The 122,212-nt window shown below is 42.3% G+C and overlaps 2 protein-coding genes across 3 annotated transcripts in view; both read right to left on the bottom strand.

The window, feature by feature from the left end:
* Window positions 1-1,208: 1,208 nt before the first annotated feature.
* LOC134603415 (immunoglobulin superfamily containing leucine-rich repeat protein 2-like) lies at window positions 1,209-70,740 on the bottom strand. Of its 2 annotated transcripts, none has more exons than XM_063449353.1 (2): window positions 70,720-70,740; window positions 1,209-3,454 (listed from the first exon to the last, which is right to left on the bottom strand). In XM_063449353.1, exon 2 carries the CDS (start codon window positions 3,444-3,446, stop codon window positions 1,416-1,418), a length of 2,031 nt encoding a protein of 676 aa, XP_063305423.1. In that variant the 5' UTR covers window positions 3,447-3,454; window positions 70,720-70,740; the 3' UTR covers window positions 1,209-1,415. The 2 variants fall into 2 exon arrangements, with proteins under 2 accessions (XP_063305423.1, XP_063305422.1); XM_063449352.1 differs by lacking the exon at window positions 70,720-70,740 and adding an exon at window positions 14,391-14,694.
* Window positions 70,741-114,114: 43,374 nt separating this feature from the next.
* STOML1 (stomatin like 1) overlaps window positions 114,115-122,212 on the bottom strand; it is a 17,494-nt gene continuing 9,396 nt past the window's right edge. Inside the window, exons 3-7 of the mRNA XM_063445897.1 lie at window positions 118,881-119,030; window positions 117,565-117,768; window positions 116,676-116,886; window positions 115,168-115,308; window positions 114,115-114,796 (exon numbers count right to left, since the gene is read on the bottom strand). Of these exons, the coding sequence (XP_063301967.1) occupies window positions 114,600-114,796; window positions 115,168-115,308; window positions 116,676-116,886; window positions 117,565-117,768; window positions 118,881-119,030 (903 nt within the window). The 3' untranslated portion in view covers window positions 114,115-114,599. The remainder of the gene's footprint in view (window positions 114,797-115,167; window positions 115,309-116,675; window positions 116,887-117,564; window positions 117,769-118,880; window positions 119,031-122,212) is intronic.

Genomic DNA, 122,212 nt, shown 5'->3' with positions numbered 1-122,212 from the left:
GGGGAGATTTATCAAAGCAAACAGGTGCTTGTCTGGTTTCCAGGTGCTTGTCTGGATTTTGCCTTGATAAGCCTCCTTTAAATTGCCAGCTCTCCAACAGAGTCCGCGCATGCTCAAATAGCTGTTGAAGCACCCTTTCACAGGCAGAAATGCCCAGTTATGATCTTGCATGTGTGCATGCGCATTTAATGACATGCTCATTCTGTGTAGCCAGATGAATAACCCCAGAGAAACATCTGACACTACATAAACAGGGTTCCAAATCAGGACTGTGCCATTAGATTGGGGACTGATGGGAGGAGGCATGGGACTACGACCAGTCAAATTGCTTGTTATTGTCACAGTCCTTCCATGTGATTGGTCGCGAAGGCCGTAAATGTATCTCAGATCATATCATCTTTTTAAGTTTTTTAATACACCTTTACTAATAAATTACTAGGTTAAGGCCCATGGGTCTGATTTTCTTCACCAGTGTTAATAGCTTGTATTACAAAAAATATACTAACAAATCAACAGTTGCTATCACTTTAGAAATGAATGGACATAACAGTTCAATGGCAGTATATTGATACATTAGACAGTTCAGAGCCTTCAGTAACAAATTATTACAAAATACTAAATACTTGTTCACCCAATGTAAAATAAGAAATATCGGCACATTTATATAAGACTACGCAGCTACAAACAATGATTGCAATAATTGTCTTTGCTGATTGGTCCACTACAATATTAATATTCAGTTTACGTATACCCTTCACGTGTATGTATATACAGGTACACAACGTTTAGCACACTGCTAAAAACTGCACTTGGTTACAGAGATATGTACAGTACACACGTACACACATACAAAGAGATCGAGAACACCACTGTTCTGCGAAAGAACGTGTTCAGCCAGTAGAAATGCCAAGAGATTTCCTTGTGCACAGTTATACATATATGTATGTATATATATATGGATATATCAAAAAGTTAAATGATCAACACGGCAACTTTAAAGATGGCGGAATAGGGGTTGAGTAAATACTCCCATATACCCATTGCTCTATTAGATAGAGTCAGAAACAGAGGGATCTTATAAAAACAGGCTGCAATTGCCTATAAATAATACTTATGGTGGAAGGTATGTTTGGTGCTAAAAACCATAAAACATAATTATATCATATATATATATATATATATATATATATATATATATATATAAAAAGAAAAAGTCTTATGATCATTTTAACCAGTTACTGTGAACACTGGTGTTGCTTGGATATGAAGACTTTCTAGCTGAGATTATATAATATAGTTAAGGTTCTATTTTCATTCCCCTTCTGATCTAAAATTGGGACTAACTTTGGCATGTGTTCACAGACAAATTGTTATATGTGCGCGGAAGGGTAGTTGATGCCTCTGAGTGCCAGTGATCAGCATGCAGGTTCCTTGTAATTACCATTTATCTCCTCAGAGATGGTCACAGCCTCAGCTCCAAGTGGGAGCCGATCACTGTACTCTGAACCCACTTCAAATTCTTCTTGGTTGGTCTTGGATTCTGAGCATGGAAGGGTCTCATCCAACACATTTTCCTCCGGTTCCCCTTCTACTTCACCTTCTGCTGGTGCAGCTTCAGCCTCCCCCTCCTCTGCTTCACTAGGGTTATAATTTTTCTCTGACTCCACGTAGGAAGCTCTTGGGTCAAAGTCAGCCGCCATGTGCTTCTCCATAGGATCAGGTTTGTGGGCCTTCATGATCAGTTTATAATTCTTGCCATGGTATTTATTAAGTAGATGGCAACAGGTAGCACCCATCAGTGGGATAGTGGCTAAGCCCAAAAGGAAAATGCTCACTACAATAATAATGATTAAAGAGGGCACTTCTTTCTTAGTAGTGAAGACCACTTGTACCTGGCAGTCTTCACCTTTGTACGTTAGACATACTGAGTAGTTGGTGCCAGGGGTTAATCCTCTGAACCAGTAGGAATTCATCCTATCTTCAATTTCTGACCACTGGACCAAAGAGTAACCATTGCTGCTCTCCTGACATAGATACAGCATCTTGAGGTGATCCTTTCCTGCACGTGTGGGATATGGAGTAATTTGAACCTTAGCATCCTTCTCTGAAACATCCAAAGCTATAACACCGAGGTCAAATATGTGAGGTTTTAGGTTATCACTTTCATTAAATGCATGATTTGATACGTGCTGACTATTCACACTTGACCCACACTTCTTTTCAAATGTTATTGGATGATCTTGGGTTTCCAATGTCTCTCCTTTATTGCCAGTTGTTCCCATAGTTTCCGAAGTGGGCATGACACCCTTATTTTTTTCTTCTCCTTTATCTGGCTTAAGCACACTGTTTACAGAGGTTTCTACAACAGGTTTCTTACCATCTGGTGATGTCTTTCCCAATATTGGTTCATCCACATTCTTCGTGGCAAATTTCTGGCTTCCTGCCACAGAAACATTGACTGAAGTCTGACTGCTTCCCATTTCATTTGTGGCCTGGCATGTGTAAGTCCCTTCCAACTTCTTACTCAGGTGTGGAATTAGTAGGGTTCCATTTTGAAACACCTGGAAGGGACCAGACACCTGAGTCTTATCATTTGGTGCCTTAATTTCAGTCTCCTGGGTGGCATTGCGGACTTTCCACTGGATAGTGGGCATAGGACTCCCACTGGCTATACACTGAAGAGTAAGTGTAAATCCATCATGAAGTTCTGTATTATCCAAGTTAGGATAATAGCTCAGGTGCACAGTGGGCAAACCACAAGGCAACTCTGGGATTTTTGACAGAGCGGTACCACGTAAATCTTCTGGTGAAGCACACGTAATGGAGTCCTTCTCAGCCACAGTTATCTGGGCTTCATCTGTCCACTTTTTAAGCCACAGGAGTGAGCAAGAACAATGGAAGGGATTGTTATAAATCTGCATATGTAAGAGGGAGACAAGGGGCTTAAAGGTTCCCTCCCGAATGACAGTGAATTGGTTATTGTTGATCCTTAGAGATCTGAGATCCTTTAAGTTATGAAAGGCATCCACTGGTAGGTTTACCATCCGGTTGTTGTTCATTTTCAGAAGTTGCAAGGCAGGTAGGCTAGCCAAATCCTTCCATGGGAATTCAACAAGCTGGTTGTGACTGATGTCCAGATTTTTTAGTTGTGTCATTACAGTCAACGTCCCTTCTTCAACTACACTGATTTCATTGTGGGCTAACCACAATGACGTTACCTGGGGCACCCCCACAAAGTATGATCTTTTAAGTAAGCTAATTTTATTGGCCGAGAGGCTCAGAGTGGTTATATTGGAAGGGAATCCGCTTGGAACCTTTTGAAGCTTTTTATACGTGCAGTCAGCAAACTGTTGGTTGTATTTATCCACACAGAGGCAGGTATCGGGGCAGCAAAGAGTTGTCGCCAATAAAGATGAAGCCACACACAGGAGTAGGAATCCACCCATCGTGTCACCTGAAAAACAAGTCAAAGGTAGAAAAGGAACAGATATTTTTGTTATAAACATAGTTCATGGCAATAAATATTTAAAAATACAATTTTTGGTATATATGTATGAATACAAGAAACTAAATGATTTACTTGGCATTAGACTTTCAATCCATTCGTCTGCCATAATATTAGGTAATTGACCCATTCTTGTAATATAATAAAAATTTGAATTCATTTTGCAAAGCACCTTAGTTAAACTCTCTCCACTCTACAGGGATCCCAAGTGCACTGGAGAAGGCAACTGCATGAGACTTAAACTTAAATGTCTGTCTGATCCATCCAATAGGAACTCACTAAAAAGAGTATTTGTCCCAACCAAAGAATTAAAAAAAAACTCTATAAGATATTAAGCTTCGTAACAAGTGGGGCAGGGTTTTCAGCCAAGAAAACTCAACTGCTGTACCACATTTGGTGGAAAAAATGTGCGATTGTGCACTCACTACAGAGAATGCAGATTATTAGGTTAAATAGTGCAGTAAGGAGCAAGTCAAGTCTTTTAAAAAAAAACGTAATCCCTTAAGGACACAGCTTCAGCAATAAAAGGTTAACGTGATGGAAAATTACGTCATGTGTCCTTCTTAATAATAGACTGAACATTAGCTGTCTCTACTTAGTCTTACCACATGTATATCAGGTTTACTAAAATGACCAGATCAAAGATAACACTGAAATTTAAACTCAAAAATAAAATTTAGAGCCATTTACACCTGTTGAACTCATTGCTATCATTTTGGTTTAGTGAGGCATAACGTATTAGTGAAAAATAAAAATAAAGGGGGCGGAGCCTAGCAGCCAAGCCGAACGGTCGCACATCAGGCGAGCTCCTCTCAAAAAATGCCTAAATTTAGCTACAAACCTGCACTGAGCCCTAAAATTGCCGGGGATCGACCTAAGGCCTACAAGCGGCCTACTCAGCCGGCACGGGGGAAGCGGCCGATCCCTCTGCGGACTGCAGCCAACCTAGTTGGAGGACTCACCAACACACTCTTTCCCCCCCCCACCCCGGCGGAGAGGGATATCCCGGCACACAGCTCACAACTCAACCCAGGCGTACCTGCATTGTCGGTCCGGCACTACACAACATGGCGGACGCCACGTGCCAGACAGGACACGGTCCCCCACTGCCGCCACTCTCGGAATGGCTGGACCGCCTGCTAGCCGACTTCTGGGCCAAGCTCTCAGCCCACAGGAGCGCTCCAGTGGAGGCACCAGCGGCAACAACCCCACAGGTTGCCATGCTGCAACACATGGTACCAGGAAGGAGCCAAACTATAATTTGAAAGGCCGGGAGGAGAAGGCGGGAGACCCGACACAAGCCTAAGCGGGTCGGCAACAGACCACTGGCGGTGAGTCAATTGACTAAACAGCGACAAACCCCGAGACTACCTGCCCAAACAACCCCTTTCCACACGGAGACCACTATCTTTCCTGGGAGAAAACACCATGACAGAGGCTCCCTGATTCCCAGGCACAACCCAGCCCGATACCTCTACTCACGGGTGCAGGGACTCGAGGGGGAACCTTCCTATAGCCAACGCAAGCATCACAGTCCCTACCACAGAAAACAAGTACACGACATGCTCGCCACAAGACAGGAGATCTGTACTGCTGTGCACTCGGACTGCATCCCGGCGGGAAGACAGAGGGGCCCCGAGAGAGGGGATCCCCGCCGGCTACAGAGCCAGGCACCGGCGCTGCGGAGGATAGGTTAAACCGCACAGCCTGGACGGCACGTCACTTAAACTGGACGCTACAGAATGAGCCCAACACAATGCATACACGCAACTTATGCCTGCACCTGAGCTAGCCATCCTACTAGCAAGCAAAACATTATAAGCCTGTTTAGCAACACTTTTAACATTAGATGTCTGCATAACATGTTCACTTCTCACTCCTATCTAAGCGTACAAGACACAACTACATACACCTGTATATCTTAAAACATTTGTGCACGTTAATCATATGCCTCAAATGTCAAACGAGATAAATGCCTGAGGACTGCCTTTGGGGCACCTCAAGCCTGCCTGTATTTTCTCTTTCGCACAGCAAAAATAAAGAATTAAAAAAATAAAATTAAAAGTAGATAGATTAGCCAATGTCAACTAAAGGATTTGAAAATGTATATTCTGTCTATAGGAATACACGCAGAAAAGTAAATTCATGCCATTGATATTAAAATAATAATAAAAGTGACAGGCCAAAAAAGAACCCCACCAGTTTATAATAATAATCATATAATTCAGACGCACCCACCAGAAACAAAGGAAAGGATATGTGCATGCCCTTTGGTTCTGATTATTACAGTAAACGCCAGGCTTAGGAGAGAAAGCGGTGTCTGTATGATCTGTGGATGGAACCCTGAATATGGACTGACATATCTATCCATGTGAAACTGAAAGCCAGCAAGACAGTTTCAATCAGACCCCAACATTCTGTCTGAAAAAACGCAGAGTCTGAGCAATACACTCAATTACACAGACCAAGAACATGGGGATTACAGGGGGTAATCTGTAGGGGATTTTTCAGTTCCAGACTCTGTCATTATGCACTGGACTCTCACCAACGATGAAAACTTTATTAGATACTGTTAAACCTTTTTGTAAGCATTATGCTGGTGAAACAGGTAACTCTCCCAGACAATCTTGTGCCAAATGCCATAATCTAGGGGTTCTGAAGGCATCATAATAAACCATAATGTCAAAGGTCTCCAGGACAAAGATAGCATGATTTTATTATATACACAAGTCACTGTTATGAATCTATTAAATGATTTTTCAAGTTAGTTTTAAGGCAAAGGTTTGTTATTCCCAAGGGAGTTCTGGGGCACATATGTCAAGTAGAAGTTAACTGAGATTATGGACTAGACTCGAACTTGACGAAAAAAAATGCTGTTCGGCCGAACAATAATGAGCAATTAAGTGTACTGAAACATATTGAAGTGATAAAACTCAATAAAAACAAAATAAACAAAAAAAAAATAATAAGTGTACTGCGAAATACATATATATATATATATAGTTTCAATATTATGTATATTTTTTGCAGTACTTCAATAGGTGCATTTTCCTGATATTCGGTTCACAGATCAAAAAATAAAAAGTAGACAATAGAGTGAAAAAGAGGAGGAGCATTACAAATATTCTATATATTTATATTGTATCCATATTTATTAGCTGTATAAATTATAAATATGTAAATACATTGCTCCTCTTTTTTTCAGTGTATTTGTCACATCTCACTTGGTCTGTGAATGAAATCAGCATTTAGTGGCTGTTTCATAGAATGTAACGGCAGATAAGAACCATGCGGCCCATCTAGTCTACCCATTTTTCTAAATAATCTTATATCAATCATCTGTCCAATTTTCTATCAATCATCTTTATTTCCCATTGATAATCTCTTTTGTTGGTGCCATGGGTGGAACTTCAAATCCTGAAGCAAGCGAACACGTTTGACGATTGTCTTAGTTGTTTGCTCTGTTATATGTCTGTATGGTGCTTTGGAAAGGCCGATCAGCCTAAATTTGGACAAATTTCCAATCTGCCAAAATTAAATGCACGGGTCTATTAAGGACCCCATACTGAATGGTGGATGCTACACCATGAAATATATATATATATTTATATACAAATTTGTAAGGGCATAAAGACTTAGATATAATGACCGTGTATACTAAACATGAAGATACTGCATCAATAAAGAATAATGGTGATCACAGATCAAATCTCGCCAACAGGCAAGCACAGACCCTCCGCAGGAATCCATGGTAGTACAACCTCGAAAAGAAACATAGAATTGAAGCGGCTCCTAGGTGATACTGTGAGCAGCACAAAGGCAGAACTAATGACAAGGGTACTATTCAGTAACTGCTTGTATCCAAGGCCAACACACAAAGATGTATAAACTGTGCTTGGAACACAAACACAACAGTGGGTTCTCTGCACAATGGATATTATTAATTACGGTCTCATACATCATCGTTCAATCTGTTTTCTGCATCCAATTGGATTTACATTGAAATGCCTTCAACCCACAATATCTCCTGCAAATTATTCAACACAATTGCTTAGTAATGTACGATGCATTTTATGAAATTCTTTATCTGCTGTTGTTCCAAGAGAATGTGGAACACCTAATATGAAGAGATTGCCATTTGCCACAAATTGGGACAAAGAAAATCCTTCTGGATTCCAAATGACAATCAGATTTATACTTGGATCTACAGGCTGTTACTCCACATTGTAGGGGACCAGTTCTGGTATGGGCACCCACCCCTTGGGAGCCAATATTCAGCTGGAGTCATCAGGCCAGTTTATTACTCTACATGTCCCTGTGACTGTCATGGGTTTAAGGTCGCATGCGCCAGCGCCCACAGCATGCGCCACCGCTCACAGCATGCGCCACCGCCCACAGTTCGGGACATGGATGGGCAGTCTGGGAAAGGAATGTCTGGGAATGTAATTGGTAATGAAAATAATTCAGATTCAATACATGGGATGGCTGTTTTGTTTAATTATATAAATTTGACACTAAAATATTTTCTTGTAAATTCCTGGAAAGCAATAAATATAATGCAACAAATCAATATATAGCTAATACTGCTGAAGGTCCATCACATTATAATATTACTATATTATTCTGGGCAGAGAGCCATATTAGCATTCTCCCTGCTAATCCTGAGCAGCTACTATCTGTATAAAACGATTTGTACACAATCTTGGCAATGTGCCAAGTGGCAGACAGAACAATGTGATAAATCAGAGAGGTTATATCGTATGTTGGGTGTCTCTCTGCAGTCTGCAACACCCCTCCACCCACAGGACATATTGCTACCACTATCCCAATAGATACAATATATTGATGACCAGTCATTGGCACTCCAGTTATCATATACTGTACTGCATTCCCCATAATCAGCACACAGGCTCTACAGCTGGGGTGTCAGTTTGCCTGTTTCTGTGATTCTTCTCTTGCACCAGGGGGTAGAATGAGGGGTCACACAGCATGTAGGTACTAGGTAGGTATACAGGCACGATTAACTCTGTGAGTGCCAGCGTTGTGGCCAACGTACTGTAAAGCACCCTCTTGGGACACACCTGGCATGCAAGGGGTTAAATCCCCCTGGTGAGGACAGGTGCTGGTAACATTGAGCACGCTTTGTACATCACCTTGCGGGTAACATTGCTCACGTTTTGTATATGCTATACGTAAAATTGCGCAGGCTTTGTACATTGCGCTGCGTCAAAGAAATGAGCGCAGGCTGTACAGCCGCCCCAGACCCCGTGTACTCAGTGCCAGACTATCCCTCCCTGCCTCAATGTACAGACATCCCCCGGCCAGACACAGGACAGCCCAGGACAACAGGTGCCTGTGGGATGTCAATGCATTTATCAACACAAAGTACCCCCCTCCCCTCCAGACCCCATTAACTGCACTCACTGCTAATCCAGCAATGTTACATGGAGAGAGGGGGGCTCCTGTCACTGGGAGAAAGATCTATATTATCTTATTCCAGGCTGCTGTCTGTACCATGACAGCCATGTAATGACTGGACCCCCCTGCCCTGCCTAATGGGGGGGACATCTCACCTTCAACATAGACACACAATGCAGCGTGCAAAACACACAGACACACAATGCAGCACTTCTACCCACAGTGTAAAACACACAGACACACAATGCAGTATGCAAAACACACACACACTGCAGCACATCTACACAGAGTGTTGAACACACAAACACAATGCAGCACTTCTACCCAGAGTGTAAAACACACAGACACACAATGTAGTGTGCAAAACACAGACACACAATGCAGCGTGCAAAACACACAGAAACACAATGCAGCACCCTACCCAAAGTGCAAAACACACAGACACACAATGCAGCACCTCTACCCAGAGTGTAAAACACACAGACACACAATGCAGCACTTCTACCCACAGTGTAAAACACACAGACACACAATGCAGTATGCAAAACACACACACACTGCAGCACATCTACACAGAGTGTTGAACACACAAACACAATGCAGCACTTCTACCCAGAGTGTAAAACACACAGACACACAATGTAGTGTGCAAAACACAGACACACAATGCAGCGTGCAAAACACACAGAAACACAATGCAGCACCCTACCCAAAGTGCAAAACACACAGACACACAATGCAGCACCTCTACCCAGAGTGTAAAACACACAGACACACATGCAGCGTGCAAAACACACAGACGCACAATGCCCAGAGTGTAAAACACACTGTTTACAACTGTTGTACTCAGTGTGTAATATACACAGATACACAATGCAGTGTGTAAAACACAGACACAAAACACAGTGTGTAAAACACACAGAAATACAATGAAGCACTTCTACCCAGTGTATAAGCACACAGCACACAATGCAGCATTCTACCCAGTGTGTTAAAAAACACAGACACATAATGCAGTACAGTGTACAAAACACACAGAAACACAATTCATTGTGCAAAACACACAGACACACAATTCAATTCAGTGTGCAAAACACACAGACACACCATGCAGCACATCTACCAAATGTGTAAAACACAGAGACACACAATGTGATGTGCAAATTACACAAAAACACAATACAAGTATAAGAATGGCAATATAAACTCAGAACTAATTATAACTAATATTAGATCCTATAGCTAATTATGACGATATAGTCGGTATATAAAGGCTTTACAGTGTAGAATTATAAGACAATAAGAGTTACTTTTACTACAATTCAATGTTTTTATATAATATCTTTCTCACATATTTAAATATAAATGATACCATATATATATATAGTTCCAGTTATACATCGATCTGAAAACTGCATTAATCCATGTGATTGAATATTTTAAATTAGAAAAAATGTATAAATACTGTGTATTCGTTCAGTATGTATAGCCCATGTAATATTAAACGCTTTTTATTTAATCAATATATTAATTCTACTTTAAGATAATTCTGAAAAAACAAAACAAAACAAAACAAAAAAAAAAAAACGCATTCACACAGCTAAATTCTTTCTACCAAACAACAACAGTTCACGGAATGTTACAATACACGGCGTGGGGACTTCCAATGAATTAATATTTAGCGAAAAATACATAAAGATTGTCTTGAAATTGTGTGCTGTGAAATATTAATTTCACTTTATTGATAAAGATAATACATTGAATATATTGTATATTAACTAGTAGAACATTAATATGACATATAGAATATATACATTATATATATTAATAATATATATGTAAATAAAATTTATAATGTATTCCTAAAATATACAAGAATGAAAAAATATATCGTACAAGTCTAACCTAGATATATATATGTGTGTGTATATACTGGTAGATCTTTTAAATTAGATTATCAGATTTTAAATGCGTCTGTCTGTTGGATAGATATAATAATTTTCATGTGAATTTATAACATATTAATAAATACATTTTAAAATAATAATAAATATATCAGACCTTTGTATGTATGGTTTCTTAACGAATACCTTAAAATGGTATATGCTAATAAATAGCCGTGTTACACCATATGTATGTGTGTGTATATGTAATATATACACACACATACATATATATATACACTCACACACACACACTCACACACACACACACACACACACACACATATATATATATATATATATACACACTCAAACACACATATATACACACACATACATATATATATACACTTACACACACACACACACACACACACATATATATATATATACACTCACACACACACACATATATATATATACACACACTCACACATATATATATATACTTCATATATATATATATATATATATATATATATATATAGAATATATATATATATATATATATATATATTTATTTATTTGAAGATTTAATTAGATTATTAACAAGTACATATATGAATATAATTGTATATATTGTTGCAAAATGTAATTACATTGAGCCATCCATTTTTTCCCAGTGTCCTCTATGACCTTGAAACAATTTCTTTAGAAACAATTACATTTCAGTGATTTCAATATCTCTGAAAATCTCCTTAACCCTTTGACCCCCTAACAATTCCCACCAGCCCCCAAACATACCCCTCACTGGTGCAATACTTAATTCCATTCCATTATACCTGCCCCTTAATTCTCTAGAACCCCATGCCATCCTATGGACCTCTCCTTTTTCTGCCCATATTAAAATGCTACTGCTCCCCATTACCTATAGGCACATATCTCTGAGCCCCTATTAATTTTCTTCGACAGTATTGGGGTGAATCAGTTTCCCCTCACTTTACTCATATTGTCCTTGATTCCCAATCTCTCCTACACCATCACTGGTCCTACCCCCCACCCCCCTCCATTCCCCATATCTCCCCCCTCCCTCCCTTATAATTTTCACATTCCTCTTTTCCTGTAATCGTCAAGCAGGTTTCTGTTCTAGAAAATGTCACCTCAATAATAGCTGTTCTTTTTATCCCTAGAGAGATCACACTGTTGCCCCCATCTCCACTGTAAAAACCTTTTAAAACTTGACATGCTGCCTGAGGCTTGCAAGCAAATGTGCTGTTTTTCTTAATCCTTGTTTTTCTTTCACTACTCCCTCCTTCCCCAGATCTGCCCATCACTCACTCTCCTCGTGCCCTGCCATGCTCATTTGCCAAATTAACCTTAAATTCTGCATGGACAAAGGAAGCAGGTTGGAGGACACAGGCAGGCTGTCCTGCTCTGAATAGCCCAGAGGATCCCATGCTGGGAGGGCAGAGAGGGACTAATGCAGACATGCAAGAGAATTATACATGCAGGGAGAAGTGGAGGGAGGGGGGGTGATGGGAGGGGGATAATTGTGTAGATATTTGTATAAAAGGTCAGATTTGTAGATGGATAGATTCCTGATAGATGGAATGCAGATAACATTTATTTAGAAATATATATGAAAAGGAATTCTAGTTTTTATGAAAAAGTGCTTTCCGTGAACATAAAAAACAGACCATCAAAATACACTCTGTAGACAGACAGACAGACAGACAGATAGACAGACAGTCAGACAGACAGATAGAAAGTTAGATAGAGAGAGAGACAGACAGACAGATCGATAGATAAATAGATAGATAGATAGATAGACAGATAGATATATTAGATAGATAGATAGATAGATAAATAGATGTGTAGGGGGAGGGGGGGGGGGGGGGGGGCAAGATGCGTCTGTATTTTGTCTTTATTCCCTAAATTGTACAGCGCTACAGGGCAGGTTGGCGTTTTATAAATAAGAAATAGCCCTACTAATTAAAAAATGCTATTGTTATAGTGAAACACACATAAAACGTACTGTTTGTGCATGCCTACACACATACACAGTGTGTGTGTGTGTGTGTGTGTGTGTATACAGACATACATTGTATATAAATGGGGAAATGTAGCAAAAATCACAGACACGTGTGTGAGTGCAGTTATATAGATGGATATATTTTTAAATTATAATAAAGGGAAGATAAAAAAAATGTATGAACATTATATGACATAATCTTGGAGTTCTGTGTGACTGGGCAGTATCAGAGAGTATTTGTGTTACAGCAATATTTACACGTGTGTCTGTGTGTGTTCTGCCCAATGACCATGGATTCATATAAATAATAATAAAAGTACCATTACAGTAACTGGCTGTGGATGATAGCTCTATTCTACCCTCATGGTTAAGTGAATTCAGCCAGCCATAAAACACACCATGACTCTCTCCTATGGGAGGAATAAACTGGTAGAGGCTCATTGAATTCATCAGGAGCTGTCCACAGTACTGCAATAAATTCTCCCTGATTAATTCCTAGCCACTTGAAGGAGCACATTGTCACAACCTCAACATGTTGCTTTTGTTGGAAGTAAAATCTCCTCTGAGGATATTCTGCTGATAAAAATCAGCTCCTGCAGCTGCTAACCTGATCCTAGCACTTTAATCCTTCGAAATATTACTGTTCAGATCCCTATCTGATGCAGCCTGTGTGCAATCGCATCCTTTCTTATCCCTATAAACCATATAAACCATGCTGACTGCAATTTCAAACACTCAGAAATACTCAAAGTACACACTTTCATTGAACATCCATTCAGAAGGACTTGGTTACACTTAGCTATGTACCCATGCACTGCATAACGCTATTTACATTAGTATGTAGGCAGGTGAATCCACAGGTTTAAACCTTTTATTTTTTAATTGTCAAAAGGTGAGCAACACATAGCTTTGTACTGAGCTACCGAAAGAGTTAAAATGTATCCATAGATGAAGCTATGAATCCAGGTTGCTGTAGATTATACATAGATATCCCAGCTTGTCAAACACCATACAGTATACAGTATGTATGTGTGTGTATATATATATATATATATATATATATATATATATATTATCACACAGGAATAATTACAAATCCAACTGTTAAGTAGATTCTCAAAAATGGAAAAGAAATGGATAAATGCATATATTGTCTAAATATGTATAATTCTGTTATCCACACTTATATATTCATTAAGGTATTTATCATTTGAGAGGCTCTAGAATACATTAACATTGTCTTCAAGAATATTGTTTAAAGTTACAAAGGGTTAACTTTTACCTCCTCATCTTGCCCCCACACAGCCCTTTATTGCACCCCTGCTCTTTATTGCCCCCACCTCTCCCATCTTGCTCCCACCTTGCTCTTTATTGCCCCCCTCCTCTCCTATCTTGCTCCCACCCCTACCCTCTATTGCCCCCACCTCTCCCATCTTTCTCACACCCCTGTCCTTTATTGCCCCCCATATCTCCCATCTTGCCCGTTTCAAACTACTTATAATTTCTCTCTTACCCCTATCTTCCAATCGTCAATATCAGAACAAAGCCTTACCTCCTGTATCCACCTTTACGATCTGTAGAAGAGGGTGCAGTCAAACAGGTTATCCAAACTTTAAAACCTGCCAAAATCTGTTTTGGGGGGTGGGGGTTCTAATCAGGCAGAGCAGCCCCTTCAGGTAAAGGGGTGTGGGTTTAACATACCCCTGTCAGCCTCAGGTTATTGGGATTGGAAGGGATAACTAGAATTTTGTAAGGGTCCTCAGTTTCCCATCAATAAACTGTGCAGTATTCTCAGATTGAAAGTCCACTCCCACAGCCCACCCCAAGCAGATCCTGAGTGGGCTAGAGCTGCATGGACCCCCCCACCATCAAATGGAATGAAACATTAATGTGTCCCTGCTCTGCACCCCTCCCTCTACATCCATGTGCCTGGCTGCACCCCTCCCTTCCCTGCCCTCATGCATTCCCTGCCTTACTGCTCTTCAGTTTCTTGTTCCTTCTAATTGAGTGCAAATAGCTCCAAAGCACAGAGAGAAGGATTCAGACATAAAAGAGAGATTTTTAAAACAATATTTATTGTAAGTCTGATATCTCTGCTGATCACCATAGGGTGCAGTAGAATTGATGTCAAGATAGAACTCCATATGAAAATGTCAAGGCTTAGTGAAAACCAGACACATGGACAGACAGACAAGACAGACATCCCTGGCAGACATCTGTAACACCCAGTGATTAATTCCAGCAAACCTAGCTTGGCATGGTAGAGGTTAAACTTCCCTCCTCCTAACCCCTTATACATCATTCCTTCCAGGAATTGATATAAATAATTGATTTTGTTACCAGATTTTAATTTCTCGACAGTTCAGCAGACTCCTGGGAGAAGGAGGTGTGTGTGCTGGGATAAGGAAATGTGTGTCCAAATCCTCACAGACACACTTCTTCATTTACATATAATTATTATTGTCATTTATTTATGTACTAACAACAGAATTCACAGTACTGGACACATTAATTAAAGGGGAAGGAGGCTTAAATATAGCACACAGATAGGTTGATGACAGATAGCTAGATAGATAGACAGATAGATAGATCGATCGATAGATAGACACAGGTAGATAGATAAATGATAGAGAGATAAAGAGTGAGAAATAGAGAGATAGAGATATGGATGGATAAATGGATAATTAGATGATAGACAGACAGACAGATAGATACATAGATAGATAGATAGATATTAGATAGATAGATAGATAGATAGATATTAGATAGATAGATAGATAGATATTAGATAGATAGATAGATAGATAGATAGATATTAGATAGATAGATAGATAGATAGATATTAGATAGATAGATAGATAGATAGATAGATATTAGATAGATAGATAGATAGATAGATATTAGATAGATAGATAGATAGATAGATAGATATTAGATAGATAGATAGATAGATAGATAGATATTAGATAGATAGATAGATAGATATTAGATAGATAGATAGATAGATAGATATTAGATAGATAGATAGATAGATATTAGATAGATAGATAGATAGATGATAGATAGATAGATAGATAGATATTAGATAGATAGATAGATAGATAGATAGATATTAGATAGATAGATAGATAGATATTAGATAGATAGATAGATAGATAGATATTAGATAGATAGATAGATAGATAGATATTAGATAGATAGATAGATAGATAGATAGATAGATATTAGATAGATAGATAGATAGATAGATAGATATTAGATAGATAGATAGATAGATAGATAGATATTAGATAGATAGATAGATAGATGATAGATAGATAGATAGATAGATAGATAGATATTAGATAGATAGATAGATAGATAGATAGATAGATAGATAGATAGATAGATATTAGATAGATAGATATATTTGTATCTATCTATGAATTGCCTGTAACTGTTTCTTATTCCCTTGGCACTAAAAGGGTTATTTTCCTGCAAAACCTCATAGATGCTTTAAACAATGAGAATGCAACCCTCAAACATGTCGAGAATAATATCTCCGAGCTGGTTGTTTTCTGCCTTTATAATGTATGTTTCCAATGCCTTTCATTGCAGATCGCACACTTCTTGCTTTAGGCCTGGAATCACCTTTATGTGCAAATGTTGTAGAATATTCAGATGGTTTATATACCAAACGCATTCTCTGCAACAAGTTTTTCACCATATTTTAAATTACATCTGCAAGTCCTTATGTAAATGTATTTATGGATACATACATGTATATTTGTGTCTGTGTGTGTGAGTGTGTGTGTGAGTGTGTGTGTGAGTGTGTGTGAGCACAAATATATACATATACAGAGAGAGAGAGAGACATCATAATATACCAAGGTCAATAAGACCAAAGATCAAGTTGTTTATTAATGTCTCCCAATCCCTGAAATGGCATCATTTTACCCCCAAAATACACTTCACTGTTATGTATATGTTATTTTACATTTAATTTTAAGGCTAGAGTTAATGTGAGCATTAAGGTAATGTAGAGGCTAATGGTTAGTGTTAGAGTAGTGTTGGGGTTAATGGTGAGTGTTAAGGTAGTGTTGGGGTTAATGTTTAGTGTAGTTGATTATAGGGCTTACTGTTATAGTGATAGCATAGTGTAGGGGTTAACGTTTAATGTTAGTGTAGTGTATGGGTTAATGTTTAGTGTAGTGTAGGTGTTAATTTTTAGTGTAGTGTAGGTGTTAATTTTTAGTGTAGTGTGTGGGTTAATGTTTACTGATTGTGTTGTGTATGGGTTAATGTTAAGTGTAGTGTAGGTGTTTATGTTTAGTGTAGTGTATGGGTTAATGTTTACTGATTGCGTAGTGGAAGGGGTTATGTTTAGTGTAGTGTAGTGTAGGTGTTTGTGTTTAGTGTAGTGTAGGTGTTTATGTTTAGTATAGTGTGTGAGTTAATGTTTACTGATTGTGTAGTGTATGGGTTTACGTTTAGTGTAGTGTAGTGTAGGTGTTTATGTTTAGTATAGTGTGTGGGTTAATGTTTTCTGATTGCGTAGTGTAAGGGTTTATGCTTAGTGTAGTTTAGTGTAGGTGTTTATGTTTAGTGTAGTGTATGTGTTTATGTTTAGTATAGTGTGTGAGTTAATGTTTACTGATTGTGTAGTGCATGGGTTTACGTTTAGTGTAGTGTAGTGTAGGTGTTTATTTTTAGTATAGTATGTGGGTTAATGTTTTCTGATTGCGTAGTGTAAGGGTTTATGCTTAGTGTAGTTTAGTGTAGGTGTTTATGTTTAGTGTAGTGTAGGTGTTTATGTTTAGTATAGTATGTGGGTTAATGTTTACTGACTGCGTAGTGTAAAGGTTTATGTTTAGTGTAGTGTACGCGTTTGTTTTTAGTGTAGTGTGTGGGTTAATGTTTACTGATTGCATAGTGTAAGTGTTTATATTTAGTGTAGTGTAGGTGTTTGTTTTTAGTATAGTGTGTGAGTTAATAGTTACGGATAGTATAGTGTTTATGTTTAGTGTAGTGGTAAAGGGGGAAGACTTTACTGTAAGGTCAGCACTGGGACAAATATAGAATAATGAGCAGATCACATACATACACACATGCGGAAAGCGAGACAGATTAATATGTGCATGGTTTTATGTTTTTGTACCAGATACATATCCTTTCAGGCAGAAAATAATCATATTTGCAAAGTGCCTGCTATTTTCCCAGCTCGGGGGTCTCTGAATAGACAATGTAATCCTGCCTGCTTCACACCTGAATAATCAGAAAAGAACTAGAAAAAGAGTGACAGACTAAGAGAATGCAACAAGGAGAAATACATTGAGATACAGACATGCCATCAGCGACTTTTCACACAAGACACACAGACAAAAGGGTGAGATGTTCATTCTACAGATAGGTGCAATCAGCGGAGTCAGAGTGACAGCTCTTAGAACATTACAGAAGGGAAATGGAAATGATTGGAGACAATTGTTCCCAAAAAACAATATGAATTCTTTTGGGTAAGTCTGTCTGTCTGCAAATAACAAGAAAGCCTCACAAAGCCCATACCTGGCTGAAACGTAAGCAGATCCACTGCAGATGGTGGAATAAAAATCACTAACTGTACTACTTTAAGATTTATTTTAGGGATTTTGAGGGCCTGGTGGGGAGTTCCTATTGCTACCACTTTGCACACCAGGTGAGGTGCATAGTGGACCTATTTTCTTATTTTTGCATTTAAGATGAATATGCCTATTTACACATAGCTGGAATCAGAACGCTTCACTGTAATAGGAAACTTGCTACCGTTATACATTTTCACCTTTTGCTTACATTATTTGTCCTACTCATTTAACGAATACAGAGCTGTATAGAGCTGGCAGTGCAAAATAAGCATACGTTGGCGCAAGGGGTGTGCCAGGGTGCCCCCTAATGCATCGCCAACGTCTCCTCCCAGATCAGGTGACACATATTATGTTTGAAGAACAAAAAAAATCATGACTATTTCTGTATACATCAAGTTATCATTAAATCAAGTTATTATATTCTGTACCTCAATTTTTGTACTATTATTTTTAAGTAAAGTTTAGATTTAGTACATTTTTCTGGTTATGTGCAGTGCAGGCCTATAGCAATAAGCAGTATACTCCATAATAGCCTAGTGTGGTATATGTTTACATGGCACACATCTTTACCCCTCGTGACAGATCATCTAATAGTGCCCCATGCCATGCCCCTCCAATATGAGAGTGAAGTCAGCGGCACCTCTGTATTTAAAAGATACACCCACGGGATTATTCTTATTCATTAAAGTGTGAATTGGCAAAATGTAAAGTGAATTTCAAATTTTAGGCCCCAGAAGATGAATTAGAAAAATTCAACAAAGGGTGTTTGTGTGCGTGTGTGTGTGTGTGCGTACGTGCGCCTGTGTGTGCTTGAGTAAGTGTGCGCGTGTGTGTGCTTGCTTGCGTACGTGCGTGTGTGCGTGTGTGTGTACGTGTGTGTATTAGTATTCCTGTTAATTCACACTTTATATAAATAAATCATGATCAATCTGTAATAATTCTGAATCCTCCCAAATAATCCAGCTCTGTTCAGCCAGCATTTTAAACTGGCATACACAAAGAATCCAATTAGAGAGCACATTATTTAAATGCATCGATTTCATTCATAACCTCTTATTAGAGTTCCATTATTATCTCTCCACAATTTCCAAAGCAATCTGATCATTTTCTTTTGAATCCAGGATACACGATTTGCACCAGTTATGACAGCGGTTGTAACATAACTGTGTTCTAGATAACTGTCTGTCTTCGTCCATCCTTCTGTCTTCGTCCATCTGTCTGTCTCCCGTCCATCTGTCTGTTTACTTGGCCAGCAATGTGTTAGAACCTTTTTCACAAGCACTAGAAAACTGAACACCAATCCACTTATTACGCAATTCCATCTAACGTCGGCCTACCGTGTTGATCTAAAACAATGATGACTGATAACATTTTTCCAATACATTATGGGAGTTGTTCTAGAGAGAATATTGCTCTTCTGTACATCATCTTCACTTAACAGTGACAATAAAAATGCCCATTCATATTCCATAATAGGATTCCCTATGAAAAGCTAATGTTTCTTCAACATGTCCTTTGCCGCTAGGCAGATTTAAAAGTTTGTATCATCTTTTAAAACATAAAATTCTATAGCACCGGAACGTGTGTATATGATGTGTATATTGTGTGTTTTATGAGTTATATTCTGTGCATGCTTTTCTGTACCGTAATAATCAGTCTTCCACAGAGCACGGTCTTTATGTTGAGTTTTATCTATTACAATCTATTTTATAGTCTCGCAGTGTGTTTAACTGCTCCAGAGAGTCATAAATATAAAGAGCTGTATACAGGGAGTTTATAAAGAATGCCAGAGGAAAGGCAAAGGGAAGGGGGGGGGGGGGGGGGAAAGGGGGGAAGAAAAGACAGTGAGAGATTGTAGGACTAGGAGGAAATTAGACAAAGTAATTAAATATAATATGATTGGTGCATAGCACAAGCATAGAATTTACAGCTCGACATGGATTCAGAAAACATTTCTTTAAGAAAAAGTGACCAATATTTATGAGTGGCCAATGCTCATGTAAGCAGAATATTAAAAATATTCACATTTCAGAATTTACCTGTATACTTGAATTCCATACATAAAACATTTATTGGGGCATGCACCTACAACATGCATTTTGTAATACAGTAGTGGTGATGTTAATCCCTAAATCTATACAAAATGCTAATTATTAATGAAGGGAATAACAGAGTTAACTCTATGTAACCCCTGTAGGACCAATTATATTTTGTGCCATAATTATAATGTACCCCATAAGTACCTCCTTGCTCATTAAATGAGAGATACATTTCATTAGTATATACAAAATCCAAGTACCATAACCACTAGTACCCTGTGTAGTAGTTTTGGTGCCAGGTGTGTCTTGGCACCCACCCATAGTAACTTGACAAGCCATCTTAGAACTAATCCGGGTCCCTTGGGCACCTGCGCTGCATCCAATGTTTTCTTGCCGTCGATTCTGGGTGAGATCCCTCAGCTTCTCAACCAATTAGAATGGGCCTGCATGTCCCTGTTTAGTCCAGTGGAGCTAACCAGATTTTCCTGCTAAGAGACTCTGAATGCAGGGCGGCAAAATGTTTTGATAAATTACTCTGAGAGGGTTCCAGGTCAATCCTTGCACCATATCCACTACAGTGGACACTAGTGGTTATGGTGCGTGCACTGTTTATTTAAAAACTGGCTTGTTATACCAGAATAAAAAGTAATTTCACTTGCCTCAAGAAAAAAATATACAAGCCTACAACTGTGTCAAAGCACGCAGATAATAGTTATTCACCTCAATACATTGTACTAGCCAAATCCACGCACAATTTGTATTTTGCCTTTATTATTTTAGGTTATATTCTGCAGGATAAAAATAGAAATTCCAAACATATCGTCATCTGAGTTCGGAATTGTATTAATGCATGGATGTCAGCACAGATTGCAACAAAGCAGATATGTAATATTTACCACCTTTAACAAGCATTAAAAAAAAAAATAGCAGAGGAGAACAGTGGAATGCGTTGTCATGGCAAGTAATGTATATCACTTATTTATAATACAGGATTACAGGATGCCTGGATAGCTACGAAAACAATAGAACTATTTTGAATATCAATTGCAGTTCAGGGACAGAAAAATAAAATCTTGTTTACTCAGGGAAAAGTATTTGTCAGCTTGTCGCAGAAATCTGTTGAGGATGGAAAGTACTAGTGTAAGGTTAGATACTGGGTCTGATGCTCCAGCATCAATTCGGCTGCATTTGCATTATTTTGGACGCACCTTAGTTATTTCAAAACTGGTCACTTCTAGAATGACGCGGTTTGTGACATTAGCGTATTTTATGGACTGTTATTTAGTGCGGTCGCAGCATCAAAATGTCTGAGAGTTGCATGTGTCCAAATGATGCAGGGTGACGACATCAGGGCCTGATACTGTGTAAACCCATTTATCCTTGGAAACAGTGCCTTTCATGATTTCTGACCCCATAACACATTTTCTTGTACGTTTGACTATTTTGCTGCTATTATGATGATATTCCGGTATCCCTGACCTGGCGTTGTCCTTTGACTTCGCTATTGCCTAAGTCCTAATAGTACACAGTTATCTCTGACTCAACCTGGCCCAGACTTTTAATAGTTAACCAGGATAATGTTATTTCTGTTTCTGTTATTTCCTATTTCTACCAGCCTAGCCACTCTAAGGTCCGGTAATCCCTTCGTACTTTTGTTAGAAGCTGACCTGTATGTTGCGAAGGACTCGCTTGGAATTGTGACAAGTAGTGAATATAGAGTATCAAGTGTCAGTGTAAATTCTGTACCGTTGCTCAAATAGCTTGTTGGTATCTATATGCAACAAATTGACATTGTTTTGAAAATGCTGATTACCAAAAATGGACTTTGTAAGCTAACTTGTAGGCTGTATGAAGACAAAAGTGGTGCCCAGCAGACCCAAGGTATGATGTCAAAACATGCCTGGAGGGCACTTCCTGGAGCGTTCCTTTAAGTGCAGAGACACTGGGGGATGCCGAGTAGATTATTTTGTTTACCTGCCAGGTGAGGAGCAGGTGGGACAGGCAGTGAAGGTAAAGAACAGCTTCTTACACTTAATTTTTATTTTTTATTTAGTGCCATCATAACGCATGCTATGAAAATAAGGCAAATATGTTTATTTAATTAGAATGATATAATATATATATGCAAGTATATATATGTAGCAAAATTATTATAAATCCTAAGCTACTACTAGAAGGGCTTCCACGAGCATTACCTCGTCTGGAGTCTATAACTGCACCAGTTTAGTCATTAGAAGAGTGAAATTTGTTACAAAGTGTGCATTTATGAAGCATCCTCTTAAAAACAACATTTTTTTTGGCTGTACCAGGGCTTTATCTCCTTACTCTTTAATAACGAGTGTAATAAGATGCATCCTTAGACATCTTTGGGTGGACATGCCCCCGAGATCCATTGGAATTCATGGAACCAAGGAGTTATCTCAAGGTTGCAGGTTGGGAATTGTCCTCTAGATCCTAGCTGCACCATAGGCTCCCTTGTGTATTTCTATTTCCCCTTTATTTGGATGTTGCCATAGGAATTGCCAGCTGGATAATGAAGAAAAATAAACAACCTCTATCTTCTATAGTTCCTCTAGTTCCAAAAGATCCGACATCAAAAATTCAGCCATGCATATCAGCAGACAATGCAGGAGATTCTATATAAACAACACGTCACTGTAAATGGGGGTCATAATGTTCACGCCTATAAAAAATGCCATCTGGTAGAAAAGATGTTACACAGATAATTATTTATTAAGTGGTTGTTTAGAAAGCGCCAGCACAGGAAGCTGTGAAATACTGATATAGAAAGTGAGACAAGTCAATTTTAAATTTATAGTATAAAGATAATTTTTATGAGCTAAGGCATCAAGGTCTCATGATCTATGTTTTGTCTGACTCTATTTGCGTCTGAATTATCTAGCATTTTAGTGTAAAGGAAATCCAGTTAACATGCCATAGCCAGATGTCTCCACTACATAACCAAATAAAGTTTTATAGTTCTAAATTATCCTAATGGGCCTTTATTATACGAGACTGTAAAATATATGTGACAGACCTCCCGGTCACCTCAAACTAGTACAGGGCTCTCTAACCACCATTGTGAAAGGCCTCCCGGTCAGCTCGAACTATTACAGGTTCCCTAACCACCACCTCCCTCAAAGGACCTATAATTCAATTTCACTACCTCTGCAAAGTGCACCTCCCTCCCCAGCACCCTTCACTGTGGTGTCCTAGACCATCAGGAGACCCCAGGAAGGCTTCAGAAGTATGACCCATCTGACTGGGACCAACGGCCAAATGTCATGGAACTCTAGTTCAGATTGTGTGCTAACCACGATCTGCTGAAACTTTAATGTGAGCGTTCTCGGTCCCAGCACCAGCTAACCGGGCGCCTTTTGCAGGGGAGATAAAGGAGGTGGTGAGGCATCCAACGACACCCTGGACATGAGGAAACCCCATGTACCCAAAAAAGTACTTTAGTTTTCGGTGACCGGGACCTACCATTGAGTGTCATCGAACTCTGCGCCGGATTGGAGGCTAGCTGAGACCTGCTAAAACATTGACTTCCATCTATTTCAGGCTAGCCACATCCGATGCGGGCACTTTTTGGACTAAGTGGGCACTCTTGAGCTAAGCTACCTGTACATACGAATATCCATTTCACTATCTATCCTAGCTGTTCATATAAGGGTTAATTTGAACCAAGATTAAATTTGGAATTGTATCTCCGATTCTCGGAGATACAATTTATCTAAAATCCTAGTTACGGGAAAAGTACTGATTTAAAAATGTTCTTGTTAATTGTCCAAGATTTTGGTATTTGTTTTGAATATTTTTATTGTTTTCACAATATAAACACATATATCAAACTGATTTGAGGTAAAGCAAGTAGTTGCCCACGCGATTTTGGTATTTGTAAATATCTGTTTTTTATCAGATATAACAAGGAACAGCTGCTTATAACTTGTGAAAAACAATCTATGTCATTGTCATCATTGTCACGCCCATATGCTCATTTTCCCCCCTCCCATCCTGCTATGAAAATGGGGCATAAATATAACTTGCGTAATTAAGGAACTTGAATTGGTTATTAAACACGTCTCTGCTATTCATTTCCAATTTCTAGAGCTCTGAATGAGTTGGCAAATATCCATCATCCACAAAGGGCCCGGGCTGATTTTATCCCCAACACTACCTGGGGACACCAGTTGGGTTGAGCACACCACACGGATGACGGCCACTCTAGTGCTTCTTATGGAGGGATGTTAGAGTATGAGAATTGGGAGGTAATATTCCCAGAGAGCTTGGAGGCATGGCTTTAAGCTGCATTTACAAGCCTTCTAATTAGTTTAATATTGGGTTTTGTGAGGTAGGATTGGTGGACTATCAAAAAGATTAAGTTGTTATAGTGCCCACAGTATCCGTTTAAGGCCAAAGTCTGGAAGGATACTTGATGTAGAGAATTTTGCCAGTTTGGCTACATTGGCCTTAAATTAAAAATGTGTTTTGAATTACCTACAATTGTCATGTCAGTAAATAACAGTGTTGTGGGTACGGTCTAACTGGTTATGATGATTTCCTTATGTTAACATTGTTTCTCTTCATTATAGTCATTGTGAGACTATATGGACTTTGGTTAATGCTTGAATCAGCCAGGACACGCCAGATCAACTTAAATGTAAACTAAACTTGGCAGGCAGGCAGGCTTACTCAAGGAAAAACAGAAATTGCTGCTGCCATTTGATATACCTACCTGTCAGCGCTTATAACGCACTCAGTGAAAAAGCCTATAATATATGACATCAGCAACAACTTCACTCCTAAAGACCAGTTTGAACGTTGGAAGAATGGTGTTTTGGAGTGTGTGTGTGTGTCTTGAAGATTGAGAATTGGGGAAAGAAAAACTGGAGGGATGGAACTTAGAGGTGCAAACCCCAAAAAAGGGTTGACATTATGGACCTGTACTGCGTGGACGAATATTGTGGCATTAAGGAGTTAGCATTTATTGTTGCTTGTATTCTGAGTGTGTATTTAAAAACTGGTTCATGGCTACAATTTGTGGGAGACGGAGGTAGACATGTCTTCATATAAAAACCACAGGGCAAGATACTCATGCAATAAATCAACTGTAAACGGAGATGCAATAAGAGTGTGTCATATTATTATAAATTTATATTGCATTTGTCATGCTTCATTTATTGTTTCTTTTCTTTTGTATGTGCAACATTCATTTCCATGGTATTTCATTCAGGTAAAACATGGTATATTTCCTTTCTCTTGTTAATGAGTAATATAAATGTGAGCCCTTTGATTAGGCATTTTGAAACTCTGTAAGTTCGTTGCCATCTAACTGCCCACATCATGCCTCACACTAAGACAAGCAAATAGTGCAATCTATCGGTCTCCCATGAAAGCAAGGAACCTATATGTTGATTTGTGTTGAGTTAAATTATCCAAACAAGCTAGAAGATTGGTGGCCTCATGTTCAAGTTTCGCAAAGTCTAGAGCCTCCTCTGCATAGGTGACTAATATAATGTTTCCATTTCAGCTACCTCTACTTTAAATTTCATATTCTCTTTAATCCACTTGGAATTCTCACTTTGTTGAATAACCCTGTTAGAATTTCAGGTCTGCTCTCCTTGTCTGTTGGTATTGAGGTTGGAGATATATTTCAGTTTATTTTAATCGTTTTGTAAGATAGTAATACATTGAGGGGGATTATTCACTTAACACTGAATTACAGGGAATTGTTAACACCTTTTTTAAAAAAATTGGATCCAGAGCATCATATATGGAAACTAAAAAAAAAACCTTGTAGAATTTTGGCAACTTTTATTGTCACCTAAAATGTTCAACGTGTCTGTAAATTCCTCCTAATTTCCTGTTTATTATATAAACCCCTGGGTGCAATTAGGTTCCAGGCAAAAAAAAAGAAATCTCAATTTCAGACACAGATATTAAATGAAGATGAGTGGGTTTGGTTTCCTGGAAACAGTAACCTGGCACATTATTTGGATCAGTAAATGAGGGCACAAGTCCCTTTATTCAGATCATCATTAAAATTACAGCAATTCAGCCAAGAGACACAGTTGCATTATCCAAAGAGTTTCAGCCACAGTATGAGAACATTAATCATTCCTAGAAATCATATTACATAAGCATCATGATAAGAGGCTAATAAATGATACTCTGTCACTGCTTAGTGCCAGTATTGAGTCTCGACAGCAGTGTATTTTAAGTGAACCTGCCCCACATACTAATACCTGACTACACCTATCTCTGCTTCATACTATCACACCATCCACAATATCCTGCAATCTAACCCATCATAGCTTCAAACCCCACCCAGAGCTGAATTTAAATGGCATGCGCCTGTAAGCATGTCACCAGCTCACCTCTCCCTCCGTCTCCCCCCCAAAAAAGAAAAAGGCAGATAACGTGAGTTTAACAAATTTATTAACTAGACATTGCAGGCGTGAAAAAAAAATCTATATATTCAAATTTGACAACTGGATATGTCTATATGTTTCTACATATTCCTGTTTATGATGTATTTTGTTTGAATCTCTGAGTATAATGCGTGTATGAGTGTATATAGCTGTGTAACTGCATTCAGGGTTAAAGCGACTCTGTCACTGTCTGAAAGCCCCCTGGCCAGGGCCGATCCTGGGTGGGTGCATAAAGGGAAAGGAGCCCTGTCACAGGGGACCCAGGAGGTTGCCGACTGGTCACCCTAGGACACCACTGAAGTGGCGCTTATTTAGTAAGGCAGATAAATGTTGGGGGGGGAGAGGAGACAGACGGCAAGGGAGTGCTGATCTTGCAGTTGCTCACTCTTCCCTCGCAGGCCCTCTGTGATGCCGGGAGCTGGAATATGATGTCATTCCAGCCCCAGCATAATAAACAGCATGTGTGAGAAACGAGGAACTGCAAGATTACAGCCCCACACTACACCCCAGGGAGAGGTAAAGAGCCTGGATGGGCAATGCCCCAATCCCGTTTAGTTCAGCAATGTAAAACAGTGCAGTTTTTAAGAAACTGCAAAGATTACATTGCAGGACTAAGACTGTCTCTGGTGGCTGTCAATCAGATAGCCACTAGAGGCACTTCCTGTTGGTTGAGCGACTTTGGCCATCTAACTGACACTGGACGTCCTTATGCAGTGCGTCAATAAAAGCATTGAAGGAAAGCTTTCCTGTTGGGACGGTCTAATACTGTAGCTGCGCCTGCGCATTAGCCCCTGCAGAAGACGTTAGAGGATGGGGTGGGGCTGCGAGGTAGGGGGGGACAGAAGGCATTATAGTGTAAGGAATACAACTTTGTATTCCTTACTCTATAGAATACCTTAAATATCAGAGTTAGTTTACACAGGGTGTTCGGTATTAGGAGGATTAAAAGCTTAGAGTACTTAGTATTGGGCTACATGGGGCGTTTCATTTTTAATTGGAGTTAAACATAGGATTAAGGTAAAGGGTTTTATTTCAGGTTTAGGCTTTGCGTTATTAAGTTTAAGAGTTTGTTCAGGGTTTGGGAGGGATTCAGTTTGTGGTTAGGGAAAAGGGGTTTTTAGAGTACTCTCCCGTGCAGTTTGAAGTGGTATACTTCAACCTCTTGTGAGGTTCCGATAGGTCCCAAGCCACCCCAAAAACACAGAAAGTCAACTGTATAAATGGCCATTGCAATTATAATGACACGGTCCAGGTGTGATTTGACAATTAAGCAACTGGCAACATTTTGCTAACATTAAACATTTTCATTGTTTAAAATATTGGTGGGGTATTATTATGTTTAAAACATGCACATTAGTGTTAGTCCTTTTTTTAATTTGCACAGTAGAAGTTTAAGAAACACAAAATCGGGGACCTATTCATTAAAATGTACACTGCTCAAAAAATAAATAAAGGGAACACTTAAACAACACAATGTAACTCCAAGTCAATCACACTTCTGTGAAATCAAACTGTCCACTTAGGAAGCAACACTGAGTGACAATTAGTTTCACATGCTGTTGTGCAAATGGGATAAACAACAGGTGGAAATTATAGGCAATTAGCAAGACACCCCCTATAAAGGAGTGGTTCTTCAGGTGGTGACCACAGACCACTTCTCAGTTCCTATGCTTCCTGGCTGATGTTTTGGTCACTTTTGAATGCTGGCGGTGCTTTCACTCTAGTGGTAGCATGAGATGGAGTCCACAACCCATACAAGTGGCTCAGGTAGTGCAGCTCATCCAGGATGGCATATCAATGCGAGCTGTGGCAAGAAGGTTTGCTGTGTCTGTCAGCGAAATGTCCAGAGCATGGAGGCGCTACCAGGAGACAGGCCAGTACATCAGGAGACGTGCAGGAGGCCGTAGGAGGGCAACAACCCAGCAGCAGGACCGCTACCTCCGCCTTTGTGCAAGGAGGAACAGGAAGAGCACTGCCAGAGCCATGCAAAATGACCTCCAGCAGGCCACAAATGTGCATGTGTCTGCTCAAACGGTCAGAAACAGACTCCATTAGGGTGGAATGAGGGCCCGACATCCACAGGTGGGGGTTGTGCTTACAGCCCAACACCGTACAGGACGTTTGGCATTTGCTAGAGAACACCAAGATTGGCAAATTCGCCACTGGCGCCCTGTGCTCTTCACAGATGAAAGCAGGTTCACACTGAGCACATGTGACAGACGTGACAGAGTCTGGAGACGCCATGGAGAACGTTCTGCTGCCTGCAACATCATCCAGCATGACCGGTTTGGCAGTGGGTCAGTAATGGTGTGGGGTGGCATTTCTTTGGGGGGCCGCACAGCCCTCCATGTGCTCGCCAGAGGTAGCCTGACTGCCATTAGGTACCGAGATGAGATCCTCAGACCCCTTGTGAGACCATATGCTGGTGCAGTTGGCCCTGGGTTCCTCCTAATGCAAGACAATGCTAGACCTCATGTGGCTGGAGTGTGTCAGCAGTTCCTGCAAGATGAAGGCATTGATGCTATGGACTGGCCCACCTGTTCCCCAGACCTGAAGCCAATTGAGCACATCTGGGACATCATGTCTTGCTCCATCCACCAACGTCACGTTGCACCACAGACTGTCCAGGAGTTGGCAGATGCTTTAGTCCAGAGAGAGACCATTCGCCACATCATCAGGAGCATGCACAGGCATTGCAGGGAGGTCATACAGGCACGTGGAGGCCACACACACTACTGAGCCTCATTTTGACTTGTTTTAAGGACATTACATCAAAGTTGGATCAGCCTGTAGAGTGTTTTTCCACTTTAATTTTGAGTGTGACTCCAAATCCAGACCTCCATGGGTTGAAAAATTTGATTTCCATTTTTTAATTTTTGTGTGATTTTGTTGTCAGCACATTCAACTATGTAAAGGACATATACAAGAAGTATTTCAGAAGAATATTTAAATTATTCAGATCTAGGATGTGTTATTTTTGTGTTCCCTTTATTTTTTGAGCAGTGTATAATTCCTTGTAGTAAATTAATACTAGAAAATTAATTTCTGCCAAATCAACCAATGATAGAATATTTTTTTGTACCAAAATTCTGCCAAATATCGAACATGTTTGGCGTTGCTCAGTTAAGTTACATAATTGGAGTTTATTTTGACTTGGAAATTTGACCAATCACCCCATCCAAATTTATCTGAATTGTAGTTCAGCCTAGGTCTATTTAAAAAAAGGTAAAATATTAACAAAATAGCCAAACTGTGACTATTGCTCAGTTGGACAGTTTTTTCAAAATCAGCTCAATTATTAATTCTCCATAACTACAATTATTACAGCTACTACATCTTAAAACACCTGGTGAAGATGTGAAATGGCTTGTTTCTATACCCTTAAAATACATTATTCAAGCCAAGAAATATATATATATACAGGGAGTGCAGAATTATTAGGCAAATGAGTATTTTGACCACATCATCCTCTTTATGCATGTTGTCTTACTCCAAGCTGTATAGGCTCGAAAGCCTACTACCAATTAAGCATATTAGGTGATGTGCATCTCTGTAATGAGAAGGGGTGTGGTCTAATGACATCAACACCCTATATCAGGTGTGCATAATTATTAGGCAACTTCCTTTCCTTTGGCAAAATGGGTCAAAAGAAGGACTTGACAGGCTCAGAAAAGTCAAAAATAGTGAGATATCTTGCAGAGGGATGCAGCAGTCTTAAAATTGCAAAGCTTCTGAAGCGTGATCATCGAACAATCAAGCGTTTCATTCAAAATAGTCAACAGGGTCGCAAGAAGCGTGTGGAGAAACCAAGGCGCAAAATAACTGCCCACGAACTGAGAAAAGTCAAGCGTGCAGCTGCCAAGATGCCACTTGCCACCAGTTTGGCCTTATTTCAGAGCTGCAACATCACTGGAGTGCCCAAAAGCACAAGGTGTGCAATACTCAGAGACATGGCCAAGGTAAGAAAGGCCACCACTGAACAAGACACACAAGCTGAAACGTCAAGACTGGGCCAAGAAATATCTCAAGACTGATTTTTCTAAGGTTTTATGGACTGATGAAATGAGAGAGAGTCTTGATGGGCCAGATGGATGGGCCCGTGGCTGGATTGGTAAAGGGCAGAGAGCTCCAGTCCGACTCAGACGCCAGCAAGGTGGAGGTGGAGTACTGGTTTGGGCTGGTATCATCAAAGATGAGCTTGTGGGGCCTTTTCGGGTTGAGGATTCCCAGTCCTACTGCCAGTTTCTGGAAGACACCTTCTTCAAGCAGTGGTACAGGAAGAAGTCTGCATCCTTCAAGAAAAACATGATTTTCATGCAGGACAATGCTCCATCACACGCGTCCAAGTACTCCACAGCGTGGCTGGCAAGAAAGGGTATAAAAGAAGAAAATCTAATGACATGGCCTCCTTGTTCACCTGATCTGAACCCCATTGAGAACCTGTGGTGCATCATCAAATGTGAGATTTACAAGGAGGGAAAACAGTACACCTCTCTGAACAGTGTCTGGGAGGCTCTGGTTGCTGCTGCACGCAATGTTGATGGTGAACAGATCAAAACACTGTCAGAATCCATGGATGGCAGGCTTTTGAGTGTCCTTGCAAAGAAAGGTGGCTATATTGGTCACTGATTTGTTTTTGTTATGTTTTTGAATGTCAGAAATGTATATTTGCGAATGTTGAGATGTTATATTGGTTTCACTGGTAAAAATAAATAATTGAAATGGGTATATATTTGTTTTTTGTTAAGTTGCCTAATAATTATGCACAGTAATAGTCACCTGCACACACAGATATCCCCCTAAAATAGCTATAACTAAAAACAAACTAAAAACGACTTCCAAAAATATTCAGCTTTGATATTAATGAGTTTTTTGGGTTCATTGAGAACATGGTTGTTGTTCAATAATAAAATTAATCCTCAAAAATACAACTTGCCTAATAATTCTGCACTCCCTGTATATATATTAAAAAACAACAGAAAACACATGTAAATGGCAGAACAGACTGTTCCTTTCTCTAAATAATTAAGCTTACTTATCTTTCTGAAGCCATTTGTTCTTAATGTAAGTTGTCATCTATAAATAGTGTGAGTGACAAGTTAGTCGAGCTAGCAAAATAATTAAAAGAAATGCTGAACGACTAGTAAGTGCACAGATTTTTCATGTAAAATGAAATATAAAATGAATTTACAACATCAGGTCCCAGCCTGGTCATGTTGCCACAGGGCTAGCCCCTGTATCCATTCCACATTCTGAACCCTCTCCATCTGTTATAGAACTCTATGTAAACCAGAGAGAATTCTGACTGAGGCACAGGCATTCAGGAGATCCGCCATTTTGGGATTTGGAATATATGGAGTACTCTATGCGCATGTAGGTCCAATTCTGCCAAATAGGGGGCACCATAGTGCTTGCTGGGCAAAGCCTTTGTTAACTCTCATTTATTATGGGAAATAATTGCCGTATGTGCACTACAAGATTATAAAACATAAACTGCTGCTTAAAATAACGGGCAGATTATGTAATACATATAAAGAGGTGCATAATGGAGATTTTGTAAATATATAGTATTCACAAATAATTACACTTTTTTTCCTGGTTTGCTTCCACACATTCCCCCACCACATACACAAGTGCCGCTCAAGCTGGCACGCCCAATTGAACACCCCTCTCTCAGAGGGTCTGAGCCTGATCAATATTTATCAGCAGAGTTTGTAGGCTGAGAGAGGATCAATATCCTCCCTCATGTGTCAAAGATCCGAGTGCTCGGAATGTCAATCAGTTCTTCCCTCCTCTGCTGGTACCATCCCTTCCACACACCCGGCTGATCTGTACTCCCCCCACCCCCCAGCAATGACCCTCCCCAGGCTCTTAGCTTTGAAGCTTTTCTTTAGAAATTAAATATTAAGAGACAAAACCTTGCATTTGCTGAATAAGCCTCTCTTCAAGGACACATCACTGGCCGTCTCCCAACACGTGCAGACTGGCCCTCCTTTATCCAATTCACCTCCACGCATTCTTTCTAAAATTTCACTCCCATTCCCTAATTATTCCTCCTTCGTGTTCTGTTCTCGAATGTCCACTTTACTTCGTATTTCTATATATTGCTTGTATTCCTCTTTCTTGCTGTGAATCACTCTCCTATTTTCTCTCTATATTTTCATTTACTCTCCCTCCTCCCATTTTTTTTCCTTCAGTCCATCATTTGTATTTCATTCTATTTTCCTTTTTCTACTAGAATTCTCTTTTTTTCCCTACTCTTTTTCGCCCCCCCTTCTGTGCCATTCACACCTCTTTCCATTTCCCTCTGCCATTCCGTCTGTTCATCAGCATGTGTTTACCCCCCTCCCTTATTCAACAAAAACCTTTACTTATGAAAGAACAAAAAAAATCGGTCTAACAATCCATTCTCTGTACAATGTAATCTCTCGCTCTCTTTTTATCACCTCGGATTTCTGTTACACATTCACTCTAACGTTCACATAATCCCTTTCGTTGCAGAGGGGTCCGTAACTCATAGCAATAGCATGGTGAACAGTGCAATGCATTTCGGGTGCGTGGGCTGCAAATATGCTTTTTTATCCTACAATACCCACTAACAGATTTCCGCTGTTCTCACATACTCCATAGAGCAGATTTTTCTATTGTTTGTTTTGTTTTCAATAATTAGCTTTTAACTTCTCAGTAAATCTATCTCGCCACAAAATTATCATTCACACGCATATTATTAATGCTTAAATGAGTAATCAGAGAGGGCGAACTCTACAATAAGAACGTGGCAGGGGGTATGAATGGCCAAGTGAAGAATTTTTGTTTTACATTTTCTGTATTTTCCTGATCACCGGGCATGGAACTGCAAAATGTTTGCCACCTGTATTTCCCATAATCCTTTACTATACATCCACAACATTGTTGATCTTCACCCAGCAGAGAAACAGGTTTTTCTAACAGGACTCTGTATAGGACAAGGAGACTGAAAAAGCCAATCCCTCTTTCTCTCTGCGCTGTATGGAAATCGGCAAGGTTTAAAAGAATTGCTATCAGGGAGGGCTCTGGATATATTGCAGGAGTAATGTTCTGGTTAGAGCAGCAATCTGCAATGCTGTTTTTAGTACAGATGTCTGGTTTCAGCCAGGTAGCTGTATTTGCTATTAAAGAGCAAAGCCTTACGTGGGCTAACATTTAGAATTAAAAGCAATGTTTTTTTTAAAAAAAGGATTGGCACTTAAAAATTAGAAGATCACATTTAATATGGTTACTTTGTACCGTCTTGTAATTTATGTATACGCATATGAATAAAATATCTAACTATAAAATATTAGAGATATTTTATGCCACACAAAATTCTGATTGCACAGTGGATGATATTAACTCTAATAAAATATTCATTATCATACCCCTGGCTAATCTCACTTAACATCGTAAAATAATAAGGGTACCAATGCATTGATCCATATGGTTAAACAGACCCAGTATAAGATTATAATTACTAAAGTTTATTTCTTGTGAGAATGTCTTACAATTGTGTAAGAAAGTCCTAACAAAGCAATGTAAACATCTCTTCGGATTTCAATCCAATTGTCACAAGATCATTCCTGGAACGTGCCAAGCTGTGAAAGTAACCCAACAAAACAATATGTGGGATGTGTCCTTTCTTAAAAAGGCAAATGAGGCAGAATAGAACTGAATGGTTAGAGTCAATATTTGAATGATGTGCATTGTGAGCAGGTGGAAAGATGGAGATTCTGGGTTGCATGAACTGACACCACAACAACTAAATTGTCTAAATGCAAGTTAAGTTTACCTAGATAACTTATAATATTGAAATACAGGAAACCTTTCCTCTCTTCGCAAACTTATCACCTCATTTGGATTCCAGTACCACCTGTACGCTGATGACACTCAAATATACCTCTCCTCCCCGGACCTCTCCCCTGCTGTCCTGCAATGTGTCACTGCTTGCCTTTCATCCATCTCTGATTGGATGTCCTCCCGGTTTTCTAAACTCAATCTCTCTAAAACTGAACTTCTTGTCTTTCCTCCTACCAATAATGATCCTCCTCTCTCGCTCTCCCTTCAAGTTAGTGGTACCCACATCAGTCCATCCTTGCAAGCGCGCTGTCTTGGCGTTATATTTGATTCTGGCCTCACATTTGAGCCTCACATCCAGTCTGTTACCAAATCCTGTAGATTCCACCTTAAAAACATAGCCCACATTCTCCCCTTTCTTACGCAGGATGCTACTAAGGAGCTTGTCCATGCTCTAGTAATCTCTTGCATGGATTATTGTAACTCTCCTAATAGGTCTTCCCACAAGTCGTATTGCCCCGCTACCGTCTGTAATAAATGCTGCCGCCAGACTGGTTTTCCTCTCCTGTCGCTCCTCTCACACCTCACCCCTCAGTCAGTCCTTACATTGGCTTCCTGTATCCTATATGATTCAATTCATGGTACTAATCCACACCTATAAAGCACTAACCAATTCTAGTCCCTCCTATATCTCTTCACTGATCCGCAGGTATGCCCCTTCTCGGTCTCTCCGCTCTGCCCATGACCTTCTCCTGTCCACTGCTTGCACACGTACGGCCAACTCCCGCTTGCAGGACTTCTTGCGAGTGGCTCTTTTTCTTTGGAATAGCCTGCCTACGACCATCAAGCTCTCCCCTAGTTTTCAATTGTTTAAAAAGTGCCTCAAAACCCATCTCTTTAGGAAAGCTTACGGCCTCCCAGAGTAACCTCTACCTCACGTACCTGTCCCTTGCTCTCTCCTAAAGGGCAGCACCCTTTTCTCTCCTCCAAATCTGCTTCACTCCACCTTGTTTGATTGCTGCCTCCTGTCCTGTTGAGTTTTACGTCCCACCTTCTATAGACTGTAAGCTAATTTGAGCAGGGCCCTAATGTTCCTGTAAATTTTGTAATTGTCTAATTTAGAGTTAAATCTCCCCCTTTGATAATATTGTAAAGCGCTATGGACAGGCCCAGACTGGCCATCGGGCCAGCACTATCCAAGCGCCGGCCCTGCTGTGTGCCTTTATGGGCAGGTGGGGAGATCAAAGATCTCCCTCTCCGGCCCACTTGAATAGACATGCGGCTGGGGAGGGAGGGAGAGGACCCGGCGGAGCTCTATCTTGCAGCTCCGCTGGGTTTCTCTCACGAGATCGGGAGTGTTGCCATGGCAACGACCGGATCTCGCGAGAGTGAACTCTAGCCCGTAGGATGGTGTCAGAGTGCCGGCCCCCTCCCACTTTCTCTCCCATGCTAAAGGGAAGAAGGGAGGGGCGACATAATGCCTACTTATTTTTTTACCCCCAAACACACAATCCCTTCTAATATTCACACACAGCACTATCACACACAGCACTCTCACACCCATCACACACAGCACTCTCACACCCATCACACTCAGCACTCTCACACCCATCACACTCAGCACTCTCACACACATCACACACAGCACTCTCACACATATCACACACAGCACTCTCACACATAGCACTCTCACACACATCACACATAGCACTCTCACACCCATCACACACAGCACTCTCACACATAGCACTCTCACACACATCACACATAGCACTCTCACACCATCACACACAGCACTCTCACACCCATCACACACAGCACTCTCACACCCATCACTCCTACACACAGCACTCTCACACACATTACACACGGCACTCTCACACACATCACACACAGCACCCTTACACACAGCACCCTCACACACATCATAAACAGCACCCTCACACACAACACCCACACATCACACACAGCACCCCTCAAACATACACACTGCACCAAACACACACACACACAATACTTCAGAACATAGTTATATATATATATATATACATACATACATACATACACACACTACAGCACCCCTCACACACATACTGCACTCCTAAACACATTACGTTCCAGACACACACTAGATCCCTTACCCAACTCTTGATCAGATACACACACTAGATCCCTTTATACACTCTGAATCCGTTATATACACACACTCACTAGATCTCCTACACATTCTGGGTCCTTCAAACACACACTAGACTCCTGTATACACACACACTACATTCCTAAAATACAAACTCCGGATCCCTTATAAACACACTAGATTCATTGTAAACAAACACATACTACACCCCGAAACAAACACTCTCTACAACCTCTACAAACACTACATCACCTATATATATATACACACACACACACACACACTATAACCTTTATGCATACACTTACTACATCCCCTATAACACATTATATACAGCCCCTAGCCACATATGCATTATATTACACCAAAAACACAACATGACAGGTGTATAGTCGCCATTTGGGCAGTCGGAATCCAGGACAAACCACCCCCATATCCTAACCCAATAACACACAGACACTAAGTAATATGGGGAAATTTGTCCACAGCTTTATTAACCAATAATTAATAATAATAATAATAATAATAATAATAATAACCATAATAAATTAACATATAAACATGGGTCATTGCCCCCCATACTCCGCCCCCTCGCATCCTGTTCCTTCGGCTACCATACAAAAGGCAATGACCCCCATATAATAACACATATACATATTTATAACATATTTATAACATACACCAACATTCCAAAGTGCCAACCATCCATTAACCACGGCAGGGGTATACCCGGATACCCCTGCCCCACCAGGTTCTGAGCCACCTCCAGGACTCGAAACCTCTCAACCACCGATGACGACAATCTGTTTATTCCACCTCACGTTCATCCAGGGGAGCCTATTTCCTCTCCTTCAGCTCCCCGTCCCGCCGCTGTGAAAGAAACGGGTTAAAATAAACACATAACAAACAAAGGGAGGGTGGGTGGGACGAACTCGACCAGGTAGAAAGTTGGAATGACTCGCCTAAAATGGCTGCTCATTTAAATAGCCAATCCTACTTACCCATAATTCCAACCCTTGCTTACTTCCTCCTAAGCCCGCCTCCTAACCCCTGTCAAGGCCTTTTTCCGCTTAGCTGCGCTTTGGCTACATGGGGCTACATGACAGGTGTATAGTCGCCATTTGGGCAGTCGGAATCCAGGACAAACCACCCCCATATCCTAACCCAATAACACACAGACACTAAGTAATATGGGGAAATTTGTCCACAGCTTTATTAACCAATAATTAATAATAATAATAATAATAATAATAATAACCATAATAAATTAACATATAAACATGGGTCATTGCCCCCCATACTCCGCCCCCTCGCATCCTGTTCCTTCGGCTACCATACAAAAGGCAATGACCCCCATATAATAACACATATACATATTTATAACATATTTATAACATACACCAACATTCCAAAGTGCCAACCATCCATTAACCACGGCAGGGGTATACCCGGATACCCCTGCCCCACCAGGTTCTGAGCCACCTCCAGGACTCGAAACCTCTCAACCACCGATGACCACAATCTGTTTATTCCACCTCACGTTCATCCAGGGGAGCCTATTTCCTCTCCTTCAGCTCCCCGTCCCGCCACAAGCTCAGACCTTGACCCCTTAAGCTGTCTGAGCTCCGCCACCCCGAAGAAACAGAGCCATCCGTATACCATCCTGCCAACCCAAGTTGAGCAGGTCCAAACCCACCTCCGAGAGGTGAACGCCATCCGAGCGGTAGTATCCTGGCAACCCTTCCTCCAGCTCAAGGTGCCTTACCACCACACCCCCTACCTTCCGCACAAAGCTTGCCATCAAGCTATTTACTTTTTTCCTGCACCTATCCATGGCCACCGGATCCCGAGCGTGCCGCCACCGGCGCCTCGGGACAATCTCCGACCAAACCAACATGACCCCCGGAAGCAGGCCCCTCAACTTATTGATGTCCTGCTTCATCCACTTCACCAGCCGGCGTTGCGGCGTAAGGCCCAGGTCATTACCCCCAATATGTAGGACCAGTAAGTCTGGCGTGCGTCCCGCCGCCAGCATCCCAAACAGCTTACCACAAACATCCCCCCAGCAAAAACCCCGATACCCAAACCAGCGAACTGCCAACTGGCCTCTCGGAAAACCCAGCTGCTGGCCTTGCGCTCGAGCTGCGGCCCTCCTCTCGGCCCAGAAGACAAACGAATGGCCCACGATCCATGCCTCACGCCCTGGGGGGGAAAAAACAAATGATGAGGGAAGTCCGACAGAGACCCCCACCCCAGCCCAAACAACACAGGGAACCACTTCAGTACAGCCAGTTACAAGTCTAATATTCACATTTTTTTTTTTTTTTGCATAAAACGATCCCCAATCCCATTACTCCAACAGCCCCAACCGGACATAGGAACGGAATCTTACCGATTCCCATCTCCCGATCCGTTTCACCACCTCGTCCCCCAATCCCAACCGAGCCACCTCCGTGGCCGCCCCAATACGGAACGAGTGCGTTCCAAATCGTTCAGCACGAAGCCCTAACTTGCCCAAGCCCAACCGAAAAACTTTCGTGAACTGGAACCGAGAGAGTGACGATCCGTCGGCATGCACCAACAAGGAACCCCCCATCGCTGGCCTCCGCGCCAGGTACTCTGCCGTAGCAGCCAACGGGCACAACGCCGAGCCCGGCAAGGCCCCCAGTGCCACGTCCCGGCCTACGCCGCGGACGTCCGTTTTGGATCTGCCAAGGTGCACCACCACCGTCCCATCCAAGACACGAACCCCTGAAAATTGCAGGCCCCCCTGCACCATCTTATTAGTGCTCACCAATTCCCCAATTCGGAATGCCCCAAAAAACGCCAAAATAAACGCCACCTTGAACAGCGAAGCCTCGAACCCATCAAAACAGATTTCCGGCAATAAACCCACCAAATCCCCCAGTAGCCGAACCGACACCGGGCGCCTGGTGTCCGGCGACCTGCGTCCCTTGCGATAACCCTTCAGGGCCTGCCTGATAACGAAGGTCTTGGTAAAGTCCTCCTTCCCATGCCACTTAAACCAAAATGCCATCGCCGCCATGGACCTGTCTACCACGGTGGGCGACGCCCCTTTTGCCAGCAACTGACAGGTGTACCACAGGAAAGCATCCCGCAGGGCATCCCCGTCGTCCATGGCCAACCCTTCCAGCGCCCGCTCCCACAAGCCCCAAACCTTACTGTACGAGGCCCAAGTGGTCGGTGCCAGGGAAGCCTTCACAAGTCCTCCAAGCAGGACGCTCCCAGCTGCCAAATCTCGTCCGGGCAAGCCTGCCCCGCCTTCGATGCCCCCGGCGCTGCCAGCCAGAATCGGGACCACTGAAAACGAGACAGAGCATCAGCCACCTCATTCAAATAACCGGGAACATGCCGCGCGCGAAAAACAACATTCCTAGACATACACAGCAATACCAGTCGCCTAAGCAGCCTAACCACCGGCCTGGAGGCCGCAGACTGACGGTTCACCGCGTGAACCACTGCCATGTTATCCGAGAAAAAGACCACTTTCCGATCGCGCAGCCTGTCGCCCCACAGAGCCATCGCAACTACCAATGGGAACAATTCAAGGAAAGCCAAGTTGCGCATAAGAGGGCTCGAACCCCAAGAGTCCGGCCACCTCTCCGCACACCAGCAGCCACCAAAATATGCCCCAAAGCCCACGCTGCCCGATGCATCCGTGAAAAGCTCAAGCTCGGCCGACGACTGGCCCTCCTGCCGAAACAACACCGTCCCATTAAAGTCCCGCAAGAAGGCATCCCAAATGCCCAAGTCCGCTTTCATGGCCGCCGACACCCGGATGAAATGGTGCGGGGACCGAACCCCCGCAGTAGCGGCCGACAAGCTGCGACTGAAGACCCTTCCCATCGGAATGACCCGACACGCAAAATTGAGCAGCCCAATCAAAGACTGGAGCTGCCGTAGAGTAACCTTGCGCGCCCCGGGCACAGCAGCCACCGCCCCTCTAAGCCTGTCCAGCTTATCCCGGGGCAGCCGACATTCACCCAACCCGGAGTCAATTTTCAGGCCCAGGAAACTCAGACACGTGGTCGGGCCTTCAGTTTTATCTGCCGCCAGCGGAACCCCGAAGTGGCCCGCCACCCACTCAACCGTCCGCAGCAGGCGCAGGCAATCTAAGGAATCAGCCGGCCCCACACACAGAAAATCATCCAGATAATGTACAATAAAACGATTCCCCGCTTCCACCCGCACCACCCATTCGAGAAAAGTGCTACATTTCTCAAAATAGGAGCACGAAATGGAACAACCCATGGGCAGGCACAAGTCCACGAAGTAGGCCCCTTCGAAGAAACACCCCAGTAGGTGATGACAGTCCCGGTGGACCGGCAGCAGCCGAAACGCGGCCTCAATGTCCACCTTCGCCATCAGAGCCCCACGCCCGGCCCGCCGGACCAGATCGACCGCCCGGTCGAAAGATGCATATGACACCGAGCACAAGTCCTTATGGATACCGTCATTCACCGACTCCCCTTTCGGGTACGAGAGATGGTGAATGAGTCTAAATTTACCCGGCTCCTTCTTGGGAACCACCCCGAGTGGGGAAATCCGCAGGCCTTCCAGCGGAGGCACTGCGAACGGGCCCGCCATGCGGCCCAACCCGACTTCCTTGCCCAGCTTCTCCCTAACCACATCCGGGAAGTCGGCCACAGACTTCAGGTTGCGCAGCCTCCCCGATCCCCCTTCCCGCTCCTGAAACGGAATAAAAAACCCCGTCGCAAAACCCGCCAGGAGCACAGCGGCATCCGCCCTGTTAACGTAGCGGCTTAGCCACGGCTCCATCGCGCTTAGCCTCACTGGTGTGAAGCCCAGGGGAAGCGGATGCACCCCCTCCCCCGGCCGCGACAGCCGAACCGGCGCCACCGGACTTACCCTTCTTGAAGCAGCGGTTGAGCCCATGAGCGCCTCCGCAGCCGGAGCACTCGTGCTTGAAACGGCAGGTGGCCCCCCATTTGCATTGGCCCTCATTATAGAGCCAACATAAGCCCTTTGGTAAGGTGGCCGACGCGGCGGACTGCCCCCTAGCGCCGGCCGAGTTCTGAAAGGGCTGCGCCTTTTGCGCCATCATTAGCTTCATCCAGAGCGGCAGGTCCATTTGGTCCCACCGCATACCCGGGTTAGCCGCCAGCCGCTGCCTAAACTGCTCGTCATACCGCCACCACGCCAACCCCCCGTAAGTCCGGTACGCTTCCCAAATGCCATCCAAATAGCAGAACAGAGAGGAGCATAACCCCGGCGATTTCTCGCCGAGCACGCTAGCCAGCACACAAAAAGCCCTCAGCCAGTTCCCAAAGGATTTCGGAATCTTGCGATACCGCTTCCTCTTCTCCTCCTCCTCCTTCTTCTCGTCCTTCTTATCCTCCTCCTTGAGGTCTATAAAGTCCTCCAACGGGAGGAGGGAGAAGATCTCACAGAACTCCCCCTTCCATATCTTATCCTTCACGTCCTGTTTCAAATGAACCCCCAGCGGGCCCGCAAAAGACACATACGCGTGCTGTCTAGCCGCATCGGGGATACCCCCAGTCAACTCAGCCCGCTCGCTCCCAGTTTCCCCTACGTCCTGCGGCACCACCATGTCCCCGCCCGAACTAGGCCCTGTGGAATTCCCCACCCGCGAGCCCGTAGCCACAGCACCCGGAGCCCACACCTGACCAATGCCGCTAGTGTCACCCCCCGCCCCCAATGAGTGGAGTAGTGCCTGAAGTGTGGTAACTAAAGCGCTAGAGTGTAGTGACCCACTGGACTCACCGGCCAAGCCCCCCAGTCACCGGAACGGTGGGGGCTGCAGTGCAGATCGCCCGACGACCAGGAAGAGGAACTTCCGCTGCTGTCTCGCCGACCGGGGAGCCCACCCGGTGACCAGCCTGCGAGGAGGCGGAACGGCTCCGAGATCTAGGACAAGGAGAAGAAGTCCTGGGTAGGGTGTAACGGACATCAATACCCCTCCCGTCACGACCCCGGGAGCGCCTGCTCTGTACCGAAGCCTCCCGCTGACCTCTACCACCACGTGGCACCCGGGAACCCCTGGGGCTACGACTCCTCCCGTCTCTACTAGTAGGCCGCCCCTGCCGACCATACCTAGGGGCCGCCGCACCTTCCCCTGCCAAGCTGTCCGAGGGGGAGCAGTGCCGACCCGACCTCCCCCGCGCCTCCCGGGACCCCAGAGATCTAACGGGTGAGGGACTGTCGCTACTACTCCCAGAACCCGGGCCCCCCCGCCGCCCGACCACTACGGAGGATCCCAGTCCCCGACTTCCCCTATTCCTCTGCCTGACTGCCTCCGGAACCCCCTTTCCCGCGCCTACCACCACAGCCCCTTTACCTTTACCCCCCTGCTTACCAGACCCCGTCGGCCCAGACCTACCCACCACCCCTACGGGGGACCCGCTCTCTGACCTGGCCGCATCCCGGGAACCCCCCCCCGCCCCTGGAACTCACTCCCTTCGATCCACATTTACGCTTAGGGGCCCCAGGACCCTCCCCCCTTAGAACTATGGCCTGGGCGCCCCCCACCGGCCTACTCCCGCCTCTCTCCGTGGCAGAGCTCCCCTTAGCGACCTTCCCGCCAAGAGGGCCCCGGCCGGAGCCCTCTGCACTTGCCTGTTGCCTCCTAGGCCGGCCATGCGGTCTCCCGGATCCAGCCTCGTCATCCTCGTCACTCTCGGATGGGGGGGAAGCCCTCCCAGACCTCCCCTCCGTGGGTCCTGCACCACCAGGGGGCCGCCCGGCCACCTCCGACCCGAAAGCAGCAGCGCCCCCGTCCGCGACATCCTTCTGCCGCCGAGTGCTCATCCGAGGCTCCGTCCGCACGCGGGGAGGCAAGGCCTCGACCACGCGGCTCCCGGGCCTGCTGCCGGTTGCAAACAAAACCCCACTGCTTCCGGGGACAACTTCACCGGGCCCCGCGCCCGGGCTTAGCCTCCTCGGGGGCCTCCAGGCCCTGACCGGCCTCCCGCCATCACCGTCCCGATCCGCCGCCTCCGCCAGGGCAGGGCCAAGCTGTGCCCGTAGCCAGTCCACACCCTGATGCCGTGCTGCCGACCTGATCCCCTCCAGCAAGCGCTCCACGTCGTCCATTGGCCCTGCAGAGGAGACAAAAGAAATCCGACCAAGCAAGTCCGCGCACACCGAGGTGAACACAAACTCGACCAGGTAGAAAGTTAGAATGACTCACCTAAAATGGCTGCTCATTTAAATAGCCAATCCTACTTACCCATAATTCCAACCCTTGCTTACTTCCTCCTAAGCCCGCCTCCCAGTGGCGTACTAAGGGGGGGGCGGGGGGGGCGGCCCGCCCCGGGTGCCACTGACTAGGGGGGTGCCATGACGTCCAGTGTCATGTGTCACCCCCCATCATTACGCTGCGGCGGCTGCGCACAGCCGCAGCACCTTTGCGGACCGGCGGGACTTACTTGAAGGAGAAGGGGGAGGAGTGTTGCGGGCCGCGGCGTCGCGCACCGTGATGACGTCGTGCGCAGCGCCGTCAGCCCGCCTTCACGGATATCCAGCTGAAGGTTCCAATATCCGGGCGGTGAGGCACCCAGTCGGTCAAGGCATCATCAAAATGTGAGTAGATTAATTAAGGGGGCTGTATTAAGGGGGGTGAGGATTAATTAAGGGGGTGTATTAATTAAGGGGGGAGTGAGGATTAATTAAGGGGGTGTATTAAGGGGGGTGAGGATTAATTAAGGGGGTGTATTAATTAAGGGGGGAGTGAGGATTAATTAAGGGGGTGTATTAAGGGGGGTGTGGATTAATTAAGGGGGTGTATTAAGGGGGGTGAGGATTAATTAAGGGGGTGTATTAATTAAGGGGGGAGTGAGGATTAATTAAGGGGGTGTATTAAGGGGGGTGTGGATTAATTAAGGGGGTGTATTAAGGGGTGTGTGGATTAATTAAGGGGGTGTATTAATTAAGGGGGGAGTGAGGATTAATTAAGGGGGTGTATTAAGGGGGGTGAGGATTAATTAAGGGGGTGTATTAAGGGGGGTGAGGATTAATTAAGGGGGTGTATTAATTAAGGGGGGAGTGAGGATTAATTAAGGGGGTGTATTAAGGGGGGTGTGGATTAATTAAGGGGGTGTATTAAGGGGGGTGTGGATTAATTAAGGGGGTGTATTAATTAAGGGGGGAGTGAGGATTAATTAAGGGGGTGTATTAAGGGGTGTGTGGATTAATTAAGGGGGTGTATTAAGGGGGGTGAGGATTAATTAAGGGGGTGTATTAAGGGGGGTGAGGATTAATTAAGGGGGTGTATTAATTAAGGGGGGAGTGAGGATTAATTAAGGGGGTGTATTAAGGGGGGTGTGGATTAATTAAGGGGGTGTATTAATTAAGGGGGGAGTGTGGATTAATTAAGGGGGTGTATTAAGGGGGGTGTGGATTAATTAAGGGGGACGTATTAAGGGGTGTGTGGATTAATTAAGGGGTGTATTAATTAAGGGGGGAGTGAGGATTAATTAAGGGGGTGTATTAAGGGGTGTGTGGATTAATTAAGGGGGTGTATTAAGGGGGTGTATTAAGGGGGGTGAGGATTAATTAAGGGGGTGTATTAATTAAGGGGGTGTATTAATTAAGGGGGGTGTGGATTAATTAAGGGGCTGTATTAATTAAGGGGGAGTGAGGATTAATTTAGGGGGTTTATTAATTAAGGGGTGTGTGGATTAATTAAGGGGGGTGTATTAATTAAGGGGGGGTGGATTAATTAAGGGGGGTGGATTAATTAAGGGGGAGTGAGGATTAATTAAGGGGTGTGTATTGATTAAGGGGGTGTGGATTAATTAAGGGTGTGTGTATTAATTAAGGGGGTGTATTAATTAAGGGGGGTGTGGATTAATGAAGGGGGTGTATTAATTAAGGGGGAGTGAGGATTAATTAAGGGGGGTATATTTATTAAGGGGGGTGTGGATTAATTAAGGGGGGTGTATTATTTAAGGGGAGGTGTGGATTAATTAAGGGGGGTGTATTAATTAAGAGGGAGTGAGGATTAATTAATGGGGTGTATTAATTAAGGGGATGTGGATTAATTAAGGGGGGTGAGTATTAATTAAAGGGGTGTATTAATTAAGGGGGTGTATTAATTAAGGGGGGTGTATTAATTAAGGGGGAGTGAGGATTAATTAAGGGGGTGTATTAATTAAGGGGGGTGTATTAATTAAGGGGTGTGTGGATTAATTGAGGGGGGTGTATTAATTAAGGGGTGTGTGGATTAATTAATGGGGGTGTATTAATTAAGGGGGGTGTATTAATTAAGGGGGGAGTGAGGATTAATTAAAGGGGGCTGTGGATTAAAGAATTAAAGGGGGAGGTTTAAATAATGGGGGTGCAGGGGTTTTTTGATTAAGGGGGTTGCAGTATTCTATTTATTAAGGGAGGATGTGCACTGCAGATTTTTGTTTTTTGTTAAGGGGTTGTGCAGGGTTTTTATGTGTAGGGAGTGAATGAAATTTATGTGATCGGGGTGGTGGTGGGGTGCCACACTCAGGGTCCGCCCCGGGTGCCAAATGCTCTAGGTACGCCCCTGCCGCCTCCTAACCCCTGTCAAGGCCTTTTTCCGCTTAGCTGCGCTTTGGCTACATGGGGCTACATGACTAAAACCGACCTTATTACACAATACCACACCACAATCAGCTCACTCTCCACACACGCAATCCCACAAGCAGGCTCCAAACACATGCACAATACTCTTTCCTGGCCTTTTTGTCTCCTGGTATCCATTTATAGAGACACCAGAGACAAGTTGCAAGGAAACACAGTGCAAGCATGTTATTAAATTTGCTTGCACTGTGCAGAACTAATACAGGGCTTTTTTCTCATGCTAGAGCTCTTCAGCAGAGCTCTGCGCATGGTCTGCCTTTGAGAGGGGGCGTGTTTGTCATTAGTGATGACAAAACACACCCTCTCTGCCCCCTTCTTAGTGGGCCGCTGTGATAACAAAATGCCCGGTTCAAATTTTTCTCCCAGTCCGGCCCTGGCTATGAAATATGCTGACACTTTATAAATAATAATAGTGATACCGGAGAAACTGACGGAAGCCAAGCACAGAGAGATGGACACAGGTTTCTTCAGGAAGGAAGAGATTCTTTATTGGATCACCGATCGGGACTCAGAGGGACTAGCGTCACCAAAATACAGCAAGTTCTGAGCCCCGGACAATAGTGCAGGCTCCTTATATAGGCACATAACTCCTCCCATATTAAGCTCCACCCGCACATTCTCTTGACCAATCAATACAATATAAGAATTAACTTCCTGCTTGACCGCATGGCCTGTCCAGCACAATGGAGGAGGGGAATACTACATCCTGTATTCTTGCACATGCTCCGTACACTACTGATCGTATCTTGCCTCGTGCAACCAACTGATCGATACGTCAGCATATGCACGTACACATGCCACGTGGTAATCTCGGCCTACTAAATTTATTTTTACCGAGATTCCACCACATTCCCCCCTTTGATGCCTCTTGATATTTTACAATTACTTGAGGCATCACATAACCTTAGTTTTGCTTACACCGCAAGTTACCTTGAACCAGACCAGACTTATCTTATGATGTGAATCTTCAACATTCATCTTCCTGCATTGGTTCTCCCTGATCTAGAGCCCTATACTTATATATCGCCATTATCTGTGCAGCAGCCTTCCTCTCTGCTATATTTGCTATCAGGCTTTGCACAGACCTAACTACTAAGGGTATAAGACACGGTAGGAGTAGACACAACAGGAAAATCAGTAGGACTCCACCTACCACTGCCTTAAGCCCTCCAAACCACTCATACCAGCTACCAAACCAACTACTTGGATTATACCCTTTCCATACCTGAGTAGGCACATGCGCTAGTTTAACCATATGGCTAGTAAGCTCAGCTATTGCTTGCCCTTCGTCATCTATTTGAAGACAGCAATTGCTTAGGTTAAACTTCCCACATACACCTCCCTCTACTGCCAAAAGGTAATCCAAGGCTAATCTATTCTGGTATACTGCTGTCCTCATCCTGGTATTATGTTTCACTAGGAGATTGAGCGCTTGTGATGTTTCATTAGTGATAATCTCAACCACCGCCTGTAATCTTATAATGCGGTTGAGCATATAAATAGGGGTTCTATAACCAAAGGTACCATCTTCTGCCCACGTGGCTGGCCCATAATAATCTATAATACGCTGGGGAGGCCATTCATTATCTTCCCAGGTGCCTATCTCTAGGGGTCCCCTTTTCTTCCTATGATTCACATCATACACTTTAACACCTAAAGTCTCACCTGTTTCAATAGGTAACAAGAAGAAGGATGGTTTGAGCATACCCAACACACATGCCCCTTCCCAGTCCTGTGGCAGCTCCGAATAGGCTTTCTTACCACAGATCCAGTACAAATTTGCTGGGGCTCTCCAGGTAGATGTGATAGATAGATCAAACCACACATCCTTTAAATTGGCGTATCTAGCAAACGGGTTAGATGGTTCTGAGACATTTGAAGCCGACCACCAAGTTGTATTTTTAGTATCATCATCATAAGCTTTTTGCCCTAGACAAGTTAATTCTCCTACAGAAGTATTATACATTATTCCTTTCCTTGCTATGCAAACATAACCTATGATGGAGGTCTTTAATCTCCACTCAGATTTACCTCTAACACTCAAATGATAATCGGCTTGTGTAGATATTAGTTGGTCAACTGCCTCAGAACCGGACATTACCTCCTTTGCTTCCCAAGGCCATTGGTCTCCCATGTTAGTACCTCCACACACATAGCAGTTGGTAACATTAAGACTACCGGCAATACTTTCAGCTAGGTCAATGAACAGGTTCTTAGCATTATGGGGGATCTTATTATCTATACTCATCTCTTCATAAAAGGAATGGTATACTTGATGAGTCTGGGAGGATACCGTATCAGTCTCTATCCCTATAAACAATAATGTCCCAGGATCTAAACCCGTCCCGTATATCTGAAACCCAAATAAATTTCCATATTTGTCTAAGAACTTGTCGGGGTTATTTATAAGTATATGGACTGGGTTGCATTCCATAGACTTACAATAAGGGCTAGTCGGCAACTTAGTCACTATCATGTCTTTATCTACTGTCTGTCCCCAAGTCGCCCACCCCACACAAGACCAATATGGGCAAAAGTTATAGTCTTTATTTGGGCATCTAGGACTCACATATTTATTTTTACTACTGGGACAAATATATTTATCGTTAGATCCATACGTCCTCTCCCATCTAAGATCCCCACATACATTCCACGGCTTTCTACCACTTGATATCGCCTTACATGCATCAAATAGCAGAACACCCGAAGAATATACGGATTCTAACACCGTCTTATTAATTAGGGTCCCCTGAGGATCTCCATTCCTGAGAGTCAACCAAATTGTACGAGGTTGATACTCTGGACTGAAGCACTTAGGTTCTCCTACTCCTAAATGGCACACACTATAGTCTATATTTAGGTATCTACATCTTGATACCTCTCCTTTACATTCGTACTGTGAATGCCAAATTAGGGTTTGGGAAATATGATTACCTGTTCTCGTAGTCTTAATGCATACCTCACAGCTAGGAGTGTCGGTACCTCTACCTTCCTGAATATAAAAACACACATAAATATACACAATCAAAAGCACATCTTTCGCCGTCATCCTCAGTCTTCGTCCGTGCGAAGGCGCCTCAGCTTCCAGGATGTGAGGGCTGCAGGGAATGGAGTTCTGCTCGTCTTCACAGGTGTCCCTTCGGGACTTTCCTGGCTTATACACTATGTGTTGGTAAGCGGACAGGCTTTATTATGGCCTTCTCACTCACACCTGTAACAATAAAATTTATAATCCACAATAATTCCTCATTACTCCGACTGAGTAGTGCGTTTCAACCGGATCTTGCAGGGATTCTCTGGGTCTGCTGTAACTTGCCAAGAATCAACTGCTGCTGGTTTAACCCTGGAGTGATGTATCCACGGAGTCACTTCGGCCACTTTAATCGCTGTAGGGGTAGACAAAAGAACAACATAAGGACCTCTCCACTTGGGCCCTAACGGTACATTATTCCACTCTTTAATCCACACTTGATCTCCTGGATGATAACTATGAACAGGGGGATAAATATTCACAGGTAATCTATCTTGTACCCATTTCTGTACCTCCTCCATAGTCTTACCCAACTCTACAACCTGCTGCCGGGTAATTCCTTCTCCCAACTGACTCAAATCCCCCCTTAAGTTACCAAGTACGGGAGGTGGTCGCCCATACATAATTTCAAAAGGAGAGAGGCCCATCCTTCTGGTAGGGGTACTGCGGATTCGCAATAGAGCTATGGGTAAGAGAACGTTCCACTTAAGTTGGGTTTCCTGACACATTTTAGCCAACTGGTTCTTAATAGTTCTATTCATTCTCTCTACCTTACCAGAACTCTGGGGTCTATATGCGGTATGAAGCCTCCACTTTATACCAAGCATATGAGTCAGTTGTTGTAGGCACTGATGAACAAAAGCTGGACCATTGTCCGATCCTATAGAACAGGGTAGTCCATATCGGGGTATTATTTCTCGTAGCAGGAATCTCACAACTTCTCCTGCTTTCTCTGTACGAGTAGGACATGCTTCTACCCAGCCTGAATAGGTGCACACAATTACCAGCAGGTAACGATGTCCACCCGATTTAGGCATCACTGTGAAGTCTATTTGTAGATCGGACATGGGGAGTCCCCCCATAAACTGGACTCCTGGTGGCTTTACTGGTCCTTGTCTTGCATTATTTTTAGCACACGTTACACATCTACGTACAATGGCCTGAGTCAAATTGGACAATCTTGGTATGTAGAAATGTTTCCTGAGAGATTCTTCTGTACTGTCTCTCCCAGAATGTGTCCCGTTATGATAGTTCTGGACAATTTCTACTGCTAGTGATGCTGGTATAACTATTCTTCCATCTTCTAGCTGATACCACTTGTTCTCCAAATACTTTCCCGGTTCAGTCTTTAACCACTCCTCTTCTTGAGTTGTATAAACTGGAGTCCATTGAGACAGTGGGGTTGGTATTAGAGCAGCTATATGCCCCACATACTCCTGTCTTCCTGATTCAGCAGCACGCTTAGCTGCACTATCTGCCATCCGATTTCCTTTGGTTACATCACCATCTCCTCTCAGATGCGCTCGACAATGTATAATACCGACTTCTTTCGGCTCCCACACTGCTTCCAATAGTTGTAGGATTTCAGCTGCGTACTTGATTTCTTTGCCTTCTGAATTCAGTAGTCCTCTTTCTTTATACAAAGCTCCGTGGGCATGAGTGGTTAAAAACGCATACTTAGAGTCCGTATAGATATTTACTCTTAAACCTTCAGCCAATTGTAACGCTCGTGTCAGTGCTATCAATTCTGCCTTTTGTGCTGATGTTCCTTTCGCCAGTGGCCGAGCTTCTATCACCTTGTCTATTGTTGTTACTGCATATCCTGCATAGCGGATCCCTTCTTTCACATAACTACTGCCGTCGGTGTAATATTGAACATCGGGGTTCTGGATGGGAAAGAATACTTCATCCATTACTTCCAAACAATCATGTTGACTTTCAGTAGGTTGCGGCAAAAGGGTAGCTGGATTTAAGGTGTTTACAGTCTCTAAATGCACTCTTGGGTTTTCACACAACATTGCTTGATACTTGGTCATACGGCTATTACTAAACCAATGATTTCCTTTGTAATCCAACAACGTCTGTACTGCATGTGGGACTCGTACATAAAGTTCTTGACCCAGAGTGAGTTTATCGGCTTCAGCTACTAGCAGGGCGGCTGCAGCTACGGCTCTTAGACAAGGTGGAAGTCCGCTGGCCACTGCATCCAGTTGCTTAGACATGTAGGCAACAGGTCTTTGCCATGATCCCAAGTATTGTGTCAATACTCCCACAGCCATTCTTCTTTGCTCATGTACGTACAGGTAGAATGGTCGTGTGTGATCAGGTAGACCTAATGCTGGGGCACTCATCAAAGCCTTCTTCACATCTTCAAATGCCGTTTGCTGTTCTTGAGTCCATAAGAAGGGGTCGTGCTCTGTACCTTTGATAGCTGCGTACAGAGGTTTTGCCAGTATCGCATAGCTGGGAATCCATATCCTACAGAAGCCTGCTGCCCCCAAGAATTCTCGCACTTGTCTTCTATTCTTGGGTATTGGTATTTGGCAGACAGCTTCTTTTCTCTCTGGCCCCATAATTCTTTGACCTTCAGAGATATGGAATCCCAGATACTTGACAGTTGGCAAACACAACTGAGCCTTCTTTCTAGACACCTTGTATCCTGCCTTCCAGAGAATGTGTAGTAGATCGTGCGTTGCTTGCTGACATTTTTCTTTTGTAACTGCTGCTATCAACAAGTCATCTACATACTGTAACAATACACACTCTCCTGGGATAGACTCGAAATCCAGTAGATCTTGACTTAGAGCTGAACCAAATAGGGTAGGTGAATTTTTAAACCCTTGGGGCAGTCTTGTCCAAGTCATCTGGCGTTTTGAGCCCGTTACAGCGTTCTCCCATTGGAAAGCGAAAATACATTGACTTTCTGCGGCAATTCGGAGGCAAAAGAAGGCATCTTTGAGATCTAAGACTGTGAAGTAAGTAGCCCCGCCCGGAATTAAAGCAAGCAGGTTATATGGATTGGGTACGACTGGATGTATACTAACAACCGCATCATTGACTGCTCTTAAGTCCTGCACAGGTCGATACTCATCTGTACCGGGCTTTTGAACAGGCAGCAATGGGGTGTTCCAGGGGGAAGTACAGAATTTTAGGATACCATACCGTATGAACTTATCCAGATAAGATTGAATGTTCTTCTTAGCCTTCTGCGGGATGTGGTATTGTCGTAGGCTTACTGGATAAACCCCAAGTTTTAGTTCAATTTTTATAGGTGGAATATTGCGGGCCAGTCCTGGTGGGTTGTTCTCTGCCCAAACTCCTGGTATGTTGAATAATGTCTCATCACTCCTAGGGTTTTGGCTAGTCAACACTGTATAAAGTCGCCACTCTTCTTCCTTTGGTACGGATAAAGTCATAATACCTGAAGGTCCATTAAACTTTAGAGATGTTGTTCCATTTGGTAGGAACGTAATCTGCGCTTGTAATTTTGATAGCATATCACGTCCCAGCAATTGGACTGGACATTCAGGCATATAAAGGAATTGGTGTTTTACTATGTGGCCTCCCAATGTACAGAGTCGACTTTTAAGAACCGGTTTTTCAGCACTTCTTCCAGTTGCTCCTATCACAGTAATAGTCCTTCCAGATGGAGGAGCAACTAGATTAGTCACCACTGAATGTTCAGCACCAGTGTCGATCATGAACGCACTCCTTTTTCCCCCTATTGATACATCGACCATAGGCTCCGCTCGACCAAGGGGGATGGAGCCCGGTCGGTATCAATAGTCCTCCATGACCGTGTCAGCCAATCCTACAAAGTCCCTACCTTCTCTATCGCGGGACCTTTGCGCTGCTGGAATATACCTATCTTCCCTAACACTTCCTCTGTTCCCATTACTCCCTCTATACCCATTACTCCCTCCGGGGCCTCCTCTACCTCTCGCTCTGCCTCTAAAGTTTCCGTAACCTGACCTAGGTCTGTCTCTCTCAGACTGTTCTCTTCGCGGACACTCATTTCTCCAATGCCCTTCTTCCCTACAGTAAGCGCACTGATTTCTACTTAGAGGTTCCTCATTCCATCTACTATCGCCTCTATCCGGGCCCCGTCTATCTACGCCTGCGATCGCTACCGCTAGCATATCAGCCTTTTTACGCATCTTGCGCTCTTCCTCTTTCTTACTTTCTGTATCCCTGTTCATATAAACCTTATTTGCTACCTCCATTAGTTGGGTGATGGACATACCTGCAAACCCTTCTAACTTTTGTAGCTTGCGCTTAATATCTCCATAAGCTTGGCTGACAAAGGCGGAGTTCACCATTCGGGAATTGTCTGCGTCTTCCGGATTAAAGGGGGTATACAAGCGGTATGCCTCCAATAATCGGTCATAAAAGACACTGGGCGCTTCATCGCTTTTCTGGATCACCTCAACTGTCTTCGACATGTTAATGGCTTTCTTTCCTCCTGCTTTCATGCCAGCAATTATAGCGTCTCTATAGGCTCTGAGTTGAACCATATCAGCACCATTTACGTTCCAATCGGGATCAGTGTTGGGATAATGTGTTGCGGCCCATGCTGCTGGATTAGCTTGGTTCAAAGCACGGGCTCTATCCTCTAGTGCTTTTATGGCTGCTTGATTTATTCTTGTCCTTTCCTCATTGTTAAATAAAGTCATTAATAACTGCTGGCAATCAGCCCATGTCGGATTATGCGTCTGTACTATTGAGGTGAACAGATCAGTCATGGCTTGTGGTTTCTCAGTATACGAGGAATTATGGGTCTTCCAGTTTAAAAGATCGGTTGTGGTAAATGGGACATATACGAAGACTGGGTCAGCGTGTGCCATTTGACCTGCGGCATCGATATAAGCTGACCCGGGATTCAGACGAAGAGGCATCTGATAGTGCTTTAATTGTTGGGCACCAGTCAACTGTCGGGTTTGGATGGGGCTACGTAGAGGGGCGTCAGTCATGGGTTCCGGTCGGGGAGAGATAGGGTATGGGGATGTGGGAGGTTGGTTTTGGGAAAAGGTTGTAAATAAAACACTTCGAGTCGAGCTAGATGAAGCTTGACCGGAAGTCTGAAGTGGCGCCAAATCAGGATATTCGTTTCTAATGGGGGTGGGTTCTGGTTCCGGAAGGGGAGATTTAGTACGAGGGGGGGTGGATCCTGTACTGGAAGAGGAAGCGGAAGTGGATGAGGGTAATGAGGGGAGGGGTGCAGGACTTCCTGCGTTTGCGTCACTTCCTCTTAACGGAAAGTAAGGGGGCGGCAAAGGGATCTCGGACTCAGGGGGCGTGTCCAAAATGGGCCTAACACCAGTCCTAGTGGACGAACAAGTCCTAGCTACCATGAGGCGACACTGCTCCTCGTGGCATGTCTGGAGCCATTTTGGCGAGTCATTTACGGCCTGTCTCCAACAGTCAATATAAGGAAACTGGCCGTAAAGTTCAGGCCTACCTGATACAGCCACGTGTAAGCGCCGTACCAGAGTTGGATCCAAACTGCCACGTGGCGGCCATGCCGCAACCAAAGTAGGCCACTCCCTAGTGCACAAAGTGACCAAACGTACAGGAGACATCTTAACCCCAAAATCACAAGTTTTGAATCCCTTTTTAAAATTCTTCACCATACAACCTAAGGGATCCGGAATCGTTGACTGCGACGCACCCATACTTAACAATGGAACGTCGTCGACAACGAATACTATACACGCGTACTATTCAACAGTCACACCCGTTTCCTCTGGCAACAGCACCACGTGGTACAGTTACCAAGTGAAACGTATACAATAACAATAAACACTCAGGGAATTCCCGTACACACACAGCTGTTACACCAGTCACTATATAATCAATATTATGCCCTTTGGCGTAACTATACAGTCACCCACGCTATAATTCTCTATATACGAATTACCCGTCTATAACACACCCCAGTAACATCGTCTTTTACAAATAGCGGTTACAGTACGGTTAGCATAGGTCAAAGCACAAGTTAAGGTCACAATACAATTATTAGTGGTTATGGTGTTAAAACATGCAATGGACGACAATGATTAGTACTTATATACAGTGTCAGTAAATATACAGGGTTATGGTACCGTGCACTATAATACAGCAACACACTATTAACACTCTCGCTAGACGGCTGAGCTCGCGCTATCTAACAAGATATACACTTTACTAACAATCTTTAACACATTTACAATTCCCAACTAAACTATTTGGCCAGTACCTTGAATGGACTACCTAAAAACAATCTACATACGTTTTGGTTAGCCACACTGCCCAATCACCACATATATAGCGAGCTAGAGGACCGAATTTACACAGACGCCTCTTAGTCGCACTATCAAAAGTCTAGTGGGTTCCAAATTTACACGCCTTCCCACTTAGCCCAGATAGGATGAGAACTAGCGAACCGAATTTACACAGACGCCGCTTAGTCTCCCGGTCCCTCCGACCTAGCGAACAAAATGTACACCCTAGAACGCTAGTCTAGACAAGACACCGGTGTCCGGCTAGGGCTATTTACACCAGAGCCCCGCCTGACTAACAGAATCAAACGGTCTGACTAAAGAGCGTTCGATCGAGCGGTGCGCCTTCGCTCCTTCCCTCCGACAGAGGGGGCAGATACACAGATTCAAAACCCCTTTGGGCCTACCGCACAATCGGTATACCCCTAGTGGGTCCTGCCGTCTAAAACAGCAGTTGTCTTACCTCCTCGTTCCTGAACCTGAGTTCCCACTCATCGACGGGGACACCCCAGCACTTCTCACGTAGAGGCCGATGATCTCCTGGACAACGGCCCAGTGGCGCCGAGACGAAGGGAGGTCCACGCAGAAGTTCAGGGGTGCAGCCGTAGAGAACGTGGGCAAAGATAGACCGTCTCACGCCTCTGCCTCTCAGCTACCGTTGAACGATGAGCTTCCCGGCCAATGCACCAAATGATACCGGAGAAACTGACGGAAGCCAAGCACAGAGAGATGGACACAGGTTTCTTCAGGAAGGAAGAGATTCTTTATTGGATCACCGATCGGGACTCAGAGGGACTAGCGTCACCAAAATACAGCAAGTTCTGAGCCCCGGACAATAGTGCAGGCTCCTTATATAGGCACATAACTCCTCCCATATTAAGCTCCACCCGCACATTCTCTTGACCAATCAATACAATATAAGAATTAACTTCCTGCTTGACCGCATGGCCTGTCCAGCACAATGGAGGAGGGGAATACTACATCCTGTATTCTTGCACATGCTCCGTACACTACTGATCGTATCTTGCCTCGTGCAACCAACTGATCGATACGTCAGCATATGCACGTACACATGCCACGTGGTAATCTCGGCCTACTAAATTTATTTTTACCGAGATTCCACCACAATAGTAATATTAATAATAATAGATTCCATTGCAATGTACGTAAAAACAGAAAGATGCACAGATGTGAATTTATGTGTATATGTACTATTCAACAACAGACAGAAGTGCAGACACAACAGACAGACAGGCAGACAGACAGACACAGATAGATGTGCTGGTATGCTCAAGATAATTCCTCTCCAACACTGAAAATATGTGTATGTATTGAACTAGCATTTTATCTTTATCTAAGTAGTTTTGTGCTAAAAATAATCAAACAAAAACCTGCTAATGAAAAAACAACAACAATTTAACATTCATGAAAAATAATGAATGTCTGTAGCCATTGTCTTTGTTATACCACTGTATTCTATGTTGATTAATTTTATTCTACGTTACTAATTTTATCTTACAATATTTTTTTTGTTACACTCTATAACGCATTGTTTTCACCATGAATGGTATACAATTATGTACTGTTTATCATTTCATGTTTTATAACTAAAAAACCTCTTAATAAAACATGAAAAAAAAAATAGTTTGCTTTAGGGGGAGACTGTGTTTAACCCCTTCGACTCCAACCACGTGTTTACTCACTATTAAATACTGGAAAAGGAAATTTAGGGTTTAACTCTCCACTACATTAATCTTTGATTTAGTGCTGTTTTCAACCTGCAGCGAAACACATTTCTTTTCTAGGACCATATTCTATCCCTCTACATTTCTGCAGAGGGACTATGAATTGCAGCCCCTGCTTCCTCTCCCACACTGAAGGTCAGGGAGCAGTGTAGAATCTGAGTACATTACATTATTGCAGGCTTCAATACTAGCTAGTAGCTAGCTGCAATGCCCCACATTGTACAAATGTTTGATGTAACTGTATATTTTTGAAAAGGATGGACAGATGAATGATAAATTAAACATTTAGAAACGTACATCTTTTAAATTGTTATGGTGTAAAAACAAAAAAGTTACCTGGGCATTATCCCAATTCCCTTTGCATATTTAAATATCCGGAGAATTTTAGTGTCACTCCATTGGCCATTAACCAAGTATTTAGTTTTTCTTCTAAAAAGTATCTACTAAATTCGGCATAGTGTAAAAACCAGAACGTTCCTACTCTGTGATGTGATCGCACCTTGGCATTCATGTTTTTTCATTCTTTTTTTTCTCTAATTCCTCCGTATCTCCTCTCTCTCCTTCATGCTTCCTCTAATTTCATTTTCCTGCTTTCAAACTCTCCCTTTGCTCTAATCTAATAGCTTTTTTCCCTTCCTGTGTCCCCATCGTGCCTGATTGCTAGACCAGACTTTTTCCTATGGGATGCTGCGCACAGGGTGAGAAGTGTTAATTGGAAGATACAGCCGAATAATGGAGAAGGCTGTCTGTCAGCTTTATGATAATCCAAGTCTCAATGACATTATGTAGAGTCCAAAAGCTCTTACAGAGCTGTATTTTTTCCCCGTCATATGATAAAATGTTAATCTATTAACTAAACAAAAGGGCATCGATGTTTCAATTCAACCAACAAGACTTTTATCATCTCTTGCATTTAATTTGTTTTAACATTACATCTTAATAAAATGGGATTTATTCACTAAACAGTGGTTTCTGGAGAAAAATATAAACAGGAAAAAAAAGAGCCAAGTTAGAAACAGAAGTGTATTGAAACATACACCTTACAGCTCTATTTTGTCCTACATTTTTACATTTTGTTTTTTAATACATGATTGACAGTTTCAAAAATAACATTTTCCTAAAACCTTATATGGGGAAGATGTTTGCACTGCTATCCCTAGATAACTGATCTGAAATTGCAACTTCCATTTTTTCATTACGCTTCTAACGGTTAGAACCCGATTAATGAAAATAAGCAATGCGACTCAATATATAAAGCATGCAGACATTGTCACGTAGCTAGTTGACTAAACGTATAAAAAATAACATCCAAATATTTATCAAGAAATATTACATTTAGCTTTCTCTAGTTTGTACCCATTAACCAGAGTATTGATGCTATTAAATAATCTACTTGACTTTGACCATGGTATGATCTTCGGTGCCAGACATGGTGGATCCAGGAACACAAAGACCATTTATCTTCTAGAATTCTAATGCACTAGTGAGATTAGATTTTACAGATTATGGCGCAATAAATAAAATATGGGATGACCCACAGTTGTGTAGGTAAACACACCTTGTTAAGAGAAGGTCAGACTGCTAACTGGCAGAAGGACCACAAAAAAATTGTCTCTGAATAGTCAACACCTCAAACCTTCAGGTGGATGGCTATGGCAGTGAAATGTCATTCAATGACTGGTTCCACTTTTGTTGTGCCAGGAAGATTAGACTATACTGGGCACCAAACTGGCTGAAAAATGTTGCCTGGTCTGACAAATGTTGATTTCTGCTTCCATATGCAGATGGTTGAGTCAAAATTTGGCAGAAAATGAATAGAACCATCCCATCAACAGTATAGGCTGCTTCTATCTGTGTAATGTTGAGGGTTTTGATTTCCTGGCCCCGATAACAATTGAGCATCAATGCAACAGCGTTATTGCTAAACACAAGCACTGTGCAAAATGTTAGTTAATAAAGTATCATGAATCAAAGCCCACATCATCTCCGACCAGTTCCATGAATGTCACAGTGACTTTGCTTTTATAGTTTACAATTACCTGAACAGTCCGAAGATCTAATTCCAATGGAGAACCTTTGGAAGGAGGTGGAATGGAATCCGAACAGCATGATAGCCGGACAATCAGCAGGAACTGTACAAAATTGATGAATAAGGAATGATGAAAATACAAAAAAAAAACCTCTTCTTGAAGGCTTGTTACTATGGGTTCTGGCTATTCAGGAGGAACAAGAGGGCTCCATCTGATAAAAGGTTGTCCAAACACAAACTAATCCAGGTATACCAAAATCAGGGACCAGTGGCAGTAGTCACTGTGTGTATATATGTGTACCAGCAAAAAATAATTCTACCTTATATTGGGTTCCAATAAGCCCTTAACTGTTAAATGCCAAAAGGGCATGGATTCCTGTAGACACTAAACTGCAAGGCTCTGCACAATATAAGGAGTAAGCCAGGGTCACACCCTAAATACCATAACCCTTCTCATGACAGATGACCTAATCCTTTAACAGCTGCCCAGAAGGCACAGACAGGCTGCAAACAGAGGTTGGGGAGATGAGTCCAACATGCGCACTGTGTGCAAATATATATACCGAATAATAGTGACTCACTAATTACAACTCAGGCAATGTAGCAGTTCATAGAATACTGAATATAATAATTATATATCATCGTTATACCATTGTTAGAGTATATATACTAGTTAAACCGACAGCCACTTACAGGTAAAAGCAAAGTAAATAAACTGTGTATAAAAGTATCTATTTAAATATATTATTATTATTATTGGTATTTATATAACGCCAGGTTATTCCGCAGCGCTTTGCAATAAGAGGGGAATTTACCAAATAAGACAATAACAAAATATAACAGGAACAATAGGTAGTTGGGGACCCTGCTCAAACGAGCTAACAATCTAGAGGAGATATATAAACACATGTATATGTCATTATAAATGATGCAGTTTTCTACATCTGGATGTATGATACATATGATTATATATGGTACTGTATCTATGAATGTAAATATGTCCTTGCAAAAAGTCATTAAATTAAGCGTATTATTTTCTATATAACATCGCACTGCAGATTCTTTCCCCAATTAATATTCATACTAATTCTCTAATTAGCTTGTTGCTGTAGAGCCCTAAGGGGAATTGTGGCACTGAGACCCATTGAAGTCCCAGCTCTATATTTTATACTCTGTTTACAAAGGGATGGGGGTAGTGAAGTCAAATTAACACTTTCCTTTCCTCTGGACTTCTGATAGAAAAAAAACCCTTTAAATTAGAGCTCTCCACAAACTATATAGACTATACAGTAATAATCTAGAACGCCTGCCAAGAATGTAAGAATAATAAATGCTAGAGGGCTTCAAAGGACACAAAGCAACCATGCCTGATTAGACGTGGAGCCTAAACCACCTAATGCAGCCTTATTGATGGTCAGCTGCCAGTCATTTGTTTGAGTGATACAGGTTTGCCAAGTGTAAGTTTGTGTGAAGGTAAGATACTGTTTCAACCCAGACCTGCTGTCTCTCCACTGCCCCCTAGAGTTTATTTGATGGTGATGCACTTTCATAGCATCGTTAGTGTCATCTCTCACTTCAATTCCCATAACTAGCTAAGATTAATCTGTTTGTTCAGACACCGCAGAGCTGGGAGCGGCAGTGCAAACCAGCAGACTGGCAGCGTTTGTTGCAAATAACATATGGCAGGTTTTTATACAACTGATATATATGCATAGTCAGGGCTGAATTTCCCAGAAGACACCGCTCAAACTAGGCTAGAGCACGTTTTCTATGAGTGCCACTGCCACAGACGTTTTCTGGGGGGGGGGGGGGGTTTAGTTGAATTAAAACATCTTGAAGCTTCCCCAGAGCCACGGCCTCCCTACCGTGCACTTAGTGACGAGATTAAATTGGAAAGCAGCTGCACACAGATGTGCTGTAGAAGGGAGCTGGGATACATTGCACAGCGCTACGGAATTTGTTGGCGCTTTATAAATAATAATAAAAAATAATACAGAGAACATCTGCCAAATGTACCAAGAAGGCAATTGCCCTCTGTTCCTCTACTCTGCAAAGGTCTGAACACAAAATATGTTTTTGTGCATTAAGACTGCTTTTTTAATCCCAGACTGACAAATTGTCATCTTGGTCGTGAAGGGGGGGAGGGTTTGTTCTTACATTGAGGTGGTTAAAAGGGAAGCTACTGTATGTTCTCCTCAGATGTCCCATAAGCATGCAGCTTGTAGAACATTCCCATTGATTACCTGAACATCGGGGGAAGAGGATCAAGAAAGCACATTGGTTTGTCCGTGTGCCCCAGACTGAGCAGGATTGTAGTTTAATGTGACAATCGGCTTCTAGTTTATTTTTTAAAATTTTTAAAAAATTTTTTATTAAAGACACAGTTGTCTATCACCCAAGAGGAAGCCATAAGCATTTACCCATCTCACAGCATCACATTCTATAATTCTCTGCAACACATCTTTGAATATTTGTATGGATTGGTCGCTGGCTAGTATGTTTTGTTTTTTGTTTTTTTAATATAAAAAGTTGTATTAGTATAACTGTGTGCTCCCATTGTTGTAGCGTCCTGATGCATACTGAAGTGCAGACAGGAGAGACGTATTTAAGTTTGGAGGATGATAGTATTACAAGAGTTCTTCAATAAAATGCAAGTATGTTTACAAGAATCATAAAATAATTAGACCCTGCTCGGCATTGTGTACTAGCCCTCCTCCTTATAAAACTAAAAATAAAGGATAAAATTAACCTGGAATCCAGCATCGGGTGAAGCTCCCAGTGCTGCCTTCCATGCACACCATAACCACTTCATGGCAGCTAGAGTAACCCTTTAAGCAGTGTACATAGCTGTACTGCTCGTAAAATCAGTTGTAAATATATATATATATATTATTTTTTTTTACAGGGTTATACCCCTGGTCCATCTCTTGGCCATTATTTGGGCCATAATTAATTATAGCGTTAACCCCATAAGGTTAACTAGCTCCCATGTATATATAGATCATTGTTCTCCACCCTGCAGGCTGCATGATGAAGAAAGAGAAGAGGCCACATGCAAAGCCTCTGTTGTTACTGGGGAACCAGTTTTTATTATTTATTTATTTTAATAGAGGAATGATCAACTTTCCCTAAGGATGCTGAGCATGTTACTGCATGTTCAGAACGTATTATATGTGAAACAGGGAAAAGAAACACATTATGTGGCCTCAAAGGGTTACTATTGCCACCAGTGTTTGCCTACTGACAGCTTGCCTGGTTTAACGCATTTTCAGCGTTTAAAGGGCTGTTTTGGAGCCTGTGAAATCGCAACGCAACTTTGCAGTGACACCAAAACAAAATCCAAACAAAACACCTTGAGGTGTAGTGGATCCAGCTGTCAGAGCCCTGTGAATTAGAAGCAGCCCTACCAAGAAATTAAATATTAATAGACTGCGTAGACTGCATCTAACAGGTGTTCAGATGGGAATGAGAACACTTTATTGCACTTTATTGCATCTGAAAATGTATTGACAGGCGCACAGTCGGATTTACCGGCATATACGCTACCCTTACCCTGAACCCATTAAGACACGGACACAGGTTATACTGTTGGGAATATTAGTCCACAGCTTATTAAGGAATAACAAATAGGGTCATTGCCAACAAATATTATTAAAGCCAACATCCCCCCATATCCATAACATACCCCTGGCAATGACCCCACAATAATAACAAAAAATAACAATCTAATTAACATATTAACACAGAAACTGGAAACTGGGTGTCCAATATGACCACATTTCCACCGGATTAAATTGTAGTGGTGTATCAAGACACCGCTACACCCCCAGGTTTGGAGCCACAGATGGGCTCGAACCTACCAACCAAGTGTAACACTGCCTAATCCACACTAAACCTCAGGATGCCCACTTCCTCCTTCATCTACCGCCTGATTTAACCTGGCCATTCCCTGCCGCTGTGAAAAAACGGGTAAAAAACACCCCTAGCTGCGCTGATCCATGGGCTACAGAAGTAGGGTTCTGATTAATTCCAGTAAGAGTGAACTGCTATTTGTATTTAGCTGTAAATATCTGATTCGTCATGTTTGTCTGTGAGATCACCAGTAAATCACTGCTCCAGGAAATGCTGTATTCCAAGACCAGCAGAATTCTAGAACCTGAGAAGGCTCATATAATTTGTGGATTTTTCCATGTTTGTAAAGTATGGGAAAGAGTTGGCCCAAAGTAAAATGTGGAGATGTTTTGGTCCCATACCCATAGCTATCATGGAGGTATTTATATGACCCTAGATCAGCTTATAACTTGGCACATGAAGATGCTAAATCTGTCAGGGTTATTCATAAAACTATGCATTTTAGTGTATTAAAGGAACACTCTGGGCACCATAACAACTTCAAAACAGCTTGAAAAATATAAGCAAACGTGTCAGTGGCTCCTAGTCCTAGGATTCCTGATTCAAGACATGGACTGCGATGGAAATAGCTGAGCAGGTTGACAAGGCCTCAGATTCAACACTCTGAGGTTAAATCGATTGTCAACTTTATTCACAACCTCATTCCGATTAAGTTGTTATGGTACCCAAAGTGTCCCTTTAAATCTGAATTGGAAAATTCAGGCTAAAATAGTTGATTTGGAAAGATTCTCATCTCCACTTCAGGCACAGCTAAAATAAAGCTGTTATTTACCTCTAACCTAGTGCCTAAATGGTCTCATTAGCACAGCTCCGCTCCACCCCAGGAGATTCTAACTAGGGGTGATCTCTATGACCATTCCAATTCTTGACATAGAGAGGTCCTACGGCATGTGAGAGGCAGCAATAAAATTCCCACTCATAGAGAAGCATTGAAGCAGATACTTCTCGCTGAGAAGTCCTCACTATCTCTTTGAGCAAGTGCTCTTTAGATTGTAAGTGTTTAAGCAGGACTCTCTTCACCTGCTTTTCCCGTATATCAGACATGTGTTGTTAGAATTAAATGTTTGCCTTATTAATCTGTTGTACATTGCTACGGAATACGTTGGCTCTATGTAAATAATTGGATTTGGATTATTGCTCACAGTGGTCAATCAGACGTGGCGCAAATTAGGACATTAATAAAAGAGCAGATTTTTCTTGAATTTATGTGTTTGTGATGTTCCTTTAAGAAAGAGATAAATACATCATATTAATGGACATTTTAAGAAACACAAGGTTGAATTCTCTACGATGAAAAATGTGGGGGTTTAACAAGGGAATGACAAATTTATAACCAAAAAAACTGCGCAGATAGAATAGATGATACTGGTATCTGGCTATGACATAAGGGTCATGTTAAGTATATTTTTCCTAGTACCTATTCAAGCCTTCCTCCCAAAGTTGTCGATAAATTTTACCGGCGAGCAGGTACTCGCTAACATGCTGATTGCTAAGTACCAGCTACCAGCTCCTAATATTGTCTATTACAGCTGCTAAAAGCTACTTAGCGACTGGTTTCTGACTCGTTTCCAACCCTTCTTTTTACCAAGAAGTTAAAGGGACTCTCCAGTGCCAGGAAAACATATCCGTTTTTCCTGGCACTGCAAAATTCTGCAGCGCTCCTCTCACTCCCACACCCCATCCCATGTTGCTGAAGAGGATAAAACCCCTTCTGTGACTTACCTGAATCCAGCGCTTATGTCCCTCGGCTCTGGGTCAGGCTCCGCCCACGCTCCTCCCCAGCCTACGTCAGCTGGCGGGGGAGACCTAATTTCGGTGACGCTGGAGGTCCTTAGGCATAGCGTGAGGATGTCCAGCGTCGTTTAAAACACTTTTCGTGTTCTAGGAACACGGAAGTCCCTATAGTGGCTGTCTCATAGAAGAGGACTTTATTGCAGGGTTAAGGGTGGTGGTAGTTGGCACCCAGACCACTCCAATGGGCAGAAGTGGTCTGGGTGCCTTGAGTGTCCCTTTAACAACTAGCTCTTATGGCATTACATATACAAATACATATTAAAGCATATTAAACCATTCCAAACAGCAAAAAATTTAAAAGTCAGACACGACAAAAAAACACAATTTTTTATTTTCTAATAAAGTGCATGTGTCATTTAAATGAACAATTCACATTGCAGAAATAAACCTCAAGAGTTACATAGATATGTATCTGGTATAGAATTTAATCAATCACCATAGAACCAATTCCAAAGAATTGATTGACAAAAATAGGTTTTTATCTTCATCTATACATTTGCTAACAAATCTGCTATCACAAGGTATAGGCAGAATGTTATGTCGGCGTGACAGCTTACGGCAATTAATTACTGACACGGAGGGAAATCAGTGTCTTTCCTTATCCCCTGGATGTAAAGGATCTAGGAGGTGTCAGGACCACCTTATGTGTTTTCATGGAACCATTACGTTTCCAGCTCAGAGAATCACAGTGTAAGGAAGGACAAGTGCTTGCTCTCAAACGGCATTAGGGGGCCCTATGATGTCAATACTACATATTTTGAAAGATCTAGGGGGACGGGTGGACACTTACCATAATAACTCAACAAATATCTATAATACCCCATCTTGTGTAGTGTGACTGCAGTATAGATTAAATGTGTAAACTTTTGCCAAACCACAATCCAAACAAAAGTCAAAATGTAACATATAATAGATATACATGTACAGTAGAATGTTATTATAAAACACCTAAAACGGCAATAAAATTATTTATTTTACCAGGAAAGATACATTGAGATTTCTCTCGTTTTCAAGTATGTCCTGGGTCCACAAATCATTGCATTGTTACAGTTAGTGTACAATAAAATACAAAAACAATATTAATATACAATATATACAAAATTTAACATAGAACAGGTAGGAAATATATAATCAACCATGAGAGGTGCATTCTGTTTTGAGGTATGTAGAGAGAGATCTCTTAAAGGACTTTAGGCTTAGGGAAGATTTTAAATTGTGCGGCAGGTCGTTCCACAATTGCGGTGCTCTGTAGGAGAAGGAGGATCGGGCTGTTGGTACTGGATCTGAGGTTATAGGAAGTGGGAACAGCCGGGGAAAGCATTGCGTTCAGGTAGGGTGGGAGTTTCCCAGAAAAGCTCTTAAACTTAAGGCTGGAAAGATGAAGGGTGCGTCTGGATTCCAGCGACAGCCAGTTTAGTTCTTTTAGCATGTCACAATGGTGGGTCCTGTAATTACATTGTAGCACAAATCGGCAGAACGAGTTATACAATGTGTTTAGTTTATTAATGTGGGATTGCGATGCAGATGCATATACTACATCCCCATAATCAATGATTGGCATCAGCATTTGCTGTTCAATCTTTTCCTTTACTGTAGGGCTTAGGCAGGATTTGTTTCTGTACAGGGCACCTAGTTTTAGATAAAGTTTAGATGCAAGCTTTTCTATGTGCAGGCCAAAAGATAGATTGGGGTCTAACATCATACCCAAGTATTTGAAAGAGTGGACTGCGGTCAGTGTGCCATTTGAATTTGTTTTGATGGATAGGTGGGAATTGTGTAATTTGTGTAATTTAGGTACTGTTCCAAAGATCATTGTGACAGTTTTGTCAGTGTTCAGGAAGAGTTTGTTTTTTGCGATCCACTTTTCTACCTCTGTAAACTGGTCTTGGAGCACAGCCTCAAGCTGCGGTAGATCGGAATTGCTCGCATAGATTACCGTGTTATCTGCGTAAATGTGTACATTTGAGGATTTGCAGACATTAGGCAGATCATTTATAAATAATGTAAATAGTAGGGGGCCGAGAATGGAACCTTGGGGAACACCACACGTGACTGGGAGAGGGAGGGAGTCGCTGTCAGAAATGGACACATATTGCGAGCAATCTGATACATACGATCGAAACCAGTTTAGCGAATGATCACCAATACCTGAGTTTTTGAGTTTGTGCAGCAGAATGTCGTGGTCTACTGTGTCAAATGCCTTAGCAAAATCAAGGAAAATAGCTCCAGTTAGGTCTCCTTGTTCCATGCCAGTTTGGATGTCATTGCAGACTTTTAAGAGGGCAGTTGTAGTGGAGTGATTCTGGCGAAAGCCCGATTGATCAGGGGTCAGATAGTTTGATTGTTGGTAATACTCACATAGTTGCGTATGGACACATTTTTCTAAGATTTTTGACAATACCGGGAGCAATGATATAGGGCGATAGTTAGAAACCAAAGTAATGTCACCACTTTTATGGATAGGCACTACTCTCGCAGTCTTCCAAAGTTTGGGTATGTATCCAGACACCAGGGTTTCGTTAATTAGAGTTGCGGCGGGTTTAGCAATTGCCGGCGCACTGAGCTTCAACAGCATTGCTGGGATTTGGTCAGGTCCGGACTGTTTTTTCATTTTTAGATTATTAAGATGTTTTTAAATTACACTAACAGGTACAGGTCTAAAAATGAACTTGTCCATATTGGGACTTTGCAAATTTAGTGAGACCTGATCCACATTTGTAGTTTCAGGATGCGTGCCATTTATTAGCTTGGCAATCAGGGCAGTAGAGCATCTGACAAAATAATTGTTAAAGGCATTTGCTACATCTAAGGGAAGTTGCAGGGTTTGGTTATCCACTTTGACAGTGGAGAGTTGGGAGTGGATTGGGGGCGTTTGTAGTTTATTTATGACTTTCCAAAAGTTTCTAGGGTTTGAGATGTTATTGTTCAGATTTTCACAGAAATATTGGGCCTTGGCAAATTTTGTTTGTTTTGTGCATATATTTCACCATTGTCTATACGCACAATGATCGTTCATAGAGCCAGTACGCTTAAACTTTGACCACAAAGAATCCCGAAACTGGTACATTTGGATGAGGTCAGCTGTGATCCAGTTCATATGTGCTCCTTTTACACTCACCTTACGCAGCGGGGCATGCAAATTCCAAATTTGTAGGAGTTCAGACTGAAAGAATTCAACAGCACAGTCTAGATCTGGGATAATGTTTAATCTGTGCCATGGGAGGTTCTTGATGTCCTTTAGAAAGGATTCAAGATTACATTTTTTGAAGGACCTAGTTATTTTAACCTTGGGAGAGGATTTAATAGCCTTTATTTTGCGCACACAGTACACTAAACAGTGATCACTGAAAGTGTTAGGGAGAACACCGGCCTCCTGGATTCTATCAGGAGAAGTGGAGAGACTCCAATCTAGCAGGGTATGGTTAAGGCTTTTAATGTTTATGCGAGTTGGGGAGGAGATTAATTGCGTTAGCTGCAAAGTCTTAAACAGCGAGCAAGAACTATTATTTTTAGGATTCAGCCAATCAATATTAAAATCTCCAAAGACCAACAGTTCACTTTTAGGGTTTTGAGCTATGGTTTCACTAAGGAGATGGGCTATGTCAGATAGGGAATGCACAGGGGAGCTAGGTGAGCGGTAGATTCCTGCAACAATGATTGATTTACTGCACGGGATCTCAATTGTGCCAGAAAGAAAATCAAAGGTGGCAGGAGGACTAAGGATTTGTAAAGGGGTTAACTTTATGGAATTGTCAACATAAATAACAATGCCACCTCCTCTCTTTCCTCTGTCATTTCTAAAACATGAATACCCCGGTATTGCAATGGCGATGTCTGGTATTTTAGTTGTTAACCAAGATTCTGAGAGCACAATGATTTTTGGTTTGTAATGGGAACACCAGGCTTGCAGTGCATCCAGTTTAGGGAGTAAACTACGGATGTTGCAGTGCACAAAAGAGAGGCCTTTTTTAGTGGGGAGATTAGGACTAGGATTAGCTGGGGGACCAGGGTTAGACTCCACATCATTTGCAAGGGCAAGAAACATAAAGAATAGGAATTTGGACATCATTTTAGTTTGGGCATATAGTGAATGGGATACTTTATAATTTTGTGAGGTGGGGGTAGGCGGGCTATTTTTTAGAACTCTCCACCAGCACTCAGCAGATAAGTTACAGGAACAGAGCATGCCATGGTGTATGATAATTTGTGTCCCAGTTTGAGGTGTGTGCTTATGCTGGTAGTGGTGTGAACAACATTGGATTGAAAAAAGGGTTATTAAGAATATCAGTATGGTTATATTTGGATTCATGTTAGTGGTATGCGGTGTGTAGTTGAAAATGAAACAGAAATTGCGAAAAACAAAAATTAAATAAAAAGTATATAGTATTGGTCTGTGATATATATCTATTTGTAGGGAGAGAGGGTATGTGTTCTATAGGGTTAAGAGATTGGAAGGGTGTGCTGATCAGTGCTTGCACCTGTCATTTCAGGAGATTGAAAGTTGTGTGGGAGACTATGTATAAATGAGGAATTAAGCATGGGGTGGGTGGGCGAGGGGTAGGGTGGGAGGGAACCGAGTCTTCCAGAAGGCTACCTGTTTCAAATGGCCATGGAACAGCTGATGGAGCTCTGAGTTCTATGCTGGACTGGGTATGTTTAAAAATCAGACTGTGGGAGAGAGATGTATATTAGGGTCAGATGGGCTAAGAGATGGGGGGAGGGGGTGCATAGATGGACATTTGAATTAAATTAAATGTTAAAATAAAAGAAAGATTAATTGTTGAGGTGGGGTGGGAGCAAGGGGGCGAAAAATGGAAAACAAAGAGTGGTTTTGGGGTATGGATGGCCTCAACCTAACCATTAGTTACCATCTGTATTAGTTCTTCTACCATCTACCATCTGTATTAAGGTGCAGATATGCCCGTCGATGGGTGTACATTTACCTAAAAGATTTTGATGGCACCCTAGCACGCAGACAAATGCCTTGTTTGCCTCATGTTCTGGGGCTGTCCACCTTACTGTGAGTGAGTGAGTGTAGCTGTCAGTGTGTGTCTGTGAGTGAGTGAAAGTGTGTGTCTTTCAGTGAGAATGGGTGTGCCTGTGAGTGTGTGTCAGTGTGTGTATGTCATTTTATGTGTATCTGAGAGTGTGTGCTTGTCAGTGTGTGTCTGTCAGTGAAAGTGTGTGCTGGTTAAACAGTGTGTGCCAATGACTGTATGTGTGTGCCAATGACTGTGCATCTGTCAGTGAGTGTATATCAGTGCATGTATCAATGAGGGCATGTGTCTGTTAGTCAAAAAAGTGGCCTTGACACGAATTGGAGGGTGGGGGGGGCAAATTTTGATTTTGGGGGTGCCCAAATTCAGTCGTGCCTAGGGCAGCACAAATCCAAAATACACCACTGAATAAACGTTGTTACATCTGTACAGTTAAGGTATTTATTATATTAATGCACATTCAGGCTTAGATTAGTCTACTTACTTACTGGTTAAAAGGTTGAAGGATGCAAGTTTCAGGCCACGGCTGTTCGGCACTTGTACTCACTGGCAGCAGCGAGACTCCTTGTTAATGCTGGCTAAAAGCAAGAACTCACGCAAATGTATTTTAGATAACCTCTTTAAATCTCTCAAAGAGGATATCCTTTAGCTGAAACACAGAGAAGTTACAATGGGATGTTTGATAGTCAGCAATTTATACTTCAGATACTGCAGCTTGGAAAAAAACATCCACATTCTGCGCTGAGGTTAAGATATTATAAGCCGTGAGTTTATGTCTGTGGGACGCAACGACGGACTGATTACACAACAGATAATTAAATAACCCATTCACTACAGAGGGTTTGGTTTTTATCCATTATTATGAAGGACCTGTAATGGAATTTGGTTTTCCTTTAACAGTAAAATATCAATAGCATTGATTTTTCCATCATGCATCTGTTCCTTTCTTTTCTGCAGACAACAAATCTTCAAGCGATACTACTTGGTTGTTAATACGTACATTAAACATGGCAGACAAAATCTACACAGACAAAAACAACTCGCAATTTAAACGTTTTACACAAGATGACTCTACAGTCTTTGTATATATTACGGCACTCTCTAGGCACTATCACCACTTTAGCTCATTGTAAAAATGATGGTGCTGCGAGTCTCCTCATTTCAGCACCAAGGTTAATAACGCGCTTCCCACATTGTGAACGCAAATCTGTCCAACCTTGGAGAGCAGCAATAGTCCAAAAGCACTTTGGGGTGGGTTAGCTCTTGTTTTCTTGCCTATCATTGTGTGCAAAGTTGCAAAATCTCCAAAACTCCAAAACGATTTGACAGATAATCTCATAGTACCATAAGCACTACGGTGCGCCAGTAAGCTTAGAAAACCTCTACAATGTAATGAACTACGATACACTTTTTGTGTATAAATAAAACCGCATACTTTAAAGAGGAACTGTCACTTCTTTAATTTTACCAGAACATAATATCTAACTAAATATTAACTATTAATTGTGCTATTTTGTTTTAATTCCTTATATATCTTTTTATTTTCACCTATATGCTTTGCTGGGCAAAATTTAGGTAAAGTATGTAAATTGGTTCCATTTTGCAGCGTGGTATGTACTGTATAAAATGCTAAGAACGTACGTATGATATTTCGACATTAGATGTCTGACTCCCAAGGGTTCATGGGCCAACAAGGACACACCAAAGCCTTATAATACTTTAAGGTTTTTATTCTGATATTTTATTTTATTTTTATAAAACAAATTTGACTGACAATAAGTTGAATAAAGTTGATTTGTGGCGTAACTCCAGACATACTAACCACAAATAGCTGACAACTGGAAAACATATATTTCAACAAACAAGTGGGTTAACTGTGAAGGTTCAACAGTAAGTTAGATGCAAGTTGACCTAGTTGGAAGCAAGTCACCCTTTAAACAAGTTCGAATCAGACTGCACACATTTACATCAAACTTTCTTAGCAAATATTTGGTTCAATTTATTAAATCTGTCAGTTTGTTTAGTTTGTTGCTCCTTATATACCATAAGCAACATTTGTGAATATACGCCATTTTTTCAGCAACGTAACCAGTGTATAATTCAATCTATCCACCAATTTGTTTTGTTTTACTTGCTTTTTCCTCCAATGTAAATGTGCTGGTCTTGTGAAATAGATATATTTGTGTGTATAGTTACAGAATTTACTCCCCACCACCAACTTCTTCCCAAAAAAGGACTAAATTCCCACCCATTTGCCTAGTGCCTCCAGCACAGTGCCCTTCCCAGCAGCCCAAGAATCACCATAGATGCACTTTTAGAGGCATGGCAAGCCTGACCTGGAGCAACCTCCAAATCCTCTGCAACTCTGGATCGGATCATGGAATTGCCGCAGTCCGGTCAAATTTGTTGAAGGCGCTCTCGGTCCCATAGCCACCTATCAGAGCACCATTTCAAGAGGTGAAAGATGAGAAGGTGAGGCATCAAACGGTACCCAGGCACAGACACCTAGGCACCAGGTATGTTAGCAATATGCCTTATTCTCCTGGGGACCTCCTGTTGAGTTCTGAGCGGGGACCCACCGAAGGGCAGGCTGCTGTCCGTCCTCAGTGCACTCTTGCGACTTATTTTTGCTCTCCACAATTTTAAAGGGTAATCCAGACGTGGACCCCTTTGCTCACGGTGCCTAGAGAGATATCAGCTATGCCTCAGTGATGATGCCTAACAAGGTTGAAACTATCGTCTGGGGTTGCTGTATCTCTCGTGCAGAGGGAACTTGCTGGCATTTCGGATCTGGACTGCCCGTATGGGTGGGACCAGTCAGATATGCTTCAGAGATGTTCTCTCTGTAATGGCACAAGATGAGCTAAAACCAGCTTGAGTTCTGAGCGGGGACCCACCGAAGGGCAGGCTATGTCAGCTGCTGTCCGTCCGCAGTGCACTCTTGCGACTTATTTTTGCTGTCCCAATAAAATCAGTTCTATTTCACCCTACACAAAGTCTCGGCTAGTGCTTGGTGTGAATCTGCTATAACAGCTATAAACACCTTACTATGCTCTCTGAGCTACAATCACTGAGGGAAAGAGAGTCATTGGTGGTGACACTCAGGTGCCCGGTGAGTAGGCCACCCCAAAATTCATCACTTTTTAGGTCACATTTAATAAGTACAGTCAATGATGATGGATGTTAACCGAAATAAGTATTTGGGTGTTTACAGACACGCTTAAAGCATGTGTAGTGACTTGCTTTAATTTACTTTAAAGATAGAATGTGGAATAAAAAGAAAAACTGTTAAAAAGTGTCTGTAAAAGATCTTTACACTTCATAAACTTTAGCGCTGTGGAATAAGTTGGTGCTATATAAATCATTTTAACTGTAAAACAAGCTACACAATGCACTATGAATGGATGAACTCTGGCCACGGACCTACATATCACAGAGCTTAAGGACACAACTTCTGAAATAAAAGGGAATCGTGACAGAATATTTCTGTCATGTGTCCTTAAGGGGTTAAACGATCATCAATTAAGGAAGGTAAACCAATAAATGCATGGGTGAAAAAACATTAATTGTTCCTTTTCCTTTTCTTTGATCTTTTTTCACAGGTTGATATTCCATCGAGGAAGAAAGCCGCCTGAAGAAGAAATCTATTCTAATTTTGGTAATTATTTCACTTGCTCAATATATAGATTTTTTTTTTTCTGTATAAGAAGACACCGTGTCATTTTTATATAACGGGGCACTTAAACTGGGTTTTGCTGATAACGTGAAATGGGCATGAGAATTAGTGAGATCATTGAAAGGTGAAGGGACAACGTAGCAAAGTATTCAGAAAATGCAGAGCAGCATGAGGTTGTAAAGAAAGATGCACCAGCGGTGGGATTAAAAGAATAATTAATGCCACTTTATTGATCACTGGTGAAACCTCATTTAGAAAATGGTGTCCACTTCTGAAGACCTTGTCAAAAGGCCATAAATAATGTAAAGACAATTTAAAGAAGGTACTCTAAGACACACAACAACACATCATACCATTATAGCTTGAAACCGTTTAATACGTACACTTTGGAAGAGAAAAAGGGAGAGACGAAACATAAACAAATCTTCCATTATATTATCAAATTAAATAAAACTGTAAAAAAACGTTAAACCAATATAATGTTTTCTCCTATTGGGTATTGGGTAACTGCTCAATTATGTTCCCTTTAGGAGCTAAATCACATTTGTGTCTGCTTATGCAGCCCCAGCCACACCTCCCCTGGCTGTGACTCACACAGCCTGCATGAAAAAAATGGTTTCACTTTCAATGAGATGTAACTTGCTTTAAAAGTTTTTATCTCCTGCTCTGTAAATTGAACTTCAGTTATATACAGGGGACTCCAGTAGGGTCTAATAAGCTATGAACAGAGCAGGAGATGTGAACTTCTAAATTAAACAGTATTTTCAATACAGGAAGTGTAAACATTAGATGACTCTCAGCAGGAAGTGTTTGGAAGGCTGTGTAAGTCACATGCAGGGATGTGTGCCAGGGCTGTATAAGCAAAGTGATTCAATTCCTAAATGGCATAGATTTGAGCAGTGAGACTGCAGGGACATGCTCTATACACCAAAACCGCTTCATTAAGCTAAAGGCCGGTCTGGCTTTCGGATGCTGTTAGCCAGGGCCGGCCTTAGGGGTGTGCGAGCTGTGCGGCCGCACAGGGCGCCATGCCAACAGGGGCGCCGGGCAACCGACACAGCTCGCACAACCAGGTCCTGCCCTACCTCAAAGCGCCCTTATGGGTGAAATATTGCGCCCTGGCTGGCCCTTACAGAGTGTGCTCTGCTTTGGTATTGGCCGGTGAGGATATTGAGGACCTCCCTCACCGGCCCGTTGTTTGGATGATGGGAGCGAGCAGTGAGCGCTTTGATTCTGCCCTCCTCTCGCGAGCTCGGCATTCGGAGTGTTGCCGCGGCAACGCTCTCATACTATCAACGCGGAGCTCGCGAGAGGAGGGCTCCTGTTCTGCAAGGTGCAGAACTTCAAGAGCTGCCAGAGACCGCTGGACCACCAGGTCATCAGTATTTCCCCCATCCCTGTCCAAAGGTATGCAAGAGGGAGGGGGGCAGAAAGGGGGAATCATCAATTAATTTAAGAAAACAAAACCTAAAATTGCTCTCCCACCTCCTAATGTAAAGCCTTATGTCACCCCCTCCTACCCAAAAATCATCACTATCCCACCCTTACTGTGTTAACTACACACACACACACACTCTATAACACACACACTACATAATCTACTCACACACTACCTAATCTACACACACAAACAACATAATCTACTCACACACACACCACATAATCTACACTCACACACTACATAATCTACTCACACACACACACTACATAATCTACTCACACACACACTACATAATCTACTCACACACTACATAATCTACTCACACACACGCACTACATAATCTACTCACACACAATGCCCCCTGTAAACACTGTATGTTCTCTACACACATACACACTAGATAACTCACAAACACTACAAAATGTACAGACACACTATGCTCCCTACACATACACAATACAGAACTTGCACTCATACACACTACATTCCCTATACACACACACCGTTTCCTACACACATACACACTACATCCCCTTTACACACACACACTACATAACCTACACACATACACACTACATCCCCTATACACACACACACACACACACTACATCCCTATCCCACACCACACTATTTTCCCTACACACACTGCATCCCTATTCCACACACAACATAATGGCATGGCAACTTCAGGGAGATAGGACACTCTTGTTAGAAATTTGATTTTACTCCTAATGCAAATCTATACATGTGGGAGGAATTCTTCTAGCCCATATATATATATATATATATATATATATATATATATATATATATATATATATATAATCCAAATGAAATAGGCTGCTCTCCGGACTTAAAAATTCCAATCTTTATTAAAGTTGATTAAAAATTACGACCAACGTTTCGGTCCCCGTTCGGGACCTTCTTCAGGGTCAAATTCAACAGGACAATCATATATATATATATATATGACCAAACCTCTGGAATAAAAGGGAATTATGACATGTCACACATGTCATGTGTCCTTAAGGGTTAAAAATACCAGAAATTGTGTGTACCATAAAAGTACAATTTAACATGATTTCTGAGAGTAATATTTAAATATACATGTATATTAATATGGGTGTATTATTATTATTATATGTGTTATTACGCCTATAACATTTACAAATGTATTAATATACGTGTATATGCATGATATGCCCAGAAATCACATTAATACGTAACACCTATGTAATGGAGGCTTAGCACTTTTTACAAGATGGACGAGGGCATGTGACCATGGAGGGGCGCTGTGAATATTTTTCGCACAGGGCGCCTAAAGGCCTAAGGCCGGCCCTGCCGTTAGCAAGCCATGGGGCGTGTGCCACTATCGGTGATACAGGCCCAAATAATAAAAAGAATCCTCTTAGATCTGCTTGGCAACCAGCGAGGCCGCACTTGTCCTCAGTTAGTTTATATGCCAGTTGACATAGGTCAGGTCAGTCAGACTGAACAGAGGGCTCCCCCTCTGTGGCTTCAATTTCTCCCTTTCAGATAACTTAAATATTAAAAATATTGTTATATTGCTAAGAGTCACACATAGAAAGACTTTTAAGCCTGTAGTTGTGGGGGGCGTGGTTTGCAGCCGAGCGAGCTGGACGTGTCCAGATAGAGCTCCGCTGAACCACGGTGCCAACAGCCTATATTAGCGGAGATACTCCCGAAATATTTCCAGATATCGGTGGGCTATCTGAGATGGATAAGCGGGCCCCGAGAAAACAGTCTAAAAAGCCTTCGGAGCCAGGTTCGCGGCCTCTCGCGCCATGCGTTTGGCCTCACAAGATGGCGGACGGGAAGGCCGGGGGACGCCTCACTCGCCTTCCAGCCCGGGGAGCGGAGTCTCCTCGATGGCCCTGGAGTCTGATACGGGCCAAATATTGGCGAAATTGGCGGAAGTCAGAACCTACCTTGCCGCAGAGATTACCCGGAATACAGCCGAAGTCAAGATGGAGATCCAGGCCTTGGGCGTCAGGACAGATACTCTGGAACAGCGAGTGGAGTCTACTGTTGTGGCCCACAATGAAGCTGCAGCACAAATCAACTTCCTGACGACCCGATTGCTGCACGCCGAATCTGCTATTGATGACCTCGGCAACAGATCGCGGAGAAACAACATCCGTCTCCGCGGCCTCCCGGAACGAGAGGGGGAAGGATCGCTCGCTGAAGTGGTGGTAAATATCTTTAGGCCGCTTCTTCCCGACATCCCGGATCATCTTTGGCACATCGAGCGTGCGCATAGGGCGCTTCGAGCCCGGCGATCGGAGGATAGGCGGCCGAGAGACGTGATAATCAAGTTCCTCTCGTTTCCCACTAAGGAGGCCATCATGAGGCACGGTAGGAACAATAACATCGTGTACGAGGGGGCTGAGCTGGCTGTATACCAGGATCTAACCCCGGCTACACTGCAGAAGCGGCGCGAGTGGCGCCCTGTGACGGAACTTCTACAGCGGCACAACATCAAGTATGCTTGGGGCCACCCTTTCAGATTGATGGCATTTAAGGCCGGTCGTACCAAAATTCTGCTTGATGGCGGTGACCCGGTCCCCTTCTTGCTGGACTTGGGCATTCCGGCCCCGGAGGATCTGGCGGTGCAGGCTGCCCCGGCGGGAACCTTAAATCTTCTACCTCGCGACTGGTTCACGACCGGAGAGTGATGGCGTTGGCTCGTCGGGCGATCTTCCTTTTTGGATGTCCGTGGATCCAGGTTCTGGGGTTCTTTGGGGCTCCTGTGGTTTGGGCGGGTGGCCCTGGGGGTCCGGTCCCCTCCCCTCCCCCCCCCCTTTTTTTTTCTCTCCCCCCTTTTATTTTTGGTGTCTTCCCGGGCTCCCCCTCACCTCACCGTACGACCATGGTCTGGCCCGTCCCTGTTTTTTCCCAATCGCTCCCCTTGAGTCGGGGTTGGGATGTGTTGCTTTTGGGGTGGGCTAGGGATTGCTTCCACCCTGGCCTCTAGTTTTCGGCCCGGCGAGCTTGCCTATGAGGGCGTTCTTTTGGAGGGGCAGAGGAAACCGTCAACGTTTGGGACAGCGATCCCCTTTTGCCCCTACCCTCCCACCGTCACACCCGATTTCGGGGACTTTGGCAGAACTTTTGATGTACTGGGTTTCTTATGTGCGGCGGGCGGCAGGCGGGGAATTGCTCTTGCTATGTATTCTCAACCCGTCGGGCTACAACCTGGCTGGGCTGACTTATGCAACCTGGTTATGTCGTGCTGCCTTTATGTCGGCTCGGGGTCTAATGTTTATATTGTATTATATTGGACCGCTTTGCCCCCCTCCCACACTCCCCCCGTCCCACCCTTTGTTAGTCTGGCTATCGCGGGAGGCGGGTTTCTTCTCCCATGGTGGCCTCGGAATTTATATGCTAACTATGGTTCTAGTATGCTATGTTGCTTCACCATATGGATGATTAACAGACTGTTGCCCTTTTCCCTCCATGGGCCTATTTCTGTTCGGTTGGGGAAGGGGGGAGGAGGCTGGGGTGGGTGGGTGGGTCTATTACATCACATACTTGATTAGATTTATTGTATATTGTGTGCCATTGTTCGGGAAATGTTCTGGGGTCAGCCTGTCGGGGTTGTGGAGGGGGCGGGTACCCCGGGAGGGGGTTGGGGCCCTCCGATAAGCTAGTCGGCCGCACCTCGCTGGAGGTCTCAGATATCAGAGGGGGAGCCTGTTGGGATTGGATAGCGTTGATAACCCTGGGGTCGTGGCTGCCTTTATGTCGGCTCGGGGTCTAATGTTTATATTGTATTATATTGGACCGCTTTGCCCCCCTCCCACACTCCCCCCGTCCCACCCTTTGTTAGTCTGGCTATCGCGGGAGGCGGGTTTCTTCTCCCATGGTGGCCTCGGAATTTATATGCTAACTATGGTTCTAGTATGCTATGTTGCTTCACCATATGGATGATTAACAGACTGTTGCCCTTTCCCTCCATGGGCCTATTTCTGTTCGGTTGGGGAAGGGGGGAGGAGGCTGGGGTGGGTGGGTCTATTACATCACATACTTGATTAGATTTATTGTATATTGTGTGCCATTGTTCGGGAAATGTTCTGGGGTCAGCCTGTCGGGGTTGTGGAGGGGGCGGGTACCCCGGGAGGGGGTTGGGGCCCTCCGATAAGCTAGTCGGCCGCACCTCGCTGGAGGTCTCAGATATCAGAGGGGGAGCCTGTTGGGATTGGATAGCGTTGATAATCCTGGGGTCGTGGCTGCTGGGAGGGGTCCCGGGGGTCGGTTATCAGTCCTGGTTTTCAGGGAGTTTCATGGGGGGGGGTTGGAGTAGGAGTGGGTACACTACTTGGTGTCCCACCTAACGGTTGTGTACTTAGTATCTCATAATTAGCCCGTTTTGGCACCCTTGTGGTGCATTAAGTAGTTGGACTATGTTCCTTTTCCTGTGGAGCCTCTTAGAGGTTCCGAGGGGGAGGGAATTTACACCCCAGACGTGCCTGGCTATAGGTAAGACCAGGCTTCCTTTGTTCTATATGTTATATCTTTCACTTCTTCCTTTTCTTCTTTCCCCCCCCTTCTTCCCCTTCCTTGTCCCTTACCTTGTTCACACCCCTCAGGTGGGGGTGGCGGGTGAACCTAATTGTGTCGCGCTTTGCAGCTCCAGTCGGTTAGACCTGAGCCGACCGTCGTTCGTACGCAACGCCATAACAGACCATGCCGCCTGGCCCCAGGGCAGGATGGCTCGCGAGATTAGCTGGGTAACTTGTAGGATCCAATGCCTTTAAAGTTGCTATCCTTGAACGTGAAAGGCCTTAATGCTCCGACTAAACGCCATCTTATGTTTCGGGAACTTAAACGCCTTGATCCCGATATAGCTTTCTTGCAGGAGACGCATATCCCGGCTGCGGCCAAGCTAGCTTTAAAGGACCACACTTTTCGGACAGTCTATGAAGCCAGGGCCTTAAACAAGAAAAATGGGGTTGCGGTACTTATTCATCATCGATGCCCGATCAGAGTGGGCACAGTGCAGGCAGATCCGGGTGGGCGCTTTATACTGGTGACGGGGAGTGTCCATTCACACCTGATACACCTGCTTAACATCTATGCACCGAACGTCCCCTTTACCGATTTTTGGGATGATATAACTCAGTTGGTGAACTCTCTCCCGCATGGAATGGTAATTGTTGGAGGCGACTTCAACGCAGCTCCGTGTCCGGCGGTGGATAGGGGCCCATGCAAGGGCCTCCCTCGATCCCATGGGAGAGGGGGACAGGATAAGCTGTTATATAACTTTGTTCAGCGCACAGGCCTCCTGGATATTTGGAGAGCGCATCATCCTGACGAACGGGACTATACTTTTTACTCCGCTCCCCACAATACCTACTCGAGGATCGACCTCTTCCTAGTGAACTCCCAAGTGGTACCTAAGACCTCTGGCTCTACGGTGGGATCGATTACTTGGTCGGACCACGCAGAGGTAACATTGACCTTGGATAAATTGTGCACGGCCTCTCCATGGTCTTGGAAATTAAACACTTCCCTGCTCCAGGACCCGATCCTGGTGGAGAGAGTTAGGGGGGAAATAACCGAGTATTTCGCTAGAAATGCTGAAGTGGGCGTCCGCCCATCCACGGTGTGGGCGGCGCACAAGGCGGTTATCAGGGGTATTTTGATTCGGGAGGCCACGCAAATAAAAAAGAGAAAGTCTCAACGTTTGGCTTCACTCCTAGAGGCCTTGGGTAGGGCAGAAACTGCCCGCAAACAAAGTACTTCACCTGACACCTTGGCTGCCGTTAAAACTTTAAGGGCGTCAATATGCGAAACTCTCCTCGACGAGACAGCTAGGGCTATTGTATGGTCCAAGCGGACCTTTTACGAAAAAGCAAACAAGATGGATATGCTATTGGCAAGGTCTCTCAGGCCGAGGCAGAGAAATACGCATATCACGAACATTAAGGATGCCTCGGGCACGTCCCATACAGATCCCACTAAAATTGCCCGAGTTTTTACGGACTATTATTCCCAACTATATAATCACTCTGGGGGGGGCTGGCGACGACCCCTCTAGGGGCATTGCTAGCACTCGGTCGTTCTTGTCCCGACTGTCCCTCCCGACTTTACGGGATACGGACTCAGAGGCTCTGGGATCACGGATCTCGGCTGAGGAGATAAACGCGGCTATCTCCTCGTTGAAAGGCAATAAGGCCCCGGGCCCTGATGGCTTTGAGGGGGGCTACTATAAGATCTTTTGGGAAGAACTGACTCCCCATTTGGAACGGTGGTTCAACGATCTATTGGAGGGGGGCGCACCGGATAGGGACATGTCATTGGCTGATATCGTTCTTCTGCCGAAACCAGGCAAGAATGGCATGGTCCCGGAAAACTTCCGCCCTATCTCCCTGATCAATCATGATTGCAAGATTTTGGCGAAAGTTTTAGCCCATAGGCTGAACCCCTTATTGTCGCGCCTGATACATCCGGATCAAGTAGGCTTCATCCCGGGCAGGCAACTATATGAAAATACTAGGCGCAATGTGGATCTCATCTGGTGGCAAACCGCTAGGGACATTCCAACATTGATACTATCGCTCGACGCCGAGAAGGCATTTGATAGGGTGAAGTGGCCATATCTGTTCGAAGTGCTTCGACAACTCAGGTTCCCGACCACGTTTATAACCGCGATCAAAGCCATGTACACGGATGTTCGGGCACGGGTCAGAATAGCGGGGGCCAAATTGCTGCCTTTCAGTTTGGGGAACGGAACCAGGCAGGGCTGACCTTTGTCGCCCCTGCTGTTCGCCCTCTCACTGGAACCCCTTCTGTAGGCTATAAGGGAGACCGCGGATATCAAAGGGGTTGTGGTTGGAGGGCAGGAGTACGTCGTGTCGGGTTTCGCAGATGACATCTTGCTAACACTGACTAACCCACTGGAATCCATGGAGGCACTGGCTATTCTGCTGGACGAGTATAGCGGAATTGCCGGCTATAAGGTAAACATGGCCAAATCAAGCGTGCTTCCGGTGAGGGTAGGAGATGCGGAACTGAACATTATAGGACGTACATATAAAATACGTATAGCGAAAGAGTTCATTACATACCTGGGAGTCCGACTTACGGCGGACCCTTCTCAACTGTTCCAACAAAACTACGTTCCCATGCTGCGCACTCTGATAGACGATATAGAGAGATGGGTGGATAAGCCGATCTCTTGGATTGGCAGAATACACTCAGTAAAGATGAACGTTCTCCCTCGAATCTTGTTCCTGTTTCAGGCACTCCCGGTCCGACTGACTAAAGCGGACTTGGGAGCACTTCAGAAGGCTGTGGGTAAATTCATCTGGCAGAATAGGAACCATAGAATCTCGCGCAACGTTCTATATAGGGCGAAAACGAGGGGAGGTTTGGGGCTGCCTAATTTTTATTTTTATTACCTAGCGGCCCAACTGACCCAGGTAGCTATGTGGCACTCCCCTGTGGGGGAGAGGCGATGGGTCGATTTGGAATCCACTCTTCTGGGTGCTGATCTGCCGCAATTCTACATGTGGGTCCCTCGGGACCGTAGACCACCGGCTCGTATCGCATGCCCGGCTATCAATAACTCTATAAAATTGTGGGATGCAGTAGCTTCAAAGTATGACCTGTCCCCCCTAATATCCCCTTTGGCTCCTTATTTGAGGAATACGGCATTCCGCCCCGGAATGGAGGCACGGGATTTTAAAGGGATAGAGAGTACTGGGGTACAGAGGTTTTACCAATTCTTTGAGGGCGGTTCGTTTGTAACATTTGAGGAATTGCAGTCCCGCACCCCCCTACGTCCGTCTGATTTTTTTCGATACCTCCAACTGAGGGATTTCGCTCAGACTCCGGAGGTGAAAACAGCTGCATTGACCCCGCCCACGTTTTTTGAGTGGTTATGCCTAAAAGAACGATTCCCGAAAGGTTTGATCGCAATTTTGTACGCGCATATCAGCACGACTACGACGGAGTGGGGGGATCTCACTTATACTGCCCAATGGGAGGCGGACCTGAACGAGGAGTTGGAGGGGGTCGAGTGGCAGGAGATTTGGGAGGCCGCGGCGACCTCGTCGATGTGTGTCTCCGTGCAGGAGCAGGCTTATAAGACCATGTTTAGATGGTACACCACTCCGGTAAAGCTCTGCAGGATGCATAGGGTGCCTTCCGATCTGTGTTGGAGAGGTTGCGGTCAGAAAGGGACGTACCTTCATATGTGGTGGGAATGTCCAGAGGCGCAAAAATTTTGGAAACTAATCGCGGACCTGCTAAGGGATATATTTGATAGAGAGGTCAGATTGGACCCCTGGGTCTTCCTTCTGGCCAGGTCCATGGATGACTGGACTAGGTCGGAACAGAAATTAATACTTAAGGTGAACCTAGCTGCTCGGAGAGCTTTAGCTCAGGTTTGGCTACAGAGGGAGATCCCTTCGATGGACCTAGTTCTCCAAAAGATTAGGGATAACTTCCTGATGGACAAGCTGACGGCGCAGGTCAGGGGTACGCTCTCCAGATTTGAAAAGGTCTGGGGCCCGTGGATGGAGAGTGGAGTTGGCGGCTAGGGATGGGGGGGAGGGGGGTTTCCCCCGGCTCTCTGTCTCTTCTGCCGGCTGCTTTGCTCAAGCTCTTGATAAGCCCATCCTGCGGTCTGGCGTGGAGACGAGCGGAATAGGCGGACTACCCCTGCGCAACGGTATGTCGTATCACGGGCGTGTTGTCGTTTATCCTTAAGTTGCTGTTGTAGGTCTGTGACGAGTGGCCCTGTTGAGGGTGTGGCGATTGGTTCCCTGTCATTCCCCCTCCTGTCCCTCTCTTCTCCCCTTACTACCTTCCCGGGTTTTTACCCCTCCCTCTCCTTCTTTTCTCTGTTCTTTCTAGGAGTTATGTGTACCTCTATGTTTCCTCACATAACCTTTCACCCGGGTCTGACTGAGGCTGGCGTCTAACTATCGCTGAGTAGGGGGACACACCCTCGCATACGTAGAGTCGCAGGCGGTGCTGACGTGGCGCTCTGAGCTCGATGCGAGAGGTGTAGGCTCCCCCAAACATTATACTCCTGCCTGTATTATATGTAGGACACTACATGTAGACGCTTCATATGAGAATTCTTGATTTGTTGGCTAGTCAGATCTCGGATCTGTCCTTTTTTATCTCATCCCTCTTAGTTAAAAACCTGGCGGGGCACTAATAAAGCAAGGAATGTGGCGGTTTTTTTACATGATAGACATATGCGTTTGGAGAATGACTACGATTACTTTATACTCTTACCTCGCTTGTACAATTTTGAAAGTATTTTATGCTATTTGTGTCTTACTGCATTATAATGTTTGCATTCTTTTTGGTGTACTGCCTTGAAATAAATAAAGAATTAAAAATAAAAAATAAAAAAAAGCCTGTAGTTGTGGGAGTCCCACCTGCTCTGCCACTGATCTGCCACTCGCTTAAGGCAGTGATCATACCAGCTCCCATCTCCGACCCATTTTTTTTTGTGTGTGTCCTCATTTGCCTAGGTGAGCCCGCTTTTTTTTAAAGCACCTCCACTTGGTCACTTGTGGCCAGGGCCGGACTGGCCCACCGGGATACCGGGAAATTTCCCGGTGGGCCACGGTACCTGGTGCTGGGCTGCCAGCCCCATTCAAAGATCAGGCTCCTGTGATCCTGGCCGGCCATGTGTGAGCTGTGCGGCCGCACAGGGTCCCATGGGAGCAGGGGGAGCCAGGCGGCTGGCACAGCTCACACATGGCCGGCCGGGATCATTTAAAAAAAATAAATAAATAAACTGCGGCGGGGGCGGAGCTTAGCGTGCGGCGGGGGTGGAGCTTAGCGTGTGGCGGGGCGGAGCTTGCTGTGCGATGGTTGGCGGAGCTTGCTGTGCGGCCGGGGCCTGGTTAATGCAGCATGGGAAGCAGGAAGGAGTCCCTGCTTCCCCAACACCCAGCCTCCAGGAGCTCCAAGCAGGAGGTAAGAAGCAGGCCAGTGTGTCTGTGTGTAACTGCCTGTGAGTGTGAGTGTGTGTGTGACTGTGTGACTGTGTGTGTGTGTGTGTGACTGTCTGTATGTGTGACTGTCTGCCTGTGTGTGTGATTTTCTGCCTGTGTGTGTGAGTGTGTGTGTGTGACTGTCTGCCTGTGTGTGTGTGACTGTCTGCCTGTGTGTGTGACGGTGTGTGACTGTGTGTGTGTGTGACTGCCTGTGTGTGTGACTGCCTGTGTGTGACTGTCTGCCTGTGTGTGTGGCTGTCTGCCTGTTTCTGTATGTGTGGATGATTGCCTCGGTGTCAGTGACTGTCTGCCTTTGTGTGTGTGCATCTGCTAGTGAGTGAGCGAGAGAGCTTCTGTGTGTATGTGTGCGTGTGTATGTAATGAATGCAGTGTGTGTAATGAATGCAGTGTGTGTGTGTAATCAGTGGTGTATCCTGGTTTTGTGCTGCCCTAGGCAGGACAAAACTCAGGCGCTCTCCCTCCCCCCGCGCCACCCCCACCCAACCTTTCCCCCCGCCCCGCATTCTAAATACACACACACTCGCTAACAGAAACACACACACACTAACAGACACACTCACACTCACTAACAGACAAACACACTCACTCACTAGCAGACACAAACTAACATACACACACACTCACAGGCAAACACACACTAACAGACACACACACTAACAGACACACACACACTAACAGACACAAACACAGACACACACTAACAGACACAAACACTGACACACACTAACAGACACACACACTAACAGACACAGACACTAACAGACACACACTCACTCACATTAACACATTTTTTTAAAATTTATTTTTAACACATTTTTATTTTTTTTAACACGTTTTTTTTATTTATTTATTTTTAACACATTTTTTAAAAAAAATTTTAACACTTTTTTTTGAATTTATTTTTAACACTTTTTTAAAATTTATTTTTAACATTTTTTTTATAAATTTATTTTTAACACTTTTTTTTAATATTTATATTTATATATTTATATCCCCCCCCCCCAGCCTCCTTACCTTTGGGAATGCTGGGGAGGGGGGGTGTCTCTTCCTCCCTGGTGGTCCAGTGGCTGCTGGGCGGGCGAGGGAGCACTTCCCCTGAGCTGTCTGCTCAGCTCCCTCGCGCGCCTCAGAGTGAGGCTGGGAGCCGGAATATGACGTCATATTCCGGCTCCGCCTCCCAGCCTCACTCTGCGGCTGGCGAGGGAGCTGAGCAGACAGCTCAGGGGAAGTGCTCCCTCGCCGGCCGGCCGCCCGCCAGGCAGTGCCGCCCGATCGCCCAGCAGCCCGCCGGCATGTCTGTTAGCCGCAAGGCTAACAAGACATTTGCCTTGGGCATTTGGGGGCGGCTTTTTTTGCCGCCCCCTGGAAAATGCCGCCCAAGGCAAATGCCTTGTTTGCCTCGCGGCTAATACGCCCCTGTGTGTAATGAGTGCAGTGTGTGTAATGAGTGCAGTGTGTGTATGAGTGCAGTGTGTGTGTGGTATGAGTCCAGTGTGTGTGTAATGAGTGCAGTGTGTGTGTGTGTGTGTGTAATGAGTGCAGTGTGTGTGTGTTTGTAATGAGTGCAGTGTGTGTGTTTGTAATGAGTGCAGTGTGTGTGTGTGTGTGATGAGTGCAGTGTGTTTGTGTATGTGATGCAGAGCCTTGGTGGGGGGTGGGCATTTTTATTATTATTCTTTATATTATTATTATAATATTTTTTTATATTATTATTATTACATATATATTTTTTATATATTATTTAAATTTGTATGTTATTTATTTTCGTCCCCCCCCCTCCCTGCTTGATACTCCCTGGTGGTCCAGTGGATGGACTGTGAAGGAGGGGGGCTGGCAGAGAGCGTTTACTTACCTTTCCTGCAGCTCCTGTCAGCTCCCTTCTCTCACCTCCGGTCCGGTCTGCTCCTGCTGCCAGTTTTGCTGTGTGAGTGCCGCACGGAGCTCTGACCCCGCGGCTCTCGTGAGACTTGCAGAGGGAGCTGACCGGACCGGAGGTGAGAGAAGGGAGCTGACAGGAGCTGCTGTGAAGGTAAGTTACAGCTCGCTGCCAGCCCCCAACAGGACCGCCGGGCTTGTAATGAGCCCGGCTGTCCTTGTCTGTATTATGGCAATGTAAGTTGCCAAATACAGACACTCACTCGAGTATAAGACGAGTGGGGGGTTTTCAGCACAAAAAATGTCTTATACTCGAGTATATACGGTATATATATATATATATATATATATATATATATATATATATATATATATATATATTTACACCCTCCATAGCACAATGACTTATGGGGCTGGCATAGATTTTTTTCCAGGGCTGCTTCGTATCCCCAGTCCGGCCCTGCTTGTGGCACACCACTGCTGATCTGGGCCCAAATTAGCTCTCTGCGAAATACCCAGTTTATTGCGTACTGTCATTTTATTGAGGAGCCCATGATTGCCCCCTACAGTGGTACTCCCAGCAGCTACAGATTTAGATGGTTTGTGTTAATCACATTAATTTGTAAAGGTTTAAAATATCTCTGATTTGGTTCTTTTAAGGCGATTCGAAGGTCAGTTATTATTGTTACATAAAGAATCAGCCTGCATTTTCATCTAGCCATGTCTCTATCATGTAAGTATATCTGCTGATTTAATAAGGTCGGCCATAATGGCTTTTTTATTCTATATTGATGCTCCCTTGACAAAGGCTCTGTAGCCGAAACGTTGGGTTTTTTTTTATTGACTCTGTCCCTGCTTCTCACTTATCTTGGTATGGTTTTTTGCATCTTTTTATATGTTTGGGTTTTGTTTATACTTTATACTATAGTGGTCTGTTTGTATGATATTTCTGTCATTTATATACCACGCATTGCGTGTTCATATGTGTCTGTATACATATGTTGTTTTGGTAAATGCTTTATTATAGCATGACTTTGTATTTCTGTGGATACTATTTAAAGAGACAGACCCAGAGTATATACCCATGTAAATAAAGTTTATTCATTTCATATATATATAAAGATTTTTGGTGTGCTCCTTACTCTATTTACATTGTCATGTTTTGGGGGTTTTTCAGGGGATAGAGCCCTATGTGGGTGAGCACTCAGCATTTATTACATTAGCCTTTTCCTGGGGCTAATTCAACGTTTAGTCGAGTGTGCCCACCTTGTCTCATTTTTTATTATTCTATATTGATCACTGGTATAGTTCCAGTCCAGATGGGTCTCTGCACACTCAATAAAGGATTTCTGTGGAAAGGAATAACAAAACGAGTATTTGAGTTTTGTATCTGATTTTCAAGCATCCATAAAAAAAAAATAATAAACACATAAAAAACACAACTTAATTAGCAAATGTACAGCAGAATTGTTTTAAAGGTTTACTCCAACCATGAACACTACAGCTGGCTGTAATGGGGAAAACCATTTTTAAATGGTTTGCTCTTTGACCTGGTCCAGCCAGTCGCCATGGCTTCTCTGATGCAGGGTTTATGGCATCCACTCATTCATTGGCCAATAATGTCAGCTGATCGCATCCGGCCAATGAATTATATTATGTGCATCCAAACTTGCACAGAATCGACATTACTCAGCCCATAACTCTTGTTCTGGGCTGCCAGATGACACAGTAATGAGGCTGGTGGAGTTAAACTCGGTATGTGAAGCGTTTTAAAGTGAAAAACTGCACATACAAACTCCAGTCAACTTGACAACTTAAAATGACTGAAGTGGTCATGGTGCCTGGAGCAACTGTTTAAATAAATAGCCTAATTGCAATTCATAGTAAAATTCGTAATTTAGGAATTTAATGGAGCACTATAGTGCCTCGGAAAACAAACTAATTTTCCTGGCACTATAGGGTTTTTAGGTCCCCCCTCCCACGGGGCTGAAGGGTGTGTGTCAGTGTATGTATATGTGTGTCTGTGCATATGCATGTGTGTGTGTGTGCGTATCTGTATCTGGATGAGTGTCATTGTGTGTCTGTGTGTGTATTAGTGTGTTTGTGGCAGTGTATATGTACATACATCTCAGCATTCAAAAACCAACACTACACACAAATGCACCTCTGCATTCAAACAACTCTACATACACACCACTACATTATTATTATTATTGATTATATATTATTTATATAGCGCCAACAAATTCCGCAGTGCTGTACAATGGATTACAAGTAAACCAATGCTTTCAAATTGCAGCAGTGCCATAAAACACACTAGAAATTGCATATATCTGTGCAGTCAAAAAGGCATGTTGATATTAAGCCCGGAATATTTAGAATTAGCAATAAAATTAATAAGCCTGTCAAATTCAGAAAAAGTACAGATCAGTTCATTCAAGTCCATGATGTTAATTTATTTAACTCACAAGGACATCTGGGAACATTCATGATTTCTTTATTAACTGAATCTCCAAACATGTTATAAATGTATTAATGTTTATTAAATTAGCTGTGAATTTGTTATTAATTATGTAGAAAGGACAAACTGTAAATTAAAAACTTGATTAAGACGACATAAAAAGAACACAGACAGCAATTCTCGCAAAACTCATGTAAAGTTTATTAGGCTGGGTCTGGAATGAATTCCCTACATAAGCTGCATTGGGGATATTAGCATATGTGTAAACTTTATATGAGCATGGATTCTAGCAGACTCAAGTGGATGTGAAATGCTCTAACTCTCGTCAGCATTTAAGTGTTCTCAGTGTCAGCCATTTTGTTTACAGCTTTTAAATCTTTGTTTATTCCTATTGCCAAAATATCCCAAGACCCTTTAATTTCTGAAATTGCACAGGCACTGTAGCGTGGCAGATTGTGAAGATATATTGAACATTCTTAGAGTTCCCCAGGACCATCAGGTGAAGGGGTAGACCAAATGCAAACACTGATGTTTCTCCAGCACCTGGCTGAGAATCTTGGTATTTGTAGTCCGAAGCATTTTGAAGGCACGCAACCCTAAAACTACTCTATTTCTAAAAAGGCTACACCAAACATGACTTGTCCCCCCAACTTTCTAGAGTCGCAGAATTTCTGTTTTATAACTTTGCTCTTAGCTATGGTTTAATGAAACTGTGCACTAACAAAAAAGGCATCATTACAAAACCATTCTATTTCATACCTGCCAATCATTCCTGACAGCCTGTCCCCTCAAGTAGACCGTGTACGGAGCACTGCTGAAGCATTATCTTAGTGACAGTCCTCTCCTGCATTTTAAATCCACCAGCAGATTTTAAAATGCGGGACAGACCCCCGGCACCTATTTTTGCTGAGACAGAACCCCAAAATGAGGGACTCTCCTGGAAATTCAAGACTGTTGGCACCTATGCTATTTAACATCAGACTTTTAAATGTTGATAAATTTGCCACGAAATAAAAAAATGTTGGGAAAAACAATTGAAAACGATATTAAAGTGTTATAAAAATACATCAAACCCAATTTGAACAACCAAGTAAATACAACAAAAGTACATAGAGAAAATATTACAATGGATGTGTGGAGACTAACTGTCAGGGATCCTGTCAGAAATTCGTGACATAAACACATTAAAATCAGCTGTGCAATAGCTGAAGTAAAATCTGCTGTGATGCGAGAGAATTGAGAAAAGACAGACGTAAAGTATGGCGTGCATGCGCGTGATGGCACAGGGATCGAATAACAAACACACACAGCCAATGTGCGTCACTCAGTGACAACCAGAAAACAAAACACAAACAGGAACTGAGAAAGAAGTCTCCCACAGAGCAATACAGAAATGAAAAGGGTGAGAGAGCCACAGGCCACCGAAAGACACGCGAAAAAACTCGAATGGCTTGGAAGATAGTACAACAAAATTACTGCAACAACAACTGAGAACAATCACAGAAAAGGCATTAAAATATAAGAATAAATAAAAGATACCGCGATCAATACTCTTCTTTAACCCCAAAACAATATGTTAATATTTAAAATGAGTAAATCCATTTCTTATAACTAATTCAATATTTGTATTTCCTGTCGCTTAATCGGAGCAGATATTTCCCAGCATGCAACTGGCTCTTGTTCCGTCTGGCTCACTGCTCATTTAAAACAATTTAAATCATTGTCACTTGATTTAAAACCACTGCCGCAAATAGCAGGCTATTTAAATAAAATAAAAGTCGAGGCACGGTATCCAAGGAATGTATTCAAATTCTCATTTAATAATACATTAACAGCATGACAAATAGCAACTTTCGACAATAAAAGATGAAATCCACCCTTGATCGCTAAAAGTCTCTGTTGGTGAAATGCAATAATATTACATAACTATTGCTGGACTTTCTTCTGCAACCTTTGAGAATGAGACCGCAAAGTTAAAAACTAACTGCTGGAATCATTTAAAATCTCGAGATTTTCACAGTTTTAATCTTTGATTTATTGAGCTGAACAGCTGACGGACGTTCTTAGAAACAATGCACATTTATCTAGCAAAGGAGAGCGCGTCTTTTATTATTGCAAGTTGCTATTTGTCAGTTTTAATGTAGTTATGTATAACTAAATTATTCACATTCTAATCACATTGGGCTATTTCGGCTGGAATTAAAGGGACGCTGTCACAAAAAAAGTAGGACTCCTAACAGATATTGTTTTAGATTTCATTTTTATCGATTATTCCTTTTTAGATCTGTTTATGTGTATTTTTCTATACCGATAATACTTATTTGTAAAATTGATTTGCACAATTTCTGTATTTTCTTTTCTTTCCTTTGCTGTTTCAATAAATGTCCATAATAAAATGTGGATGATTTTCACATCAATTTCGATTTCAAATTGTTAAAAGAACACCCAAAAAAAAAAATCTAAAACACTTGTGTTTTTTATTCTCTGATATAGAGACTCCCATCAAAACCTTAAAGGGACTCTCCTGCACCAACCCTAGCTACGGGCAATGTATAGGTTAGATTGCAATTAGTTATGCGGTGTGTTTTTGTTTGTATTTTTTTTTTGTTCTGCTTGAAAAATAATGCTGTATATGACAATGGAACTACAATTCTCTAAAACCCTTGCTGTGTTCATTAAGCACTGTCTATTAAAATACTCAGCAGTGTAATAGAAAGAATGTAAGTGTCAGTGATTTCCTGGTTTGGTAATAGCACATTGCAATTCTGCACAGTATGGAGTTTGGCAGGAAATAAGTGTGACCATCTTTTTTTATTTAATGAGTTTGTATATATTGTTGTAATATTATTATCTATGGAATCTGGGTTGAAAATAACCTCATGTCCATTTAACTTTTCAAACACATATTTTCATTATGATGATCCAAAGGAAGTAAAAAAACTATTATGGCCCCAAAAGTGGAAAAAATCCTTCTGGACCTCATAATGACAATCAGAGTTCTCCTTGAGTCAACAACCTATTTACACACATATTATTTATATTCTTGAATATTTTGTTTTTCCAAAACAAACCAAATCCGGGCATTTTTAAACTCATCTACACAATCTGATAAGACACTTTAGACAGAGAATTCCACATCTTTATTGTCCTTACTGTAAAGAAACCTTTCCTTTGCTGTAAGCGAAAACTCCTTTCTTCCAGTCTTAGTGATGACCTCTTGTCTGTTGTATATTTCTGCTAATGAACAGGTTAGCATATAGTGATTTGTACCGACCCTTTATATATTTGTATAGTGCTATCATATAACTCTCTGAGATACCTTTCTACTAAAGAAAACAAATTCACTTTTTCTAGCCTTTACTCATAACTAATGTTTACCATTACCCTTGTTAATTTTGTAGCTCGTTTCTGCCTTTTTATTTCTAGTTCTGCAATATCTTTCTTTAAACTTGTGCCCAAAATTGTTCTGCATATTCAATATAAAGAGACAAAATTATATATTGATCACGTGAATCAATATCCTTTTTATATATGACAGCACCTTACTAGTTTTTTCAATGGCAATCGGCATTGCATACGGTTACCTTGCTTGTTATCTATAATTGTTATCATGTTATTTTCATTTAATGTTATCCTTCACTCAATCACATTTAATGTATAAATTGTTTGTGAGTTCCTTATTCCAAAACGCATGACTTTTCATTTATCTGCATTAAATCTCACCTGCCACTTGCCTGCTTTTATTAACAGGGGTGTGCAAATCTAAAACTATAGATTCTCCTTTGCTATGTACTGAAGAAAAATATTTCAAATGTATGCCTTATCTTTACCCTCCTACGTTAACATACGCAGCTCAGATTAAAATGAACATACACTTTGAATCTTAAAGAAACATTCCAAACACCTAAAGCTTTTTAGACAGAGCGCCTGCCTTGCAAAGACTTCTCATTGAGCTGCATTGGAAAGCCTGTGATTGGACAGCCATAAGTCTGGGCGGGGTTAGAAGGGGAGGGCTGGCAAAGGCTGCAAAAAAACAAATCTGTAGCACTTGCAAACTGATTTTAGATATACCACAATGAAAAAAAAAAAATCATAAATAAAAGCATGCATGTTTTAATTGGGCTATATCTACTAAGAGATTTTTTTTTAAATTTGGGCAAAAAATTCTGGTCCCCCCTCTCTGGCCGCTCCCCCCTCCTCCCCTCACATAAAGGGTTAAAAAAACTTTATTTACTCACCCAATTGGAGCGCCGATGTCGCGCTCTGCCTCCTCCGTTGTCATCCGATAAGTTGGACCTTCTGCACATGCGCGACAAGCACAGCAAGTGCATTAGGCCTTACCCATAGCAAAGCATTGCCTCAGTGCTTTCCTATGGGGATTTTACTGACGCTAAATGTCCTCATGCAGGTCCAGCGTCATTTAGGGGACTCACAGTTCGGTAAACTTCAGAAAGCACCTCTAGTGGCTGTCTGGTGGCTATCTTTAGCGTTACTTACCTTGTCCGGGGAGCCGGCGCGCTCAGAGCGTCGATGATGGCGGAATGCGGTCACGTGTCCCGCCTAGCTCTGAGAGCGCGCCGCGCGTCACGAGCATGCTCTTAAAGGGGAAGTGGGAGCCGAAAATCAAAACGGTCTCCCATTGGCCCCTGTCACCCCACACTCCCCATGCTCTCACATTTTGGGGGCGTGGATATGACAGGGGCCAATCAAGAATAAGTTGAAGGTATTTAAACTTACCTCTCCCTTTACTCCCTGCCCTATCGTGGTTTCTATTGCAGTTCCCTTTAGTGCTTGTTGTGTTCCTTCGTATTGACCTTGGCTTTGTTTCTGACTACGTTATCTCTTTATCCTTATCTGTTCTGTTTGCCGGCTTGCTGTTTACTGTGTACCAGACCCCGGCTAGTCCTAGTTTACGCTGTCTCTTTGTGCCCTTGACCTCGGATCGTTCCTGGTTCCTGACTCTGTCTCCTCTCATATACTCCGAGTCCGGCCATTCTAAGGTCCGGTAGACGTATCTCTCCTCTGTGTTGTCTTTTGTTCAGTTGAATCCTGCGAGTTGGGGTATATTTTCGTTACACTATCTTAGTACTGCAATGACACCTGGTGACATTGCACCCACACCTCTTCAATGAGATGAAGTGGTCTGGATGCCTAAAGTGTTCCTTTAATTGAAATTCTCTCTCTCTATATATTGAGGCATTTCTATGTACCCATTGTACAGCGCTACGGAATGTGATGGCGCTATATAAATAATAAAATAATAAGAGGAATAAGGAGTGAATTCATTTTGAGTTATTTTTATTTAGGTGCACTAGTTGTATGGAATTATTACAGTTTAGTAGAATTATTATAGATAAAACTGGGGAGAAAAAAATATTTCCCCCACTCTCCCCATGTTTCAATAACTTATCCAAACATAATGCTGTATTATCAGTCACGAAGGGGTTAATAAGGAATGTTAGTTTCCACCCTGTATTTAATATTGTGACTCTTCAGTGTACAGTACGATCTTATTGCAATCAAATTTAGAGTATAAAACAATAAGTGTGCTGATTTGCAAAATATGTGCTAAGTAGTTTTTTTTTTTTTTTCATATTTTCTATTTAGTTTCCATTTTGGATAAATGGGTGAAAAACGCCCTCTAGTGGTCATTTAATAGAATGTTTAGGACAGAAACTTTACCTTTGTCATTGAGAACCTTCTAATATTTACCGATAAAAAGCATATAAAGTGTATAAATCAAATGAATGAGCACTGGCGACTGGAGTCATGCTTAGAAGACCCAGATAACATGACAATACAGAAAAAAAATAGGCCACATGTTTCATTTCTAAATAGGGCATAATTTGCATATATCGCATACATTACTAAGATACAATGTGTGCCACAGATCCCACATGTTCTGCCAATTGGCGGACATATTTACCAAAAAACATTGCAGCAGCATGTCCTAAGGTCCTCACAATCACTAGCCTGCTAGTAGTCTCCTAGGAGCTTGGGAAGAGTCTCGAGTGAAAGGAAATGTCTTGAATGGTACACAAAGCAAAGTGAGGGAATCAACTGATCTGAATGTACCTGAGGATGGATGAGAGGGCACAGTAGGTGTGAGATGGTAGAAGAAGGTTTTATGGGATGAGAAGTTAAGGGGAAAGCTGGCAGGCTTCCTTACAGAAGTGTGTTTTTAGGGATTTTTGACAGCCTACAGAGATGGAGAGAGTCAAGTGCCCTGCAGGAGGACATTCTATGAACAAGGGAAACCCTTGAGAAGTCCCGCAGATGAGTGAAGATGCCCGAGATGGAGAATATCTGCTAATGGGGGTATGCGAGGACATGTACGTTACAAAACAGTCATAGAGAGATTTTTAAATAAGTACAACAGGTTTAAACCAAATCCTTAATGAAAGAAAGAGACACATAGAGGGGCTGATGGGGGAAGAGACAAAAAGAGGGTCTGGGCAAGGGAATAAGGAGACATACATAAGGGGATGGAGGGAAGAAACATACAAAGGGGGGCAGTGAGGGGAGAGAGACACCCAGAGTGGCTAGGGGTGAAAGAGACTCACACAGGGGCTGGAGAAAAGGAGAAAGAGACACACAAAGTGCATGAGGGTGAGTAAAAGACACACAAAGGGGTTGGGGGAGAAAGAGATGCACAAGGAGTGGCTTGTAAGAGACACACAAGTGGGCTGTAAGATAAGCAAAGGGTAAAATAGGGAATACGGTACACTAAAGAGGAGTGTAAGGCACAAAAGGGGTAAGAAATTCAAGGGGGAATTAAGAGGCACACAGGTGAAGGTGCATTTTTTGGGGTGGGGGAGCTGAAAAATGCATGTTCACAAGGTTCGTCTACATTAAAAGGTATTTATTAGAAGGCAACAACACAATACTATAAATTTATCACAAACACACAGCCCAGACCCATGGAGCAACAACCCTTTTAAAATCCATCTATCTATATAGTAATCCCCTTCCCCACACGTTTGATCTCACCCACGGTTAGGCCTTCACATCTAGTAATGGCTCACTGCTGCAAGTTCAAGATCACATCCACCAAGGAAGAAAAGGAAGCAACAGAGTGTAACATGGTTCCCCATGCTAGCACGTGGCATCTGCACATCTGCTCTGCAGCACAGCCAAGAAGGAACAGAGAGGAATGGAGATAGGGGGAAGTGGTTCTCTCTTTCCTGACTTGTAAAGGTATTGAATTACCCAATTACCATATCAAAGGGTAAAGCTTATCCCCCTGTAAGAAAGATCTACATGAACTTGGTCACATGACCCCTGGTCACCATATTAGTTTGATGACAGAATGTCACCACAGCCTATAGTGGTCCTTTAAGGTGGGAAACAAAAAGAGCATGGAAAAACGTTTTAGTTGCATCTTGAGTGAGAAAGGGGCAAAAGCAAGAGATGTTTTTAAACGTAACAGGATTAGGTGACAGATTTTATTTAAGTGGGTGAAGGAAAGGTCAGAGTAAAAAAGCCCACCAAGGCAATGTGCCTGTGCGGTAAAGGTTATGATCGCTCTGTTGACCTTAGGGGAAATAAGCGCAATCGTAGCTTTAGAGGGAAGAAAAATAAATAGTTTGGTGTTGGGCAGGCTGATAGGAATCATCCAGTCAGAAACAGAGTATAGCCGTTCAGTGGCATGATACAGCAGACAGAGGTAAAGAGCAGACGAGGAGCGGTACATTTCGGTGTCATCAGCCTTGTAAGGAGGTCATGATATGTTACAGATTTTTCTTACAGAGTTCAGATACATGTCTCTCAAGGAGCTTGGAGGCAAAGGGAAAAAGAGAGAGGTCAAAGATTTTGGTCAAAGATGTGTCAGTGTCATAGAGCCATAGAGAACATGACAAGGAGAGATGCAAACCATAAGGATGACTGGACAGTGAGTAAGGACAAGCTACTGTATAGTATATTACCCACAAAAAGGTGCACAATTATGTCCTTTCATGTATGATATGGCCAGAAGGCCACCACACTTTCAAAGCAAAAATACAGGGTTTACGTACATCACCCTTAACCCCTTAAGGACACATGACATGTGTGACATGTCATGGTTCCCTTTTATTCCAGAAGTTTGGTCCTTAAGGGGTTAAAGGGAAACTATAGTGCCAGGAAAACAAAGTTTTCCCCCTCCATCGCGCCCCCGTGGTGCAGAAGGGGTTAAAAACCCCTTTGTCACTCACCTCAGACCAGCGCTTTGTCGGCGCTGGCTCGGGTCCGCCTTTGCGGATTTCCTGTGCAATGCTTTCCTATAGGGTTTTGGGTGGCAGCCCGGCAGTTCGTCAAGTGGCTGTCTGGTAGACAGACTATTTTGACTTTAGATGCAACTAAACTGCTTTTGCATGCTCTTTTTGTTTCCAGCCATAATTATTGTAACCCTCTGCTTTTATGACCAAAAAGCGCACAGATTGCCCCACTACAATCCATAATGAAGCCTCTTGCAGACTCATCTACCTTTCATCCAGTGCCGATGCAAGAATTGGCTAGCCTCCTGCCCAAGGACTATGGGCCATGTACCAGACTTCTAAAAGACTTGGTTCTAAATGTTCGGCTGGGTGGTCGCCGTTCGTATGCACGAACACATGGCAACAGAGTTGGTGAACATCTTGTTTGCACGAACGCAGGCAGCGGTGTTCGGTCTTCAAGTGCATGGAACTAAAATTGGACACTCTAACTCGCGAACGCCGCTGAACTTTGACGGACGCCTGCTTTATTGCTATTTACGTCAGGAGAGTGCCATTCGGTAGGATTGTTCACATGAACTAGGCGTACAATCGCTACCTAGGAGCCAGAGGATAGGTTTGGTATTTTGTTCAGTTTTGGACTCCCTAAATTGACCAACCGCTACCACTTTTCTTATGGAACTATTTTGGGCAGAAGCCACATGTGCGGTCGATCAAGAGCTGACTTCCATGGAAAATCCAAACCACCAAACCAATCAGAGTGATTTTTGGATATGATAGTCACTCAGATCAGGGCAATCTGAGGGTGTGACTCTTACTGGGTTTCCATGGATTTTGGGGTGTTGTAAAATTGTGTTTTTCTGTACCTGGAGATAATTGAGTTTGTATAGTTCCTGACTCAATTATCTCCCAGGCACAGGGGAGGAGTTTACTGTATGTATAAATTCTGAAGCTTTGCCTGCATTAACCCCTTAAGGACCAAACTTCTGGAATAAAAGGGAATCATGACATGTCACACATGTCATTTGTCCTTAAGGGGTTAAACAGATCTACTCCCAGCATTAAGTCTCCTCCAAACGTATTCCTGACCCTATAGTGTTAAAACCACCATCTAGACCCTCGCCTGCCTCCCTAAATATAGTCAAATCATACTTGTGTTCCAGTCTGGAGCTGCTGCCTCTGCCTCTGAACTGCACCTGACCTCAAACATCATCAGAAGTGGTGGTCTGAGCCAATCAGAATGCTTCCCCATAGGATTGGCTGAGAATGTCAAGGAGGCAGATCAGGGGCAGAGCCAGCACAAGTCAAACACAGTCCTGGCCAATCAGCATCTCTTCATATGAATTCAATCAATCTCTATGAGGAAAGTTCAGTGACTGCATGCAGAGGGTGAAGACACTGAATGTTGTCATGCATACTAGCCAGGACTGCCCCAGAAAATACGTCTAGCAGCCATCTGAGGAGTGGCTACTGAATTTATCACAAGGCTGTAATGTAAACACTGTCGTTTCTCTGAAAAGACTATGTTTACAGCAAAAAGCCTGAAGGTAATGATTCTACTCACCAGAACAAATACACTAAGCTGTAGTTGTTCTGATGAAGATAGTGTCCCTTTAATATATATATTAAAATACACTTAGAATTATGGATTTTGTATGTGTATGTGCATATAAAAGTACTTAGATCATCTATATATTAATATATAGATGATCTAAGTACTTTTATTAACTTTATTAAACTTTTTAATAACTTTTATTTACTTTTTAAACTTTTGTGCAGGCATGAGGGGGACAGCCTGAGAGCTCAGGCACTCCCCTTGCAGGCACTGCACAAGCCAGCTATTCCGGCCATGTGATCACGATGACCCCGCAATCATATGGCCCGGGAGGGGGGGGGGGGCAGATCAGCTGCAGGGGGACTGCCTTGGATGCAAGGCAAGTCCCCACATCGCAATCGCTAGCGGGGGATTGCTAGCGATCAGGTAAGTCTAGATTTGGGATCGGACGTACCAGGTACATCCGCGGTCCTTAACGACCGTTTTTTGTTGCATATATATGGTATGTCCAAGGTCAGGAAGGGGTTAATGAGCTGAAGTGGTCTGGGTGCCTATGGTGTCTCTTTAATTCATGTATACACTCTATACTTATATATATATACACATTATGGGTCTTTTAGAAGGACCAAAGAGTGATAACTTAGTTCACGGAGTTCTCTATAGAAGAATATTACACCGGAAGAATTCTAGTAACTTGTTTTAGCAGACAGGAAAACCAGAAAACCCACAATCTTATCACACAACACAATCAACAGAAATTTAGCTACATTCATTTGATAAATATTTTAACACTTCTTCAGAAAAAACACCTTGGTCTATTTTTGTGGAAATTTTAAGTGTTAGCTAGTTTAAATGACGACTATAGGCACACAGACCACTTCAGCTCAATGATGTGGTCTGGGTGCCAGGTCCATATAGGATTAACCCTTTCTGCTGTAAATATAGCAGTTTCAGGGAAACTGCTATGTTTACCTATGGGTTAAACCAGCCTCTAGTGGCTGTCTCATTGACAGCCGCTAGAGGCGCTTCTCACTGTGATTTTCACAGTGAGAAGACACCAGCGTCCATAGGAAAGCATTGAGAATGCTTTCCTGTGGACTGCCTGAATGCGCGCGTGGCTCGTGCACACTCCAGAGCCTTCCTCGCCCTAGAGCCCGGCGGGAGGGGGACCCTATGGGTGGGGGGGACCTAGAGACCCTATAGTGCCAGGAAAACGAGTAAGTTTTCCTGGCACTATAGTGGTCCTTTAATACTTCCTCAGTGTGATGAGATAAAATAAAAAGTATCGAACATGGGAATCTTTCAATGAATAACCAACCACACAAATAAAGAGGAAAACCAAGTTCAGGGCATTGACGTCTGTACTAAGTGCATCACTATGCAGTACTTCCAAAGCATACTTTACATTTTAGATGGAAACTAGAGACTCCGTTATCGGGAGTGCCATTCTTCCTCTCATCACCAACAACCTGTTGGCTTATTTCCCTCTCTTTGACTTCCCCCAGGATAGATAGATAGATAGATAGATAGATAGATAGATAGATAGATAGGTTGGTTGGCTGAATAGATAAATAGACACTGGAAATAATTGAGACTTGTATTTACTCTAAAATCACACCCAATACTTTGCTTTAATGTAACAGTTTATGGTTCCAGTCCCTTCCCCGCTCTCAGTGTCTAGACACAATGTCCGCTGATAACCTTCCTTTTTGTGTTATGGGAAGGAAACTAAATAAAGAGGAAACACACTGAGACAAACAAATTTAGTAATAAGGCAGTAGTGATCTTTATGGAAAACAACTTCAGAACACAAACATTGTAAGTACATACATTATTTAAACTACTAACTGTTTCTCTGAAAACATCAATGGCAAACCAAACACCCGGCAGTGACCATCCAGGATGGCCTTTAAATAGCCCATATAAACCAGATAAAATGTAACCCCATTTAATTAGGCGGGCACAATTATTTATGTTTTTTTTTTTAATTTCAAATATAGATTATGACATGGATAGCATTAACCAAAAAAGGAGGGTCTGAGCTGCCAATATACAATTTTATTTGGTGATTTGGCCATTAATGAGATTTATCTTATGGACCTCAGTTTTTATAAACTAAACGCTGATGGAAACATTGCCCTAAGCAAGCATTAACCAATCGCGCTCACAGCATGAGGCTACAGAGCTGAATCGCGTCAATGCAAGAAAGAGCTAGAGGGGGTAATTATTAACCCTCTGTTCCTTCTAAACACGTACAAACTATAAACTGAATTACTTGTATCTGTTTTTCTGTTTGAAATCACAGCAGTGAAATAACTCGGCCCATCACTTTTTATGTGAGCCATTTTAAAAAGGATTTAATTGTTTTGCCCCTAAAACCCTTTTTTTTCTCATGTACCATTCTGCCTAAATCACTGTAGCCTCATAATTATCGCTCTGGAAGCTGCTAACCAGTTCCATTTTAATCAGTCCCCCAAATCTTCAACTTTCCATCCAAATGAGCACTTACATTAACCACCACCTATTTACTGACTTTCCCAATTCCATCCCCTACATTACATACCTGGAATGATCATTAGATGCATTTTCTATAAACAGTTTAAGGCTTGTGGCTCCTCTGACACTGACCTGACGGTTTTGTCCCCTACACATAACCATTGCAGTTCTTTAGCTTCAAACCAAACAGATAGAACAACTATATATGTGTGCTAGTCATACCCCATACTGAGGTGCATAATGATTCAGTAAATTGTCTGGAATAAGAGGAGACAAGTCACATAAGGTCAACAGAGTGACCCATAAAAAATGACTTAAATCTATGTAAAGTGTGCTAGACATCGACCATTAGGAATTCGGCTGTTTGTCATTTAATCATAGACACATGTATCTTGTGTTATGTTGAGAAAGTCAAAAATGCTGATTTAATGAACATTAACACAAATTTTGAATTACATAATAACATGGACCAATTAATGGGGTTCATGACTGCAGGACTAAGCATATCAGTATGTCTTAGCCTAACTGGGCTTAAAGGAACACTATAGGGTCAGGAACACAAACATATATTCCTAACCCTATAGTGTTAAAAGCACCATTAGCCTCCTTCCTCCCCCCGTCTCACCTTTGCACTCCCTAAATATAGCATAATCTCACCTTTACTCCAGTCTGCTGCTGCTGGCTCTGCCCCTGATCTGCCTTCTTGGCTGACATCATTAAAGGTGTTGCCCAATAGGAAAGCATTGGATTGGCTAAGACTGTTAAGGAGGTTTATCAAGGGCAGAGACAACACAAGCCAAACACAGCCCTGGCCAATCAGCACCTTTTTTATACAGATGAATTGAATCAATGAGGAAAGTTCAGGGTCTCCAGTCAGAGGGTAGAGACACTGAATGTCAGCCACACTGTGCCGCACTGCCCCAGGAAGCACGTCTAGCAGCCATCTGAGGAGTGGCGGTGGAGGTATCCCTAAGCTGTAATGTAAGCACTGCCTTTTCTCTGAAAAGACAGTGTTCACTGCAGAAAGCCAAAAAGGAATAATTATACTTACCAAAACAAATACAATAAGCTGTAGTGGTTATACTGGTGACTATAGTGTGCCTTTAAGTTTTGTAATATTTCTAAATAATGCCTGTGGGTTCTAAAACAAAGGAAAAGGGGGCTTACCCTCTTTCCGGACAGGCAGCAGACATGCTCTCCCTTTTATTTAGTGTATTTTTCTGTATGTCACAGCTTCGGGGTTATACATGTGTATCAAACCAAGCTTTTTAGTGCATTACTCACAAAGGCCAGGGAACTAGTTTTCGGGAAAGTGGGGCAGGTCCACCACAGTGCAAGCAGAACATGATTCACTTTATGAAAAATAAACACATTGCCCCATGGGAGCTTTAGTTGTAATTTGAACTTTAAACTTTATTAACTAAAAACCACTAAGCTAAAACCCAGAGTCAGTGGTCAAAATCTTCCCAGGCCCATACCTGTACAAATATTTATTTTTATTAAATTTAGTTTATGACACATACAGTTCTAGCAGAATATAGGTTCGGAAAATGTTTTAACTACCAATATTTTTCTCAGTATTAACAAATTAAAGGAAAACTGAGATTGTTGATAACCGAAAATAAATGTTTATAATATTATGTTGTCTATTTTGTAATACATACATACATGAGTTAATGGCAAAAGACAAGTTAATGGGGCTGCACCACAATAAAAAAAGAAAAGAAAAAAAGACAATAAATATATATAAGTCCTAGCTTAGTTAACTTGCTGTATGAGCATAAGGTAGGAACTGTGATCTTATTCTGATCTCTTGGGCTGCGGGGTTCCGCTTCTTGCAGTGGTCAGGTATATAGGAGAGGGTGATAAGAGATGAGAGAGACTAATAGTGCGGTATGTTCCAAGAGGTGCCAATATGGAAAAGATAGAATTTTACTCACATTTGCTAGAGCTTAATCCAGCTCTGGTGTGTATAGTTTGCAGCGGTATGATCCCCGCTTATGGGATGTGCAGTGGGTGTCCTCTTGGTGCAGTATCGTAGATCCAGGGGGGAGACAGTAAAAATGGAAATCATAATGGTGCAGTACGTTCCACAGTAAATAAAAGGTAATAAAATATAGATATAGCACTCACATTTAGTAGAGCTTATACTAGCTCTAGTTTGGTAGGCATACAGCAGTACAATCACCACCTCTGGGATATATGATGAGTGTTACTTAAAGATGGTGGTAACAGGGGCCCAAATGGAAGAGAATAAAAACAGCAATAGTGCTCTCAAAATCTTTCTGGTATATAAAATATACTCACAATATATAGAGCAGTCTAACTGCTCTATGACAACAGCATAGGTGGTATGATCCCCACCTAGGATTCTTTGGAGTAGTGGAGAGAAGTAAAAATGCCAGGTTGTAGTAAAAATTAGATAAAAGTTAAATAATAAAAATGTGAATAAAAGATGATGGTACACAGGTGTAAAAAATACCAAAATCTATTTATTAACAATATAAAAAGCAATTTAACAATATCCAAACGCGTTTCACCATATAGGCTTTATCAATGGATTAGGACTAAAATCTTTAAAGAACACTCAAGCATAGATTGTCCAACAAGTGCCCGTGTTAGAGTAACCCAGACCAATCAATCATCATGTAAAGTTTGGCCGGGCCGCTGCTAACCTCTGATCCAATATAACATTCACGGCTGTCGTTGGGTAGGTGTCAGTCAGAAATAGGAAGTCTCTCAAGCTCCGTGGAAGAAGGCACCCTCTAGCTTTTCGGTGGTCTTTGATGGGTCCTCATCTCCATTTACCTCCCCTCCAATTAGCGCTCTGTCCCGAGCGGGATGGAACTTGTACCGGTTAGCGACCTCGGCCCTATCCGAGTCAGAGTTTCAGACATTTAGGTTATCATTAAAAGCCTAATACCTTAAAATCAGAGTGCTCCGCTGCCTTGGGGGTATTGGTACAGGAGGGAAAGTGAAGGTGTTGATTGTGACCTCTTCGTGGGGTTGTTTTCCCTCAAGTCCTACACCGGTTGTCAGTGTGACCAGACATTCCATTTGTTAGTGTGCATGACTAACTGCTGATTCAGTGACTATTTTGACATTACTTATATCCTCCCATAATTATTTTTCACAGTTTAGTCAAAGTTCCTAAGTTCATACTTCCATGGGAACTAACTTATCATTTTATATTTCAACAGTGCCGACGTAATGGCTATTAAATCATCCTCCCCAGGACGAAATCCTGTACTTTAGTTTTACATCCTGGATGTCCATCTGTTCGACATGGTATAACAAAGAGCATTCTACATCAAAACATACTTCACCCTCCTGAAGGACACTCTGCAGCTGGCCTAACACGCTGCCCTGCAGTAATCTCCGAGGCACACCCTCGAGACCCCAAAAATCAATCACTTCAAAGTTACCTTCATATTCAACAAGCATTTATCATTGTCACATTTTCCTTGTAGAAATTCTAAGACATCATATAGGACTATATATATTCATGTGATTTCCTAGCCAAGAGTAATATTTCAATGTGGCCTGTTGCAGATGTTCCCATGAGTTATTTTGTACAGCGATACGGAATCTGATGGCGCTATATAAATAATGAAATAATAATACAAATAATAATGTATTAATTCCATTAAAGAGATGCTGTATGTAAGATGACCACTATCACACATGCAGTGGCAAGCAAGAGTTAAAAAAACAGATCATGTCTGCTGTGTCTGCTGGATACGTGTACCTTGTGTTTAATGAGCATTGTTTGCTTTTATTAAACATTCAGGAAGTTGCATGTGTGCAAGATCATTCCGTTATATAATATACAGAGAGTGCAATGATGTCACGAATGGCCTTGTGTGGGGAATGAGATGTCGTGTCTATCTTAGGCAAGGTTACAAGCAATCACTAGAGATAAGAAATAATAACACACAGAGTTATACCTAGGTCACTTGTCACCCAGGGCGGAAATGTATGTTCCAATTTTAAGCTCTTGTGTTTTGCTCCGCACCCACTTGCCCCCACCGCTTAGTGTGTATCTCCTTTCACCCTCTTGTGCTTCTCTTAATCCATGTTAACTCTTTTGTGTTTCTTAACCCCTTAAGGACCCAACTTCTGGAATAAAAGGGAATCATGACGTGTCAGACATGTCATGTGTCCTTAAGGGGTTAAACCTCTTACCCTTTTTTGTCCCTGCATACATACACAGTTACATGCATGCATACATACATACATACAAAGACATACAATAATACATACACTGACATATAAACATGGACACAGCATAAACAGACACAAGATACCTAGTGACACAATTATACACACACACAAATATGCACAGTCTTTGGCACATGGTTACACACAGTAACACATCCAGATGCACACTCTGATGGACACAGTCACACACATACACTATGTCAAACACACATTCAATATCACACAGGCACAAACACACACAGATACAAGCACAACCATACACAGGCACCCACATAGTTACTATCAAACACACATCCACACACAAAAACACATCCATCAAATCTGCCTCCTACGCTTATGGGAGTGCGGGGAGGAGCAAAGGTTGGAGAATGGTCCCTGGAGTCTAGTGGTTGGGGAAGCAGAGACTCCTCAATATAACTCCACCCTCGCTACCTGCATCAGTGCTCTAGCACTCTCCCGGGTAATAAAATCTTCTAACTTGGACCCATGCAGCCACCCAGGGAGGACCACCTCCCACCACCTGCTTGGTACGCTAGTGATCGCACATAATGAACCAGACATTTTAAGACAAAAATTACCTGACTTGTCCAAGGACTAGAAAATGAGACACCAAACAGCATTTTCTTCAGCAGCCAGTCACTCGCTCTATATTGCGATTTCTGTCTTAACTTATGAGTAGGAAAATAATTTTCTGTGTGAACAAATTAACTACAATTCACATATGTATTGTGTTAAAGTGATTCTGCAATGTAAATACCTCTAGTGGCTTTCTTCATGACAACCACCAGACACGCTTCCTCTGCAACAACAGAGTTTGACTCAGTCATGTGACGTTCGGCACCCCTATGAGGAGCATTGAATTGGACAAGAAGTAAAGAAGCAAGGCCTTCAGGATGACAATGCACTAGAGCATTAGAAGGCATTAAAGGCATGGGTCAAACCCACAAAAGGAACAGGTAAGATGGGTGCAGGGGCCAGTTTAAGAATAGTAAGCGTTTACTTTTACCTGTACGGTAAATCAAATCAGTCTTCAATAAAGGCTAGAACATTCACTCTAAATAAAATATAAGGATTCCTCCAGTTTTTGTGGAAAGTAAAACTAAAGTCTAAAAACAGAACCCTGACACTGTACTATTTACATGGCAGAGGCCATATCACGCTATTTTCACTGTTGTCAGCCCACTGCTACAGCATGCCAATGGCAGCGGGCTTCAAGGGACATTCCAATCACAGAATGTATGAGATGACAACGAACATGAAAAAAACTGCACTGTTTGCCCTTTGGTTCGTCGGCTATTCTCACTCTTCTCATGAATAATCAGTGTGCTAAAGGGATGTGGTTCAACAAAAAGGCTAAAGCCATAATTGTGTTTTCTGTAACTCTCATGCAAAGGCATCAAGGTTCTATGTGTGGGTGGTATCAGTGTGGCATGCAAACAATATAGGTAATCTTTAAAAAAAAAAAAAAATACATCCATCCTATGTTTAACAATTTTGTGGTTCAACCATCCAAGTACATTGATGATGTGGACAAGCACTGTACACTTGCTTTGTTATAGTCTGCCCCTGTTCATGTAGGCACTGTAATGTGGGCACACACTGGGCATATAAGCCATGGAGAAGAAGTATGGAGATAGATGGCACCACAGCTCTGTTATGCTGTATTAACATTTTCAATCCGTCTCTATCAGAAGCACTGGATTGGGCAGCCAGTGTTCTCATATTGTTTTTTTTTTTATTGCAATGCATGGTGCAGAAAGAGCTTGCCGGCATTTCGATTTAGGACTGCCCTCACGGGTGTGATCAGTCTGATATGCCTTTGAATATATTCTCTCTGTAATGGCACAAGTGAGCAAAAAACATTTTGAGACCGGAGCGGGGATTACGGAAGGGCAAGCTACGGAGTTTCTCTAAGCTTTCGTTCATTCTTAGAGTTCTCATATTCTTTGTGTTTGTTGTAATGCATTAACTTGGCTCTCCTCATGTTAAAAGGGTAATCCAGATGCGAATGCCGTGCTCACTGTGCCTAGAGGAGCATCAGCTGCCCCTCAGCGACGAGGGGCTCAAAGAAGGCCATAAAAAACGATTGTCCAGGGTTGCTGTATCTCTCGTGCAGCGAGAACTTGCTGGCATTTTGGTTCTGGACTGCCCTTACGAGTGGGATCAGTCTGATATGCTTCAGATATGTTCTCTCTGTAATGGGACAAGTGAACAAGTGAGTCCTGAGTTTCACCAAGTGTTTAGCCGTTCTCAGAGCTCTTATATTTTCTGTTTTTGTGCAATGCATTAACTTGGCTCTCCTCATGTTAAAAGGGTAAGCCAGACGTGGACCCTGTGCCCACTGTACCTCGAGGGGTATCAACTACACCTCGCTGAGGAGGCCCAAACAAGATCGAAACAATCGGGGTTCACGTATCTTTTATACAGAACTTTTAAGTTCTCGATATTTCAAAGCATATCAGTCTGATATACTTCGGAATATGTTCTCTCTGTAATGGCACAGGTGAGCAAAAACTATTTTTGAGACCTGAGCGGGGATTTACCGAAGGGCAAGCTACTGAGTTTCTCTAAGCTTTTGTCCGTTCTCAGGGCTCCCAGATGCTTTTTTTTATCTGTGCACATTGGATGGGTCCCAAATGCTTTGCTATGTGAAGATTGGATTGGACAGCAAAAGGTGGACAACTTCACAGACAAACTTGGGGCGACAAACATGGGAGGATCTTTTTTTTTTATATTGATTTCATGTAAGACAACATTTTCAAGCTGGAGTGTTTATTTGTTACTTGACATTAAGGAGTAAATATTTAACTGGTACAAGTCCTAGGCTGACGCACTAGATTCACCGGTGTGTAGGACCTAAAGAAAAAACTGCTGTGTGAAACAACGCAATCATATGGCGATGTGGCATTGTCAGAGGAGAATGCAATTGCCATTTCTGATGAGACCGTGTTCTGCAAGTACATTTTTCTTTAAATGTATACACAATCTGCTGGCAACAATCTAAAGTGAATTCAGTCAATGCATATATTGTGTGATCCACTGCACCATACTTATTTTGTTCCATTGTTACATGCAAAATTAATACAATTTTATTATTTTGCAAATAGTGAAACTTGAAGACGTCAAAATCAGGAGAAAAAAACTAGAACTAGCCATATTAGAAAATACTAATAAAAAAGATTTCAATATATTAAAATTAAACAAAATTAAACAAATACAAACTCAAATTAAAATTAGTTTATCAAATAAAGTGAACAATGCAATTATAAGGTTAAAACAGCTGTGGTATCATGGAGAAAATAGAACGAGTAAAGTTTTTTCTGATAAACTAAAATTCAAAAAAAGACAACAAAGAATTACAAAGATCAAATATAACAACAAAGATCATTTATCCCCAATTGACATAGGGGAAGTATTTGGTCAATATTATAAGTCACTATATAACCTCCCAAAGATTACCTCAACGCCTGAAGAGATAGATACTTTCCTATCTACCTGTAAATTACCAAAAATTAATATAGAACAGATTAAAGATTTGGAATCTCCGATATCTATGACAGAGATTACCCATGCTATAAAAACACTCCGCAAAGGGAAAGCTCCGGGACCAGATGGTCTAACAGATTCCTTTTATAAAACATTTTCTACCCCTATTGCTTCTCTTCTCTTTAAAGTTTATAATGAAGTAAGAGACCAGAAAAAATTCCCCAACGAAATGTTACAAACAATGATTACTCCCATTTTAAAACCAGAGAAAGACCCACATTTTGTATCGAATTATAGACCTATTTCGTTATTAAACATTGATATAAAGATCTTTTCAAGGATAATAGCTGATAGAATAAAAAAAATTGTCCCGACTTTAATCCATCCGGATCAAGCCGGATTTATCATGGGTAGGAAAGGAGCTCATAATGTACGCAGACTTTTAAATTTAATACAGGTAATAGATGATAATAGGATCCCATCGTTGTTTGTGGCCGTGGATGCAGAGAAGGCCTTCGACAGGGTAAACTGGTTGTTCCTGTCGAGGGTCCTCAAAGCATTTGGGTTTCAAGATTTCATATATGATTTCATCTGGTCTCTTTATACTAACCCAACGGCGAGGGTTATGGGAAGGGGTATTGCATCGGAATGGTTTGATGTAAATAATGGTACACGCCAGGGATGTCCACTTGCCCCATTGCTATATGCTTTGACTATAGAACCACTCGCCTCAGCCATTAGATTAGACCAAAAAATTCAAGGGATTCATCTTGCCGGCAAACAAGTCAAGGTTCTATTATATGCAGATGATATAATTCTAACATTAACTGAATGCGAGGATTCATTATGTCATTTTATGGAATTAATTGAGAAATACAGATCTATCTCTAATTATAAAATCAATGTAAATAAAACACAGGTGATATACACCAACTTACCAGAACAACAACTTCTAACTCTAAAATCTAAATTTTCATTTATTTGGTCGAGTGAGAGCATAAAATATTTGGGAGTTAAAATAAGCTTTGACTGGAACCAAATAATTAAAATTAATTACTACCCATTGCTCAAAGATATGAAAGATACGTTACTTAAATGGAATAATCTATACGTATCATGGATAGGGAAATCTAATGCGGTTAGACATTATCTACTACCCAAACTTGAATATATAATGAGAACCATTCCTATGAAAGTCCCAAAAGACATATTAAAAGAATATCAAAAAATATTTTCACAATACCTATGGGGGAAAAAAAAATCAAGAATAGCCCTCAAATACATAACTACAAAATTTAAGGACGGTGGAATATCATTCCCAGATGTGTATCAAATACATGACGCAATTATGTTCTCCCATATCCTAGAATGGAATAACGATAATATGGACAACTTGTGGATAGACCAAGAGCAAATCTCGAGTAATATATTTGATATTAAAATGTTATATTGGATTGATTCTTCAACATTCGCTAAATTAAAAATACAAAATAAGATAATACTGGATATTTTTTCTAATTTACAAACTTTGAAGAAGAAATTACAGATTACAGAACATCTAACTATAAATTCACCAATTGAAATAATACAAATATATATAGAGGACATTAACATTAAAAAATGGAAAGACAATGGTCTTGTAAAATTAGCTGATATCCTAAAACCAGATCTTAAAATAAAATCGTTTCAACAAATTCTTACTGACACAAAAGGACTTGATAACGAACATTTTACATATATTAGAATCAAACACTTTATACAATCTAAACCAGTACATAATATTTCACTTATAGATAATGTTCTTGGTATAGAACATAAGAATAATATGGTCTCAAAAATAAACAAGGTTCTATATAGTAGATACAATAAGGGAAAAATGAAATCTATGTTGAAATGGGAAAATGATATTGGAACTGAGTTTTCATTGGATCAATGGAGGGAGTCATTCGATTTGCTTGGAAAAGCGATTCATAGTATAAGTTTGTATGAATTACAGACTAAATTGGTCCATAGGTGGTATATGGTTCCAGCGAGAGTTGCAAGATTTCACTCTCCCACAGAACCTCTCTGTTGGAGATGCTTAAGATGTGACGGAACGTTTAGACACATATGGTGGGATTGCAATGCTTTGGATCCTTTAAAGCAAGTGACATCCACAAAAATCAATACCATTCTCAAAATAACAATGGACCTTTCTCCACAACTATTCTTGCTACATATGAATATTCCTACTAAAATTAAAACTATAAAATATCTAATAATTCATATTCCAATGGCGGTTAAAATTTGTATCGCCAGATATTGGAAAACTGTAAATACTCCTTCATGGAGAGAGGTGGAATCCCAAATAGGATATCAACGTTTAATGGAGAAACAGGTATATAGAAACCTTAATATGACAAACAAACACATTAAGATATGGGAACCCTGGACAACTGAGATATCCACTAACCAATAACATAGAATATACTAAAAGAAACTGGTCCTTAAACTTATAAATTTCCGCGATATGCTCCCTAATGCCCCTGGTGCACTGTGTGAATGAACAATTTTCCACGTATGTTTTGTTTGTTTAGTCTGATAAGATATGACAAAAAAAAAAAAAAAAAAAAAAAAAAAAATCAGGAGAAAAAAAAAAGTTTCTTGATATGTAAAATTCCCTGAAATGGAGAAATTGGATTATCTTTCACTTTCACACAGTGAAAATCACGAACAGGAGATGAATTATGTTAACACAATACATATCTAATGGTAGTTTTGTTTTGCATGGGAAATTCTTTTTCCACTGATAAGTCAGGGGACATAAATTACCCTTTCCATAATATGTTACAGTAAATGATGCTGATGGAAAGTTTTCTCCATAACTAATCTGATCAATTTTACAAATACACACACTCTGACCATTATATGAACTACGTAGCGTGTGCGATTTAGAATGTGAACACTGGATCTACTGTATATTCAGTAAAATACTTAACTGATAACATTTGAAGGAACTTTTATTAACCTTTTGAATTATACATTTTATATCATGAACACCCAAAACACACACAAACATCTTCAATAGGGGGAAGGAAAATGTGAGTCAAAGTTTATTTACTAGAATCTGCATTGAACTTAAATCTGAGCTAAAAAAAAATCATGATGATTTGGAAAGATTATACAAATGTTTTATGGTCACAGATAGACTGTTTTAGCCTTACTTTGCAATTCAGGTTTTCAGTTAATCACAATTTAGTGTTTAGTGAATAAACCCAGGACACAGCTTTAGAGCTACTGATGTAGTTAATGCATTTTGCATTTGAGAAATTATAGTTTCTATAGTAATGGCCAAGTACTTTCAGCATTATTATTGTCCAGTAGGTAAAAATGACTGTGTCCTTGAGAGATAATTTGCTGGTTTCTATGGCATGGCTCTGTAAAAGGTGGCTATGTCTTTCAATAATCTGAAAAGGAAAAATTACTTTAAAAAAAAAAAAAATCTCCACGAACAAGCCATGTAATTTCAGTAGGTGAAATGATTTTGGGCTATTAAAAACATATTAGACGTAGAATTTATATTCAGTGTAAGTCCAATTACTTTTATGACTGTCATTAAAATCCCATTCTGGTCGATTATCTCTTGTATTAGCGGTTGTGTTAGCTAATACCAGTGTTGTAAACATTACTTTTTACATATCAGAACAGCCGTATTTATAAAACCAAATGATGGTAAAATGGCAAACTGAAACACATCTACAATTAACAATCATGTAAGCTCCAATAGAGCATGGTAAATAACAGTGCAATAAATGTCTTTCTGAAAAAAAATAACCACCTGTGATTAAAAATGGGAATTAATCCAGAAAAGGTGGCTTTTCACCAAATAAAAAAAATCTCAATAAATGTGTATCTATGGATGCAGCCTATTTCTACCACTGAGACGTTCTAATGCATCTCTGCGAATGGGCTCCAACCCTAATTTCTTAAGGAAACACTGTAGTGTTAGGAACACAGTTTTATTTTCCTAACACTATAGTTTACCTCTAAGCTCCCCCTCCCTGCCCCCCAACCCCCTGGCAAACAAAGGTTAGACCTTTTTTCACTTACCTGATTCCAGCACCCATATTCCTCTGTGTTGGATTGGGCTCCTCTTCCGCTGACATTATGCCGATCCGGAAATCTAATATGCATGTTCAGCAACGCTGTGCGTGCTTTAGGCCTTCTCCATAGGAAAGCATTGGATCACTTGGGTAATTGAAGATGCTGAACGTCCTCACGCAAAGGCGTCCAGCATCATTTCACAGAGTTAAATTGTGAAACTGCTGGACAGCCATTAGAGGCAGTCTTAACCCTGCAATGTAAACATTGCAGTTTCTCTAAAACTGCAATGTTTTACAATACAGGGATAAGGGGACAGTGGTTTGGGTGCCAACAAAGTCCCTTTAAGCGGAAGTTGACCCTTTCTATTTTTTTATGCATTATATAAAATAGATATATAACTAAAGAAGATTAAATATAAAAAGAAGTCCACAAATGTGCCCGAAGTGTCCATTTAAATACTGTATCGACTTCTGTAGCTGTAGGCATTGTATCCCATCAATGTGCTTTTCCAAAACATAATTTCTTCCTACATGCCACCACATCCTTACCCATTTGTATGTAAATCACAAAAAAAAAAAAAAAAAAAAAAAAAAAAAAAATAGTCCTACTTTAATTTAGTGATAATTTTATGGAAATGGGTGGGGGGAAAAAAATCACCCCCTAAAAATGTAATAGGTATAATTTAGAACCTGTTTCACATTATATACAAAAATAAATATATTGGAAATTTGAAAAACTACCAGCATGAAAATTTGACATTTACCTGCCTCTATCTACTGTTGGACTACATCTTTTATAAACCTCCATCTATAACAACCACCTCGTACTGTGGTCAGAGGCTACATGTCAGTCTATCAGTATCTTGAGCTACAGGCTCATTGCGTAACAACCTGTAGCACTTCCTGTAGCTGTAGTGCAGTCTGCAGGTTTCCTTGCACACGTAAGCGTCCCTGATTGTAGGCTGCAAGGGGGTGAAGTTTCCCTTGAATAAGAGAGAGAAGGTCAGTTTCTGTAATGTCCAATGTAACATCCGGAGTGCCACCAATCACTCCCCATCCGGCCCGACCCGAACCTGTAAGAAGTACATGGAAGAAACAGGTCAGAAGAATGGAAAGAGAACACATTTCAGGACACAAAGCAGAATGAAAGTAACGCGATTAAAAAACGTGGCAGGGGATTATAATGGCAGCTTATGGGTCAAAGGAGATTTAGAAAAGGTCTAAATGTTAAGAAGTGAAGAGCGCGAAATAAATCAAGGAATAAATGAATGTAGACAATGTCAAATGTAAGGAAAAAATACATAAAAAGAAATGATAAACTAAAGGAAAATAGTAAAAAGTGAGGCCTAGACGGAGACGCCTGAAGAAAATTCCTACATTGCTTGTGGTAGATTGGAGGAGTATAGACAGATACGAGATCCCTTACGAATGATTTGATATTTACCTGATGTTAGATCTAGGAAATATGGAGCTCTCTCTCCACTCTCCAAGGTCAAATGAAACTGGAATGAAGATCCCACCTTAGAGACTAGTGACTCGTTCAGGTTTCCTTCTAACCTGGACAGCAGCTGCTGCAATGTGAGACCTAAAACAAGAACTAAGTTACAAAGCCATGAATGATCATCAACCTACCTAGCATGCACAGAATAACAAAAAATAAAAACAATTTAGCTCACATTTTGACGCCTCCAATTTCCTAATTATGAGTGAAGGGATTATGTAAATGACAAGTTAGTCCATTACTTACTAAGGTATATGGATAGATCTAATTTATTGGTTAAACTAAAGTTTAACTTGTGTTAAGTGTAAAAACGAAAATCTTTAATTATATTACGTGTATATACAAGGATTAGTGATTGTGCCAAGCAGTTCTTCCAGTGCTCCGTTCAAAAGTAAATGTACTGGTTTTATTTTCCTTTTGCTTAAAATGATATTTTATAAGTAGATAGTGCCTATACATAGGTCTCTTTCACTCATTCTGCACACAAGCTTATTTAAAGGGTTTGTGCAGCCCTGACGCTGTGTATCTCTAGGTGCTAGGAGGGGAAAGCTGATGGATGCTATTCATAAATGGAGAAATTGTCTCCCCAGGCTCAGAATTTGGTTCTCCCCTATTCTGATTGGCCGAATAGATGGTGATACCACGATTAGTGAGTAGTCACGTCCTGAGAGACTGGGGTCATACCCCATCCCTCTTTCCCTCACCTTCTCCTTTCCTCTTTCCTCTTCTTTCTTTCTTTTCTGCTATGATTAAACTTTTTTATTTACTTATCAGATAAAATACGTCTTGCATGTCAACATGGCTATGCTTTCATCTTTTTCACTATTGCTTATTGTTGCTGCATTGGAAAAAAATCATCAATAAACACTTTAATTACACAAAAAAAAAAGTATGTAGTGTCCTTTAATGTTGCGTGAACATGATAAAATAACTTTAAAAAAAAAATCAGTTTATATGTGCATTGTTTGCAGTGACCAAAGGTTATCTTATAATGTGGGAACAAAACACCACATTTAAAATAACACTTCCCAGCAGCCTTGACATAGACGCGGAAAGCAACCTTTATTACAAACATGTAAAATCTTCTCACAGCCATAACAGTAACCCTTTTCTTTTAGAGGTGAATGATTTCTAATCGTGATGGAAAAACCCAGCCCGGTTTCATTCTGTGGGAATTCTGTGGGAAGGCGTACTCCTTCCTATAATGGTATACAGTGTTCTAGCCAGTATTCTAAAAAGAGATAACAAACGAGTACCTGTAGACAAACATGTAAAATCTTCTCACAGCCATAACAGTAACCCTTTTCTTTTAGAGGTGAATGATTTCTAATCGTGATGGAAAAACCCAGCCCGGTTTCATTCTGTGGGAATTCTGTGGGAAGGCGTACTCCTTCCTATAATGGTATACAGTGTTCTAGCCAGTATTCTAAAAAGAGATAACAAACGAGTACCTGTAGACGGATTTATTTCCTTCTCTGGATTCTGCTTAGCTAGAGAGATGACCTGCATTAGTAGTTGCTCGAATCCCCCGCTGGGCGTTTTGGACTGTGTATTCACACAACCAACCGGATTGCTGTCAGGTGACTGCATGACGGCCTCCATCGCCAGGTCCACGCGGTCTACGCATGCACCCCATGGCTTCACTTGTTCATTAATGTCCTCCTGCAGAGCATAAAACTTATTTATTTCTGTAGCACACCGTTTGTTGTACTGGCAATTTTGACTTAAAACTTATTAACAATTTTAGTGCATGTTATTTTTAGCCCACCTGTGATGTAAAAATTAAAACAACTTAAAACACCGCCCAGCTTCATAATGTAGAACTGAAAAGTAATAATTGTTCTTGCGTGTATATGATCCTATAGCAATGTTGTCATGTACCTATTGTTACATATTACAGCAATCTAAGGCTTGTTTTTGTATCAGTGTTAATTCTTTACCTGCTCATTGTGAAATAATTTCATTCAGGGTTATGTTTTTATTTTAAATCATGTATGTCATTGTTTATATATACTATAAAATGACTATTAAATAAATAGAATTAAAACAAAACACAGACACTGCACAGTACATATGATTGCATGAAACTATTGTTTAATTTATGGGAATGATATCTTAAATCATCATGACCAGTTCTCTGCATATTATCACAACCCTTTACAAGACACATCCTTCCACTCCACGGTCTCTCCACCAACAGATAACTATACAGCATATCATTCATTGCATTAGTGTAAATGCCTGACAATCATATCAGTGTGTATGAGAACATCAGTTGAGAAATTCTACACTCCATAATAATGAATTACATGAACCCAGGAGAATATTGTACCCACTCACCTTTAAATGTTCACCTATGCGCATCCGACTACTATACATCTCTTGCAGATATTTTCTACCGAGGCTCTGCACCAATAGGTTCTGTGCTGTATTCTGAATCACGAAGCTCAGGTCTTGTACAGATAAGACAGACAGCACTGGGTCACACACCCGGAATTGGATATCTGCTCCAAGACATACCACTGCCCCATCCCGTGACTTCACCTGTACATTTAAAGGGACAGTTTGTTAGAAGATAGATAGGATGACAATATGTACACATGAAAGGAATGTCTCAGGTCATAACTATCAAATTACTAACAGACTTTAAAAAAAATGCATTCAGAAAAGTTCAGAAACATGACACAGAAATGTGAGCATGTGCCAAAGTTGTGTTTTCAATCATGTATCAATGACACAGTTGTGTTGATGGTTCCCTTAACCATTTTTTAAACAATAGACAACTTGCAGTCAATTAAACTACAAAAACTTTGCTCAACTGCCCTTCCTTATCCCTACAACTGTATCTCTCCCCTGCCCTTCTGATCCTGTTTATCTCCCCCAAATACGTTTTTGCAGATCACTCCTCCACTTGAGGCACCCTCCCTATTTCTCCACGAATTGACTCAAACTACCCTTAATGGGGCTAAATATTCTGCATGTTCAACTTAATTTCTACCAAAACCCGTGAGTGCTCGCTCAAGACGTCCAGTAATCATGAATATGTACACTTGTATTATTGTAAAATCAGATTACCTTCATCAACCGAACTTGAGAAGTTTCTCACTACAGCAGGTGTCAAAATTGTATTCCACGAATTACAAAAAACACAACGTGTCAATAAGATATGATCTTTCCATTGGTCAAGTTTATTTATTCATTTTTAAAAATGTTAAAAGTAACAGAATTGAGGAGGCAAGTCCAGTGCATGCCCTAAAATAGTCTCTAAAATTACCCCAATTCTATTATATGCACTTGGATATATGTATTTGCCAGTATTCTAAACAGTTTTTGTTTATATGAAAAAGTGTCGCTACAAGAGCTTGTTCAACATGCCGCCAGTTTTGTCTAGCTTTAGTAAATCCTTTTCGAGGAACTACCTTTTTGCACAGTCCTATAGCAGATGGGGCCCTTTTTTGCGATACACATGAAATCCAGATTAGAACTAATAATAATTTAACTTATAACGGACACTCAACTTTTTTCATTTACTGCAAAAGTGTGCCCTCTTCAGAGAGACCACATACAAATTTACACCCCCTCATAGCTGTATTCATGATGCAAATATTCTTAAATAACGCAGAATAAATCTATTTTAAACTCTGTGGTTTTTTCACCTTAGATGGAGGTATTTTGAAGGCTCTCGTCCTCATGTCTACCCTTTGAAACTGATCAATTAGAGGGAGCAGTAAGACCATCCCTGGACCTCTGGGAGGGCGTACACGGCCAAGCCGAAATACAACAATCCGTTGATAATCAGGGACCACCTGTAAAAAAAATAAATCAATAAACATAATGTTAATAAGAAGTTGGAGCACTCAACATCGGGGCAAATGTCTTACAACATTAACACTCTAATGTTTAATGTCTGAATTTATATTTAATTCACCAAGACATTTTCCATGTTAGATGAATAATTGTTAATTGAGTTCCAATAGAAATGAGAGGGCAATAAACAGGTAATTGGCAATCGATGTAATGTATTCTGTGTCCTCTGGGTGGCCGCCATTCGGGAGCCGAACACGTGGCGGCGGCCATCTTAAACCACCGAACAGCGGTGTTTTGCCGTCGAGTGTCTGGAACTGAAATCGGACACTCGACTAGGCAAACACCGCTGAGACCTCCAGACTTCCAGGATTTCGTGGGGAAACTACCGAACGGCCCGCCGTTCGGTAGAAAGAAACTCACGAACTAGGGGATTCATGCGAATCCCCCTTAGTCTCTATAACACCAGTAATTCGTCTGTTTCATTCACTTGTTTGTGACCGACCGCAGGGCCAAAATGCATGGAACTGTTTTCGGATACTTTGCCCATGCGGTCGGTCAAATCTTTGGAAACCCATATCTCCCGAACCATTCATCCGAATGACTTGAATTTTGAGTATGTTGTCCCCCTGAATAAGGGCTATCCAGCGATGCTGGATTTAAAGGTGTACCCCCTGTATTTGGGGTACATCCAGGAATTGGGAAAAAGGGTGTACGGTATAATTATGTTAAGTGTTAATCTAAGGGGAGGAAATGTGTGGGAGGTACATCCATGTGATTGGTTAATTTCATCCTCCCCCTGGGAGTGTCCTGTATGTACTTGTTTGTAATAAAAGCCAGACTGGGTGTCCCAGTCCTGAGTTCTTGCTTAACCCTCAAAGCGATGTGTCGTCTCGTTCTTTGGGGGAATGGGATTGTATGCTGACTGCCAGGAGTGTAAGCCGATGTCTGCTTTTCTTGTTCAGCTGTTCCAGTGTTCGTGTGGTTCCAGTCGGGAGAATGGTGTTTGCAGTAGCTGCCTGTGCATCTGTAAAGGGGATTATCGCCTAAACTGGGTTTTATCCTCTTGTGTGTGAAACGGTCCGTTACAGTCTTTCCTCCCACAAACTAACTATGCTTCACTAATAATTACTCGTTTCCTAAACTAATTATCATTGACAACATAAACATAATCCTCAGTAACAACAATGCATATATAATTTGCTTATGTTTTATAATAATAATAATAATAATAATAATAATGTGAGTGCTGCCCTTCTGCAATATATTTATATAATGGGAGTCTAGGTGAACTCCCCGGTGTTGCACCCCTCCCTGTCACAGGTGCCTCGTTCCAGGGACCCATTAACCTTAAACTGCAGAAAGCCCCAGGGTGACGGATTTACCAAGTAAGTGGGGTAACCTCATAAGAGCAGGCATTAGGCTGCTAGAGTAGGACATGCCAAGAATGGGGTACATTGGCATTGTGGAAGGTTTATGCTGTAAGTAAATCACTATTAATGTTGCCAGGTGTGTTTAAAAATTCTTAAAGAATTGTGGATGCTGAAGCCAGTTTAAAATTGAGTGGGTGCGCGGTTATTGGCATGTATAAATTGTTCCCAGTATATATAAATAATAAAATCTGTCAACATTGAAGTTGCTGTTTAGTAGATAGGAGAGTGCGCTGGATCTTGTGTATTGTTTAATGTATAATATGGCCCCCAGCAGCACCCCATTTAACCACTTAAAGGCACATGACGGACATATTCCGTCATGATTCCCTTTTATTCCAGAAGTTTTGTCCTTAAGGGGTTAAGCATGTTAAGGTGAGTGCAACCACCCCCCAGGTTATATATTTGGGAGTCTAGCCAACTCCTTGGTTTTGCACCCCTCCCTGTTACAGGTGCCTCATCTCAGGTCCTTATTTAGCCTTGTACTGCAGAGAGCCCCAGATGGAATTTTTCCACCAAGTAAGTGAGTTATTCACATAAGAGTAGACATTAGACTGTGAGAGTAGGACCTGCCAAAGATGGGGTACATTGACTTTGTGGCAGGCTTATGCAATATATGATCATATAATGTAACTAAATCCCCATTATTTTTTGCCTAGATTAGGTGTTTTTTTTAAAAAAAAAACACCTTTTATTGTTTATTGTATAATATGGCCCCCAGCAGCACACTATTTAAGCATGTTCAGGTGAGTGCAGTGTGTGTGTATATATACCGTATATACTAGAGTATAAGCCGAGTTTTTCAGCACATTTTTTGTGCTGAAAAACCCCAACTCGGCTTATACTCGAGTCAATAGTCTGTATTATGGCAATGTGCATTGCCATAATACAGACTGGGGCTGTGGGGGCTGTCAGAGCTGTAACGTACCAGTCCTGCAGCTCCTGTCAGCTCCCTCCTACTCCGCGCCATCCGTTCAGCACCTCGGTCAGCTCCCAGTGTAAATCTCGCGAGAGCCGCGGCTCTCGCGAGACTTACAGTGTGAGCTGACAGAAGAGCTGAACGGACGGCGCGGAGGAGGAGAGAGCTGACAGGAGCTGCAGGAGAGGTAAGTAAACTCTCTGACAGCCCCCCTCTCCCCACCCCACTGAACTGCCAATGCTGGACCACCAGGGAAGGAGAGCCCCCCTCCCTGCCATGTATCAAGCAGGGAGGGGGGACGAAAAAATAAAAAATTATAATAATGATAAAATAATTAAATTAAATAAATAATAAGAAGAAATAATAATAAAAAAAATAATGAAAATAATTTAAAAAAATAATAAAATTGCCCACCCCCACCAAAGCTCTGCAACACACACACACACACACACACACACACACACTGCACACATACTGCACTCATACACACACACTGCACACATACGCACACACACGCACACACTGCACACATACGCACACACTGCACACATACGCACACAGGGCCGGCCTTAGGGGTGTGCGAGCTGTGCGGTCGCACAGGGCGCCATGGCAACAGGGGCGCCGGGCGGCCAACACAGCTCGCAGGCCGGCCGAGTTATGTATTTCAAGTGAAGAGCAAGTCAAGTGCAAAATGCTGCTTTGCACTTGACTTGCAAATTATGAGCAGAGAGCAGCGGCCGGGAATCCACTTCTGTGTGGAGTGTGGAGGAGGAGCGTGGGGGTGTGATGCCGCATACTTGCGTGACGTCGACGTGCTCTGTCATCAGAGGGAGCC

This window comes from Pelobates fuscus, chromosome 3 (assembly GCF_036172605.1).
Source record: "Pelobates fuscus isolate aPelFus1 chromosome 3, aPelFus1.pri, whole genome shotgun sequence".
NCBI classification, from domain to species: domain Eukaryota; kingdom Metazoa; phylum Chordata; class Amphibia; order Anura; family Pelobatidae; genus Pelobates; species Pelobates fuscus.
This window is presented reverse-complemented; position numbering and strand designations above follow the sequence as displayed.

Coding starts and splice junctions, on each gene's coding strand:
- LOC134603415 (XM_063449353.1), bottom strand. CDS start 3,446: ATGGGTGGATTCCTACTCCTGTGTGTGGCTTCATCTTTATTGGCGACA.